General features: G+C 51.9%; 11 protein-coding genes and 1 long non-coding RNA gene across 26 annotated transcripts; 3 read left to right on the top strand and 9 right to left on the bottom strand.

Annotated features, from left to right (window-relative positions):
- Positions 1-2,990: 2,990 nt before the first annotated feature.
- Lgals4 (galectin 4) lies at positions 2,991-10,224 on the bottom strand. Its single transcript, XM_027941512.2, has 10 exons — positions 9,971-10,224; positions 9,633-9,721; positions 8,863-9,067; positions 6,456-6,596; positions 4,468-4,494; positions 4,320-4,358; positions 4,121-4,150; positions 3,768-3,856; positions 3,489-3,654; positions 2,991-3,206 (listed from the first exon to the last, which is right to left on the bottom strand). Exons 1-10 carry the CDS (start codon positions 10,013-10,015, stop codon positions 3,060-3,062), a joined length of 978 nt encoding a protein of 325 aa, XP_027797313.1. The 5' UTR covers positions 10,016-10,224; the 3' UTR covers positions 2,991-3,059.
- Positions 10,225-11,177: 953 nt separating this feature from the next.
- On the bottom strand, positions 11,178-17,289 carry Ech1 (enoyl-CoA hydratase 1). The gene is made up of 10 exons (XM_027941427.2): positions 17,165-17,289; positions 16,621-16,828; positions 16,402-16,490; positions 12,931-13,055; positions 12,801-12,849; positions 12,621-12,685; positions 12,090-12,160; positions 11,932-12,003; positions 11,609-11,759; positions 11,178-11,443 (listed from the first exon to the last, which is right to left on the bottom strand). The coding sequence occupies exons 1-10, from the start codon at positions 17,214-17,216 to the stop codon at positions 11,339-11,341; spliced, it is 987 nt and encodes a 328-aa protein (XP_027797228.1). The 5' UTR covers positions 17,217-17,289; the 3' UTR covers positions 11,178-11,338.
- A 6,811-nt stretch (positions 17,290-24,100) lies between these two features.
- On the bottom strand, positions 24,101-38,681 carry Hnrnpl (heterogeneous nuclear ribonucleoprotein L). 3 transcript variants are annotated; one of them, XM_027941220.2, is made up of 13 exons: positions 36,297-36,575; positions 34,366-34,484; positions 33,307-33,544; positions 33,093-33,178; positions 32,032-32,128; positions 31,877-31,949; positions 28,466-28,537; positions 28,074-28,354; positions 26,700-26,821; positions 26,178-26,379; positions 25,271-25,328; positions 25,063-25,158; positions 24,101-24,491 (listed from the first exon to the last, which is right to left on the bottom strand). In XM_027941220.2, the coding sequence occupies exons 1-13, from the start codon at positions 36,558-36,560 to the stop codon at positions 24,433-24,435; spliced, it is 1,767 nt and encodes a 588-aa protein (XP_027797021.1). In that variant the 5' UTR covers positions 36,561-36,575; the 3' UTR covers positions 24,101-24,432. The 3 variants fall into 3 exon arrangements, with proteins under 3 accessions (XP_027797021.1, XP_027797022.1, XP_027797019.1); XM_027941221.3 differs by lacking the exon at positions 36,297-36,575 and adding an exon at positions 38,593-38,681 and having other exon boundaries at positions 28,074-28,537; XM_027941218.2 differs by having other exon boundaries at positions 28,074-28,537.
- Positions 38,391-42,336, top strand: LOC114097345 (uncharacterized). Of its 2 annotated transcripts, XR_003583576.2 has the most exons (3): positions 38,391-38,861; positions 39,229-39,889; positions 40,371-42,336. It is a non-coding gene; the product is annotated as an uncharacterized lncRNA (long non-coding RNA). The 2 variants fall into 2 exon arrangements; XR_011705290.1 differs by having other exon boundaries at positions 38,391-39,889.
- An 8,694-nt stretch (positions 42,337-51,030) lies between these two features.
- Positions 51,031-58,818, bottom strand: Rinl (Ras and Rab interactor like). 2 transcript variants are annotated; one of them, XM_027941399.2, is made up of 11 exons: positions 58,756-58,818; positions 56,810-57,048; positions 55,316-55,418; positions 54,405-54,477; positions 54,264-54,328; positions 53,795-53,944; positions 53,305-53,718; positions 52,518-52,835; positions 52,141-52,272; positions 51,864-52,027; positions 51,031-51,791 (listed from the first exon to the last, which is right to left on the bottom strand). In XM_027941399.2, the coding sequence occupies exons 2-11, from the start codon at positions 57,014-57,016 to the stop codon at positions 51,729-51,731; spliced, it is 1,689 nt and encodes a 562-aa protein (XP_027797200.1). In that variant the 5' UTR covers positions 57,017-57,048; positions 58,756-58,818; the 3' UTR covers positions 51,031-51,728. The 2 variants fall into 2 exon arrangements, with proteins under 2 accessions (XP_027797200.1, XP_027797201.2); XM_027941400.2 differs by lacking the exons at positions 51,031-51,791; positions 51,864-52,027; positions 52,141-52,272 and having other exon boundaries at positions 52,574-52,835; positions 52,950-53,718.
- A 292-nt stretch (positions 58,819-59,110) lies between these two features.
- Sirt2 (sirtuin 2) lies at positions 59,111-80,513 on the bottom strand. Of its 3 annotated transcripts, XM_071604962.1 has the most exons (17): positions 80,417-80,495; positions 79,983-80,042; positions 79,563-79,609; positions 76,309-76,357; positions 75,932-76,045; positions 73,311-73,352; positions 73,065-73,171; positions 72,918-72,974; positions 72,521-72,589; positions 64,191-64,320; positions 61,844-61,903; positions 61,528-61,583; positions 61,342-61,418; positions 61,218-61,269; positions 60,158-60,228; positions 59,963-60,029; positions 59,111-59,842 (listed from the first exon to the last, which is right to left on the bottom strand). In XM_071604962.1, exons 1-17 carry the CDS (start codon positions 80,430-80,432, stop codon positions 59,690-59,692), a joined length of 1,227 nt encoding a protein of 408 aa, XP_071461063.1. In that variant the 5' UTR covers positions 80,433-80,495; the 3' UTR covers positions 59,111-59,689. The 3 variants fall into 3 exon arrangements, with proteins under 3 accessions (XP_071461063.1, XP_027797105.1, XP_071461064.1); XM_027941304.2 differs by lacking the exon at positions 79,983-80,042 and having other exon boundaries at positions 80,417-80,513; XM_071604963.1 differs by lacking the exons at positions 79,563-79,609; positions 79,983-80,042 and having other exon boundaries at positions 80,417-80,451.
- Positions 68,863-72,406, bottom strand: LOC114087384 (transmembrane protein 230). Its single transcript, XM_071604884.1, is given in 3 exon segments — positions 68,863-71,337; positions 71,340-71,420; positions 72,397-72,406. Coding segments are annotated over 3 exon segments (393 nt in total). The 3' UTR covers positions 68,863-71,035.
- A 283-nt stretch (positions 80,514-80,796) lies between the features above and the next one.
- On the top strand, positions 80,797-88,255 carry Nfkbib (NFKB inhibitor beta). The gene is made up of 6 exons (XM_027941483.2): positions 80,797-81,057; positions 85,353-85,458; positions 85,538-85,874; positions 86,939-87,027; positions 87,126-87,392; positions 88,099-88,255. Exons 1-6 carry the CDS (start codon positions 80,879-80,881, stop codon positions 88,198-88,200), a joined length of 1,080 nt encoding a protein of 359 aa, XP_027797284.1. The 5' UTR covers positions 80,797-80,878; the 3' UTR covers positions 88,201-88,255.
- A 73-nt stretch (positions 88,256-88,328) lies between these two features.
- Positions 88,329-91,151, bottom strand: Ccer2 (coiled-coil glutamate rich protein 2). The gene is made up of 5 exons (XM_027941487.2): positions 90,624-91,151; positions 90,390-90,430; positions 90,162-90,249; positions 89,411-89,931; positions 88,329-88,641 (listed from the first exon to the last, which is right to left on the bottom strand). The coding sequence occupies exons 1-5, from the start codon at positions 90,670-90,672 to the stop codon at positions 88,552-88,554; spliced, it is 789 nt and encodes a 262-aa protein (XP_027797288.2). The 5' UTR covers positions 90,673-91,151; the 3' UTR covers positions 88,329-88,551.
- A 97-nt stretch (positions 91,152-91,248) lies between these two features.
- On the bottom strand, positions 91,249-102,789 carry Sars2 (seryl-tRNA synthetase 2, mitochondrial). Of its 4 annotated transcripts, none has more exons than XM_027941482.3 (16): positions 102,460-102,784; positions 98,250-98,345; positions 96,617-96,646; positions 96,045-96,185; positions 95,917-95,971; positions 95,336-95,399; positions 95,023-95,128; positions 94,385-94,432; positions 94,051-94,159; positions 93,760-93,805; positions 93,588-93,675; positions 93,397-93,506; positions 92,780-92,873; positions 92,616-92,708; positions 92,432-92,497; positions 91,249-92,356 (listed from the first exon to the last, which is right to left on the bottom strand). In XM_027941482.3, the coding sequence occupies exons 1-16, from the start codon at positions 102,775-102,777 to the stop codon at positions 92,213-92,215; spliced, it is 1,608 nt and encodes a 535-aa protein (XP_027797283.2). In that variant the 5' UTR covers positions 102,778-102,784; the 3' UTR covers positions 91,249-92,212. The 4 variants fall into 4 exon arrangements, 1 of the variants encoding a protein (XP_027797283.2); XR_011705300.1 differs by having other exon boundaries at positions 92,331-92,356; positions 92,616-92,724; positions 93,432-93,506; positions 102,460-102,789; XR_011705301.1 differs by lacking the exon at positions 91,249-92,356 and having other exon boundaries at positions 92,616-92,724; positions 102,460-102,786.
- A 7-nt stretch (positions 102,790-102,796) lies between these two features.
- Mrps12 (mitochondrial ribosomal protein S12) lies at positions 102,797-106,418 on the top strand. 3 transcript variants are annotated; one of them, XM_027941489.3, is made up of 3 exons: positions 102,797-103,344; positions 105,276-105,375; positions 105,620-106,418. In XM_027941489.3, the coding sequence occupies exons 2-3, from the start codon at positions 105,357-105,359 to the stop codon at positions 105,988-105,990; spliced, it is 390 nt and encodes a 129-aa protein (XP_027797290.1). In that variant the 5' UTR covers positions 102,797-103,344; positions 105,276-105,356; the 3' UTR covers positions 105,991-106,418. The 3 variants fall into 3 exon arrangements, with proteins under 3 accessions (XP_027797290.1, XP_027797289.1, XP_071460740.1); XM_027941488.3 differs by lacking the exon at positions 105,276-105,375 and having other exon boundaries at positions 102,841-103,024; positions 103,277-103,344; XM_071604639.1 differs by lacking the exon at positions 105,276-105,375 and having other exon boundaries at positions 102,862-103,344.
- A 692-nt stretch (positions 106,419-107,110) lies between these two features.
- Positions 107,111-132,433, bottom strand: Fbxo17 (F-box protein 17). Of its 4 annotated transcripts, XM_071604638.1 has the most exons (8): positions 132,242-132,433; positions 123,631-123,817; positions 112,645-113,010; positions 111,938-112,049; positions 109,266-109,361; positions 108,355-108,490; positions 108,111-108,196; positions 107,859-107,938 (listed from the first exon to the last, which is right to left on the bottom strand). In XM_071604638.1, exons 3-7 carry the CDS (start codon positions 112,991-112,993, stop codon positions 108,140-108,142), a joined length of 750 nt encoding a protein of 249 aa, XP_071460739.1. In that variant the 5' UTR covers positions 112,994-113,010; positions 123,631-123,817; positions 132,242-132,433; the 3' UTR covers positions 107,859-107,938; positions 108,111-108,139. The 4 variants fall into 4 exon arrangements, with proteins under 4 accessions (XP_027797285.1, XP_071460738.1, XP_071460739.1 ...); XM_027941484.2 differs by lacking the exon at positions 108,111-108,196 and having other exon boundaries at positions 107,111-107,938; XM_027941486.2 differs by having other exon boundaries at positions 107,863-108,196.
- Positions 132,434-134,643: the final 2,210 nt, after the last annotated feature.

Here is a 134,643-nt window from a genome sequence, read left to right as displayed (position 1 = left end):
TGTGGCCCCCGGGACCCTGAAAATGGCGTAGGCGGGCGGAGCTGGGAATTCTAAAGGATGTCACCGGGTCGGGCGGCATCCAGCATCCAGACAGGTCCCAGCCTGCGCATCCTCCAGGCAGACGCGACGCCCCGCGGAGCCAAGAGGGACGGGAAAGGCCGGCTTGGGGACCCGCAGCCCATCAGCACACGCCCTGCCCTCCAACCCAGCGGACCCTTTCCCGAGACTGTGGTGGGGGGAAAGACCACCTGGGGTGACTTTCAGGGTCCCCTCTAGGGCGGGCTGGGAGAGGCGGCACCACCTGGCGCACGGTCTCTGCACGCTGGGCGTGGTGGCCGGGGTGGAGGAGGCTGCGAGCTGGGTCTGGCAGCCACGTTTCAGGAATATTTGTCCTGAGCCGTGCCTTGGAGGGAGGTGCCCTGGGCTTTGTGCCCAGATTCCCGGCGGGGCGGGGCCGAGCCCTCTGGCAATCGTCAGTGACCTTGCCCACTGACCCCAGCGGGTGGGAGACAGGCCAGCGGTTCCTGGCTTAGCCCGAATCTGATTGTGGCGTCCTTGGGGACAAGCGGTCCCAAGGACAAGCGGTGGATCCTGGCTCCACCTGCAACCTTCCCTTCGGGCTGGGCTGTGTCCCCACCCAGGAGCCTGGGCCCTGCTGAGACTCACAGCAGGAGACCCGGAAAGTCTGCCCCCAGTGCTTCTGTGCTGGTGTTAAAAGTTAACTTTTATTTGGCCGTGACAAGCACACCTCGGGGTCTATAGCACTGGGAAATTGCATCCTAAAAATGACCTTGTGACACAGTCCACATACAATAAAAGTCATCCTTTCTAGGTTCAGTTCCACGCATTTGGTAAACACAGCTGTGTGCTGCGCTCACACCGCACCCACACCTGGCATCTCCCTTTCAGACCACAGGCTCATAGCGCCTGACAGTTTCTAATCAGTTCTGCATCTGTCTTCACAAACTAGTTCTTCCTGCTCTAAAACTAATTCTAAACTAAGTCTTCCTGCTCTAAAATTTAGAATTGTGGGCATGTGTGCCTATAATCACAGGAGACTGAGGCAAGAGGACCCCAAGTTAAAGGCGAGCCGGGGAACTTAGCAAGACCCTGTCTCAAAACAAAAAGGACCAAGGATGTAAGCTCAGCGGTGGAGTTTCTCTGGGTTAAATCCTCAGTACAAAAAAAAAAAAAAAAAAGTCTGATACAGTCTGGGGCCTTCCCTTTCTTTCTAGTACATATTTAAAGCTGTAAATTTTCCTCTGAAGACTGCTTTGGCTGAATTCTATTTGCTTTTTTTATTTTAGCTTTAAAATTTTATTGAAATTCAGGTTTAGAATTTAACAACTTAAGGGCTGGGTTGTGGCTCAGTGGTAGTGTACTTTCCTAGCATGTGTGAGACACTGGGTTCAATCCTCAGCACCACATATAAATAAATAAAATAAAGGTCCACAAACAACTGTATAATACACACACACACACACATTAATTTAACGACAATACAGTATTATTTTGAATATATTCTAGGTAGTATTTTCACTTTCTTTACATGATTTCTGGCTAAACATTTTTGAAAAATACTTTTGATTGTAGATGGGCACACTACCTTTATTTTATTTTTTATGTGGTACTAAGGATCAAACCCAGTGCCTCACACATGTGAGGCAAGTGCTCTACCACTGAGCTACAGCCCCAGTCCAGTGGTTATAACTTTTAAGAACTTATACTTTCTAATTTTTCATGAGATGCCAATTACATACTTGTTAAAATCTTGGATATTTTTCCAATTGTTCTTATCTCAGTGTCAAAAGTTTAAAAAGTAGTGGGGCGTGGAACTCCAGGCTGTAATCCCAGTGACTCAGAAGGCTACGACAGGAAGATCTCAAGTTCAAAGTCAGCCTCAGAAATTTAGTGAGGCCCTGTCTCAAAATTAAAAAAAAATTTAAAAAGGTCTGGGGATATGACTCAGTGGTAAAGCACTTCCGGATTCAATCCTCAGTATTTAAAAAAGTTTCATTTTATTTATTTATTTATTTTCTCTCTCTCCCTCTCGCTTTCTGGCACTGCTGGGGATTGAACCTGGGGCCTCATGCAGGCAGTCTACCATAGAGTTATATGCCCAACCTCATAATAATTTCCTTCGTGGCAAAATTAATATACTATCAAAATGCACAAATCTAGGCTGGGGTTGTGGCTCGAGTGCTTCTCTCACATGCATGAGGCCCTGGGTTCGATCCTCAGCACCTCATTAAAAAATAAAAATAAAGATATTGTGTCCATCTACAACAAAAAAAACAATTAAAATAACTCTTAAAAAAATGCACGAATCTTCAGCGTACCTTCAGCGAGTTCTGGAAAATGCGTAAAACTTTGGAATCCAGGGCATGGAATGCCCCATCACCCAGGAAGTCGCCTCAGACACGCAGCAGTCTCCACGTAGTTGGAGTCACCCTAACCTGCAGAACGTCTCCCTCCCCTCCCGATCCCCTCCTTCCTGGCTCCTCTCCTGCCCCATACCTGTTTCTCCCCCAGGTCCCTGTCTCAGAGGTGGATCCTGATTTCCACTCAAGTCCCCTGACCTGTCACCCACCCACCCTTCACGCCTCCCCATGGTCTGGTTCTGTTCCAGCCCTGATGTCCCCTTCCCAGGTCCCTGCCTGCGTTCCCACTGGGTTCCTGAGAACCTGAACTCCAAGAGACAGCTAGGGGGATCCCTCTAAAGACCCCGTCTGGGCAGGGTGTGGTGGCACATGCCAGTAATCCCAGCAGCTCCAGGGGTGGGGGTGGGAGGGGATGCTAAGGGAGGAGGATCAGCAGGTTCAAAGCCAGCCTCAGCCACCAAATCCCCAGAAACAGAGAGAGAGAACACACTGCTGCCAACACCTTGAGAGAAAGAATGGGTGACAGGTAGATGGGCGGTGGCCCGCCAGGCGGTCAGTTGGGGAGAGCTGAGGGAGGCGATGGAGCCACACAGAAGACACCCTCAGAGATTTTATTAGGGGTTAGGAAGGTGTCCTGGGGAATCCTTCTGTCTTTCCAGGAGTTTCGCCAAGAGCAGATCAGACCTGAACGTAGGACAGGGTGACGTCGCCATTGATCTCCAGCGTGTCCACTGTCTGGAAGGCGGGGAGGCGGTGGGAGTAGTCAAAGAGGTGCTGGCCGTTGTTGTAGACCTTGAAGCGATCCGTGCCACAGCGAATGGACAGCTGTGGGCAAGGGGCAGGCGTGAGGCCAGGGCAGGGCAGAGGCTCTGCCAGCAAGTGGGGAAGGGGACCCCAGACTTTTTTTTTTTTTTGTACTGTGGATTGAACCCAGGGGCACTTAACCTCCGAGCCACATCCCCAGCCCTTTTTATTTTTATTTATTTATTTTTCTGAGACAGGGTCTTGCTCAGTTGCTTAGGGCCTGGCTAAATTGCTGAGTCTGTCTTCAAACACTTGGTCCTCCTGCCTCCGCCTCCCGAGCTGCCAGCAAAACCCCAGACTCACATCAAAGAACTGGCCAGGGCCAAACGGGTTGTGGGCGATCTTCCTCTCCTCAGAGCCCCAGGAGCCTCTCACACAGGTGTTCCGGACCACGGCGCCCTCACCCATGCGGGGGTTAATGTGCAGAGCCAGGTCCCCCGAGGACCCCACCTTGAAGTTAATGGCAAAGCTGAGGACAGAGAAGGAGTGTCAGATGGGTCTCCAAGGAGGAGGAATGGGTGCCTGGATTCCTGGGTCCCCGAGGGAGGAGGGTTGGGGTCCCCCTGGACCTAGGCTCTGTACCTCTTGGCCGTGGGGAGTACGTAGCCCTTGATTATGATGGTTCTCCGGGCCGTCAGCCCCCCATGCAGCTTCGTTGTGAATGGCACAGGCTGTGGGAGGAGAGATGGGTCCCGTCCACACACAAGTCCCCAAAAGCCAGGTCCAAAGACACGTTTTCAGAGTGCAGCCCTCTTTGTTCTTGGGAGATGTCCCCAAGCAGGTTCCTGCACCCCCTCCCACCTCCAGTCTCAAGCACCCTCCACCCACCACAGAGCTGACCTCCGAGGCCCCCCACGGGTCAGCCCCTCCCCCCACCAGTCCCCCCCCTCCCCCAGCCCACCCACCCGAGCCCCAAGCCCCTCAGGGTGCCATACCGGGTTGAAGGTAGGGGGTCCCATCATGGTCTGTGAATGTGAGGAGGCAGCCATGTTATTCCATGATAGTTGACAAATGCCAGGACACCCCGCTGTGCACACATCCTTCTCCACCCTGGGTTAGTGGGACTGGCCACAGCCCCCCCAGTGCGCCCCCACTGTCCCCATCCCTCTGACGGTCCCACAGCCCGGTACTCACAGGCAGGCTGCCCAGGTGGTGATGATTGGGCCCGGGACCCTGCAGGGATGGGTGGGGAGGTAAGGGACCCCGGTCCTTCAGCCACCCAGACACCTCCCTGGCTGCTCCTCTTCCGCCCCGGGGAGCCCTGGCCCCAGCAGGTACTTACATATTGAGGTGGCAGGCCCATGGGTCCCTGTGGGTGCAGAGAGAGGAAGAGGAGATGATCAGGACCCCAAATCCAGGACAGAAGTTATCAAGGGCGCCTGCCCCGGGGCAGCCAAGGCCACCATGCAGGGGTCTCTGAAGTTCAAGGTCGGCCCCAGATGACTGCCCCTGGGAGGAACTCGCCAAGTTCAGGGCCCGTTTCCCCTGAGCCTCCCCCAGACCTTCAGGACCACGGCTGAGGACTCTGCTCCCTGCTTGCTGCCCAGGGTCCTCGGTCCCCAGTCCTGCCCTCTCAGCCCAGAGGCCGGATCTCACAGCCCAAGCACCTCGGGACCCCTGCCCCGGCCTCTCGAGCCACCCCATCACCCCATCTCCAGCCGCCATGGCCCCTCATCCACGTGCCCAGCCCTGGGCAGGCGGGGCCCTCGGGGCCCCCGGAGCTCCCTGTCCCCCAGGCCAGGAGACCCCTCTGCCTCGACCGCCTTCCCCCCTCCCTCCTTGGTTTCCTCCCCCTTTTCTCTCATTGCCTCCTTTCTGCCTCGACCTCTGGTTGCAGCCCCTGTTCTGAAGCCTTTTAAAAATGGCCGCGCAGCTGTTTTCCTGTTGAAAACGAATCGGTGCTGCCCCGGGGAGAGGCACAGGAGGCAGGAGAGCCCCCGCAGGCCCTGCGCCTGTCACCCGCTCTGTGACCCTGGGCCCGTTTCTAAAGCTCTCTGGGCCTCAGTTCCGCATCTCACCACCATGGGTCACTGGGAGGATTAAAGGGATGTGGCAGTGGCAGTGTGCCCTCCCCACCCTGTCCCTGGCCTCCTCATGGGTGACACAACCCAAAGTGAGATCAACAGTGAGTTCCTTCTTCCTGTGATTTGATCCTACATCTCTTGAGACCCCTGGAAACAAAATGTGCTTTTTCAACTGTTAAAAAAAAAAAAATTGTGCTTTTTTCTTTCTTCTTTTCTTTTTTTTCTTTTTTTTTTTTGGCACTGGGAATGGAACCCAGGGTGCTTAACCACTGAGCCACATCCCCAGCCCTTTTTATTTTCTATTTTGAGATGGGATCTCACTAAGTTGCTTAGGGCCTCTCTAAGTTGCTGAGGCTGGCCTTAAACTTGCAATCCTCCTGCCTCGGCCTCCTGAGCTGCTTGTGCCACCATGCCCTTCTTCTGTGGCTGCCTGTGTGGTTTTGGACTCCATATTGGACGAGGAGAGCCCCTGCTGCCGTGTGCAGCTGTTAACCTTCCTCCCGTCTCTGGGTGATGGACCCTTGTGTACCCAGTCACCTGTTGGGGAACACGTGGGCAGCTCTGACTCTGGGGCTTGTTTCTTTTGAGGGTGCCGGGGATGGAACCCAGGCCTCGCGCTGGCTGGGCAAGCCTCTGCCCCTGAGCTGCCTCCCTAGCCCTGGGTTTTTGTAAATGGCGCTGCCGGGGTGGTGCTGGGGGTGCACGGTGGCCGCCCTTTGCCTACTGTTCACCGAGTGCTGTCCCTCGGCCATCGCAGTGTGGTGTGCCAGCGCTCCGAGGCTCACCAGCTCTTTTCCAAGGACACTGTGTCTGCCGCGCTCCCAGCCACGTGGAAGGGCTGGCTGGGCCACCCGCCTGACCACAGAATGCTCCTGAGGGGCTGACGGGCATGGAATGGCAGCTCCTGGCTTTGATTGAGGTCCCCAGGTGACAAATGGCATTAAGCAACCTGTCGTGAATGTGCTTTCTGTTCACAAATTCTTATCTCACTTGCTGACTCCGTTTACACACCTTCTCCTCCAGGAAGCTGTTTCTTTGTGACCCTGTGACTAAGTCTTTCCTTTTCTCTCTCAATTCCCCTGTGTGTCCTTTGCCCTGGCCCCGTCCCTCTGCCCGCGCCTCCCCACGGGGTCCTGACCACTGGATGACGTCCCTGCCTGGCACAGAGCAGGCGCTTGGGTAATGAAGGACAGTGGGGACAGATTAAGGAAGGAAAGAAGCAAAAAAGGGAGGGGCCAGCACGCACCTGATTTGGGGTGAACTGGCCCTGGCCCCCGAGAAAGTTGATTGACTGAAGATGCAGGTCGCCATTCACCTGCAGGTGGGTGACCATCTGCAGGGGCAGCCGGTGTCCAAATTCGTAGAAGGGGTTTCCATTGACCACCACCTGGAGCGGGGACAAGAGGGGTCAGCACGGGGACCTGGGGCAGGTAGGAGCAGGGAGCGGGAGGCAAGCTGGAGAGCCCGGGCCTCAGGGACCTTGGAGTCCAGGGGTCAGAGATCAAGCTGGGGTCAGAAGTCAGGTCAGGAGGGTCCAGAGAAGAGGGTTTAGCTGGAGATGGAGATCAGGAGAGGACTCGCCCGAGGCCTGGCTTTGGCACCAGATGGGTAGGTTTAAGGTCTAGCTCTGACACGCCCTGGCTGTGTGACCTCTGAGCCTCTGTTTCCCCATCTGTGAATTGGGAACCTGCTCATATCTGAGCTGGTCGGGAGATGCAACCCGACGTGACAGGGTGTGTCGGAGGCAGGTGGAGACCGGGGGTCCGTTGCTCGGTGTAGCTCAGGCGTCCGGTTCCATCATGATGCTAAGTGACAGGCACAGGGCCAGGATCCAGCTCCATGGGACTGGGCACTTCCCACATGCTAAGCCCTGGATGTGGTGACATCCACAAGGGACCTCAACAGCTCAAGGGATCCTTCCCATTGCCCAAAACGAAGGCTATAGGTGTAGAGTGACCAACTGGAACCTGAGCGTGGACAATCCCAGCCCAGATGCCGAGGTTAGGAATTTGGCTCCACGCCTGTAATCCCAGCAGCTTGGGAGGCTGAGGCAGGAGGATCGAAAGTTTGGGGCCAGCCTCAGCGAATCAGCAAGGCCCTGTGCAACTTAGTGTGATCCTGCCTTGAAATGAAAAAAATTAAAAGGGCCAGGGCTGGGGCTGGGGCTCAGTGGTAGAGGCTCGCCTAGCACATGGGAGGCCCTGGGTTCCAGGCTCAGCACCACATAAAATAAATAAATAAAGATATTGGGTCCAACTACAACTAAAAAAATTAATATATTTTTTTAAAAAAGGCTGGGGATGTGGCTCAGTGGTTATGCATTCCTGAGCTCAATCACCAGTACAGGGGGAAAAAAAGAAGAGAAGGAGGGGGAGGAGAAGGAGAGGAAGAAGAAATCTGGTGCTCAGACAAAGAGCCTGGGGCCTGGGGGTCTCCCACCACATCTGGTCCAGGAGAACACGCACAAGGAGTTTGGCCACAACAGAGGACCTGGTCAGAGGGCAGAGGCCAGGGATCCCTGCACAACCATTTGAGGTCACCCACCAGGTGCTCTAAGCCACACAACATGGTGAGTGAGAAAAGAAATGGAAGGCAGTGGCCCAGAGCTGTTGTGTACATACTTTAAATAAAAGACAAGCACACCTGCAATCCCAGCAACGGAGAGGCTGAGGCAGGAGGATCACAAGTTCGAGGCCAGCCTCTTCAACTTTGTGAGGCCCTACGCCGCTTAATGAGGCCCTGTCTCAAAATAAAAGATAAAATAAAAAGGGCTGGGAACGTGGCTCAGTGGTTAAGTGAACTTGGGTTCAATCCCTGATACCAAAACCAAAATAAAACAAAACCACCCCTGTGTGAGAGTGATCAGCGGCAGGCACCCACCCTCTTTGGACCTGGATCAGACACATCGGAAAAACAACATTATGTGACGGCTGGAACAGGCAGGTGATATTAAGGAAGAACCTTCCCTTTTTAGGTGTGACAGTGGCATTGTGTCTGTGCTCTTACAAATGGAGACATTTATGAATGAAATGACATAATGTCTGGGATCTGCTTTTAAATAACAGGGGAGGCGGAGTTGGTGGAAGAGGAGGAGACGCCCTTGCACGGTGTGGGACACACCACTCGGGCTTTCTGTGCCTGGGGCTTCCTTTCGTGTGTGTCCAGAGCACGGAGCAGACAGAGCGAAAGTCTGCATCTGCGAGCACCGGGAGCCCGAGGTGAAGAAGGCCGTCAGCAGCCAAGGGAGGAGAAGGAGGGAAGCGGCAAGAAGAGGTGGAATAGGCAGGAGGAGAAGGAAAGGAAAGGGAAAGGGGGGCAGGAAGGGGGAAGGAAGAGAGGGAAGAAAAGAAAGAAGGGAGAAAGGGAGCCGGGGGCGGTGGCACACGCCTGTAATCCCAGCACCTCGGGAGGCCGAGGCGGGAGGATCGGGATTCAAAGCCAGCCTCAGCAACACAGTGAGGCCCTAAGTAACTCAGGGAGACCCTGTCTCTAAATAAAACATAAAAAAGGGCTGGGGATGTGGCTCAGTGGTGAAGCCTCCTGGGTTCAATTCTGATACCAAATAAATAAAGAAAGAAACGGAAGAAGAAGGAGGCAGGGAGGCAGGGAGGAGGCTGGGAGGGGGGGAGGCCGAGGGAGGCGCCCAGCCAGACCTTGTAGTGTTCCGCCATGATCATGAACACCAGCTCAAAGGGGGCCCCCTTGCTGAAGGGCATGCTCCTCTTCCTCTCCTCTTCGCCCCAGCGGCCACCCTGCTGTGAGTTGAAGACCACCTTGTCCCAGCCATCGAAGCGGGGATTGAAGTGGAAGGCGATGTCCGCCCCCGGGTCCTGCCCCACGGCAAAGTTCACCTGGAACCTGGTGAGACACAAAGGGCTGATTCCCCAGAGGACACCTGCTGCCCGCAGGGACCCCTCCAGGGACCTCTGTCCTCACCCTCTCCCCACATTCTCTGCCCCGGGCACTACTGACCAAGCCAGGAGAGGAGGTTGTGACCTTGAGTTCCAGAGATCGACTCCCACAGCCGCCCCTTGGCTCGCTGCTCCTTTGAGACCACCTTCCCCACCCCTCCCAGTTTCAACTGTTTGCTCTGGGGACTCCTGTGGTCACAGTTGACATCCATTGGTTGGAGTTTCTCTGCTCCTTCCTGGACCCCGACAGTCCTTCCCCACCCATAGCCAGAGAAGCTGGGAATGCCCAGGTCAGGGCACCTTCCACACTGCCCATCACCAACCTTCAGAAGTTATTCCAACAGGGCAGGACCCGGCTGCCACAGGGCCTTTGCACTGGCAGTTCCCTCTCCTCTCTTCCTCCATTCCTCCCTCTCTCTCATCTTGGAGGTGGCAAAAAGCTCCTACAGGTGGGCCGCAGCACCGGCTCCCTTGCAGCCTAGCCTGGTGGGACGAGGTGGGGGTCCACTTACCGCTTCATCTTCTCATCGGCCACTCCTTGGATGTAGATGGACATTCCGATGCTGAGGCCGCCGGGGATGGGCTGGTTGTAGGGCAGAGTCTGGAGAATGGGCCGATGAGGGGCGTCAGAGGCCATGGGACAGTCGCAGCCCTTCCCCCTCACCGAAACCCCTTCTGGTCCCGCAAGCAGGGGACATGAAACTGGAGTGAGGAAATTGGGGGAAGAAGCCCAGAGCCAGCCTGAGCATCATGATGGGGGGCCTGATGGTTGGGGGTCCCCCACGGGTTGGAGTGTGGCTCAGAGAGCAGCTAAGCCAGGGCCTGGGGTGGGGCCTGGCTGGCATCTCACCGGGTTGTAGGTGGGCTGGTAGCCAGGCGCAGGGACAAAGGCCATCTTCAGAGGCTGCGCTGGTGGCTTGTGCTAGAGAGGAGCTAGAGGAGAGAGAAAGTGGCAGGTGGCAGGCAGTGGGTGGCCCTTATAGCAGAGGCAAAGGGAGTGGCAGGCAGGGAGGGCCACGAGGTCCTTCTCCCAGGGATCCCTGAGCACACACTGGCTTTCCTGGTGGACACCCGTCCCCACCTGCCCGGGCACAAAGAGGAAGTGCTCATAGACTTCGGCCTCACCGGGGCCTTATCAGAGCCCATAAAACCCTGCCCAGACTCTGTTGGCAGAGGGAGGGTGGGACCAGGCGGCAGGGCCAGGGCAGGGCCGCAGGAGTGGCCTGGACAGCTGGGCGGTGGGAGCAGCCCGAGCTCCCGACTCTGTGGAAGGGTGGTGGCCCGAGCCCTGGCGCCCAGCAGGTCCCCGCAGTACGCTGCGTCCTGGGGACAGTGGGTGAGAGCCCACTCAGAGCCAGGGGTTCCGGGCCCCGGTCCTGCCTCCGCTACTCCTCGGCTATGCCGTCGCGGGTCCTTACCCCGGATTCGCCCCTTTTCCTGGGGCTAAAACAGAAGTGACAGTAGCAACTTCATAGATCCTTAAAAGGAATCGCTAAACTAATGAATGCCCAGAGCAGGCTTGGCATGCAGAGGGCGCACAATTAATGTTTGGTCTCGACACTCATTCCAGACATAAACCCAGGAGGCTGGGATTATATATGATAAGAAAACCCAGTGCGGGGCTGGGGCTCGGCCGTGGAGCGCCCGCCCAGCCTGTGGGGGCCCTGAGCTCCATCCCCCTATCACCAAAGATCTTTTTGTTTTTTAAACTTTTTTACAAAGAAAATCCAAAGTTTAAAGAAATGAGGCGGCTGGCCCGACCCTGGGCAGCACAGGCCCCAGCCAGATTCCAGCAGGGGGTCCCCTCCGCTGGGGAGTGAAAGGCACAGACAGTGGGCACAGCTCCCAACGGCAGGGAGGAGACCAGGGGTAGGTTCTTGGGGGGATTTCAGGCCCAGGGAACCCCACAACCTCGGCTCCCTCCTCCCGGGACGTCCTGTTGGCCCTGGCCACCCGCAGCTGCTGGTCACCGTTCCCGCGGGCCAGATCCCTAAACCATCTTCATCACCGCCCTCCCTGGAGCCCTGCCACCTGTCCTCTCCCAGTAAAGACACAGGTTCTTTATAATGTTTTATTGTCCAAAGAGCCAAGAGAAGGCCCTGGGCTTGAAATCGGTGTCGCAGGGCGATACACTGAGGGGCACTCGGAGACCGTCTCCATTCCCCTCTGCAGAGAGAAGCCGGACCCCAGGTGCCGCAGGCCGGGGACCCGAGGGCTCTCAGAGTTTGGAGAAGGTGACACTTTTCGCGTCCTTCTTCTCCATCATGGCCTGCACGGACTTGACGATGTCCTGGGTTTGCAGCATGCTCATGTTCCAGGTCGCCTGCACAGAGAGGGCCACCAATCAGAGGACAGGCGAGGCTTGCGCGCACCAATCAGAGGACAGGCGAGGCTTGCGCGCACCAATCAGAGGACAGGCGAGGCTTGCGCGCACCAATCAGAGGACAGGCACGCGCAGCCCGCGCCCCACCGGCTGCCCCGGCCTTACCATGTAGTTGAGGCCCTCGGCCACCGGGCGGTCGCGGGAGTAGAGCAGGTTGATCTTGGTGCTCTGCACGGCCACCGGGCTCTTGCTGGCAATCTCGGCCGCCAGGGCCAAGGCCGAGTCCAGCATGAGCTCCTTGTCCGGGAACACGCGGCTGCGACGAAGGGACAAGAGGGGTCGGGACAGGCAACTGGGGAAAGGCCGATGGGGTGTGGCCCTCACAGAGGACCCCAGTAAAAGGGCCCGAGGACAGGAGGGTGCTGGCCCCCAAAGGAAACAATCCTGCTGAGGACACACAGGGCCAGGCCCGGCGCTCCCGCACCCACCTGACCAGCCCACTGCTCAGGGCCTCGTCGGCCATCATCTTGCGGCAGGTGAAGGCCAGTTCGTTGACCAGGCTGCAAAAGGGAAGCGTGGGTCAGACACGGCTGTCATCTGGGAGATGCCCTGTGGTCCCCTCCCGGGGTCCCCTCACCGCACCCACCTCTGGTTCCCGATGACCTTGGGCAGTCGCTGCAGTGTCCCCACATCGGCAGCCAAGCCCACGTCCACTTCCTGGGGGGCACAGAGGTGTCAGGGTTCATTCTGCCAGGGGTGCCCCCCAGGACACCGCCATCAGGGGCTCCCCCAGGGCACCCAGGCAGGTGCCCTGATCCCCGCCCTCCAGGTCTTCCCTTTGCCACATCTTTCTCCAGAGCGACGCCCTTCCTGACCCCTTTACCACATCAGGGTCTCCATCCCGCCTCCCACCCTCTCCCGCAGGCCCCCAGCAGTGACCCCAGCCTCCCGCCTGTGTCACCTCGTCCCCACACCCCACCTCCCCGGCTCCTGACCTCACCGGGACCGCCTGCCCCTGGCTTCCTCATGGCCCAGCCTGCTTCGGAAGGTTCAGTTTGGACCCTCTTCCCGGAGGCCCTGAGGGCAGGCTCCCTGGCCCACCCTGGCCCTGTTCTGCTCGGGCTCACGGCCCAGTGGTGTGCAGGACCCCGGAGGCAGGAGCTTAGGGGTAACTCACCTTCACCTGGAATACAGCGTCCTGGGTACAGTAGCGGATGTCACAGGCGGTGATGAGGTCCACACCTGGGGGGGCAGGGAAACTGAACATCACCCTGCAGGTCATGGGGTGGCTTCTGGGGGCATGAGCCAGCCAGCGTGGGCACCCTGGCAGCGGGTGACGGCAGGAGGCCAGGCTCACCTGCTCCGATACAGTTCCCGTGGATGGCAGCGATCACGGGCTTGGGGCACTGGAAGGGAATGGGAGGGTCAGGGTCAGGGTGGGCCACAGAGAGAGGCCACAGAGGATGCCCTCCAGCCCCCAGAGTCACCTTCTCAATGACACTGAAGGTTTCTTGGAATCTGCTGATGAGGTCACGCAGGTACCAGCTGATGCGGGCCACATCGTCCCCTTCGGGCTGCAGGAGGTTTGAAGCCATGTCCATGAGGTCAATACCTGAAGAGGAGGCAGGCGGAGGCTCACCCAGCCCACCAGGACCCACCCACCACCTGGCCGGGGCCAGAACCCAGACACCATGGGTGGGAACCCCCAAATCAGCACAGTACAGAAGGCAAGTCCCACAGACTCCCAGGGGATGGCCTGTGAGCGTGAGCTGAACAAAGACTGCCACCAAGGCACTGCTGAGTCTGTTCAGCCACCCAGTGAGGTGGACCCTAGGACGCACCCAGTTTGCTGGTGGTAAACTGAGGCACAGAGAGGTGGCACACTCACCTAAAGTCCCACCAGCTTGTGAGCAGAACTGAGGTTTTGGTTGTGTGCAGTGGCACATGCCTGTAATCCCAGTGACTCAGGAGGCTGAGGCAGGAGGATCACCAAGTTCACGGCCAGCCTCAGCAGCCAAATGAGGTCCAAGCAACTCAGTGAGACGCTGTCTCAAAATTTTTAAAAGGGGAGAAGCTGGGACATGGTTCAGTAGTTAAGCACCCCTGAGTTCAACCCCTGGGACCACACAGCTGGCTCCAGAAGACTCATTTCCTTCTTATCCCAGGTGGGCACGGACTCAAGTTTTATGGCAAAATTGAGTCCATGGTGGTGATCTTGCCTCAGAAGGCAAGACCCAGATGGAGCAGATATTATGGCTCCCATTCAAGATAATCCTGAGTTTGACTTGTGTCCCCCCAGCCATCCTCTCTCACTCTACTACTGGTCCCCCGTTCCCGCCTGTCTCAGCTGGTCCCCACACACAGCCTGTGAAGCCTGGAGTTAGGTTAGAACCCCCTCTTCTTCCCTTCCATCCCACTTTCTTAGAATAAAACACCAAGTCCTCACCAGGGGTACAGCTAAGTAGTACAGCACCTGACCTGCACGCTCTAGGCTACGGGTTCCACCCCCAGGACTGCAAAAAACACCTACGGGGGTGCACACCTGTCATCTCAGCAACTCAGGAGGCTGAGGCAGGAGAACTGCAAGTTCAAGGCCAGCCTCAGCAACTTAGTGAGACCCTACCTCAAAATAAAAAGTAAAAAGGACTGGAAATGTGGTTCAGTGGTTAAGCACCTCTGGGTAAAGAAGGGGTTCAGTGGGCAAGCACCCTGCACCCAAAATAACAACAATAAAGCCTTCTGAAGGCAGATGGGGCTACAAGGTTGTGGAGATGGAGCCCCAGAGGCCCGAGCGGAAGCTGGACGGCAGCGGCGTCAGTCACCACTGCTGTGTGCTCCGTTTCAGCAGAGGTCACAGCATCTGACCAGCTGGCGACTCTGGGCTCCCACACGACATCTGAGGAGCCTGAATGACTCATCAAGAGCTAGGACAAGCCCAGTATGACGGCCTCTTGCGACACCACCTTCCACTGTGTGTGTGTGCGTGTGTGCGTGTGTGCGGAGTGTGACTAGGGACTTTACACAGGGCAATCTTCCACAGAGTGGCAACTCCAACCCTCATTTTTATTTTGAGGCATGGTCATGCTAAGTGGCCAAGGCTGGCCTCAAATGCGCCATCCTCCTGCCTCAGTCTCCCAAGTAGCTGGGACCACAGTTGTGCCCCGCTTCTCCCTAGTTCTTCTGGTTTAACTGCCCTGGACCTGCAGAGGCTGGCGATTGCTACTGCTTGAAATAAAGGGCCCAGGTGTTGGGACCAAGTGTCCCCCTCCAAAGCAAGAACGCTGCAGGTTGGTCGCTGGGAACTTCTAAACATCCTTCATAACCCTGCTGTCACTCACCCCCGTGAAGCCACAGCAATAAACAGGTCGCAGTGTTAACGCTGGGCACATAAGAATGTTCTGCACGTCAACTTCTTTCATTTAATCTTCATAAACCCAGTGAGATTGGTCTGGTGGGATATCCATATTCTTCAGGTGAGGAGCCAGCAGCAGAGAAGCCAGGGGACAATGACAAGTGGTAGAAGTGGGGCTGCCTAATGCCAGAGTCTTTTCTTTTTTCTTCTGATTTTAGGGATGGAAGCCAGGGCCTAATCTGTGCTAATAACATACTCTCCCTCTGCCACACCCGCTCCCCTGAGCCCTTGCTTTTAACCAGCACCACAGTCACCTGGGTCACAGTTGCAGTGGTTAAGATCAAGGATTCTGCTGGGTGTGGTGATGCATGCCTGTGATCCCAGGGACTCAGGAGGCTGAGGCAGGAGGATTGCAAGTTTGAGGTCAGCCTCAGCAACTCGGTGAGACCCTGTCTCTAAATAAAATATAAAATCGGGCTGGGAAGATGGCTTAGGGGTTGAGTGTCCCTGAGTTCAATCCCCAGTACCAACAACAACAACAACAACAAAAATCAAAAGGACTGGGAATGTAGCTCAGGGTAGAGCATTCTTGAGTTCAATCCTGGGGGAGGCAGGGGCGGAGAATAGGACCTTGGATCACAAGGTCCATTCTATCATTGGATCACTGTGACCCTGAATTTCTTCTTCTGACCTTCAAGGGCTTGCTGTTAAACACAGGTCAAGAGATAGCCACAATCAGCCAGGAGTTGAAAGATGAGACCCAGAATGAAACCTCATCTTTTTTTTTTGGCACAAGGTGACTGACCAATTTTTTGTTTTTGTTTTTTGTTTTTAGTACCAGGGATTGAACTCAGGGGTACTCAACCACTGAGCCAGATCCCCAGCCCTTTTTTAAAATACTTTATTTAGAGATAGGGTCCATTAGGTTGCTTAGGGCCTCAATAAATTGCTGAGGCTGGCCTTGAACTTGTAATCCTCCTGCCTCAGCCTCCCAAGTCAGTGAGATTACAGGTGTGCACCACAATACCTGGTTTTCCCCCCTGCCCTACAATACCAGGGATTGTATCCAGGGGTGTTCTACCACTAAGCAATAACCCCAGCCTTTTCTTTTTTCAAAGACAGGGTCTTATTAAGTTGTCAAGGTGTTGGGGCTGGCCTCAAGCTTGTAATCCTCCTGCCTCAGCCTCCTGAGTTGCTAGAACTACAGATGTCCACTAGCATGCCCAAACACATATTCTTATGATAACACACTTGGTTAACACAGCAATAGATTCAGAGTGGTTAAGTTCCTTGTTCAAGATCACAGATCCATGACAGAAACCCAAACTTCAGGGCCTAGGACTCTGTCATGTTCTGTTGGACTCATCTATATAACATTTTTTTTTTTTTTTTTTTTTAGTAGAGGTGCTGGAGAAGGAACACAAGGTCTCATGCACGGCAGGCAACCACTCCATCGCTGTGCCACAACCCAGCCCTCTATATTTGAGTGTTTTAAATTAGGCCTTTAAAAAAATTTGATGAAAATTTAAGTTAGAGTCTGCTTAAAACCCTAATGAAGAAGCACTCCTTCTGCTCTGTCAGCAGCAGGGTGCTGGGAGCACAGTACCTGAAGAGAACATCTTTCCTGCACCTGAGATCACTACAGCCCGGCAGTCAGAGTCTTGAGCTATCTTGTTGAAGCATTCCACCATCTCTCTGTGGAGAAGCACGGAGTGAAGGCCTAAATCTGGGGTGCAAACCCCCTGCCCTGATGTCCATCTCTCCCAAGGCCACTCTGACCGGTCCCTCTACCGCTGCCCCTTCCTCCAGGATCTACAGGCCAGACCTCCAGAAGGCCTTGTTCATGGCATTCCTCTTGTCTGGTCGGTTTAGCTGCACATGGAGAATGTGTTTCTCAGCAGGTGTCACCAGAAGGGACTCATAGCTGTGGCCTGAGGCTTCGCAGGGGGCTGCTCTGGAGGCCTGCTCTTGGGCAGCAGAGCCCATGGGGCGAAGGCTAACACTGAAGTCCTGCTGGGCGGGTACTGTGAGTCCTGCAGAGAGAAAGGAAGACCCCCAAATGGGGACATCACATCTTCAAGAGCAGAGGACACACACCTCTGTGACTCTAGGTTGGAGAAGACAAGCCCTCGGAGACCTAGGGTTAGAGGGATACGGGCTGTAAGATTGGGGGACACTTATTGTGGGTCATGACCCAGAACGGAGACAAGCTGTCAGCGACTCCACACTGCGAGGCGCGAGTTTGCAACAGGGGACAGCCCTTCCTCGGGCAGCTCGGACCCTCGGTAACCCCGACAGCCTTCCTGCTTTACGGCTGCTTTGACAGCGCGACGCAGCCATGGACCCCACACAGGTCCGGAGTGACTCACGCCGCATCAGCAGGTTGCGGAGACTGCGAGAAGCCGCCATCGCTACTGCCATCGTCGCAGTCCTGGGACTGGTTCTGCGGAGTAACCAACAGGAGGAAGTCAAGGGACGGGGACAAAGCAGCCTACGTTGGGTGAGGGCACCGAAGCCGCAGGCTAACCGGCAATGACGCCTTTCTTTCGCCATCTTTACTAAGGGCAACCGGAAGGCGGGCGCCTGGGGAGGGCCCTTTGCCCCAGTGGGAACCCGGCCTCAGAAAGTTCCGCCCGCGACCACCGCTGGGTGTGTAAGTTCACCGCCGCGCAGCTGGGCCACGGCGGGGAGCGGAGCTGAGCCTCAGTTACATAACCACAACACAGCCGCCACAGCCTGGCAAGTGCATATTTGCATGTGTAAGTTAATCTAAGAGGAAAAAATTACTTGTAAATTAATCTAAGAGAAAAAAAATTACTTTTTTTTACACCTCTTTTGGTGTCTCCAGAAGAGGGTCCAAAGGAGTTTACAGAGAGGGCAACTTGACTCAGGATCAATGAGTCCCTGGCACAAGTCATAGAAGTGAATTTTTCAGCAGGTTGACACAGATTTTATAGAAAAGCGAAGGATATGCATTCAAGGAGAGCAGACAAGGGGCACACGCCTGTAATCTCTGCAACTCTCTGCAACTCGGGAGGCTGAGCCAGGAAGATTGCAGGTTCAAGGTCAGCCTCAGCAATTTAGTGAGACCTTATTTCAAAATAAAAAGGGAGGGTGGATGGGGACGTGGCTCAGTGGTTAAGCAACCCCCTGGGTTCAGTCCCCAGGACCAAAACAATCAAGGGAGGATGCAGGCCATCTGGAGAGTGAGGGCCATCTGGAGAGTGAGGGGAAGGTATGTAGGGATGACCTCAGTCTGATGGTTTTGGTGGTACCAGCCTTCTCCCAGTCCTTAACTGATAGGCCTCCATTATCTGATCAGTAGGTAACATTGGAAAGTCCCCCAAGTTACAGGCAGCAGGGGCTGCTGCTGCTGCTTCTTAATATTTTTAGCTGTAGATGGACACAATACCTTTATTTTTGTGTGTGGTACTGGGGAATCAAAACTAGTGCTTCACCTGTGCTAAGTGAGCACATGTGAGCCACAACCCCAGCCCCCCATAAATATTTTTTAAAAATATCTTTTCTTATTTATTGAGTTTCCTTTTGTCTTAACATTATTTTAAAATTTATATCTTGAGGGGCTGGGGATATAGTTCAGTTGGTAGAGTGCTTGCCTCATATGCAAGGCCCTGGGTTCAATCCCCAGTACCACAAGAAAAAATTATATTTTTAAATAATCCTTAAATTTTTTTTTGAAATTAGATGTGGAAAATTTTTTTGTTATTTTACTTTATTTTAAACATTAAAAAAATTTTATATACATGATAACAGTGGAATGTATACATTTACCCATTTACAGCACAAGTTTTCGTAACTCTATTGTATATAAAGTATGTTCACGCCATACATGACAGCAGAATGCATTTTGTTTCATTGTATACAAATGGACCACAACTTTTCATTTCTCTGGTTGTACATGATGCAGAGTTGCACCACTTGTGCAATCATACAGGGAAAAAAAATTTTTTTGAAGTAGACAAATCACCAGATGTGATGGTGCACATCTGTAATCCCAGCCATTTTGGAGGCTGAAGCAGGAGGATCACAGGTTGGAGATCGCCTCAGCAATTTATCGAGACTCTAAACCACTTGGTGAGACCGTGTCTGAAAATATAAAATATAAAAGGCTGGGGACAAAACTCACTCCTTGGTTCAATCCCAATCCCCAGTACAAAATACTTTTTTATTGGCATGTTATAGTTGTACATAATGGTGGGATGTGCTGTTACATATTTGTACATATATACAATATTGTTTTAAAAATTTGCATATTTTTATTGGTGCATTATATTTGTATGCAACGATTGGAAACATTTGACAGACATGAGTATACTGTCTTTTTTATGAAATCAAGAGTACTTGGATTTATATTTAGCAACTGATGATTTAGTATGTTATAAACAACACAGATCTTTTAAAATATATATTTATAAATATTTATTCTATTTATACTTACCTAATTTATCCATTTTAATAGCTATTTGGAGATTACCCATGAAACCAAGATATCAGACAAGCACAGTTAACATTCCAAAGTTATTATTTTTGTCAAGAAAAACCCTAAAAGCAGCTGAGCCCAGGAGCACCTGCAGCTACTCGGGAGGCTAAAGCAGGAGGATCCCAGTTTTGAGATCTGACATAAAACAAAACTATCTGAAGTATAGCAAGTGAGCTGGGGCCAGGGGCCACTCCTGTAATCCCAGCGATCAGGGGGCAGAGGCAGGAGGATCTCGGGTTCAAGGCCAACCTGGGCAACTTAATGAGAGACCTTAAGCAACTTAATGAGACCTGTTTCAAAGTAAAAAAATACTTATTTTTCTGAAACCCTCAAAAAATTTTTAAAAAGGGATGGGGATGTAGCTCACCCTTTATAGCAACTGCACTTTTCCAAGGTGTAACCATTTTTAGACAGACAATGGTGGGGGTGGGTGGCGGGGTGATCCTCAATTAGAACAAGAGGACAAAGAGAAGGACACTTTTCCTTCAGAGCTATATCTATTAAAGAGACAGGTCAGTATTGAAATAACTTATTTCCCCAAATATTGAGTACAGAGAATGTGAAAATAAACACAAGAATCAGTGTGACTCAGTCAGAGCACAGGCTCAGGATACTCCTGACGGCGGCAGCACAGGTTGGGCTGGCTTAGCTGTGGCTCAGATCATTAAGAGGCTTCCAGAGTCAAGAGGCTGACCCGGAAGACAGATCAGGTCTACTGTGGAGATTACTGGGGTTGACTGCTTTCTGGTGTCACATTTGAAGAACTGAGGGGGAACTCAAAATGCTGGGAGGCCCATCCCTCGTGTGCCGGCTGCTCCCTCCCACCCACCCAGGGCCAGGGCTGGTGGTCTGGAGGTGTCTCCTGTGGCCAGTGTTTCATGAACAAGCCCTAAGCCCTCTCTTCTAAGGGCCCAGAAGGGTTTAGACAAGGAAGAGAGAGAACTATCACCTGTTCAAGTCCTATAGCGGCTTGAATTGAAAAGTGACACTTTTTGCCTTTGGTTTCAAATGGACTTAGGTAGCACCTCACGGCCAGTGACAGCCTAGCTCAACAAGGACAGACTGGGCCATTCTGCAATTGCAGGGTAAAGCAGAGAGGGAAGGAAAAGACTTAAAGACCTTTGAGCTCCTTCATGGTTTCAGAGTTCTAAGACTCTGCCAGACCCCTGGGTGCGTGTCAGCCAGCCCCTATTGCTACTCCAATCTGCGTGGCTTGGGGCTTCCCCAGACATCCAACATGGCAAGTAAGGTGACTCCAGTTTGGCTCTTCAGTCTTTAGAAGTGGAGGAAACAGAGGGAAAGACCAAGAAAGGAGCACCCACGACACACTCAGAGCCGGGCAGAAAGGGAGGGGCTCAGACTCTCCAAAGTCCAGGCCTCAGGGTTCCCACCTGGGGCGCCAAGAGATGAAGTCATGGGAGAGAAGAAGTTATCACCAGAGAAGGGTCCTCAGAGAGGGAACTGCACTCAGGGGAGTTCCCGTATACACGTGATGAAAAATAAATTTTCAGCAAATGTCAACAGAGGTACAGATTTATTTAGGAAATACTGAGCACACACATTCAAGGGAGAAGGCAGCTACCTCCAAAGTGAGGGATGTGTTTTTGGGGTTCCTGGCTCTTCTTTTGAATAAAACTTAGGAGTGTGGGCATTGCAAGGTATGTAGGGATATCAAGAGGTATATGTACACAATGGAATATTAGTCAGCCTTAAAGAATGAAATTATAGCATTTGCAGGTAAATGGATGGGGGTGGAGAATATCATGCTAAGTGAAATAAGCCAAACCCAAAGAACAAAAAGGCCGAATGTTTTCTCTGCTAAGCAGAGGCTGATCTATAATTGGGGGGCGGGTTAAGGAAGAACAGAGGAACTTTGGATTGGGCAGAGGAGAGTGAAGGGAGGGGTGGGGAAGGACGGTAGAGTGAGACAGACATTATCACCCAGTATACATGTATGATTACACTACCGGTGTGACTGCACCAAGCACAGCCAGAGGAATGAGAAGTTGTGCTCCATTTGTGTACTATGTGTCAAAATACATTCTACTCTCATGTATGACTGGACAAATTAGAACAAATTAAAAACAATTTTTAAAAAGATGTTTACAATGGTCTTATCCTTCTCAGGTCCTTAGGCTGATGTGGTCTCCATTATATGATTAGTAGATTACCATAGAAAGTCCCTTAAATATAAGCTTCTTAAAATGTCATATCTCTTTAATCTACTTCTTGGTGGGAAAAATTACTTCTTCTTAACAGTACAAAATGTAGATTTACAGATTTCCCAGGAATTTGGGAGTGACAGGCCTGGAAAAATATAGGAAACTCCTAAATTAAAAAAAAAAAATTAAATTTTTTTTAAGGCTGGGGTTGTGGCTCAGTGGTGGAGCACTTGCCTCCCACATGTGAGGCACTGGGCTCAATCCTCAGCGCCACATAAAAATAAATAAATCAAGATGTTGGGTTCATCACTAAAAAGAATTGTAAAAAAATATATATTTTCAGTTGTCAATGAACCTTATTTATATGTGGTTCTGAGAATTGAACCCAGTGCCTCACATGTGCCAGGCAAGCGCCCCGCCCACCTTTTTTTTTGAGACAGTCTCACGTAGTTGCTTAGGGCCTTTTAAGTTGGAGGCTGGCCCCAATCTTGCAATCCTCTTGCCTCACTCAGCCTCCCAAGGCATCAGGATTACAGGAGTGCAGTACCCTGTCTGGCCAATACTGGTCCACTTTTTAATTCCCAATTTTCTGGTATGTCTGTTAACCTTCTTGAGAGTTACTTGTCTGTGTCATTCTTCCCTGAGAAATTTCATCCCTTTAATATTCCAGAGCTGGGGTTGTGGCTCAGTGCTCCCCTAGCATGAGTGAGACACTGGGTTTGAGCCTCAGCACCCCATAAAAATAGTCACTGTGTCCACCTACAACTAAAAAAATACTACAGGGTCCTATTTTTCAGGGAAGTCCATTTCATACATTGTTTTAAAAAAATAAAATCCCTTGGAAAATGCATCACCCAAGAGCATAAAAATATTGGTTAAGTAGGCTGCTTAGGGAGATGCTCACCAAGGTGGTGAACAGATGTCTCTGGGCCAGTGGGACTATGGGGAACTTCCCTTCTTAATGAACATGTCTGCCAGCCAGTTTTAGACTATATAAGCAGATTCTTTAGAAAGACAGAAACTATCAACAGATGACTGTTTAATTATCCATGCTATGGAAAACACTGAAGCCTCTATACAGAAATAAAAGTATGTAAGGGAAAAAATAGAAATACCTAACACATGTATAACTCTTTGGAGTAAAAAAGTATAGTTGTAAATGGCTTTATATCCAAGAGACCCCTGTGGACCATCAATGGAAGGAGACTAACAGGGAATGAAACTGGATGCTGGGTGACCGACTGGTAAAATTTACTTTGCATCCCCTTCATTAAAAAGCAAGCTGTAATTGATTTAGGAGTGAGCTTTCCTTGGTGAAGTAGGTTGGTCCAATAGATACACACGATGTAAATTTTAAAACTTCAGATTCAATTTTCAAAGCAGGTTGTAAAGCACACCTATGTACAATCCTAAGTTGTCACTGTGATCTGTCCTGCAGGATGAGCAAAGCCCTTTAACCAACCAGACTCCTAGGCCTTGCCCACTAACTGGAGCCATCTTCCTGGGCTCACATGGCCAAGTGGGGAGTTCTGCCATTCACTACAATTATTTAGATCCTTTAACCCAAGTAACTTCACTGCTAGGAATTTACTTCCAGATTAGTATCAGAGATGTTCTCTAAGATACTTGTGTAAAGACCATACCCTGCAATGTTTGCAGTGGCAAAATAGACCTGGGAATTACTCTCAGGACACACCCACACAATGATACTCTACAGGGGTAGAGATAAGGAGATGGTTGTGTACTAAGTATGATTCATAACACAACACAAATGGCACAAAGGGTTCTCTTTTTATAAAAATGCAGATATGAAAACATCCTTAGGAAAAAGATTACGAAGTAGTTGTTAATAAACTGGGGTGGCACGTAACTCAGAAAGTTGGGCCAGGACTAAAAAAGTGAGGGCAGCCTAGGCAACTTGGTGAGATCCTGTATCAAAAATAGGCTGGGGATGGGGCTCAGTGGTACAGCACCCTGGGTTCATCCCCAGTACGGGGGTGGGAATTATAACCATTGAGTAAATGGACTCAGAACTTACTTTTCAACTTTCTAAAAAGGCAGACATGTCCAGCATGGTGGAGCATGTCTGTAAGGCCAGCTCTCAGGAGGCTCAAGTAGGATTACAGATTTTTTGAGACCCTATCTCAAATATAAACAGAGTTGTGGATTTAAAAAAAAAAAAAGGCAGACATTTACTTCCAAGACTTAGGGCCCCTTGAAGCTTAACATTTTTTTTTTTTTTGGTATTGGGAATTAAACCCAGGATGGGCTAAATCTCAACACCATTTATTTGAGATGGAGGCGTCTACATTGCCCAGACTGGTCTTTTAACTTGTAGTTCAAGTGACCCTCCTGCACCTGTCTCCTGCACAGCTGGAACAGGCCATGGTGATGGTGCAGGGCTCTAACAGCTTACTCTGAAAATGATTCTCAACTAGAGCTCACTTGGGCACAGCCCTCCAAGAATGCTGCTAAGGCCTGCTGGGTTTTCCTCCACAGGACTCCTTCATTCTCTGCATCTTCCCATCTACAGCCCACCTTACTTCTGAGGGCTAGGCCTGCATTTCCTGAGAGCCTGGGGGCTGTGCCCTGACCCGCCAGTACCTCTTCAGAAGAGTGAGGGAAGCAAACACACCCTGCAATCCCAGCAAGTGCTATGTTTATTTTCCAAACAATTTTATTGAAATGTGCCAAGAGTACATGGGCAGCACAAATGTATGAACAGGAAAAAAAAAAATCACATGTACAATAATCTTTAAAAAGTGAAGGTTAATCTTGGGAGATATCAGTTCCCCCTCTCCCCTCCCCCTCCAGACTTCCAGCATTTCCATTATGGTTAAGCCTCTACTAACCTAGCATTAAAAAAAGGAATACAAGAACTTTTGCAAAAAAAAAAAAAAAAAAAAAAAGACCAACGGCATAAAGGAAAGAGAAACGTTTTCCTGCTCGGGTGGGACTCTTCCTGGGCCCCTAATTAGGAGGCATGCTGAGCGGTGGAGAAGCACAACTTCAGAGTGTAAGGATACGGGCCATCTGCAAAGGAGAGGACAGAGAAGTCTGGCTGGGCTCTCCAGGGAACGCTCCCGGACCTGGTTCTCATCTGTACCCACCTCCCACTTCTGCAGTTTAACTGTGCAGAGTCTAAACTTGTCACTGCCTGATATGAAACTTAAAAAATTATCCAAATACACAAGGTATTTTCCCTTTTCTTTCTTCACTCCCATGGAGGAGCTTATTCCTACCCACATTAGCTATTCTACGCAATGGGGCCTGGCCCAGCAAATTCAAGTTGATGGCCAAGTGAAGCCCCCTTTGGGATACCATCTCTGCCAGTCTGACACAAAAAGAACGACAGCTTGTTGGAGGACAAGTCCACACAACTCCCAAGCAGGCAGAGTGGATGGCAGCAAGCAGCCTAGCTGGCCTTCCCAGGAGACATATCATCAGACTGCTCTCCTGGCGACCAGGTCCTAGTTGCCTGCCAGTGACAGGGAGGTAATCTCGTGGGTCCCGTCTCAAAGGCAGGAGGGACAATTCTGGCGGCCTGAAGCCAGCCAAGCTACCAAGCTACCAGGGGAATGACTCAGGACACACAGATACTCACTTGGGTTTTTCATCTGGTAATGGTTCAGGAAGCCCAAAGTCTCCAAGGCATCACTCTTGGATTCCCACTCCAGCAGTCCAGAGGAACTGCGCTCACCTGAGTAGAAAGCAAAGAGAAGGCAGAGGAGTTTTGGTGGACCTGACAGCCACCAAGCAGGGGCCTACCATCGGCCAAGGACTCAGTGGAGGAAGGCAGGGCTGCAACTCACTTTTGCCTGAGAATACTTTCACAGAAGTTGGCCGCTTCACTCCCAGCTCATCACAGATCTGCAGCAGAAACAGAGGGTGAAGGAATTCAGGGCACAAGGACTACACAAAGGGAACTCAAGCAGACCAGGGCCCATATGGCCGAGGGCTTGAGTGTTTCTGGAGGAATGGTTTCCAGTTTTTTGTTGTTGTTGTTTTAAATATTTTTAGTTGTAGATGGACATAATACATTTCTTTACTTATTTTTTACATGGTGCAAAGGATTAAACCCAGTGCCTCACGCTTACTAGGCAAGTGCTCCATGACTGAGCTACAACCCCAGCCCCTTAATCTCATACAATTTTTTTTTTTAAAAGAAAACATATGGAGGGCACGATCATGTATTCTTTAAAGCGTCCCTGTAACATGAAAAGAAACACAGCTTTCAATTCTCAACACTGCCAAAGACCAACTAAAAATATGCCTTTCTAATCTCCTCTTTAGTCACCATATGGGTTATCAACATCCTCCAAGTGTTTGCTCAAGTAAAAGTGCAGGGCATCACCTGAGGTAACAGTAGGGTCCAAAGTGAACTCTTGCTTTTAGCTCTCCTCTCTGGCTAGCTGTCCCACTTCCCTCTGACCAAGTTATCTAGGCCCTCCCTTTGGGTGTTATGCAGACACTGAGGTGCCCAGACAGGTCATCCATCAAGAATGCATTCTGTCACCGGGCTCTTGAAGACCTTCCCAGCGAATAAGCAGCAGCTCCAGCTTGCCAAAAATGCAGGAAGATCAAGGCAAACTCAAACTCAACTGATGCTGGAAGTTTGGTGTCACTCTCTCATGCCAAGACTGTGGGCAAGGATCCCCACTTGTCCTCGTCTGTTCTAGCTCAACCCAGAGACCAACAGAGAAACTCCATGGCACTCACCTCGAAGAAGTTCTCTTCGGTCACCTCCAGAGGGGCATTGAAGAAGTGCAGCACATTACTGGGGTGCTGGATGCGGTTCTTGGCTGCCTGCTCCGGAGTAGAGAACCGATTGTTTCTTGATTCGCTGAAGTCTTTGTAACTGCAGGACCCGTCTTCCAGCCCGTATGACTGACCGGGCATAATGGCTGGCTGCTTGGAGACACTGTTGGAAGAAATAAAAGGGAAGCTTTGTCAGACCCTCAGTTATCTCCTAAGTCTTCTACTATGGTCTCCCTCAGAGCTCAGTGGGCCCTGTGCCTGATAGTGTGGTATGCCTCAGGGTACATTGCTCCACTGCAGAGGCAAGGCTGACCTGTTTTCTCCCATGGCCTCAGAAGAGGGGCAGAGAACACAGATGCCACACCCCATTCCAGCCCAAGTACCCATATCTCAGTCTCACTATACACCTCTGCTAGGCCCACTCCCACCCATTTCTCCTTGGTCTTTCTCCAACCCTCCCTTGCCTGGCATGACAGAACTTACCAGACATTCATCTTCTGCCCAAACATGAAGTTGTTGTTGAGGTGAGTAATGGCTCGGTCAACAGCATAGCCATCAGCCATTTCCACCATGGCGGCCCCCGGCTTGCTTTTCATGAACTTTACCTGGGGAAAAGCAGCTGCAGTCAGCACTACTGCCCAGCTATGAAGTTAGCTACCCCTCCAAAGTTAATCAGAAACAATAATGCCTGCTCTGGCTCTGGGCTTAATATTTTCTCACTGTAAGAGGGGAATCAGGGCCACCTGGAAAACTTCCCTGGCCTTTGAGCATGCTCAATCCAAGCAGCAGGGTATAGGCAGTGTTTTCCTAACTGCAAGGCAGGCCCTGGTCACAATGTAAAGGATGTTTTGTTTTGCAGGGCCAGGGACCAAACTGGTGCTGGGCAAGCGCTCTGCCACTGAGCTGCACCCCTAGCCCCAAAGGCAGGCCTATTATGTGGGTACTGCACTGAGATACAGCAAGACAGAGCAGCAGAGAGCGAGGCCAGGCAATTTAGCTCCAAATACTGCTTATGTGAACCTGGGAAGTAATTTAACCTCCATCCTTTCCTGTCCCATTAAGGTTTGTGAAAACTGAACAAATTACTACCTCTTCCACATCTTCAACAAAACTGTACACATGGACCCTTTGCCTTGTATTAACTCCTTTTCCTTTTTTTTTTTTTTTGGTAGTACTAGGGCTAGGGATTGAACCCAGAGGCCCTCTATCACTGAACTACATCCCCAGCCGCTGGTTAAGTTTTGAGGCAGGGTCTTGCTAATAAGTTGCTGAGACTGGCCTGAAACTTGGAATCCTCTTGCCTCAGCCTGTTGAGTTCCTGGGATTATAGGCATGTGCCACCATGCCCACTTATCTTTAATGGGCAAGCTAGGGGCTACAGACTTAAAAGGCTTCTAAGACCAAGTTGGTCTGAACAAAAAAACAACAACACACACACTCGGTCTCAGGTCAGCCAACATTCAGCCCTGGCCCACAGGGAATGCAAAAAGGCCCAGGACTGTCAGAACAGTTAAAAGTTTTCCAGGAAATTCTTACCTAATGTTCTAATGGGTACATTCTTATATACCTTTTGAATTTTTATATTCACATACTGGTTAAATCCTAGTTCTTTTTTTTAACATGATAAAATCCTGCATTAACACTGGCAATTCAAATAACCAAAACTACAATGACACACAGTGAGAATAAAACAAAACCCATCTGCAAAGACTACTTGGGCCGCCTGAGTCACCCACTTCAGAGGCAGGCCTGTTCCCCACTGGCTCTTCCCCCTCCGCTGCCTGGCAAGCTGAGGCCCAGAGCCTTCCTTGGGCCTGCTGGGTTTAAAGACAAGCAACTGTCGCAGCAAAAGCTCACCTTCTCCACATTGCCATACAAGCAGAAGACATTGAAGACTCGATCACAGTTCATCTTAGATTGATCCAAGCCATAGACCATGAGCACAGGGCTGTCGGCGTGGGGGCCATACTCGGGTGGTGGGGGAGGGGGTGGGGGGTGCCCATACTGGGGGCCGTAGCGGCTTGGGCCCCGACGGTGACCCCCCACTGGTGGGCCCATCCTTCTCCCTTCGTAGTGAGGTGGGGGGGGCCCGTAGCCCTCATCATGGTAATGGCTGTGGTACCCACCGTGGGGCCCTCCTGGGGGGTGGGAAGGAAAGAGAGGGAGGACGGGTGAGAATTTGCGCGGCGGGCGGCGGGCAGGGGCACATGAGCCACGGGAGTCCACGGAGGGGAACCCCCTGCCCTCACCATATTCTGCGGGGTGATCTCCCAGGAGAGGGGGCTGCCTCTGGCGTTTATTGGGGTTACTGCCAGGGTCACCTGCAGATAGAGAAAATAGTTACAAGTCGAACTCAAGAAAAGGGATGTCCCTCTCCCTCTGACTAGAAAGGCTAATCTCAAAGTTGCTCAGCTCCCATGAGTTTCACTGCAAACCCTTTCTTACAAGGGCTGCTGGGGATGCCTTCCTAAGTCCTAACCCAGGATGGGCGTGAAGCCCAGACCTTAAGGCCGGAACCCCACTCCCCACCCCCTGCCCCCTGCCCCCACCAAAGAGGCCAGCTTCCTTTCTTAGAGAAAAGGCCAGGCTTTCTGCTTACATGCTCTTACCCACCCCAGCCTCCTGGGGAAGCCCAGCTCTCAGGTCCTCTGGGGAACTTGTGAGCTACTATGGAACTGATGGAAGGGAAGGGCCAAGAGCAGCTTTGTAACGTAATTCCCAATGAAGGGAGGAAAGGGTAAGAGCCGATAAAAATAACCAAGGAAGGGCAGACACAGGATAAAGTCTGGCCACCAAAACCCCAAGGCTCTGGGAGCTCTAGGTTCCATTCTCTTGTCGTGTGCTCTCTAGTCCCTGTTCTCAACCCTGGGCCCAGTCACCCTCCTCCCCAGTCCCATCCAGCCCAAGGAGACAGACTGTAGGAGCTGACGAGCAGGGCAACAGCAGAATCAGATCAAGTGAGCAGTCATGTACAAGGCATTAACATTCTCAGACCCAACAATGGCGCAGATTCACCCCCCCAACCCCAGCTGCAGTTTATAACCACTGCCATTAATTTAGCGCTTAAGTGGCAGACACTGGGCTAAACGCTTTACAGACATCACAGCTTCTTGAATTCCTCACAACAACCCTATGAGGTAGGTACTAATGTTTTAGCCCCATTTTACAGATAAAAAAACTGAGTAGTTACCTTTTAACTGAGCAGTTAAAAGACACTTTGGCTCAAGGTCACAAAGCAAGTTAGTGGCTGGGCCAGGATTTGAACCGGGTCTGGCAGACTGCAAAACCCAGGGCTCGAAACCAATGCCCCTTTCTGCCACCTGGCCTGGGTTTTGTTTTTTAACAGTCAAGTCATTACAAAGATGGAAAAGGGCTACTTACAGCAGAAGTACAGAGTACAATGTCCATTTGTCACAAAAAACAAATCTGTATTTTCTCTTACCATTGGACGCTTCAACAGTGAGTTAGCACAGTTCTGAAAGATGGCGTCCCATCAAACATACACTGCGACCCTGCATCACATGGTTTTACAGTCATAAATACAAGTTACGGTACACATCTGCTACATTTTTTAAGAATTGTTTTAAAAGTCAATGTTTTGATTAAATCAAAATTGGCTCACAGATGTTCTGTCCTCAGAAGATATCAGAAAAGTGGAAATAAAGGTGTATGAAGTGGGTAGTGTCCCTCCGTGTTGTCACCTCCTCACATTGTGTGCTGCAGTGCGGTGCTTCTGGCTGTGTAGCGCTCCATGTGCGTGTCTCCTGGTATGAAGTGTGCCAGTGGCCCCACTATGCCCGCGCTTTTGGCCTTGGGAGCGCGCCTGGTTACCCACCAGCAGGTAACTGTGTGCCTCTGAGCTGTTTGGCTGTCTGGTTTTAGATCTGTTTTGGTTTTTTGATTTTTTTTTTTTGTTGTTGTGGTTTAAGTTTTTTTGGTTTGTTTCTGATCTCCAGTTGGTGCAGATTATGTTGGCAGCCGGTGACTGCAGAAAAAATAAAAATATCAAAACAGAAAAGAAAAAAAGAAGGCCCTCCCCAAACCAAAGGACTTAAAAAAGCAACCCATATGGCGAGGAATGGAGAGAGGATCCTATTGTCTTGGAGGCCCATGGAATCTACTTCAGTCTATGAAACGTTCTCCGAAAAGAGCACCGCTGGCTGGCTGGGAGAGCTCTGTTCTCTGTGTTTCCTACTTCTGTGTACATTCTTGGGTTCAAGTTTGCTTGGATTTTGACTTTTTTTTTTTTTTTAATGTTTAATAAAAAAGCAGTGTCTGCTGCCATGTTGCGTTTCTTTCTCTCTTTGTCTCTGTCTGCCTCTGTCTCTGTGCTTGTAGCTGTTCCTTGGAGCGCGGTGTGGTGTTCTTGATGTAGTGAGCTCAAGTCTGCGGCTGTTTCTGGGGACGTGGTGGAGGCTGCATGTTCTGTTCTCTCCAGGAAGAGCTAGTGGTTTTCTACCCTGTGTGTTGGTGAGCAATGTGCAGAGGCAGAGCCGCTGAAGTATGGTTCCTGAGGGGGTGGCGAAGCACCGCCCTCACTCCAGGTTACCTCATCAGCCCTCGTTTTTTTTTTTTGGGCCCCAGCCTTGGGGCAGCCAAAGCTGAGAGGCATCAAAACCAATGCACAGCCAGCCCCTGCCACTAGCCCCTGCCGGTCTGCACATCTTCTACTTATGTTCCTTGGAGAAGAAATGGTTGGTTGCCATGTTTCTGTTAGCAGTCATGTAATGCCATTGCCCGCTCTGGTACATTCACTTGGTCACCAATTTGTCTCTGACCTTTGGAGCAGCCAGGCCCACAGGGCCTATTGTGAGGGTCCTGGGGAGTCTAGCCCACCCTGCCCACTGCTTTCCCAGCTGCAAAGGCGAGCAAAACAGGCCTCCCTAGGAGTGGGGCCTCTGCGATGTCAGCAACCAGCCTCCTCCCTCAGCCCATGGCCTAGTCCGACGAATCAGACCAAGATTTGGACGGTCTTGCTGATTTTCAAAGGGGGTGCCGCTGTTTTTCAAAGGCAATCCTCCACCTCTCCCGCCTACCAAAGGCAAACCATTCTTGGCAGACACTAGGAAGGGGGTAGTCCATTTGGGCCCCCTGCAGAGTTGTTGAGTCCCCTCTACAAATGAGGTGTGGCATGTCCGCCCTGGTCCAATCCAGAATGTCTGACCTCCACAAGGTCAGCTTGCTCAAAAGCTCTGCTGCAAAGTCCAGCAGCCCTCATCACCTGCTCCATCTGTCACCCCCACAACCAGACCCTCTCAACAGCAGAGAGCAAGAGGACCATTCCTGGCCCAGTGGAAATGAGTCAATGACCCTAACCAGGCTCTAGAAGGAAAGCAGCAATATCCAACTGGGAGCTGCTACTGGGTTCTAAGCCCCCTGCCAGGCTTCATCCTCAGTGAAGCCATGCTTCCCACCTGGTCCAAGCCTCAGCCTTGACTCTGCACCCTCAGCTCTTCAGAGGGCCCCAGGCAGGACCTGCACAGGTCCCTCATTCGCCCTCTTATCACTGGGGTGTCTTTTTCAAGAACTGACCCCAAGGCCCTCCCATGTCCATAGGGAGCCCAATGGCATTACATAACCCTGAGCCCGGGTCTATGAAGTGCACTAGTCGAGTGAAGGCGAGGCAGGTATGTTTAGAACAAAGTGGCCGTCAGGATTACCTTGTCCACTGAGGTTGGGGTTTGTGTAGTCCCAAGTATCTTGATCATTCTTGAACACATTCAAGCGTGTAGGCTGTAAGGACAAGACAAAGCTTGAGACCAGCCATCCCCTCTCACCTAGAAGCTGCCAAGGAGCAATCACTTCCCAAACCTACCTTTGCATATTCGATCTTCAAAGTGCAACAGCCAGAATAGATGTCAGCCCCATTAAGTGAGGCCTTGGCCCGCTGGGCACTTTGCACTGAGTCAAATGTGAGCTTAATTAAGGAAGGTTCCCTCGTTGAAGCTCTTTGGAAAGGACTTCCAGTTGTCTCAGGGATGAGTTCAAGACAGTACTCAGACTGTGGTGCATGTGGGCTCTGGGGTCAGCTTACCGCCACAGCCTCAGGTGACAAGTCAAAACTCTGGAGATGGGACTGGAGTGTTGCCCATGGAGGAGTGGCCACTGTCCAGAGTACTCCCATGATCTGTACTAGCCCTGACATCATCAGAGATGGTAACACCTCCTCAGCACCACCACTCCAAGCCAAGTCATCACCACCTTCTTTGCCCCAGTTCTCTCTCATGCTGCCGTAACCTCAGAAACATCAGGTTATAATTCCTCCTGAAAAGCCCATTAGTAGCGTCCTACTGAACCCTGACAAAGCACCACACTACTGTCCAAGATACTCTAAAGGAAACCCTCTCCCTTGTGGGCTACTCCATGCTCTTCAAATCCTCATGTCTCCCCTCCTTATCTCATGACCTATGCAAAAGCCATTTACTCTCCACCTGAAATGCCCATTCCTGTCTCCTCATGGAAATAGGATAGCCTTCCTTGGGGACCTGTCCAAGTCTCCTTTTATACTCTTTTCACCATAAATCTCACAATTCATTCTTTCGTTCTTTTTAAAATATTGTTTACTTGTCAACAGATCTTTATTTTATTTACTTATACACGGTTCTGAGAATCAAACCCAATCAAAACCACTTGCTAGGCAAGCACTCTACCACTAAGCCACAACCCCAGCCCTTAAAGTTCACTCTTTCTTAAGATTTTCACTATTACAACATATGTCTGGTTTCTAGTTATCTCTCTAATCAGATCTTGAACTCTATAAAGGCATCTGGTATATGGCGGACATTCAGTATACACATGCTAGGCAAAAAAATGTTCCTAAGCCACACCCTGTGAGAACCCCACCCCAAAAGCCACCTATTTCCCCATAAAGGATATTCCACCATGGCCTGGACTCCATTCTTCCGGAAAATGACAATTCTCTGGACAGGACCACAAGGATTACAGATAGTATAAAGAACATCCTGTAAAAGCAAAGACAGGCAAGATGAAGGAGTCCTGGGAAATCAGTCTGGCATGGGGAAGTGACGGGGAGATGAAGAAGGGAAGACACTTTGCAGAGGAGCCTACAGGAATGCCTTCTGACACGCACCGTGGTTATGGAATAGATGGGGTTCAGGATGGTAAAGAGAAGCACACTGTTAACACTCCGGGAGTCATCTGAGTCCCCAGGGCGAGAGATCTTCTGGCTGGTAGAATAATTGACAAAAGCAGGGTGACCAGCGATATAGATTTGGTTGTCGGCTGCGTAGTTCACTGCATTGCAAGCCCCCAACACATCTTCAAATTCTACCAGGGCTTGTCTCTTCTTAGGCATCACCACCACATAGCTGGCAGAGAGAACATAGGTTTCAATCATCTTGGGGGAATGGAAATTATGAGAATGTCTCCCAGTTTTCTTTAAAATGACCCAACCCCAATACTCCATGCCACAGGTGTAGTTTTAAGTCATCCCTTCCTCTGGGACCTCCTTCTGACCTCTCCTCCTCACTAGACTGAGTCAGGTGCCTCCCACATACAAGAGTTTACCCTATAATAGTGCTGACCTCTCTGGATGGACAAGTTTCTGGAAAAAGGAATCTAGGATAATTTTGTTCCCTTTTGTATTCCCACCACCTCACATGTGCCAAATAGTCAACAAAAATTTGCTGCTGAGTAAAGCAATGTTGACCAGAAAGTATGAGGCAGAGAAAAAGAGAAGAAAGGATGTGGAACTTGCTACAAGAGGATCCAAAGTTCAACCCCAGGAGTAGAGATGGTGTAAACCTAGTCAAAGGACCTCAGACCAGAAAGGCAAAATCACTACTTCCAACCAGAAACCAGTGTCACAAAAGCACACTAGGACCTGGGCACAGTGGTACACTGTAATCCTAGCAGCTCAGGAGGCCAAGGCAGGAGGATCACGGGTTCAAAGCCAACTTTAGGAACAGGAAGGGACTAAGCACCTCAGTGAGACCCTGTCTCTAAGTAAAATCCAAAATAGGGCTGGGGATGTGGCTCAGTGGTCAAGTGGCCCCAAGTTCTATCCTCAGCGCGCGCGCGCGTGCACACACACACACAAAAAAACAAACAAACAAACAAACAAAAAAAACAAGCACACTAGGGAATTGACTTCTTTTCAGACCCAGCTCTTGGTCTTTGGGCCCGGTACCTGATGGGTCCAAACTCCTGCAATGCCTCCACAAGGTCAGCTTCCACCACACCGTCAATCAGGCCCCTGATGTGGACAACTGGGGAGGCAGGGGTTTTGTGGGGGTCATCGTAGTTCTCCTGAAAAAGGAAACAGAAACAACACCTCATTTTGTGACATACAAGATCATAGCCCTCTGTGTTGTTGGAGATCCAGTCAAATAAGTTACGTGTCACCCAGGAAAGATGCATGGGGCAGAAGAGAGGGAGCAATTCAACCCAATCACCCCAAAAGGATTCTGGACCAGCAGAATAACAGCCCTGAGTGGTAGCCACTTGCCCATTGGCTCTAGCTTCTGAGAAAGGGAAAAAGGTGGAAGGGAAAAATCTCAACTTTTACATCCCTCCAAGGACCATCTCTCCTCCTGCTCAATCAAGGAAGCACAGAACAGTGGCTTAGAAAGCAACCTAGCAGGTGAGGCTTAAACAGCTATCTGCTGTGGTGTGAACAGACTGTTTTCTGCATGTGCCCCACCTTCTTTGTATTTTCTGGTTGAGCAAACCAGGCACGACTGTTCTCCACCAGTCATCCCCAAGTCCAGCCAGGGCAAAATAGTATGTGCCCTTAAACTTGTGGAAGACCAGACAATTTTGACTCCTTCATGCCTTTTATTGCTCCCACCAAAATCTGCTTTGAGAAATACTGCCTAAGCTGGACTAAGGAAAAAGGGGTGAGGAAACTCAAAGAAGAGCAACTTCAACCCACACCACTAAGTTCCTTCTCAGGAGAAGTGTCTTTCCAGTCACAGAGATAGCAGCCTCTGGGACTCAGGAGCAAAGTAACTTTCTCCTCCATCTCTCCTGGGCTCTGGGCCCAGCCTCCTGTCTGAGAAATCACTGGGCACAAGACCATGGAACAGGGACAGAACTGGATTCTATTTCAGGAACCGACTGCACAAACCACAGGAGACACACCCTTCCCGGTGGTTATGGGTCCTGAGTTCTAATTCCAGAATTGCCCCTCACTAGCTATGTGATGGAATCTCCCTTATCTTTTGCTTGTTTCCTCTCTGGAAACTGGGAATTCATATACCTGCCCCAAACCCACAGAACAGAGATTCCTTAATAGAATGACTTCTGAGCAGGTCAAACAGAGCCCGGGAAGACCGAGCAGAAGCCCTTTAATAACTTCCGCGGATGGGGCTGGCCCCGACCCACAAGGGACAACTGGTGTTTTTTCGGGGGTGGCAGATTTAAGAGGCTGAATCCCTCCTCCCGTGGCCAGACGACCGGGGAATATTTGGGTTTATCAATCTCCAAGAAATTGAAATTGTAAGCAAACGTGTCAAGGTTCCAAAGTCTGGCTCAACTCCCAGACAACTAAATCTGCCTCTCGCAAATCTTCCCATTTCCAACGCCCACAAAAATAGGGAAAATATTCTGCGCTGGGGTATATTTTTCAATAAATCAATAACTGGAGGCCGGGAGTCAAGGCGTGACGCTACTGGGATCAGACAGCAATCGGCCTGAATTCCCCACTCCGCCGGGCCGCCGCCCACCCGTTCCCGCTCACAAGATGCCCCCCCCAACCGCCCACGAGGCCAGGCGAGAGAAGCGCGCCTGCGCACCGGGCCACAGAAGAAAATGATAAAGGGGGGGAAAAACGGCCCGGCCGCGTGCCCGACCCCCACACGCTAGCCCGCGGCGCCTGCGCAATACGTTGCCCGCAACGCGAGCAGCTTCCTCCACCCCCTCAACCCCCGCTCAGGATTGCGCGCACGCGCAAGTGCCTGTCCTCGCGCAATCCCCGCCGTTTGCCCAACGCCTGCCCCTCCCCCACTCCCGTCAGCGGCGCGAGGGCTTAGGCGCCTGCGCAGAGGGGCCCCCCAAAATAAATACCCTGAAAGTACGAAAATTTCCCACCCTTCCCAGAGTCTAAAGCCCTAGCCTCACCCCGCCGCCGCCTCCCGCTGCCCCGGCTCCTCCACCGCCGCCGCCACCGCCTCCGTGCTGGTCGCCGGCGTTGTCAGTCTTCAGCCGTTTAGGAGCCCGGCCGCCCTCACTGCCGCCGCCGTAGTAGCGGCCACCGCCGCCTCCGCCGCCCGCCGCCGCCATCTTCACCATCGCTCCCGACCGCCTCAGCTGCTCGTCCGGCTGCTGCCTCTGCTCCAGCCGCCGACGCCGCTTCTCCGCCCGGGGCAGCAGCCTCCGCGACATGGCGGCGCAGAACCCGCCTCCCCCCGCCTCTCATTGGGGGAGGGACCCGCCCGTCACCCGCCGCCCCCACCCGATAGGGGGAGCCACTGGCCCCGCCGCGGGGGGAGGGGAAGCTTCTGCACGCCTTACACGACTATTGGACCCGGCTCACGCCGTTCTGCAGAAGGGCCCACCCTCGTTTGTCTGAAACACTCCTTATAGGCCAGGGCTTTCTGCCAGTCATTTCTCCAATCCCGCCGCCTTAAAATAAACCCCAACTTGATAGGTCAGATTTCTGGCATTGCCCGGCCTCACCAAGAGCGCCTAATAGGAGCGACTCTCCAACTTTCGGGAGAAGTCCCGCCTCCTTCCCACTTTCGTTGGTTTTGTCGCTAGTCCGTCAAACTGAAAATCTTCAGTCTCCCCAGTCACGACTACCTTCCAGAGCCACTCTGCAAGGAGGCAAGGAAGGCGTTCATTTTTGTCTCTTTGCAGTGGTTACTACAGATGCCTATCTTTTCTGTCACCACCCAATTGGTCAATGGAGAGTGGAAAGAGTACGCTCTCGCTAGATGGTAGGACTACTGATGGTCTCTGATTGGGTGAAAAAGGGGAGCCATAGGCGCTCTTTGGCGCAGTCTAAGAACGGATCTGAGCAAGGACGCATGCGCCTATGTGCTTTTCGGGGCCTCCAGAGGCGGGGCGACTCTTCAAGGAAGCAATCGCGGGAGTATCTAGGGTATTTTTTGATTGTCTGATGTTTGCCGCTCCGGAAGTCTAGAGCCACAGAGAGGGCAATTCCCTGCTATCTACATTCCCATCACTGTACCTTGTACCTCTTCACAGCCAACCTACTCACGGCCGGTTTTTTTTTTTTTTTTTTCCCTTTTTAACTCTGTTCTCACCCTGTCAGTTCGGCAGTCATTTCTCCACCTCTAAATTTGGCCACAGTAACTCCTTTCAGTTCGCAGAAGGGGAAGGAGCTTTCCCACACCTCTCCATCTTTGCCCCTCTCCGCAGAATACTTTTCCCGCTCTCCCTCCAATAGAAGCTAAGGGTCAACTCCCTGTCGGTGCAGTCAGAGTTCAGCTCCCTACCCACCCGGACCCCCAGGATTTGCCTTCTGATAACTCAAGCCACTGGCTTTCACAGGACAGCCCTGAAGTGGACTCCCGGGATGGTACCCTCAGAGGCTCCAGCGAAGCCCAAAGACCCGAGCTCGGGGGCGGGTCGCCGGAGTTACAGTAGTGGAGGGGCCGGGCCCACCTCCCACGAGGAGGGCCGTGCAGTGACGGGGCTGACCCCACCCCCGCGGGGGGCACTGACGAGCTAGGGGCGTGGCTCAGGGTAGGACGCTCGCTTTGCCTGCTCGAGGCCCGGGGTTCCATCCCCATCACCAAAAATTAAATAAAAAGAAATAATGAGAAGCAGGCAAGTGAGTCTAGGGGTCGTGGGAAAGGCGGAGGACGGGCCCAAATGTGCTCCGGAACCTTTCCGCCCGGGTGAAGGGGTTCCCACAGTCTGCGCCCTGCGGAAACTAAGTTTGAAATGGGGTCAAGGGCACAGAAAGAATGGAATAGTGCCAGTTTGGGGGACGAAAGTTTTTTGGGAAAGTATCTGAGGAGACCCTAAGATCAACTGCCAAGTCGCACCCGGAAGATCACAAAACCCGGCAGGACTGGCACAGAGGGCGCCACGGGCTCTGGGTCACGTGACGTGAGCGGAGGGCGGGGTCGCGGGCCCAGACGTCAGAGGAATGCGGTGGGGGAGGGGAGGACCCCGGGCCCCTCCCCTCCCCGCCCCCGCGCCCGGCCCGGACGCCCCTCGCGCCGGCGTGCGCCGGCTGAACGCTGCGGAACCGGTCCGGGCGCCGCGCGCCGCAGGCCGCTCTCCCCTCAGCGCGCGCCCACGGCGGCGACCCGGCGGCCGCGCCGTCTGCACCCCACGCTCGAGGCCGCCGCCCCACCCCCAGCCCTCCGCGCGGACCGCCGCGGGTAGCGCCTCTGGCCAGTGCCCCCGCGCCCCTCCCTGACCCCGCGCCCCAGTCCCCTACCAGCTCGGCGGCGAGCCTGGCCGGCCGTCCGGGATCGAAAAGAGCAGACACTGGGAAGTTTTGGGGGAGGGAGGGGCGGGCCTTAAAGGGACCACGACCTCTTTTCAGCGTGGAAAGAAAAAATGTGTGCGGGGAAGACCGAGGAGGCCACGAGGCCAGAAAGGAGTAGGAAGAGCACCGGACGCCGCACTCGAACTCCGCGCCTCTTCCCCAGACCCCCACCCCCGCAGGCAGAGGGTCGTCCTTCCTCTTGGTCAGCCAAGTGCCGGGTTGGTTTGTTGGGTTGCGTGGTACAGATGGCCAAACGGACTCGGGTGCAAGTGACTGACCCAAGGCGCCTGGGCGTGTCAGTGGCCGGGCAGGTTTGTCTGACGTCAAGGCAGAGGCATAGCCCGGCCCTGCAGTGCCTGTGTGGTTCTGGGGGCAGCAGTAGAGGTGGAGGTGAGGAAGGCTCCGCGGTCACGGTACCGTGTTCTGATAGGAGGCTGCTGCTTTGGGAAACTGAGTTAGCCATCCGGAGCCTCTGTTTCCCCATCCATTAGGGGCTCAGTCCTAGCACCTTCCCCAGGGTGATCGTGAGGACTGCTTGGGTGCATGGAACAAAGGGGACCTAAGAGGCTTACCCCCATTTCACAGATGACCTAAAACAAGCCCACAGAGTGCGCAGAACAGCTGGAAATTCCACAGCAGGGCCGCCTGTCAAAGAGCAAGTCACTCCCCTTAACTCTGCGCCAAGCGGCCAAGCGAAATCTGAGCTGCACAGGTTCTTGGAAACCCACACCTACCCCCTTTCTACTAGTTTTCCGCCTGGCACAAACACTGCCTTTCCTTTTATTTATTAAATAGCCAAAGTTCACTCTTGCCTGGGGCCTTTGCCTTAGCTGATCCGCTCACCTGGATGTTCTTTCCCCACTTTGCTCCTTGTTATCTGACCTGCCTCCTCTGGGATGTCAGGTCTTGACCGTGCCAGCCTAGTTAATCTTCACACGGTTTTTGTGTGTGTTTGGGTACCAGGTATTGAACCCAGGGACACTTAACCACTGTGCCTGAGCCACATCCCCAGCACCCCCCCCCCCATACACACACCTTTTTTTTGGAGAGGGTGTCTTGCTTAGGCCTTACTAATTGCTGAGGCTGGCCTTGAACTTGCCATCCTGCCTCAGCCTGAGTTGCTAAGATGCCAGGGATGTGCGACCTTGCCAGCTCTCCATAGTTTTAATCATGGCTCCCCACTTAACTACCTTTTTATTCTTCTGCCATAGGACATAGGAACCTTTCCAGACTTTGGGGGCCAAAAGTAAGTTACATAACCCATTACTTTATTCTTTTCTTTTTTCTTTTTTCTTTTTTTTTTTTTTGTAGTGGGGATGGAACCCAGTGTAAGGTCCTTACTTAGCATCTGGACAGCGATCTTAAGTGAGAAAGGCTCACCACCCTGTCATACCAACCCAACCCTTCACTGCCTGCATTCTTTCCCGCCCAAGGGAGCATCACCAACCCCACCCTTAACCACTCACTTTAGGACCCGCCTGGCTCTAATCCCTGAACCTGCCCCATCAAAGTCCCAAACCCCAAGCCTGTTTTGCCTCTCTCCATCTATGGAGAGATGTGCCTTTATTTGTCACCTTGGCAAAGGGAGTCTCCCTCAACGTCTACGCAGACTCTAAACGTCTACTTCAGGCCTCCAAGCTTCTCACTGCCATTGGAACTGAAGATGGCAGCTAAGCGACCTCCTTCTCCAGTGGGCACTTCCCTCTTGACCTCTCTCCTTGTTATAGGCCTTTGGCTGATGCTCACTGCCTGCGTCTTTAGATTTATTCAAGCCAGATTCAAAGGATCTCTCCCCAAACCATGAGCCAGCTTCTGTCACAGGTCAGCATCGCCTGGCTCCTCCTGACTGTCACCATTGCCTCAGTGACACCCAGCGCCCCTAACAAGGGTCCAGATGCTGCCCCTTCCCAGCAGGAAGAGGCTACAGAAGATTGATCTATGTCCCTGTCCCTTAGGGGGCCCAAAAACAAAAATAAAGGGGGAATGTAAAGTCCTTGCTTAGCATCTGGACGGCCATCTTAATTGAGAAAGGCTCACCACCCCCTCACACCAACCGAACCCCTAACCACCCACAGTAGGACCCGCCTGGCTCTAATCCCTGAACCTGCCCCATAAAAGTCCCAAATCCCAAGCCTGTTGTCTCTCTCCATCTATGGAGAGATGGCCTTCAGCTCTGACAAGTTACCTCTCCTGTGTATCTATTTCTCGCTCACCTATCTCCTGGTTCCTCACTCTCCTTTCACCCAGGGCCGAGGCAAGCCCCCAACACCAAGCTGTAGCCTAGCCCTTTATTTTATTTTGAGTCAGGGTCTTGCTAAGTTGCTGATAATGGCCTCAAACTTGTGATCCTCTGAGTCGCTGGGATTTAGGTGTACATTACATTTTGGATGCTTTACATTTTGTACATTGCATTTTGGTTAATGGCATGCATACCCCACAGAGGTCCCATAAGAAGGTCTAGCCTAACAATGCCAGCCATCTTCATGGTAAGTACACTGATGTTTGCATAATTCCTGGGGCCTCCCCTGCTTAAGTGAGGCTGCATTCCTCAATGACCCTCCCTGCAGGCATTCAAGCATTTAACAGTTGTTAACTGAGCCCACACCATCTGGGGCAGGTGGGTTAAAACCGTCAATGTCAATGACAGAGCTAAAATCAACACTTCGGGGATGACTTTCGATGGACAATAAATGGGGAAAACTTGTGAGATGGCGGTAACTGCTGGGAAGAAAAATGAGGCGAAGAGGACCCGGGGTTGTGTGAGGGCAGTGTGCGCTGCTCAGAGGGGTCCCTAGGGGAGGCTTCTTTGGGAAGGTGACATTGTGGATACTGGGAAAAGAGCGTTCCAAGCCCAGGGACAGCCAGTGTAAAGACCCTGAGGTGCCAATGGGCAGGGCCATGACTCCAAACCGCTCTTGTGGGGCTCACCTGTGGGGCTCAAAGTGGCTGGTGCCCAAGCCCCCGGGTTACTTTGGCTATTGTCACCAGTGTGAGACACCATGATGAAGTACTGCTAGGGCTATAACTCAGTCGTAGAGCGTTTGCCTCAGATGTGCTGAGCCCTGGGTTCAAGTCTCAGTACCACAAAAAAAGTTAATTAGGCAACAACAACAAAAGTTAATTTGGCAATACATGTATGTGATGCAAACATCAAACAGCAATCAAACATCAAACTTGGAATGATCAGCCTCCTTGCCTGTCCTCATTTCTCTCCCAGAGGCAGCCATTGCTACCAATCCCTGAGTGTCCTTCCAGAAATATCCTAGACACACAGAGCAGATTCTTGAACACATCCCCCATCACGAGAAACTTTGGGAAATGTTCCGAGAATTGCATGGTTGGGCAATTTTGTCACGTGAACGTCATGGAATGTTCTAACACAAACCTGAATGGCATGGCCGCCTACACACCTAAAGTATGTGCAGTGCCTATTGGTTCTTTGTAGACCAAAGAGTGATTATGTGTGACATTGACTGTATGATACCCTTTTCCATATTTCATACAAATGTTTCTGGTCTTTGACTTTTTTTGGAGGATCATTTTGTATTTGTATATAAAGAACTGCTTCATTATTTGTTTTTTGTTTTCACTCTTAAGCAATCTTATAAACCAAAGCATTACCTTAAAATTGTAACGTAATGCCTAGCTATTCCCCACCCACCTTAAAAAATAAAATATTAGTGTCTTTGGGCCCTTTTCCTTGTCTCCCTTGAATTGCCTTGCCATCTCTGCACTCAAGGGGGTGACCACTAAGCCAGGCATGGCAGGGTGCACGGGTAATCCAGGGAGCTCTGGAGGCTGAGGCAGGAGGATCACCACGTTCAAAGCCAGCCTGAGCGACTTAGTAAGGCCCTAAGCAACTCAGTGAGATCCTGTCTCTAATTAAAATATAAAAAAGGGCTGGGGATGTGGCTCAGTGGTAAAGTGCCCCTGGGTTCAATCCCTGGTACCAAAAAAAGGAAAAAAAAAAAAAAAAAAAGGTAACCACTGTCCTGAAATTTGTCTTTATAATATACTTGCTTGGGCTGGGGATGTGGCTCAAGTGGTAGCGCGCTCGTCTGGCATGCGTGCGTTCCGGGTTCGGTCCTTAGCACCACATACAAAAAAAAAAACCAAAGATGTTGTGTCCACCGAAAACTGAAAAATTAATATTGAAATTCTCTCTCTCTCTCTCTCTCTCTCTTTAAAAAATAATAATAATAATAATATACTTGCTTTTCTTTATGGTTTTATTACAAACCTTTTTTTCTTTATTGTTTAATTTTTTCTGTTCAGAGATCTCATAAAATGGAATCACATTGTTTGTATTATATATAAATATGTTTATGTTTATATATAACAATAAATATAGTATATTCAATTATGAATTAAATTATCAAATATAAGTATATATTATAAATTATATAAAATTATAAATATAAGTTAAATCATTTATATATAAACATATGTATTTTATGTTATATATGTATAATAACTTATTTATAATAAATAATAAAATATATTTATACGTAATATTATTTATTTCATGCAAATATACATTCATATGTTGTAAATATGTACATAAATATAAATTTTTTTCCCTCTCTTTTTTTTTGTTTGGTGCCCTAAATTGGACCCAGGGTCTCATAAATGCTGGGCATATGCTCTATATCTTAGCCCTTTTTGTTTTTTGGTACTTGGAATTGAACCCAAGGTTGCTTAGCCACTGAAATACCCATCCCCAGTCCTTTTTATTTTTTTACTTTGAGACAGGGTCTCACTAAGTTGGTTAGGGCCTCCATACATTGCTGAGTCTCGTCTTGATCCTCCTGCCTCAGCCTCCAGAGCCACTGGAATTACAGGCATGCGCCATTGTGCCTGGCTCCGCTGAGATTTGTCCAGGGTGGTTGAAATATCTTTTTTAGGGCTGGGGTTATGGCTCAGTGACAGAGCGCTTGCCTAGCACATGTGAGGCCCTGGGTTCAAACCCCAGCACCACAAAAAATAAATAAATAAATAAAATAAAGGCATGCTGTCCATCTACAACTACAAATTTTTTTTTTTAAATCCTTTTTTGTTCACTCATTTTTGTTATTGTGTATTATCCCATTGTAGGTATGTAACACAATCTATTCTGGCAGTGGGCTAAATAGTGTGTAGGGGGGCATTTCCTAATTATTTGGCTATAAGAAAAAAAAAGCTCTTTGCCCATTCTTAGTGAGGCTTTCTAGTGAGTACGACATGTTTCCAGCCAGAGTCTATGAGAAAGTCTTTTTCTTTTTGAGCATTACTTAGGCTTAAACCCAGGGGTGCTCTACCACTGAGCTACATCCCTGACCCTTTTTATTTTTTATTTTGAGACAAGGCCTTACTAAGTTGCCAAGTCCTCAGATTTGTGATCTTCCTGCCCTGGCCTCCCCTGTGGATTACAGGTGTGGTGCCCTTGCACCTGGACTTGTTTACTGCTGAGCTACTTCCCCAGCCCATCTTCTTTTCAATGTCTGGATAGTTTTTCTTGCAAGATGTAGCGTAATCTACTTTGTGGGTGGCCATGGGGGCTGTTACTAGGCTTTCACTATCACAAAGAGAACTTAAATCATCGGCCTGATATCTATCTATCAGTTTTCACATTGGCAAATGTATCTGTAGGATAAATGCTGCTTCAAAGAAGAGGTACAGTTTATTTAATGAATCATATTATTGTTTATTATCACTTCTTTCTCGGTTGTTGTTTTTTTCCTGCTGTTATTTTTCAAAATTTATCTCCCCCCACCCCTGCCTTGACACTGGGGATTTGAACCCAGAGACACTGTACCACTGAGTTACAGCCCCAGTTACCTTTTTTTTTTTTCCTTTTTGGTACCACAGATTGAGCCTGGAGGTGCTTAACCACTCAGCCACTTCTCCAGTCCTTTTTAAAATTTTTCATTTTGAAACAAGTTGGTTAGGGCGTTGGTAACTTGCTGAGGCTGGCTTTGAACTAGCAACCTCCAGTCTATCCTAGGGGTCTGCCTATTGTGGACTTTCAGTGTTCCTGGAACCCTACACTACATGACCTTTTGGGTCTGGCTTCTTTTACTCGACATGTTCGCAAGGTCTACCACATTGTAGGATATGTCACTATGTATTTTTTGAGGCAGGTATTGGTGATTGGATGCAGGGTGCTTTAACCACTAAGCCACAACCCATGCCCTTTTAATTTTTATTTAAGGTCTCAGTAAGTTGCTTGGTGCCTTACTAAGTTGCTGAGGCTGGCCTTGAACTTTCGATCCTCCTGCTTCAGCCTCCCAGGCGGCTGGGCTGACAGGCGTGTGCCATTGCGCCTGGCTATTTTATTATTTTTAATTTTATGGCCAAGTGATAGTGCCCTGTCGGGATATACCATATTTTGCTATTGATCAGCTGACAATGGTCACTTCTCCACCATCTCAGCTCTCAGCTTGCTGCCTCTCTCTTGCCACTTGTTTTTGTTCTAGGTGATTTCCTCATCCAGGTAAATGGTCACTGGATCTCTCTGGCCTCTGTTCCCTGACCTTTCCTCTAGTGACTCTGTCCTCCCCCAGACCCTCCCTCCCACGGTCACACCTAGACCTCATCTCAGCAGCCCAGCTTTCGCAGAATCTCTGTCCCTGTATTTTGATCTCTGTCCATGACAGGTCTTCTCAATTCCTTCTCTTCAGAGGCTCGGTTCCAACAAGGCCCTGGCCTGTCACCTTGCCCCTGCTCCTCCTCCCCTCCGCCCCTCCCCACCATACTCGGCTGGCAGAACCTTGATCTTCGTTGGATCTAAGGCTCCACCTACTGCTTGCCTGCATTTGTGCAGCTGAATGGACAGAGAAAATGTTGCCACATAATTTTTAACTGGCCTCATCTTGAATCCATTTCACTCACTTTGAGGGGACCCGCAATGCTGCTCAGTGACTTTGCCCCAAGTCCCTGGTCGCGGGCCTTGGGGGTACGATATACCACACCTTCTCCTCCAACCTCCAACAGCTTCTTCCCCATCCTCACTCCCTGCAGTGACCTTCTTCCTGCTTCCTGCCAACCTCCCACCACATCCCATCCCCTTTCTTTCGCCCTCTCATTCCACCTGCCCACCAGTGCCAGGCCGGCAGCCATGTTCCCACTGACTGATGCTGATGGTCTTATTGTTCTCTTCCACTATTCAAGAAATTGGTTCTCAATGGATTCAGAGACCCAGGAGAGAAATGTGGCAGGTCCCAAAAGCAGAAATAGCCTGCCTTCCTCCATCTCTTCCTGCTCCACTTCCTCCTCCTCCACTTCCTCCATCATTCTCTTCCTCCTCTTCCTCTTCACCTCTGCAGTTTCCAAGCAGAAATAGCTTCAAGGTCTCAAGTTGAAAACTCAGCCAGCACAGTGGTTTATGCCTGTAATCTACTGTGGGAGCCTGGGGAGGCTGAGGCAGGAGGATGGTGAGTTCAAAGCCAGCCTCAGCAACTTAGCAAGGCCCTAAGCAACTCAGTGAGCCCCTGTCTCTAAATAAAATACAGAAAAGGACTGGGGATGTGGCTCAGTGGTTGACTGTCCCCAGTTCAGTCCCTGGTCCCAATAAATAAATAACTAATAACTGTACAATTTGGGGGCTGGGGGCTTAGCTCAGTGGTAGGGCAGGCACTTCCCTAGCATGTGTGAGGCCCTGGGTTCCGTGCCCAGCACTGAAATTAATTAATTAAGTTGTACAATGTGAGGAGTTTTGACATATACTCCTGTAAAACTAGTGCCACATCCAGATGGCCATAAAATAATGAAGCTATCCATCACCCTAGAAGTTTCCTCCAGCCCCCTTGTAAACCCTCTGTCCCCCACCCCCTGACACTCACTGACACTTCCAGACATCTGCTGATCTGCTTCCTGTCATCAGGGTGAGTTCATGTTTCCCGAATGTAGTTATACAGTGTGTACTCCATGTCTGACTTTTCCATTCAGCATAACTCTTGAAATTCATGCATGTTGAGGTCTATAAATAATTTGTTCCTTTTTACTCCCAAGTACTAGTTTATTACATGGCTATACCACAGTTTTTCAAGTCAGGTCAATTGAGGGTTTTTTGTTGTTCTTGTTGTTTGGTTTTAATTTTTTTTGGTACTAGGGATTGAACCCAAAGGTGCTTTACCACTGGGCCACATCCCCACCCCTTATTATTTTTTATTTTGAGACAAGGTCTTGCTAAGTTGCTGAAGCTGGACTCCAACTTGTGATCCTCCTGCCTCAGCCTTCCAAATAGGTGAGATCACAGGTGTGCACCACTAGCCTGCAGTTTTAAATTTTTGATGTAGTCCAATTTTTTCTTTTGTGGCCTATTCTTCTGAGAACTTAGCCAAGAAATTATGGCCAAAGCCAAAGTCATGAAGCTTTCTCCCTGTGATTTTCTGAACAAACTTTTCTCCTAACCCCATGCAATTCACTTAACCCTGTGACACCAGATGTGAAGGGACTTTTTTCCACACACCAACTCTGTAGCGGATACCAATGGGGTGTCCTATAATTTGACTCAATTCTGACACTATCCACCTGGGGAGAGCATCTGATCCCACAGGTTGTAGGCTCAGTACTACAAGCCAGCGCCCGCTTTGGATGCCAGTCATGAGTCCCAGGTTGTCACCTGTACTTCTGACCAACCATGCGGGAGATTCCCATGATCCGCTCCTCAGAACTGATGGATTTGCTAGCATGGCTCACAGAAGTGAGGGAAGCAACCGACTAATTTTTTATAGACAGTCCCCAAGTGACTGATGGTAACTTAGTATTAGATGGTAACTTTCACTTAGAATTTTAAAATTTAATTTAATTTTTTAATGCTGAGGATAAAACCCAAGGCCCCCAGCATGCTAGGCAAACACTCTACCATTGAGCTACACCCTCAGCCTGATTTTTTAATTTTATACTGGTACAAAAACTATGTGCATTCAGTAGAAACCATACGTTAAGATTTTTAAAAAAAATTTTTTTAGTTGTAGTTGGACATAATACCTTTGCTTATTTACTTATTTTTATATGGTGCTGAGGATCGAACCCAGCGCCTTGCACGTGCTAGGCAAGTGCTCTACTGCTGAGCCCCAGCCCCATACTTTAAATTTTGAATTTTGATCTTTGCCTGGACTAGCCAAGTGCAGTAAGGTGTAATCTGGGGCAGCAAGCCACAGCTCTGAGTCTGCCCCGTGACACCAGAGGAGACATCACTGATGTGTACCACTGAGCCACATCCCCAGCATATTTTGTATTTTATTTAGAGACAGGGTCTCACTGAGTTGCTTAGGGCCTCGCTTTTGCTGAGGCTGGCTTTGAACTTCAGATCCTCCTGTCTCACCCTTCCAAGCTGCTGGGATTTTTTTTTTTTGGTCAGGCTGGCTTTGAACATGCAGATCCTCCTGTCTCAGCCTCCCAAGTAGCTGGCATATGCCACTATGCTCTGCAACCCTCAAGCTTTTTAGCTTTCAAAAATGATTGCAAGGGGCTGGGGACATGGCTCAAGTGGTAGCGCGCTCGCCTGGCATGCGGGAGGCACTGGGTTCGATCCTCAGCACCACATAAAAATAAAATAAAGATATTGTGTCCACCTAAAGCTAAAAAAATAAATATTAAAAAAAATGATTGCAAGTCTGGGTGTGGTGGCACACCGCTGTAATCCCAGTGGCTCAGGAGGCTGAGGCAGGAGGATCACAAGTTCCAGACCAGCCTCAGCAACTTAATGAAGTCCTAAGCAACTCAGAGAGACTCTGTCGCAAAATAAAATAAAGGACTGGGGACTTGGAAGCAGTTAAGCATGCTTGGGTTCAATCTGAACAAACTTTTATCAAAAAATAAAAAATAGGGCTAGGGATGTGGCTCAAGCGGTAGTGCGCTCGCCTGGCATGCGTGCGGCCCGGGTTCGATCCTCAGCACCACATACAAACAAAGATGTTGTGTCCGCCGAAAACTAAAAAATAAATATTAAAATTAAAAAAAATATATATCTGGGAGGAGCTGTAAATCTAGCTCAGCAATAAAGCCCTGGGTGGCCTAGCATGTGTGAAGCCCTAGGTTCAATGCAATTGAAGTATAAAAAAAATTGTGAAATTCTTTATTTCCTGGTGCATCTTTTTTAGTTGACATCTAAATTACAGGGTTTTGATCATTATAAAATGTAAAATTTTAATTTTCTAAAACCTTTTTATGTGACACATAATAATTATCCATAGTTATAGGGTACAGGGTCGTATCACAACACATGTCTATAACGTGTAATGATCTGATCAGATAACTGGCACATCTATCATCTCAAACATTTGTCATTTCTCTATGTTGGGAATATTGAAATTGAGCTATTTTGAAATATAAAATTAATTGTTGCCAATCATAGTTATCCAACTGTGCAGTAGAACATTAGAAGGGATTTCTCTTGTCCAATTTTCACCATCCTCTCTCCATCTCTTCCCCCTCTATCAAATGGAAAATCTAAATGGCAGTGCATTTCTGGTAAGATGAATTCAGGGGGCTTTTCTTTTTTTGTGTGTGGGGGGTGGGGGTGCCAGGGATTGAACTCAGGGGCACTTAACTACTGAGCCATACCCCCAGCCCTTTTTTGTTTTTTATTTAGAGACAGGATCTCACTGAGTTGCTTAGTGCCTCACTATTGCTGAGGCTGGCTTTGAACTTGAGATCCTCCTGTCTCAGCCTCCTGAGCTGCTGGAATTACAGGCGCACACCACCGCACCCAGCTGAGAGGGCTTTTCTTAATTTTCCTTCTACCTGTGGATGAATGTCCCTGTTGCTACAAGGAGACTGAATTGAGCCTCCATTGGACTCCTATTTTTCTTTTTTATATACTATTAAATTCCAGTGACCACTGTTACAAATGAATACACTTTTGGTGGCTTAGACCAGTAGACATATGCCAGGTCCAGTGGTGCACTCCTGTAATCCCAGGGCTCTGGAGGCTGAGGCAGGAGGATCATGAGTTCAAAGCCAGCCTCAGCAACTCAATGAGACTCTGTCTCTAAATAAAATATAAAAAAGGGTAGGTGGGTACTGGGGCTGTGGCTCAGTGGTAGAGCACTCGCCTAGCATGCGTGAGGCACTGGGCTGGATCCTCAGCACCACATAAAGAAATAAATAAACAAAATAAAGGTATTGTGTTCATCTATGAATAAAAAAAGAAATTCTTCAAAAAGTGGGGGGGCAGGGGATGTGACTCAGTGTTTAAGCACCTTTGAGTTTAATCCCTGGCATAAAAACAAACAAATACTAGACATGTGTTCACTCATCATTCTGGACGTCAGAAGTCTGAAATCAGCATCTCTGAGCTGGAAGTCAAGGTGTCAGCAGGGCTGTGTTCCATCTGGAGTTCTAGAGGTGCCTTGGTCCCTTGTGCCTTTCAGCTTCTGGTGGCTACAGTATTCCCTGGATCATGGGATCACTCCAGTCTCCAAAGGCAGCACCTTTATTTTATTTATTTCTATGTGGTGCTGAGGATTGAACCCAGTGCTCCACCCCTGAGCCCCAGCCCCAGCCTGAGGCCAGCACCTCTGAACTGCTCTCTGCTCTGGCTTCACACCACCCTCTCCTATTTGTTGAGATCTCCCTCTGCCTCCCTCTTTCATGGTTGCGTTTGGAGCCCACTAAAACCGTCCCAGACTCCTCCCATTTTAAGATCCTTACCATCACTGGGTGCAACGGTTCACACCTGTGATCCCAGCAGCTGGGGAGGCTGAGGCAGGAGGATTGGGAGTCCAAAGCCAGCCTCAGCAATTTAGCAGGGCCCTAAGCAACTCAGCAAGACCCTGTCTCTACATAAAATATAAAAAGGGCTGAAGATTAGAGTTGTGTGCCTCCCCATCTGGTTCAGTATGAGTTTTAAATAGCCAATAATTTCACTGGTTTTAGTTTTTTTTTTCTCTTCTTTCCTTTTCCCCCCCACCACCATTGTTGTGCTAGGATGGAACCCAGGAGCCCAGGGACTGGGGAATGCCAAGAAAGCACTCGACCACTGAGCTACACCCCAGATTTTGTTTTAATTTTTATTATGTAGTTAATAGAAATTTTAGAATTACATTCATAGTTTATATTGTATTTCTACTGAAAAGTGCTACTCTACGGGGACAGAAGACAATTAACACAAAAAGTGAGTATATTGTGTTCTATGGTAGAAATAACCCAGGGGTGCTTAACCACTGAGCCACATCCCCAGCCCTTTTTAAAAATATTTTATGTAGAGACAGGGTCTCACTGAGTTGCTTAGGGCCTTGCTAAGTTGCTGAGGCTGGCTTTGAACTCTTGATCCTCCTGTGTCAGCCTCCTGAGCTGCTGGATTTACAGATGTGCACCACCATGCGTGGATTATATGGTACATCTTGAGGAAAAAAAAATAAAGAAAAAAAATTATCGTTGGTATATCAAATCACCACAATCTCAATGACTTGAACAAGTTTATTATTTTATAGCTCTCTAGGTCAGAAGTCCAGAACAAAAGCCGAGTTCCTTCTGAAGTCCCAGGGGACAATCCATGCCTTGTCTTTTAACTTCTGGAGTGTCCGCCTTGGTGTCCACATCACTCTGATTTCTATTGGCATCATTGCTCCTCTGACTCTCCCTCCACCTTTTTTTTTTTGGAGCTGGGATTGAACCCAGGGCCTTGTGCATGCGAGGTAAGCACTCTGCCAACTGGGCTATTTCCCAGGCCCCTGTCTCCCTCTTATAGGGACCCTTGAGCCAGCACACCGCTAACCTTCTCACGTCTGTCCTTGATGTGAGCACACCTGTGATGTGTTAGGTAGCATATTCACAGACTGGGGGGATTAGGTTGAAACATCCTTCTGGGGTGTCATTATTTTGCCTATCACCGAGTCAGGTGGGAGTAGACATGGTTCTACAGAGGGCTGTCAGGGAGAGCCTCCCTGAGGTGACATCTGCGTGAGGACCTGGAGGGGAGAGAGGGTACACTGCGGATATTAGGGAAGGGCACTCCAGGAAGCAGGAACAGCTCTTGCCAAGGCCCTGAGGTGGCCATTCCCTTTTCCTGGGAACCGTTCTGTCTTGCTGTCCCTAATCCGCGCACTGTCCCAGCCGCCTTTGTATCTTGCTTGAGGAGTAGAGAGGGTCTGAGACGGCTAATCATCAGTGGCCCCTGGCACAGTAGCGACTGCCCATGGCTCCTCAAATGGCAGGTTGGCCTGTGGGAGCCTGAGTCAGAAGGAAAACAGGTCCCACTCCCGCCTCCTCCCGCATCCCAGACTGGCGGTCACCTGGGCTCCAAGTGGGTTCTGTCCGTGCAGCGTGCGCCTGCGGTGCCACTGGCGAAGGGAGTCACGGGCCTCGGAGCTGAGCCCCTGGGGTGCGCGGCCCGCGTCAGGCTGGTAGTGGGCGATGTGGTGCAGTGCCCCAAACCACGTGGTCAGGTAGTACCCGGCTGGGGACGAGAAGGGGCGGTCAGCGCGGCTCTCTGGATTTCCGGCCACCCGCCTTTCCTGCTGAGCAGGAGGAGTGTATCTGGGCCTTGGTGTTCTGGAGGTGGGGACTCACCCTCTCCCCGTAGCTCTTCCGGATCCAAGAGCTCCATTAGGAACTCCACGTCCAGCTGTGTCTCCCCAATGTGCGGACTCCAGATCAGCTCCTCGGTCAAGGCCGGCAGGAAGGCGTCGGCCCCCTGGGGTTCTGGGAAAGCCAGAGGACAGGTCCTGAGGTGGCGGGGGCTGCGGAGACATCTGCCATCCGATCCCCAGGACCGCGAGACCTGGCTGCCACCCCACCTTGTCCAGTATGCAAACGCCTCCTACCAGGACCGCCACCCTCTGCCACCCTCTTCTTCGACGTGCGCACAGGTGCATCCTACCTGGCTCCCCCAGCCCTCAAGCCACTGCACTCCCAGTTAGACGCCCACGGCTCCTTTACTCCTTTACCTTGGTTGTCGCCGCCCGCCAGGCCCGAGTACACGTCGCTGCACACCTCCAGCAGGAGCGCCACCTTGCGGCGCGGCGCGCACGCGGCGTGCAGGTGCTCTAGGCGCGCGTGGATGCGGTTCCGCAGGGAGGGGGCGGGGCTTGGACCCTCAAGCCCCGCCCCCTGAGCACCTGGAGGCCCCGCCCCCACCCGCAGGGCTATTTGCCGCCGCCTCAGTCGCCTTAGTTCCTGGGCGCGGAGCGTGCGGAGTCGCGTCCACAGTGCAGGCTTCAGCGGCTCCAGCACCGCCCGGCAAACGGCCGTCTCCACAGCGGGACCTGCGGGGCGTGGGGCGAGTGAGGACAGGCCACCCAGTTGATCCACTATGGCAGGCCGTTACCCCTCCCTAGCTTCTGGTCACCCACAGGGTAGATAGAGGTGTGAACACGTGCCTGGGACAAAGCGTAGGGCTGTCCACGCACGTGTGAGACGGTGCGTGGGGTGCACAGGTTCTTTTATTTATTTGCTTTTTATTTAGAGACAGGGTCCCACTGAGTTGCTTAGCGCCTTGCTTTTCCTGAGGCTGGCTTTGAACTCGCGATCCTCCTTCCTCAGCCTCCCCAGCTAGGAGGGCACCATCCCGCCCGGTTGGTGAACGGGTTGTGACTTGCAGGAAGGGGCAGCGAGTGGAGAGGAAACAGGTGTGCGCACCGATCAGGAGAAAGAAGGTGGATTCGAACACATAGGTAGGGCCAAGTGAATGCGCACCTGAGGCCGTGGGGGTTCCCTTCCAGCCCTCCCCATTACCAAGATCCTCATCCTTCTGGGGGCCCCCCAGGCCCCTGTTCCCAAAGACGGCTCTGACGTCGGGGTCTTTTGACAAGTGATCCTGGAGGTCAGTAAGGAGGTGACGCACATCCTGCAGCAGCTCGGTGGCCGGGTCTCCTGGCCTGTGGGAACCCACGCAATCCGAGGTGAGGCGGGCCCGGAAGCCCCGGTACTGCCTGGCCACGTAGCTGCTCCGCGCCCTGGCCAGAGCTCGGACGTGGACAGTGAGCACATCCTCCGGGGCTTCCACGTCATCCTTGTAGGGGTCGTTGTCCTCCTCCTCCTCCTCTTTCTCCTCCACCAGACTGGCCAGAGCCGGCCCAGGAGGGCGCACCTCTGGGCTGAGCGGCCCTTCCACCCAGGAGACCCGGTGCTGGACGGGGTTCCTGGTGGCTGGAAGTGAGGAGAGGGTTGGGTTCCACAGCGCAGCGGGAGCAGCGCCCTCATCTCTCCCAGGGCCCCGGCTCACCTGGATCATGCCTCTGGGCAGTCTCTGGCTCTGTTGTTTGGGGGTTCTGCTCTGTTCCCCAGCTTCCATGAGTCTCCAGGTAGAGCTGGTTCACCACAGAGAGCACCCTCCCTGAGGGGTCACCTTGTACCCTGCCAACCTGCACAGAATCTGGAGACCAGCACAAGTAGGTATCCCAGGTGTCTTGGGGTGAACCCTGGTCCCTTCAGAGCACCAGGAGACTTAGTCCTAGCCTTCATCACTCTAGACCAAGAATGGAATGCCGCCGGGTCCCTCCTTTTCCAATTCTGTCCTCTGTTAGGACTCAGGAGTCCAGGATCCCATCTCCGCCTCCCTAAAGGACCCCCAAATCTAGGCCTACAGCTCTCTCTGATCCCTGGCGTTGTCCTCCTTCAAACCCAGTGATCTGGTCCCTCAAGTCCAGTCCCTGTGGAGTAGTGGGCCAGCAAGGCCACCCGCCCTTCTTTACCTTTGTGTTTCTCTCCGGGCGCCAGAGTAGAAGAGGGCAGGATCAGTGTTTTAGGCAAAACATCCCTGAGAAAAGAGAAGAGAACTACAGTGTGCATCTTAAGGACAGTCCCCCTGAGCCCCTATGATGAGTGACCGGTACCTGCTAGCTGATAAGAAGGCCAGGAGGTGGGGCAGGTCTGGCATGCAGAGGTTGGAGGTCTCCAGGGACACACCTGGGGGCAGGAATCGAGTAGGGATGAGAACAAAGAAAAAAAGAAAAAAAAAAAAAAAAAAGCAACAAAACTGGAGGGTTGGCAGATTCGTCTCTCCTGGGACTCTCTACCACCATCCCTGCAATCTACCCCCACTGCAGAGGCCTTCAGAACAGGGACATTTCCATTCCTTAGAGTCCCCATCTTTTCCTCCCTCTTGATTCTTGCATCCCACTGATGCCACCAAATAGGATTCAGTCATCAGACAAATATTTAGGAGACAAATTCACTGGCTTCCTGTCTCCTGTGGTGCATTTTCAGTGCTACGAACAAAACAGAGTGATTAAAATGACTGGGACCATCTTAGCTCTGGTGGTCAACAAAGGTTACATTTCTGCAGTGGCCCAAAGGACAGAAACTAAGTCCACTCCAGGAAGACCCAAAGCAAACAAAGGCCCTGCAGCGGGAACACTTACCATGCTCAAAGGTCAGGGCATGGTGGGAACAGAGTGCAGGAGGGGCATTAATGAAGAGGTTTCCATCGCACAGCATCTTGTAGGCCGTGATGAGAGGCTTAGATTTGTATCTAAGTATGTTGGGTGGTATTGGCAGGGTTGGAGGAAGGGCTGTGCAAAGTGCGAGTGATGTCTGGGAAGACCACCCTGGTAGCTGTGCTCAGAGTGGATTTCAGCAAGACCAGAGCGGGGACTACCGAAATGATCCGGGCAACAGGTGATGGGGGCTCAGACTTAGGTGTCAGGGTCAGGCAGGGTGGGGCCGACTTAGGAGATATTCTGGAATGAAAGCTGACAGATCCTGGGGATACATTTGGACTGGAAACCACAGGTAGGTGCCTCACCTCCAGGCAATTTCTGGATCCTGTAGGTGTTGACTTCTCCTGGTGAAGGTCCTGTCTTCAACACCAGGACTTGGCTGGGGTCATGTCCCGTGACCAGGAAACTCTAGGGGCGGGGTGGAGGCAAAGGTCAACTTGACAAGCGTATCTGTAGATATAAACTCTCCCCCTACTCTGAGTTCCATGTGGGTGAGACTGGTTCCCCCAAGCCTCAGGACGTGGGACCGTGACTGCTCTCTGCCTACTTTTTGGTTCAGGGCATGTGACCAAGCTTAGCCAGTGGACGTCTTCCACGGGAATTTTGCTGGAGCACTTTGGAAAACCTCTCTCTCTCTCTCTCTCTCTCAATGCTGGGGATAGAAACCAGGGCCTTGCGCAGGTTAGGGAGCATGCTACCCCTGAAACACATCTTTAGCTCAAAAGATCTCTTTTTACACTGGGGTTGCTAAGTTGCTGAGTTGGTGGGATAGATTCCTGGTCTGGGGACTTTGTCACCATCTTTGCCACCACAAAGACAGTGTCCTCCTGAGGAGGAAGATGTGATAGACCCTGTTAGTTGTCCTTTCCAAATCTAGCCCATATTCCTCGTAGAACTCCTTGTTCAATGCATCAGCATGCCGAGCCACAGGAAAGGGCGAATGATCTGATTGGAGTGGCTCTTAGCTTTGACCGTATAACTCCCAGGTGAGCTTGTCCCCCCCTTACCCCCTGCTCCCCCAGCAGTGACTGAACTCGGGGCCTCATGTATGCTGGGCAAGGGCTCTACCACTGAGCTATCGCCCCCGCCCTCCAGGTGAGCTTTTATTTATTTATTTATCAGTACCAGGGATTGAACCCAGGGGCACTTTACCACCAAGCCACATCCTCCCCAGCTGTTTTTTCTTTCTTTCTTTTTTTTTTTTTGAATTAGGGTCTCACTAAGTTGCTGAAGCTGGCTTTGAACTCGTAATCCTCCCGCCTCAGCTTCCTGAGCCACTGGGATTGCAGGCGTGTGCCACTGCACCCGGCCAGGTAGATTTTTTAAATATTGCCATCTGGACCCAACCCAGGTATTCTACCTTTGCTTTTCCTGGTCAAAAAGGGAAAAAGAAAGATACAGACGCATCTGGGAACTCCTTTCTTCCTGCCTGGAAGACATGTGGGCTGGGCCTGGGGAATCATGGGGGAAGTCCTAAAGAATTGCAGAGCAGCTGGCCTTGATGTCACTGAGCTGCTGGCCCAGAGTGGCAGCTGCCTTTCTAGTTATGTTGAGGGATAAATGTCTGTTGAAGCCACCATAGACTGAGCCTTTGTTACAGACCCAAACACCCAGAGTTTCCACCGTTGAAAGCAAAGCCAAGAAATGGGAGGAGGAGAAAGCCATAGGTTGTCTGAGGCTCAGAATCCAGACCTTCCAGAAGATACTTTTACTTCTGGGTTTTTTCGTTTCTCACAACCAACAGGGTCCTGCCTGGTGGTCCCAAGTGTCATGGGAGGGTCCTCAGCTCTGAGACTCACCCCTAGTGGCCACAGCTCCACCAGGGCCTTCGCATCATTGGCATCCAATTCAGGGACCTGCCACACACCACGCGTCCTCTGCAGGCGAAGAAGTGGGGTGCCGAGGACCCCTAGAGGAGTCTTGCCTGCTCCATTTGCCTGTGGCAGGACCAGCCCATGATGTACGGAGTCCAGGAGGTCAGGGATCAGAAGTGGGCAGTGTGACATGGAGCTGGGTCAAAGGTGCAGACAGGGGCAGCCTAGGGACAAAGGGTCAGAGACGGGGCTCAGGGTCTCATGGGGATAGAAGATAGAAGGGATTTATAGTTTTTGGGGCCAGAGATGGAGACCTTGGCCCTGGCAGCCCTCACCTCTCCCCCTGGTGGGAGCCGTGGAGGCCATGTCTGGCCGGACCACCTTCAGGGTATGGGAAGCCAGTGAGCCATGGCCTGGACTCTGACAGGGAGGGAGATATGGCTCAAGGCTGCTCCCCACCAGTATAGCAGGGACCCTGACCATTCAGAAAGGACTCCAGTGACCACTAACTCCAGTGCCCCAGGTTTTAATTCTTTAATTGCTGGATGGTGGAGAAATCTGGGGATCCCAGAGAAAGGCTAGTGTCATTGGTGTGGGGAGAAGACCCACAACAGAAGCTATTTGCCAGGTGGTTGGGAATATGCCAAGATTTTCTCAACTGCTATAGCCGTGAAAATGTGGACTGACTGAATGTGGACCTTGCCAAAACCCAGGGTCTGAAAGAGGTCTGTGTCCCTAATGCAGCGACATTTGTCCAATGTAAGACCATGTGTCCTCTTCTCCCTTCTCAGACTATGGAGGAGCCCTACAATATTTTTTTCTGAACCTTTTCTCTCTTTTTTCGTACCAGGGATTGAAACCAGGGGCACTTAACCACTGAGCTACATCCCCAGCCCTTTCTTTGTATTTTGTTTGGGGACAGGTCTCCCTGAGTTGCTTAAGGCCTCTAAGTTGCTAAGGCTGGCTTTGAACTTTAGATCCTCCTGCCTCAACCTCCCGAGCTGCCGGGATTACAGGCATGCGCCACCAGGCCCGGCTCAACATTTTCTTGTAAAAATTTTCAAACCTACAGAAAATCTCAAAAGATTTTAAAAATGTTTTAGTGCATCTGAATGCCCACTGCGGGGATCCACTGTGAACATTTACCCCTATTTGCCTTATTACACATCTGCTTCTTAAGCCATTAATCCCTCCATCAGACCCCAGCAGTTTTTTTTTTTTTTTCTTTCAGTACAGGGGATTGAACCAAGGAGCTACATCCCGGCCCTTTTAATTAATTTATTTTTTATACATTTATTTTATTTATTCACTTTTTATGTGGTGCTGAGGATCAAACCCAGTGCCTCACATATGTTAGGCAAGCGCTCTACCTCTGAGCCACAACCCCAGCCCCCTGGCCCTTTTGAGACAGGTTCTCACTAAGTTGCTGAGGCTGGCCTTGAACTTGTAATCCTCCTGCCTCAGCCTCCCAAGTGCCTGGAATTACAGGCATGCGTCACTGTGCCCAGCTAGACCCCAGGTACAGAGTCCAAAAGGGCTTATCCCTCAGAAGAGCACTTTTGAGTATTTCCCTGTAGCAGTTCCAGGAACAGGAAAGGAGAAAACATCACTGAGCTCAGGCCTAGAGTTAGGTGCCGGTGCCCCAGGGAGGGTGATGAGCACGAGGGCCCTGCTGAGGATTCCCTTCCCGTCTGAGGTGGTGTGTGACAGACAACCAGCAGCTAGGAGAATGAATCGACCCACTGACCCAGAGCCCAGGTTAGGAAGGAGGCGGGCAGGGGCAGGTGTGTGCGGGGTCCAGTAGACGGCAGAGAGGGTGAGGCCAGGAGGCGGTGTCCCCTGGGAGGGGGAGGATGTGGGTGGTGGAGGCCAAGGTCGGGTGGGGGCAGCTGGGGTGCAGATGCCAGATGCTGGGTCCCTGGGGGCCCTACCTGTTTCCGACGGGATGCCTGGGGTAGCAGGAAGTGAAAGTGTCCTCTAGAGAGGAAGCTGAGCAGGCAGGGGGAAGAGGCGGGGCTGGGGGTATCTGAAATCAACCTTCCCCCCTCTTTCCGGGGGCTCAGGGCTTAGGAGATCGGACACTGAAGGAAGGGACTCTGACAGGTTTGGAGGCCAGAGCTCAAAGTCAGGAGGCCCATCCACCCTTAGGGTCCCCTCCTGGCACCCCTCGCTGTTCCTCTGAAGAGCCTGGAGAAGTCTGTGTCCTTAGTGGCTCAGGATCTCACCCCACCCGCTGGCTGCTTCAAGTACCCCCAGAAAGGAACACAGAGACCAGACAGCTGACGATTAGTTGGTTTGGGTTTTTTAATTTGTCTCCAAACAAACAACATCCTCTGCCCATCCCCACGTGGGCAGTGGGTCCCAAGGGGAGGGGGCCCAGCACCTACTCTGGGAGTTGGAGGCGGAGACCCAGGAGCCCTATCAGGCTCAGACCCTCCCCAACCACAGTGGGAGCTGTACTGGGAGGGCCACACCCTGGTCTAGGGTAGGTTGGGTTTGATCTACTTGGCCACAGGTCCCTGAAGCAGTAGAGAGTGAGGGCCCTTGGCCCCCTTCGGTGACAGTTAGAAGTCTGGGGGCACCCGTGGCCTCCTGGGAGCAGTTAGAGGTTAGGGAAGGCTGCTCCTTAGAGGTCCTGGGCTGTTAGGTCAGGCTGCTTAGGCTTTGGCTTTAAGGGGATGTTAGAGATTTGCTGGGATAAAGTGGGGTGTGGCTAGGACCCCAGTTTTAGGAGGGAGTCGTTAGGAGACTGAGGGGGCATACGGCTCTCCCCAGAAAAGAGCTGTGAGTTAGAGGGGCCAGTGCTGGTTGGGGCTCTGCTGCCCCAGAGGGTCTGGGTGTCCTGCCTGCGAGTCGCGGCTGTCACTAGGGCTTTTCCGGCTCTGCGGTCCTGGCCCCGTCCTTGGTAGGAGGTGGGGACCTCCTGGGGGAAGCTACGGTGTTGGGGTTGGGGGCCCCTGACCCAGACTGGGCATCTATGCTGGCGTGCTCCCTCCGAACGAGGTCCTCCAGCTCTTTCTGCAGGGCAGAGTTGGCAGAAGTCAGAGGTCACCACATGCCAGAGGGTCAGAGGACGCGTGGGTTGGGTGGGGTCCAAGGACTGGGAGCAGGGTAGGCTGGGGTCCCCCAGCCCCTCACCTTCCATCCGAGGAGGTCAGCGAGGGCCAGGCAGCCCTGGTCACAGTCACCCAGCCAGGCCACGTCCCTGCAGTGTGGGCAGGACAGTCAGCGGTGGCCGAGGCCAAGGCCTCTGCTGGTTCTTGTGGGTCCCTGGGCCTTCTGCCTCCCTCCCCTGGCACTGTCCCTTGCGGGCTGGCGCCCCGCCGGCCTCACCTGTAGGCCTTCTTGGAGTCGAAGTCCATGCCTCTTCCCAGGCCCATCATCATGCCCAGGAAGGGGTCCGTCTGCAGGGGAGGGGAGACTGAGGGCACAGCCCCGGGGCCAGGTGCCTGGGCGGTGTCCCAGCTCTGGGATTTGGGTCAAGTGACTGGGCCTCTCTGGGACAGTCCTGGCACCCCGGGGAGGGCTGCAGCGCCACACACCCTGCCCTGCCCGCAGGCGCTGCCGCCACGGATTCAACTGACTGGGTCGAAAAAGGTTTTTAAAAACTGCGTCTCCACCGGACACGTCCAGTCCCATTTTCTTGTCGTTATTCCCTAAACAACAGCCCCACAGCAGCGCTCCCCAGCGCTGACACGGTGACGCGTTCTAAGACACCTGAGAAGACGGAAAGCGCCCAGGGACGAGCGCAGGCCCTGGCAAACCCTTACCACTCTACATAAGGACTCGAGCCTCCTTGGATTCTAGTAACCCAGGGGGTCCTGGAACAGTCCCCCTGGGGTGCTGGGGACAACTGTCCATGCTGGGAACAGTATGTAGCCCACGGGATGCTTACTCAGGCCTGGCAGCTGTGTCCTCTGTCAGTCAAGGCGACACCCCTCCCCGGGAGGGCACGAGGCCCAGCTGGGGTTCCCCGAAGGCAGCAGCTGCCAGAGCGAGGCCACCCCAGGAAACAGCTGGGGAGGTGGGGCAGCCCCGCCTGCGCTGGCCTGTCGCCACAGTCGCAGGCCCTGGGCCTGGCTTCGCGCATCCCCTGGGCCTGACTCTTGGGTCCCAGGAAGCACTTCACTCCTCTTTTGTGGCTTTAGCAGGTTTGAGGTGGGCTCTGTCACTTGCTTGAAAGGGTCCCGAGTGACCCAGAGCCCTGTGGAGTCAGGGCAGCTTGGAACGTGACCGCTCCAATTCTTGACTCCTGAGTCCGAGCTGAGCAGCCCCAAGGCCTGGGACTCCCCAGCTGGAATTCTCTCGGGGACCTGTCCCCTCCTTCTCAGAAAGCCAGCGGGAGGGAGGTCCGCAGCACGGGAGGAGGGGAGGAAGGGCGCCCGGCACCCACCTGGCCCGTCTTCTCCTTGTTGATGAGCAGGCGCGGGGTGGAGAGGGGTGCCCTGGGGGCGGAGGGGTGGTCAGGCTCTGTCCTGGCCCGTCCCCGGCCGTCCCCCCACCTGACCCCCACCTACTTGCTGACGAGGGAGGCGAAGGGCTGCACCTGTAGGGAGGTGCCCATGATGATGAGCAGGTCCACCTTCAGGAAGTCCTGCGCGGGCGGAGTGGCAGTGAGCTCGCCTCTGCTCATCCCGCAGGCCCCCCACAGGTGGCTGGGAAGCGACCTTCCCGCACAGGGGAGCAGGGCCGGGGACACTTACTGACTGCATGCAGGAGAAGAACCGCGCCGGGAGGTTCTCGCCAAAAAAAATGATGTCTGAGGTGGAGACAGATGGACGGACACAGAGACAGGAGGACACAGTGACACGGAGACAGAGAATATAGGCAGGAGGGGAGGCAGACCCGAGGCTGGGGGTGGAGTCGGGGAGTAGCGGGGACGGCAGGGGGACAGAACCCCAGTCTTCCCAGGACGGACGGGGGCACTGGCTGGGGAGCAGGAGTGGCCGGGGCTGGGGCGGGCAGGCGCGGCCTCTGGGAGAGGTCAGCGGGGCGCAGGCTCCCTGGCCTCGGGCTCACCAGGTTTCACCACACTCTGGCACTTCTCGCACCGTGGAGTCACCTCCGTGAAGAGCTTCTCTGGCAGGAGGGACAGGAGGAGAGGGACATGAGACCTGGCAGGGGCTGGGCCGCCGCCCCTCTGTCCCTCCTCACGGCCAGCACGAACACAACATTCAGAGCAGGGTTTTGATGGCTGTCACCCCGGCCACGGGGACCCTCCTGGGATGGCTGCCCTGCTCAGAAAACACCTCCCCTCTTAGAGAAGGTCCCCGCCATCCCCAGGCGTCCAGGGCGGCCCCAGCACCACTGCCCACAGCTACCGAGTGAAAACCCCAACACAGGAGCAGACACAGCCCGCCGGTGCCCACCTGGGGAACTGGAGGGAGCTCTCCCAGGGAGTCTTGGAGGACAGCCCTACGTCCCCCCTGGGTCACAAAGGCCGGGTGACCCCCAAGCCTGGTGGCAGCAGAGAGAGGGAAGGACAGGCACATGATCCCGGGATGGGACAGAACCTTAGGGCCAGCTGTTGCCCATTCTCTGTGACAGACCCCTGTCCCACCCCTGTGACAATCACCCTTTTGCTGTTTATGATTAGGAAACAGGAAAGCACTTCTGTCCCTTGCACCCCACACACTGGATGCATTTGTTCAACTATTCACTTGTTCATTCCACACACTCGTTCAGAGCAGGGTTTCCATGGCTGTCACTGGGGCTCTTTCTGCACCGACCACATGCTGTTTGTGGGTGATGCAAAAGATCCCGCAGCGAGACATAAAGGGGGTGCTGTGCATTGTATGTCGCCCCAGCTGCGTGCCCAGGGGCAGTCGACTGGCATCTTCTCAGAAAGGCCACCCCCAGTGGCTCTGCCACAACTGCACAGCTGTCCTGATGTGCTGTGGACACCGAGGCTCTGTTAGGTCAGCATAGAGAGTACCAGAAATGGCTTCCCCCGGCCTGACGGTGGCTTCTCTGTCCACAGTGATGTCAGACATAGGCTTGCCCTGGCCTTCAAGATGTGTGGACTGCTCATTATTTTTCCTGGACCCTGTCCCCACATGAACAGGGATGACAGCCCCAGCGAGCCTGTGGTCTGTCCCCTCGCACCAGCCCCAGCCCTATCCCTCCAGGCCTGCCCCCAGCCTCCCGCGCCATGGATTCTGCTCGTGCATCCACTATGGCAATCAAAGAAAGCTACCAGGTAGCTGTGCGACTTAGATGAATAAAACATTTAACAACACTAGAAGTTCAAAGCTGGGTGTGGTGGCACTTGCCTGAAACCTTAGCAGCCTGGGAGCTGGGGCAGGAGGTTGCAAATTTGAGGCCAGCCCGGGCCACTGAGTGAGAACCCCTCTCCGTACAAAAATAAGAAGGGTGGGGTGCAGCTCAGTGGGGAGGGCTTGTGAGGCACACGTGAAACTCTGGGTTCCATCCCCAGAAACGCAAGAATTAAAACATAGGAATAAACCTTTTGGGCTGCGGTTGTGCTCAGTGGCAGAGCACTTCCCTAGCAAGTGTGAGGCACTGGGTTCAGTTCTCAGCACCACATAAAAATAAATAAAAAATAACAGTCCATCAACAACCTAAAAAAAGAATCCACCTGTAATCACAGCTATTCAGGAGGTTAAGGCAGGAGGATCCAAGTTTGAGGCCAGACTGGGCAACTTAGCAAGACCTTGTCTCAAAATTTTTAAAAATGGGCTGGGGATGCGGTGGCACAGGCCTGTAATCCCAATGATTTGGGAGGCTGAAGCAGGAGGATCACAAGTTTGAGGCCAGCCTCAGCAACTTAGAGAGACCCTGTCTCAAAATAGAAAATGAAAAGGCTGGGGATGTGGCTTAGTGGTAAAGCACCCCTGGGTGCAATCCCTACTATGCCCCCCGCCAAAAATTTTAGTTCCTCGGTTCCACTAGTCGCACTTCAAGGGCTCCGCAGCTGTGTGTACAAGTGGCTGCCTATGAGTGTGGTCACAGCAGGTGTCCCTCATCTCACAACATTCTGTTGGACAGTGCTGTTCCCCGGTGCAGCTGAATTTGCCTCCACGGGCCTTTCATGGAGGATGGGGTCAGTGCATTTAAAAGGACACAGAGCTAGGGTTTTGTGACCACACAGAACAGGCCATGTGACCGCATAAGGACCGTGTCTGTGTGACCGAATCTGCTCTGGAGCCGCGTGCGTGCACCATGGCCTGGCTGTACAGTTGCCACCACCTCATCCCCCCACCCCTGGGGCTGGGATCATCTGCTGAAAGAGCCGGAAGAGCTGAGCAGGACAGAATGGCTGCCCACGACGCGGAGACCCTGTTCCCCTGTTCCTGCGCTAGGAGTGGCCAGGCGGGCACCTGGCGGCGGAGCTCTGGCGCCTCACCTTTCATCCAGCTCAGCGGGTACTCGCGCCTGCACAGGGGGCTGATGCAGTGGGAGGTGTAGAAGGTGCCATGGGCCTCCACCAGGTCCTCGGGCTCCAGCCCTGCCACGCGCTCCAGGGTGTCTATGTTCTGGAAAGAGACGGCGGGGACGTGAGTCAGGGAGCAAGTGGAACAGTGAGCACAGGCCCGGAGAGGGAGAAGCCAGCGGCAGGTGAGTTTGGAAACTGTCCTGTTCATCCAGTGGGGCCAACAGTCGGGGTGGCAAGCCAGACGTGGGCTACTCAGGAGACTGAGGCAGGAGGACCACAAGTTTGAGGGAAACCTGGGCAACTTAGCGAGACCCCGTCTCAAAAGCAAAGCAATAAAAATTCAAAACAGTCAGAGGATGGGGATTGGGCGGGGGTGGGACGAAGACTCAAAAGGCCACACCCCCAGCCTCCACCAGCTCATAGGACATTTTTCTGCAGATTCAGGCCACTCTGCTTCCGATTTTCAGTAATTTGGTTAAGAGATCCAGGCACTGTACTGATTTTTGCCAGAAGTTTGGTGAAATAAACGTGTGAATCTCTAATGTCTGTTGGAGACGGAGCCTCCTCAGTTGTGGCATCCTTGTGTAGTACCCAACCTGGACATCCGTACATGGTGGCTGGGCCATACACTGACATCAATAAATGAATCAAGAGGGCTTATTTGGTTTGAAACACAATGATTTCTTACCTGGCAGGCATTATGGTCTGTTTCATAGATGACATGTTAACCTATATTCTTTTAAGGCATTTTTGTATGAAACTGGCCAGAATGTTCTCTCATTTTTCTTGAAACGACCAACCCCAGTTCCCACTGACAACTGCTATTGAGGCAGGTGCTGATGAAGGCCACCAGAAGATGTGACACAGGGATGGCTGGTCACGTGCAGCCTGCGGCTGAACTTACAAGGTCTCTCAGACTCTGTAAACCATGGAAAGGGGTTCCTTTCAAGGGCAGATGGCCCGACTCCCCTCTCAGCTCCCTACAGTGATCAGCTTGTCCCCATAACATGAGACAGGAGCCACTGTTCCCAGACCCCTGGCGTGTCCTTGCCCCACGCTGTAATAGAAATTCTGCTTTTGCCTTTGGCAACTGACTCACTCTACTGAGTCCGTAGTGAGTGAGTACACTGTGTGCTTACAAATAGCTAATTAACAGATCCAAGAATTACAGCAGCCACCCCCTTATCCGTGGGGGGGATGTTCCATGACCCAGAAGATGACTGAAATTTTGGATAGTGTCAAATCCTGTAAATACAAATGCTTTTTAATTTATGATGAAGCTGTGTTCTGATAAGTCTATCATACGGTGAAAATAACCTAGGTGGAGAGGGCACTGTGTACCCTGCTGGATGTCACAGCTGCACCCAGGCTCTGTACAGCACTGGTCATTTCCTTCCATGAGCATGAGGCTGACCAGGAGCTGTGGCTTGCGATGGCTTGCTACCGCCGCCCAGCATCACAGCTTTGCCACACAGAACCAAAATTAATTTGTCTTTCCATGTTTTATGTCCTTGTGTCTCTCTGCATCATAACTCTGGCATTTAGGGGTCTGTTAACAAATAAAATAAGGGTTACATGAACCTGATAATCAAGATGACTGAGTGACTAACGGGAAGGTAGCATATACCATGTGGATATGCTAGATAAAGGGATGATGAATGTTCTGAGCAGGGTGGAGCAGCACAGCTTAGAATCTCATTATGCTACTCAGTGGAAAACTGACGAACTGTTTATTTTTGGAAATTTCCATTTCACATTTTTGGACTGAAGTTGAAAGCAGGTAACCTAAACCACAGAAAGCAAAACTGAAAACAAAGGAGCACAACTACACCTCAGTACCTCTGTGCTGTTCCTGTACAGCACTTTTGATACAGAAACAAATTAACAAAAGGAACAAGGCTGACCTGTAGGTACTGATATGATCTCTCCAAGGTGTTACAAGGTACAGAAAAACAAAGCTGTGTGTATAGGATGTGGAAACACAGTCATGTGCCCCTTAGAGACAGGAATATGTTTTGAGAAATGCATTATTAAGTGATCATGGAGTGTACTTGCGTAAACTAGGATAGCTATAATGTCGCTATACTATAATGTCACTAAGGCTATGTGACCTTTTGGGGAGGGCTGCTGGGGACTGAGCCCAGGGTTCACGGGTAGTGAGCATGTGCTCTACTACTGAGCTACAACCCCAGCCCTTTTTCTTTTCTTTCTTTCCTTCCCTCCCTCCTTTCTTTTTCAGGGTCTTGCTATGTGGCCAGGCCACCGCACCCAGCCAGGCAATATAATCTTTTTTTTTTTTTTCCAATTACAATTTTTTGGGGGGGGTACTGAGGATTGAATTCAGGGGCACTCAACCACTGAACCCCATCCCCAGCCCTACTTTGTATTTATTTAGAGACAGGGGCTCACTGAGTTGCTCAGCACCTGGCTTTTGCTGAGGCTGGCTTTGAACTCGTGATCCTCCTGCCTCAGCCCCCAGAGCTGCTGGGCTGACAGGCGTATGCCACCGCGCCCGGCTCAGGCAGTCTTATGGGGAGCAGCCAGTGCATGAGCTGCCATTGCCACCTCCGGGAATGTTCATTCTTCTGACATAGTTGAAAATAAGCCCGTTCCTTCACAGTGCCCCCCCCCCCCCCACTGAACTAAGTTTAGATTAAGGAGGGTGGAGTGGGGGCTGGGGGCTCTCCCCAACTGTGAGGTTTGTATTTAAATCTGAAAATAGGGTGAAGTGCTTGCAGAAGGAGACTCAGCCTGGGGTACAGCTCAAGTGTCTGCTGACATACTCCCCCCACACCTAACCCCGCCACAACAGCTGTAAATACTGAGGGGGGGGTGCTCTACCACTGAACTACATTCCCAGCCCTTTTTTTTTTTTTTTTGAGACAGGGGGCTGGGGTTGTAGCTCAGCGGTAGAGCACTCACCTAGCACAGGTGAGGCACCGGGTTTGATCCTTAGCACCACATAAAGATAAAGTAAAGATATTGTGTCCACCTACAACTAAAAAATACACACAAACTGAGACAGGGTTTTGCTAACTTGTCCAAGTTGGCTTCAAACTTGCGACACTATCTCAGCCTCCTGGTTAGCTGGATCACAGGCATGCCTCACAGCCTGCTCTAATTTTTGCTTTTTAGCTAGACTGTTTACCATTTGTGCTTGATTATTGATATGATCTTAGGATCACCTGGCTATCATGCACATTCTAGATATCTTTATTTCCTTTTCCTCGTTTTCTGCCTTTTTTTGGAAATGCAGTTTTTCTTATTCCACTTCATTTTTTTTGCTGGCTTATTTGCTACAACTGTTTTGTTATTTTAGTGGTTGCTTTGAGGGGGTGGGGTGGGGGGTGGCAAATGGTGGCCTCCTGACAAAATCCAGCCAGCCACCGGCTTCTGTTTGGTTGTGAGCTAAGAATGGCCTTTTACATTTTTAAATGTTTTTTTTTTTAAATCAGGATAATGATGGTACAGGGCAAGTGAAAGTTATAAAAAATTCAAGTTCCAGGCTCCATACAGCGAGGAGCTGGGATACAGCGAGGCTCCCTCATCTCCACGTTGCCTGGGTCACATTTGGAGACAGGGTCTTGCTAAGGTGCCCAGGCTGGCCTTGAACTTGTGATCCTTCTGCTGCAGCAACCTGAGTAGCGAAGAATCAGCTTTTAAACAGCATGAAGCTGCTATGTGGGTGTGGACACGGAAGGTTCTTCCAGACAAGGGCCCAGTGGAAAAAACCAAATACGGAGCTTCAAGCGCAGCGTGAACACGGTGTATGATTCACGAGGCCTCGAAGCTGTTTGCTGTGGAGATCACGGTGGCTTGAATGAAGGCGACAACTGTCCTAATGTGTGAATGGCACTTGCGCCTTGAGCTAAATATAGCCTTGCACATAGCTCCCAAAGTGCTGCGTCATCACAATCGAGAAGGAGCCAAAGATGGCGTGTTCCAGAAAACTGGGTCAGTGACTCAAAAAGGGACTGAGGTGGAAGAAGAGGACGACAGGAAGCATTCCATGAAGCATGAGAGTGGGACATTTTTTCCCCACTCTTGATATATTTCATATAATTAACCATTTAAAATCTCTATGTGGAGTTAGATCCATGCGTTAAATATCACAGGCAGGAAGCTGGGCACAGTGTGTTTCCTGTAGTCCCAGCTACTAGGGAGGCTGAGGCAGGAGGATGGATTAGCCTAGGATTAGAGGCCAGTCTGGGCAACATAGCAGGACCCCATCTCAAGTAAATAAATAGTTAATTAGATTTTAAATCGCAGGGAGCAGGTGGGTGCCTGTGAATTTCACACCGACCCACACATACTCATGTGGGCGTCCTGGTGAGAAGAGCCCACAGTGGAGCAGCTCGGATTCAGAGCTGCGTTTTGCCCGTGAAGTGACATCAGTGGCTAAGCTGAGTGGCCCTCACACATGACTTTGATGGAGGCCTCAGTTTCTCCTCCTGTTGGATGAGTAACTCCAACCACACCGGCTGCTCTGGCCAGGATCTTTCTGCTCAAACCCAGGCTCCGTGGCCAGCTGTCCCTGCACCTGTCTGCCCGGTGTCCCAGCTCTAACCCCTCATGCCTCCCAGTCCCCCAGCCGCCCACCCGCCTTCTCCTCTAGGAAGAGGCAGCAGGCGCTCGGCTCAGAACTGGCGGGTGGCCCTGACTCTCCTCCACCCCTGGCACAGACAATCCGGAAGCACCTTCACAACCTTCATACCCACCCCCTTCTCCGTGCCCCGGGGCTGGCCTCGTCCTCTCCTCCAGCTTGGTCTCTGTGGCTCCTCCCTGCGCCCTCCCCCCATTGGTCCCATGAGCCCCCAGGGGAGCCTGCCCAGACCCTCCATGGCTAGTCTCAGGGGAAAGGCTGCAGCTCCCCCGTGACCCACAGACCCGTGTGATCTGCCCTTGTCACCTCCCTGACTCTCTCCTCCTCCTTCCCTCAGGGCTCACTCAGTCCAGCTTCTTGGGGTTCTTTGTGCACTAAACGCAGTGCCCCTCTGGACCTCGGCCCCTCCCTTTGCCTGGAACCTCTTCCCTAGTAACCCCAAGGCTCCTTCCTGCTCCTTAAAGGGTTTTGCTTAAATGTCCCCTTCTCCCGGCAGCCCTGTTGACAACAGCACCTCCACCACTAACCTCCTGATTCTCCTGATTCTTCTCCCTTTCTAAATGTGCCCCTGAGACCTGTCACCATCTGACACACTAGGTCTGTGACTTCTCCATCTTGTCCTTGTGACCCCCCCCCCCCCCACAACATGAGAATATCAGCTGGAGAGAGGCAAAATTCCTGCTCTGTTTTCTGGCACTGGGTTGGCACCAGTGAACACCCTTAAAGAGCGCATGGCTTATGCTGGGTGCAGTGGCGCATGCCTGTAATCCCAGCGACTAGGAAGGCTGAGGTAGGAGGATTGTAAGTTTGAGGCCAGTCTTGACAACTTAGGGAGGCCCTGTTTCAAAATAAAAAATAAAAAGGGCTGGTGACGTAGCCAGTGGTAAAGTACCTTTGGGTTCAATCCCCAGTACCAGAAAGGAAAAGGAAAAGAAAAAGAAAAAAGCAAGCACTTGGCTTCAAGTCAGTTCTTAGTATCATGTCCTGTGAGTAAAGTGGACTCTCTGAGTCAGGTCTGTCCTAGGCTTGGACAGCTCCTGGAAGGAGGAAGTTATGCCGTCCCGGCTGCCACCACAGCCCCCATCTACTTCATTTGAGCAATTTGGACCCCGCTTTTAAGCATTCATGCTCCCCCTGGTGGCAGTTTTTAAGACTGCAGGTGCCAAACTGGGTGCTGAAAGATGCCTTTATATACCTTGTAGTGCTGGGAATCAAACCAGGACCTGGCACCTACTCAGCAAGGGCTCTGCCACCAAGCTGTGTGTCTCCAGCCTTTTAAAGCTTATTATTATTATGACATTTTAATTTCTTTTAAATATAATTGACTTTTTTCAAGCAAAGAAACAGAATCAACCTAAGGATGTGGTCCTCCAGGGATCTAAGGCAAGTCTTGAGATCTTCAGCAGAATGACCCTACAGTACCAGGTGCTAGAAATAAGGTTAGACACTCTAAATAGCAACCACTTATCTTCATTTTTCAACAGGGAACAGCCCAATGTCCAGTCTTTAAAGGCCTGGCACATAGAATATCTTGATCTACAAAGGATAGAACGACCCAAATCATATGCAGGCCAACCTACTGGGAAACAAGCCCAGAGCTGGCCCAGGATTGGGTATCAGAGATGGTGCTTATACTTTGAAAACTTACCTGAGACTCAAAAAATTCCTGGTTTCTGACACTAAGAAAGTAAAAAATATTTCAGATGGATCCATACTAATGTGATTTTACAGAGGTCTTCCACCAGAACGTTTTGGTAGAGTTAAGAGTAGGGGATAAGAGCTTTTGATACTTTAAAAATAAATTACTTAGTAACTAAGAAATTAGACATACCTCAGTCTTCCATTTGCTACAATAACAAGTTGACAAAGAAGATTATTTAAAAGAAATGCTCAATCTAAAGAGGAGGGAATGGTAACACTTTCCACTACAGAATAAACTCCTCTTTCCCAATTAGCATTGCCATTCTTCCATGATACAAATTCATCTGGAAAAACCTGTTGAGTTTTGCCAGGGCCAGATGAAAACACAGTGTTTCCTAATTAGCTAAGGAAGCTCAGTGAACATTTTTGGGATGGACCCACAAGCTCTGGCTACTATTCTGTCAAACATCTGCAAACTACATCATTCTTCAGCCCTTAGCCATGGTTTCTGTTCAATATCTCAAAGCTGGGTTCAATTCCACTGTGACTTGTCTCAGGGCTGAAGTGAGTGTTAGTCATCAAAGTCTGGAATGTCATCATAGGAGTAACCCCGGTAGCTTTTAGGTGCACAGTAGGCAGGGCACAGATGGTAAAATCCTGGCAGGAACACCAGCATGCCAATGACCAGGACAGGAACGCCCGGTCTACCCCCCTCCCCGCTTTAGCTAATGTAGCCTGACAGCAGGAGGGAGCCTCTGATAATGAGAAAGGCGCCAATCAAAAACAGCACAGTGGCAAATGCAATGGCCTTACAAGGGACCTTAAGAAGGCTTTTCTTAACTGAAGGTCAGAGGTCAGTGTGGCCATCATCTGGCTGGAGAGCCTTGAGCACTTTACTTTACTACCAGGGATTCCAGTAGCCAGATTAGACGGCGTCAGAGCACACGGAAAAACAGCTACAGTCCAAGCACCCGCCAAGACTGGGGCTGGCAGGGACCCCACCCATGGCTACCAGATGAAGTGTCCCAGGCCTCATGGCACAGCCCCAACCTAACTGCTGCCCCAATGAGAACCAGCCTGTCCCCAGAAGTTCTGAACTTGTGATCCTCCTACCTCAGCCTCCCAAACTGTTGGGATTAAGGCCTGTGCCACCACACCTGACCATGACACCTACTTGTATTCAAGTGTTATATCTCTGTTTTACAATTTGGTGTTTGAGGTATGGGTTAGCGTGTGTGCACACTGCTACAATACATCATGTAATTCCAAAACGTACTGATAAAACAAAGATAGAGGCACAGACATATGTGACTGTGTAAGACTCCACAAATCTCGCGGAGTAATCAGAAGGCCTCAGTGTGAGCCACCCTTGCCAAGTACCCTGGCACGAGGAGGCCCTGGGTTAAACCTCTGACCTGTGCACACCATGGCACATTTGATGCCATACTTATAATTATGCAAATGAATAAAAAGTGCCACTTCCTTAAGGTAAAATGTCCACCTGAAAATTGTCACAGTGATTTTGCCAGCTCTAATCACTTCGGTGTCATCTGCTGGAAAGCTCTTAAAACAAATAGGAGCAGGCATGGTGGCGCATACCTGTTATCCCAACAGCTCGGGAGGCTGAGGCAGGAGGATCTCGAGTTCAAAGTCAGCCTTAGCAACTTAGTGAGACCCTAAGCAATTTGGAGACCTTGTCTCTAAGTGCCTCTGGGCTCAATCCCTAGTAACAAAATCAATAAATAAAAGCAAATAGGAACTCTGGGCCGTCCATGTGTCTGGGCCGTCCCCTTAGGTGGGGCGCCCTTTAGCAGCACGCACAGGATGACCTGACAGGAATTCACGGCCTCCTCACCATACACTTGAGAGGGTGAGGCTGTTCTGGAGCCCATTTTCTGAAGGGGAAACTGAGGCTGAGAGGAAGTGACTCACGGTAGGTCATGTGGCAGGGAAGCAGAGTGGCCCCACGTCTAGCTGAGTTGCCCCCAAGCTCTTAGCACACAGCACGCCCCCCCCCAGGCGCCCACCTTCCTGCCTCCCCCGCCTTCCCGCCTACCTGGGTGTAGCAGCGCAGGAGCAGCCCCTTCTCCTTCATCAGGCGAATGAAGTAGTGACAGATGGTCGGCTGGAGGGGGTGAGGACAGGCTGCTGTGACATCCACGCGCACTGCCCCCTGGGGAACCGTCTAGCACTCGGCCTGCTCCGCCTCGTGGAACCATCACAACGGCCTCACGAGGGAGCCCTGCACCAGCCCATTTCCCAGATGAGGAAGTGGACATCCCGTGGTGGGGAGGCGGCAGCGACAGCGGGGAGGGAGGGGCCAGAGGCTGAACCGGGCAGGCTGCCCTGCAGTCCAGGTACTTGAGGACTTTATAAAATTTGACTGCAGGGCCCTGGAGAGGGCTTCTCCACGACCCGTCTCGCCCACCCTCCCCTGCAGGAAAAGATCTCACCTTGAATTGCCCAGGATAGAGTTCCTTGGCAAGGGCAAAGAAGGGTTCTGGATGTTTCTGTGGGCGAGACAGGAAGAGGGCCAATGCCCCAGGTGAGATGAGTGGGAACCGGGCAACCCCTCCCCGTCCCTCATGACAGACGGATACCTTAAAGTAGCCAATCTCAAAGATGGCCTCTGGGTAGGGGAGATGGTATTTCTCCAGGTTGGCGTAGAGGCCAGTGGATGGAGAGCGGAAGTCGGGGATGCCCGCAGCTGGGGGAGGAGGGACGGGAGACAATCAGTGATACCAGCCCCATCTATACCCCCCAGGCGGGGCTCGGAGGGCCCTCCCCAGCCCCTGGGAGGTGCTCTGCCATTTCTGGGGCAGCGGCTGGGGAAAGGGGACACCTACCTGTGGAGATTCCGGCTCCCACCAAACAGATCACCCTGCGGCCTGGAGGACAGGAGTTTAAGGTCACTTGACACAGTTTGCTCAGCCTTTACGACAACATCACCCACCCAGGCCCCGACCTCGCCTCCCCTGTGCCAGGCAAGCACTTCAGATGCACGATGGTCTTCCCAGCCATCTCCAGGGGAACAGTGTTGGCACCGTCATGTTAGAATCAAGGAAACCAAGGCTCAGATTGGGGAAGACAGTCACCCGGAAGAAGAGTCAGCAAGAGGCCAAAGAATGCACTGTTTGAGGGGCTGGGGCTGGGCTCAGGGGCAGAGCGCTTGCCTGGCATGTGGGAGGCACTGGGTTCCATCCTCAGCACCACATGTAAATAAATAAAAATACTGTGTTCATCTACAACTAAGAAAATATTTTTTTTAAAAAAGGAATGCACTGTTTGAAATGATACCAATTTAGGAAGACTTGGGAAGGAGACTCTTGAGTAAAAGTTTCTCCCCCTGAGAAGGCTGTGGGTGTGGTGGGGGGCGGAAGGCGGGGTCCCTGGAAAGAGATGCACTTTAATATAAGCCTCCCAGCCCAGGGATGTCGCAGAGGAAAAGCACTGGCCTAGCCTGCTCAAGGCCTAAGTTCCACCCCAGCATGGCAAACCCTGGTAACAGCTCATCTTGTGAACACAACCTTGGATGACCTTGTACTTCTAGCACATTCTATAGACTCGTTCATATCCTTTCCTCTGAAGGCAAACACACATCAGTCACTTGGAACCTGGTCAAGTTCAGGTGAAGTCTAAGGATCTGCCATCTCAGCCACACTCCCGAAGTTGAGGGCGGAGACAGGCTTGAGGTCATGGCCGTCCCGTTCCCTGGTGGCTGTGGGGTCTTACACTGCTCCTATTACTACCCCAGGATTCAGCTTTCTCCTCTGTAAAATCAGCATAATTACAGTACTGATCGCAGGCTGCTCAGAGAATGAATTAATTCACGTAAAGCTTAGATCAGCGCCCGGCACGGGGCAGACACTGCCTATGTGTGACTCGTATTCTTTGAGCCAATTGTACCAAACTTCTCAAGACCCACAATTTGGATCCTTGTAAGCATTTTGCTCCATAATTTTTACCAGTTCTCATAAAAGAAGATGGGAAGATGTGGCTGACTGTCCACAAGCACACAGCTAAGTAGAGACAGCTAGGGCTGGGGGGACAGCCTGCCACATGGAACCCAGGCACCTGCCCATCCACCACAGAGATGCAAGTGCAGTGCCCCAGGAACTGGGTGCCCTGGGGTGTCCAATCCAAGGGAAGAGAAAAAGGGTAATCCGAGGTCAAGGTCGGCAACAGCCTGGGCCCTTGCTTCATCTCTGGGATGCCATCCAAACAGGCCTGGCTGGACCCAGTGGAGGCTGAAACAGGGGGATCATGTACTCTGGTTTCAGGGGACCTGGGATCCAGTCCTGCCAGCTCTTTGATCCTACAACAAGTCAAAACCTTTCAGGGCCGCAGTCTCCTCCTTTGTCCAGATCACTCCTACAGTAATGGCCTCCTGGGTAACTGTGAAGACCCAACGAGAGGCCCTTACAGGGGTAATGATTATTATAGTCTCACAGCCACCTGCATGTGCCAATCACTTCAAGACCCAGTGCAGGGGGGCAGAAGACGAAGGTTTGTGCAGCCACTGTCTGGGTCCTCTCAGGGCCTCCCACACTGGAGGATGGCGTGAGGCAGGCTAGGGACAGCAGGTCTGGGGAGACGGCAGCAGCTGGGGACAGGGAAACTGGAGAAGGCGTTCTCAACAAAAGGCTGTTCAGGACCCTCAAAGGGTCTATTGTTCCCCTGGAGGACGGCTGAGAGCCTGATTTCTCAGACTTTGGTGACTCAACTTACTGCAAGAAATATAAATTTCGTGGTGACCCAGCCAGCACACACTCCCCGAACAAGCTCCCTGTAACAACCACAGCGAACACTTCCACACTAGGTTCCAGGCCTCCAAGCAAAAGTCTCAATTTGTTCAGCGCCACCCCTAACCCCGTGAAGTGTAATTATTCACCCTCATTCTAGGAAAGGAACTGGCCAGAGACCCAGAGCTTGATTCAGGTTGTGACCCATCTTGGGCCAATGGGAGTCAGTCTCTGGTGTTTTGCCTCAACCGCTGCAAGTGTAGGTTCTTTGAGTAGCAGCAGCTGCCAACCTGGTGGAGTCTGCATCTGGAGCTGCGGGGAGTCACTCACGCCCCAGTGGGGGAAAAACAGCACCAGAGAGTTGAGACCGTGGAAGCACCTAGGTCCAGCCGTGCTCAAGGCTGGGTTCTAGGGTCTGCAGAGTTTTTTTGGTTTTGTTTTGTTTTTTGCTTAAGAGCTGGGTCTTTCTTTCTCTCTCTCTCTCTCTCTATCTATCTATCTATATATATATATATTTTTTTTTTTAGTTGCTGATGGACTATTTATTTATTTATGGTGCTGAGAATTGAACCAAGTGCCTCACACATGCCAGGCAAGTGCTCTACCACCGAGCCCCAGCCCAGCCCCAAGGACTGGGCTTCTTACTATTTATAAACAAAAGGTATGAAGTCATTTGCGGTCAGGAATGAGAGAAGTGGCCCAACCAGCAGGGACACGCGACTTACAGCGCTCACTCTGCATGTAGCGGGCCACCCCTTCCAGGGTCAGCTCATCCAGCAGACGCTCCTTTTGGGTGCCCAGGCCCAGGGTCTGGGAGAAGAAGTTCCGCAGGAAATCCACTGGCCAAAAAGAAGAGAGACAGCGGCTGGTGGGCATTCAGCCGGGGCGTGTAGATGTCCTCAGGGCCCTGAACCAGCCCTGGGGTCCCCAATCCTCCCCGCCACTGAAGGCACAGTGCCTGGCCCAGCCAGTGGCCTCCAGACCCTGCTCTGCCCATTTCTACAAACTCCGAATGTCACTCCTGGTGGCCCCAAGGAGTGTTCCTGGACCCTGGTCCTAACTCCACAGCCCCGCCCTCCCTGCCCTCCAAGAAGACACTTACTCTCTGCTTCTCCGCCAGCAGCTCCTCCTTCAGGGTCTGAGTCGGAGTCCTGGAAGGGTGGGGTGGGGGTGGCCAAGCCCCAGAAGTGGGTTAGGGAGGGAGGGGTGGGCGTGGCAGCGACACTGGGTTTGAGGGGAAGGTTCTGGGGGAAGTGGCCTGAGGGAGGAGGAGCAGGAGAGGCCTAGTGCTGGGGCCACCGTGAAGGCTGGGACGGGCTGCTGCGGGCAGGGGCCCCTGGGCCTGCTGCTCCGTGGGCATGACCTCGCGAGGGGCTTTACTTTTCTGGGTCTCAGTGCCTCCTGGTGGAGATGGAGCTCAGGGCTGCCGTGAGGATGGACGGAGTTGGCACAGGTGAGGTGCCCGCACAGCCCTCGCCAGTGGGCGCTCCGGAAATGGAAGTGCTGGCTGCTGCTGTATCACAGGCCTGGCATCCACAGCCTCCCCTATGCCCCTGTCCTGTGGAGTGTGGCCCGCTGTCCCTGCTCACGGACGTCATTTCCATGGGCAATGCCAGCAGAAGGCCTTGGGTCCACCCCCGGGTCCCCCTGCTTGAACCCCTCTCACTGTGCGCTCGGGGACTCTGTCCTGGGCCCTCCTGGCTTTCCCTCGGCTACTGCCACATCTATACCAATGGCCTCGCCTAGTCACTGATAATGCCACCTCATCATCAGACCCAGGGTTCCTGAGGCCTCACCCTAGGTGACCTCTGCGTCCCTCACTCTGTGTCCCAAATTGGCCTCAGCATCTCCCCCAAACCTGCTCTTCCTCCCAGGCCCCCCGGGGTGGATCTCACTGTCTTTAGTCACCCCCACCGCCCACCCTTGCCTGCCCGCCACAGCCCGCAGCCCCTGGTCTGTCCACTCAGCCTCCTGAGAGTCTCTCTACTGACCCCTTCTGTCCACCCCAGGGCTCTTCCTGGTCCAGCCTGTCCTCTCTCCAGGGTCCTCCCCTGGCCTCCTCCTAGACTCCAGGTCTTAGTCTCTGCCTCCAAACTACCCGTGACCCTCCAGGTGATGGCTGTATGGGTCAGCCCATTCCTCCCTGCTTCAGAGGATTCTCTGGTGACTGCAGGCTCGTCATGCCACTCAAACACATCCACAGCCCCCCATGATGTCAGTTCCAAAGGGGCCGGGACTTGGTTTGTTCACCACTGAATGCCTGGTGCTGAGAGCACGGCAGAGCAGGGCCTCTGGAACCATCCACCATTGAATGCAAGCCTGTTCTGTGCGAGGCCAGGGCTGTACCCTGCCGCAGATCTACAAATCCACAGCTCGACCAACTCAGTCTTCAGCTTCAGGGCCCTCAGATAATGCCTCTTCCTGGCCACTTGCTATTCTGATTCCAAGTTTTTGGAATAAGAACCTCCCTTCAAAACATATTTAAAAACAATTATCACTTTTTTTTCAGTGCTAGGCAAGTCCTCTACTGCTGGGCCTCAGCCCCAGCCCCTTCATCGCTTTTTAAGATTGCACAAGCTTTGCAAAAACTCTGACCATTAGAAAACACATAACCTGGGCAGTTGCCTTTTGATTTTCCTGCCCCCCCCCTTGATACAATCACTACTGGGAGCTCAATGGTAATTTCTTTTCTCTGCATATAGAAACTATTTTTGCAGAAACCGGTCCTATCGTGGTGCAAGGCTGCATCTAGCATTTTCCATGGACAGCAGACCATGCAGCCACCTCATTCTTTCAGGCAGCTACACAGCATCGCATTGTACAGATGAACCATAGTTCATTTTAGGTGTCTCCTGGCAGCCATTTGGGCTGCTTCCAGTCTTGCCCTATTGTAGACAATGCTGTGATTTACATCCTCGCATCTCTGTGGGACTGAGGATCCCTTCTTACCACAAGACCTTTTTCTTTGGCAGTGGTTGTGCTGTGGGGGCCCGGTGAGGGGGATGCCAAGGCTGACAGGAGGCTGTCACACTCTCGGCACGGCTCTGCTGTGCCTCTGTGGGGTACTGAAATCCCAGCTTCTGCACTGCTTATATTTGAAGCGTGCTCTCAGGGTCTGGCTGGGCTGGCATTCTTTCAGGCTGCAGACAGTGAGGCTCTGTGGTGGGGGTCGGATATGGGACCTTCCCAGTAGGGGATGCCTTCGAGCATCTGTGAAGAGGCCAGTCTGTCTCTCCTGCAGCATCTAGAGGGCAGTGTGCCCAGGGCCGTGAGATTATGGGTTTGAAATCCTTCCCTGTTTCTCTACCAAGGGACAGAAGACAAGTTACTCAACAGTTCTGCCTTTTTCCTACCTGGAAAAAGGCCTTACTCCTCATAGGAATACTGGGAAGATTAAAATGAGATGATGCATGAAAGCATTAATCAGAGTGCCCAGCTGGAGTAAGTAGTCAATACATGCTGCCCATGGCTATCATTAGCTGACCACCTCCAGCTACCCAATTACCCACCAAGCACATCACACTCTTTCCTGCTCCCAGGTCTTTCTATGAGCTGTACCCTCTGTGCGGGACACCACTTCCCACTGTTTCTAAGAAATTCAAGCCACGCATGGTGGTACACGCCTGTAATCCCAGCGGCTTGGGAGGCTCCTTGACAGGAGGATCACGAGTTCAAAGCCAGTCTCAGCAACTTAGCAAACTTAGCGAGGCCCTAAGCAACTCAGTGAGACCCTGTCTCTAAATAAAATATTAAAAAAGGCTCAGTAGATAAGCGCTCTGGCATTCAATCCCTGGTACTAATAAATAAATAAATAAATAATCGAAATTCACTCTTCGCTTGTTACATTGTGACTATATATCGCTCTGAATCCTAGACCAGCCTGTGGGATCCTCCAGAAAAGAGCCTCTTTTGGAACCTTCTGTGACCTACAAAGTTTGCTCTGGGCTCCCAAAGTGTCAAGATACTTTCATAATCACCTTGTAGCATCATTTTCTTGTCATTTATCCATGAGATCTGTGAGTTTAGGAACCAAATTGGATTTGGATACTTGTGTCTACTAGATGAGTAAAAAAGGAGGTTCAAAAGAGACTGGGGTACGGGGGTGGGGGGTGGGTGCACTAAAGAAAAAGTAAAGTTTGGAGGGAAGTCCTAGGGTTGAGACACACACTTTTTTTTTTTTTTCTGACAATCCCCAGAAGCCACCAGTTCCCAGGAGGCTGTACCAGTTGGGGAGGGAGATTGGGATAATGAGCTGAGGGCCCTGGGGTCACTGTCTCCCCTCTGCCACCTCCCGGGGGTTTGGGATGTGGAACAAGTCCATCTTTCTCCTTCCCTCCACCCTTTCCCCCATCTCACCTGAGCCTCCTGCACCTTCCCTGCCTGGTTCTCCAGAGGGTCAGAGGCTGGGGAGGAGGGGGAGCAGAGGTGGTTACAGTGGGGGGAATGGTTAAGGGGGAAGGAAGGGGTTCAAAGTGGCAGTGGCTGGGACAAGAAGACCCACCAACCTAGTTATGCTGGAATCAGGGGTGGCAGTAAAGGTGGTGTAGAGGGAGGGAGGGGATGGGGCAAAGCAGACCTTCGAGTGTAGAGGGCTGGTTAGAGAGGGGCCAAGAGGCCAAGGAGGAGAAGGTTTAGGAGAAGAGGGAGCAGGAAGTAGGGGTGCTGAAGGAAGACGCAGGTGGAGTTAGGAAGGCCACCGTGTGAGCGTGTGAGCAGGGAGGAGTTAGTTTCAAGGCAGAGAAAAGTTTGGCGAGGAAGAGAGACCAGAAGGGATACCTTGGCTAGGAAACGGGTTTGGGAGAGAGGCGCGGTGTAGGTTTAGGAGAGGCACCGGAACTAAAGGGAAGAGATAGGGGGGAACACCAGGCACCCTAATCCTACAGTTGCCCCATCACCAGGTACCCTTAGCAACCGGGACCGCGGCAACATAATGTCCTTAGTAACGGGGGTCCCCGTCAACCAAGGGGCGAGAAACACGCGATCATTAGTAACTCGACAAACGGGTGGACTAAGCGGACCCTTAAAACTTCGCGACCCAGGAGTCCACCGACCTAGTAACGTGGACCACCTAGCAACGGCCATCGGAATCCCACTCCCCTCAAGCAGCCCCTATCTCCCGTCCCACCGCGCCTGCCCTCGGGCCCCGGGGCCTGCAGCCCTCAGCCAGGCCCCGGCGCGGCCCGACCCTCCCACCGGGGCCCCCGACTCACGGTCCGGCTCGGCCATGGGCGCGGGGCGGGGGCCCTCGGGGCTGTCACCGACTGCTCTGTCCCGTGACGGCACCGGAAATAGGAGGGGCAGGGATGCGACAGAGAACTACAATTCCCAAGAGGTATCGCGGCAGCATGCGCGCTGTCGCGTGGCGCGCTCCGCTCTTGAAAAAGGAAAACGCGCGAGAACCGGACTACGAGTCCCAGAGGGCCTGGCAGTCGACAGCCATGTTGGTAAAGGGCGTCCGGAAAATGTGTGGTCGGCTAGAGAGCGTAGTCCATCTGACTACTCTGATTGGTCACAGCACGGTCAGGGGGCAGGGCGTGATCGATTTGCCCTGATCTGATTGGGTGAAAGAGGGGGCGTGTTGGGGAATTCCCCACAGGGCGGAAGCACCGGAGCTCCCGGCAGAGCCCAACGACAGACCGGCGGCCGCGGGGGCCCCTGAGGTGGCCGGGGCCATGGCCGGGGTTGCGTGCTTGGGGAAGGCTGCGGACGCGGATGAATGGTGCGATAGTGGCCTGGGCTCTCTGGGTCCCGACGCAGCGGCTCCCGGAGGACCAGGGCTGGGCGCGGAGCTGGGCCCGGGGCTGTCGTGGGCGCCCCTCGTCTTTGGCTACGTCACTGAAGATGGAGACACGTGAGTGAACCCTAGACTGCCAAACCGAGCCCTGGGATCCGATGTCTGGTTTCCCATTAGTCTCGGATCCCTGTGGCTTCCTAACCTTTTACTCTTAAGTCTGACTTCGATGCTGGACTTCCTGACCCTAATCCCCAAGTTCTAAGTTCTCTCCTACTTTCATCCTATCCCAATAATTTCTGACCTTCCTTTCTGGAGCTCTGTTCTTAGCTCCTGGCATCCACATCCTACCTACTGACCCCCAAACCCGATTTGAACCTTCCTGACCCCAGTCCCAAGACCTTAGTTAGAACTCTGGCTTGGGTTCCTTCTGCCCTCTAACCTCCAAATATGATCTTTGATCCTTAGCTCCTGATTTGTTTTTAGACGTTGATTTCCAAAATACTTGCCCCAAAATCTATGATCCTGTCTTCTAAGTAATGATCTCCAAAATCTTAAGTTCAGAGAACGTAAGTTCCACGCTACCACTGCAGACCTATTTTAGGTACTAGTGAGTAGTGAGGAAAAGAGACAAAAATGGATGTCCTGTGGATTACGTATTTTAGTAGGACAATTAGATTGCTAGAAAGACAGGAAGAAAGAGAGACAGAAAAAGAAAGGAAGATTCAGTCGAAAGGCAGTAAATGCTTTGGGGAAAAGGTAGGAAAATGAGACAAGTTTTTAAACTGAGGAGAACATTCTAGGCAGAAGGAAGGGTGGTTGAGTTCCTACGTAAGGCGCTGTGCCTGGGAAGTGGAAGTGTCCTATGTAAGGGACTGTACCTGGGGGTTTTGTTGTGTTTACTGTAGCATCCCCAGTGACTCAAGGAGTGTCTGACGGATGAGGCACTCAGTGGATCTCAAAGAACCACCTTTGGTTTCATTAATTTTCCCTATTGTCTTTTCAGTTTCTATTTTATTGGTCCCTGTTCTGACTTTTTATATTTCCTTTCTTCTGAGTGCTTTGGGTTTAATTTTATAGGTTTTTTTAAAATTGGGAATTGAACCCAGGGATACTCTACTACTGAGCTATATCCTTAGCCCTTTATTTATTTATTTATTTATTTGTTTGTTTGTTTGTTTTGAGACAGGATCTTGCTAAATTGCCAAGGTTACCCTCAAATTTGCAACCCTGTCTCAACCTCCCAGATAGCTGGGATTACAGGCATGGGTGCACCACCAGCCTGGCTCAAATCTTTGCTTTTTAACTGGACTGTTTAAACCATTTATGCTTAATTTAATTATTGATATGGTTATTTATTTCTTGCTATTATATGTTTCTGTGTATCTTATCTTTATTTTTCTTCATTTTCTGACTTTTTGGAAGTGGAGTTTTTGTTATTCCATTTTATGTCTTTTGCTGGCTTATTTGCTATCACACTGTTTTGTGATTTTAGTGGTTGCTTTAAGGTGGGCTTGGCAAATGGTGGCCTCCAGACAAAATCCAGCCAGTCACCTGCTTTTGTATGGTTGTGAGCTAAGAATGTCCTTTGTATTTTTAAATGGCTTTTAAAAATCAGCATAATAACATTTCATGAGAAGTGAAAATTATAAGAAATTCAAATTTTATCTAGATAGGGAAGAGGGGTGGGAGGGAAAGGGAGGGGGCAGGGGATTAGCAAGGGCTGTGGAATGTGATGGACATATATGTACATATATGAAGACTCGAATTGGGTGTCAACATACTTTATATATAAACAGAGATATGAAAAATTATGGTATATATGTGTAATAAGAATTGTAATGCAAAAAAAAAACCCAAAAAACAAAGTACATGTATAAACGCATGAATTGGCGGGAACATACTCTGTATACAAAGATATGGAAAATTGTACTTTATATGTGCAATAAGAATTGTAAAACATTCCACTGTCGTGTATTTAAAAAAATAAAATCAATAAAACTAACTAAATAAATAAATATTTTAAAAAAAGAAATTCAAATTTTAGGCTCCATAAATAAAGTTGTATTGGAATATGGTGAGGCTCATTCATGTACATGTTGTCTGGCTGCTTTTACTACAGCAGTGGAGTGAAGAGAGATTTTGTGAGGGCCGGGCTGTAGCTGTGGTAGGGACTTGCCTAGCATATCTGAAGCCCTGGGTCCAATCCCTAGCACCAGGAGAAATAAAACAAACAAAAAACCCAAGAGACTGTATGATCCCAAAGCCTAAAATAGTTATCTGTCTCCTTATAGAAAAAGTTTGTTGACTCTTGCTTTAAGGTTTATAATGTATGATCTTATCAGTGTCCCTTCAAGCAGTCCTGTGCTACCTCGAATGAGGGAAAGAACCTTAGAATGGCTGAGGTAGCTGAGTTGCACGGTGCTTGTGTAACATTCGTGAGGCCCTGGATCCAATCCCTAGCACCTCCAAAAAAAATCCCCTCTTGGTCTTTATGCCATTCTTGTCATACATCTTACTATAAACCCCATCATACATGGATATTATTTTTAAAGTATCTTTAAAGAGATATTTACATATTAGGAAAAAAACACACCCATATAGTTACCATTTTCAGGGTTACTTTATTCCTTTGTAGATCAATTATTTCTACTTGATATAATTTTTCTTTTGCTTGCGATTTCCTTGAACTTTTCTTGCAGCATGGGTGTGCTGGTGATTAATGCCTTTAGCCTTTATATATCTCAAAACATCTTTGTCTTTTTTTCCCACTGCTGGGTTTAAACCCAGGGTCTTGCACGTGCTAGGCAAGTGCTTTATCACTGAGTACCCTCCACCCCCAGCCCTTGTCACCTGTATTTGTTTCTGAAAGATATTTTTGCTGGGTAATGAATCCCAGGTTGACGTCTGTTTTCCTGAACTTGAAAGGGGTGTCTCCGTTGTGTCTTCTTGTGCATTTCCTATGTGAAATCTTCTATCATCTTTATTTTTATGCCTCTGAACTTATGGTGCCTTTTTTCTCTGGCTGGTTTGAAAAAGTTTTGTCTTTTTTAAAATTTTTATTATTTGTTGATGGACCTTTATTTCATTCATTTTATTTATATGTAGTGCTGAGGATCGAACCGAGTGCCTCACACATGCTAGGCAAGCGCTCTACCATGGAGCCACAACCCCAGCCCAAGATTTCTGTCTTTATTACTGGTTTTGAATAATTTGCTTATGATATAAGCAAAATAAAAAATAAGACAAATCTTATTTTCTTTATGTCCTTGGGATTCATGTGCTTGTTGGGCCTGTGGTTTTTATCAAATTTGGAAAATTTCCAGCTATAATTTCTTTCTTTTTTTTTTTTTTAAGAGAGTGTGAGAGAGAGAATTTTTCAATATTTATTTTCTAGTTTTCGGCGGACACAACATCTTTGTTTGTATGTGGTGCTGAGGATTGAACCCGGGTCGCACGCACTCCAGGCAAGCGTGCTACGGCTTGAGCCACATCCCCAGTCCCAGCTATAATTTCTTAAAACATTTTTTCTGTCTCCCTCTTCTTTTGGGGACCTAAATTACATGTGTACAAGACTTCTTGAAGTTGTCCCATAACTCATGAATGCTATTCTCTCTCTCTCTGTCTCTCTAAGTTTTTTTCTCTGTTTAATTCTGGATTGTTTTCACCCTGTCTTCAAGTTCATTAATCTTTTCTTCTGCTGTTGTTATCTGTTGTTAATCCCATCCAGTGTGTTTTTTATTTCTGATGCTGTAGTTTTTATTTCTAGGAATTCAATTTAAATTATTATCTTTATCTCTAGTGAATTTTTTGAACATATGGAATAAAGTTACAGTTATTTTAATGTTCTTTGCTAATTCTAATAGCTGTGTCATTTCTGGGTTGATTGATGGTTCTCGTGATGGATTATGTTTTCCTGTCTCTTCACATGCCTGATAATTTTTGGTTAGATTCTAGACATTGTGAATTTTACTTTTTGGGCTGTTAGTTTGGTATTCCTGCAAATATTCCCGAGTATTGTTCTGGGGTGCACTTAAGTTACTGGAAGCAGTGTGATCCCTTTGAGTTTTGCTTTTATGATTTGTTAGATGGGTGCCGAACAGTTCTGCATCTAGGGCTTATTATCCCCACCTTGAGGCAAGACCATCCTGAGTAGTCTCCTCAGTGTCCTGTTAATCATGAGGTTTTGGCCTGGTAGGAATGGGCCCTTTTGCTGGCCCTGAGTAAATGATGGGTACTTTCCTCTAATCCTTTTGGATTGGGATCCCTTTGGGATCCTCCCAGACATCCGACAACTATTTCCAGAGCTATTTCTGGTCACCATGCCTAGTATACAGTGAGTGCGCCATGTTTGTTAAGTGAAGGAATTCAAGAGCACTTGACCTCTGCCCTCTGACCCCTGTCTTTCTCCCCAGGGCACTGCACTTGGCGGTGATTCATCAGCATGAGCCCTTCTTGGATTTCCTCCTGGGCTTCTCCGCGGGCACAGAGTACTTGGACCTGCAGAATGACCTAGGCCAAGTGAGCCACTGGGGACCATGTAGGGCACGGGGACCAGGGTTCCCGGTGTGATCTTAACTTCTGCTCTGTGCCCCTGTAGACAGCCCTGCACCTGGCAGCCATCCTTGGGGAGGCGTCCACGGTAGAGAAGTTGTATGCAGCCGGCGCCAGGTTGCTAGTGGCAGAGCGCGCGGGCCACACGGCCCTGCATCTGGCCTGCCGCATGCGGGCACATGGCTGCGCACGCGCGTTGCTCCAGCCCCGCCCGCAGCTCCCCCGAGAAGCCCCCGACACCTACCTCGCAGAAAGCCGCGACCACACCTCGAACCCCAGCCACACCCCCGTTGCCTTATGCTCTGAAACCGACTTGGAGAAGGAGGAGGAGGAGGAGAGTGAAGAGGACTGGAAGCTGCAGTTGGAAGCCGAAAACTACGAGGGTGAGCATCCCTGAGGGTGAGCATCCCTGAGGGTGAGCATCCCTGAGGGTGAGCATCCCTGAGGGTGAGCATCCCCCGAGGGTGAGCATCTCCACGGTGTGAGCATCCCCGACCCCGGGGTGAGCATCCCCCGAGGGTGAGAATCCCCTGAGTGTAAGCATCCCAGAGAATGAGCATCCCCCAGGGTTAGCATCCCTGAGGGTGAGCATCCCTGCAGGAAGGAGGCCGGCTCCCAGGCAGGAGAGGGTCCCAGGCCTTGGGCTCAGCTTTCCTGGCCTGAGACCCAGCCCCTTGGATCATCATCCCTAGGCCTCAGGAACCCTGGCCTTGCAGCCATTCAGGCCCCAGATCATTGAGGATTGGGCATATAGGACTTAGGACCTCCATCTAATGGTCTCAGGTAGCTTGGGACCCAAACCTGCCACCCAGAGCTTCCAGGATCCAGTGGTTGGACCCAGGCTTCTCACCTGCATGGTGCATCCATCCAGGATCCCTGTTTCTACCTACAAGCCTCAGGCCCCAGCCCAGCCAGGATTTGGGGATTCAAAACCCAGTCTTTGTGCAGTTATGGCATCTGGGTTCCCAGCCGTGGGCAGCAGCTTACTGGGGCAGCCCACCCCAGCCAGGCCTCATGGGGAAGGAACTTGTCTGCCAAGGTTCCTGGCATCTGAGTGTCTCAGCTCCCCCATCTATAAGCTCAGCTTCCTGGGATCAGGCTGACCAGGTCACTTAGGAACCACTGTTCAGAGCCTGGATCCCAGGCCCTTCAGCTACCCAGGTCCTTTGTGAAATAAGACGACAGGCTCAGGTCTCCAGGCCTCAACATCTGGGGCCCACAGCTCAGGATCCCAGGCTCTTCACCCACAGGCCCCAGACATCCTACAGCCCAGGAAAGGCATCTGCCCACACGCTTAGCCTGCCTGGCACTCAGGATCCACCCGCCGTGCCTGGGAAGGAATTCAGGAGCCAGACCCCAAACATGACCCTTCTCGGACCCCCGACTTCACGGCACTGGGGAGCTGGGCCCCTCACCCATCGTCTCACACCAGCTGCTCTGTTCCCAGGCCACACCCCGCTCCACGTGGCTGTCATCCACAGAGACTCAGAGATGGTTCGGCTACTCCGGGATGCAGGAGCTGACGTCAACAAACTGGTGAGCTGCTGTGCAGGGCAGGTGTGCAGGGGAGGATCCGATGGTTGGGCCCAGGCTTCTCCTCCTGGGGCCTCTGACCTCTCTGCCACACCCCACAGGAGCCCACGTGTGGCCGGAGCCCGCTGCACTTGGCAGTGGAAGCACAAGCCACCGAGGTGCTGGAGATCCTCCTGAGGGCAGGTGCCGACCCTGCCGCCCGCATGTATGGGGGTCGCACCCCCCTGGGCAGTGCCCTCCTCCGACCCAACCCCATCCTCGCCCGCCTCCTCCGTGCACATGGAGCCCCCGAGCCTGAGGATGAGGACGACAAGTCCAGCCCCTGCAGCAGCAGTAGTGACAGCGACAGTGACAGCAGGGATGAGGGCGTGAGTCAGGAGGGACACGGGGCAGCCCAGCTGGGGGGTCAGGGTAAACTGGCACTGGAGGCGGGGAGGAGATAGTTAGGCAGGGCATACACCAGCCTCGGGCCGCTATCAAGGAACTCGGTCGGGCAGCCGCGCGAGGGCTGCGGGCATCAAGCAGGACAGATGGAGGGGGCGGCGGGAAGAATGTGGGCAGCCGAGGTTGGAAAGTTAGGCAGCTGCAGAAGTCGAACTTGGGAAAAGGTTTGGGTGGCAGTGATAGTGACATGCACAGGGGTCGATGGCAGCGTGGGAGTGAGTCTGGAGAACAGGAGTTGGAGAGCTTGGCTGTGGGCAGGTGACCTTGGGCAGCGCTGGGAACACTGGCAGAGGGGGGAAGACCTCAGGCGCAGTGAGGAGCGAGGCCTTGGGTTGGGGAACACGGCAGCAGACACGGCCTCGAGCGAGAGACAGCGGGAATGGGGGGTTGAAGGAGTGTGTGAAGGCAGGGGGCGTGGGGAGGCCTCAGTGCTGAGCAGCTGCTGGGCCAGAGCGCCAGTGGCAGTGGCGGGAGACACGCACCTGGGAGCCATGACCTAAGTAGTGCTTTGAGAGCCAGGAGCAAGGGAACCCGGCTTCCAGCCAAGACCCAGTTCTTAGGGTACTGTGACTTGGGCAGTGGGCAAGGTGGCAGCTGCCTGAGCCCCTCTGCCACCCCCTCTACCCCCAGGATGAATACGACGACATCGTGGTCCACAGTGGCCGGGGCCAAAACCGGCCACCTCCCACCCCAGCGTCCAAACCTCTTCCTGCCGACCCCGACCCCGTCTGATTTTTTGTGTTAATATAATTTCTGATTTAATAAAACCTCAATTCTGACAACCAGCGACCAGACTGCTGTCCTGTCACTCCCGGCCGGCCGTCAGGGTGCAGTGCCACACGCCAGGCGAGGTGGTTTTCTCTGTGCTTTATTCACTCGGAGGTGGCAGTGGGCCAGCTGGCTGGGGGGGTCCTGAGCTGAGACGGCCCAGACCCCGCCCAGCTTGGACTTGTCCCCTCAGGATTGGTTCAGAGCACACCCTGCCCCCATCATGGTGGGGGCTGGAGTGGAGTGCCAGGTGAGGTGGGGGCTTGGGGCCAACAGTCCTAAGCCATTGGGTGTGCTGGGGGGGCAGAGCCAGGGTCAGCCCTCCCTCCTGACCCCCTCCCCCAGCATAGCAGCGGCCTTCTGCAGCTCCTCCCGCACGTGCTCCAGCCGCTCCAGGTCGTGCTCCTGGTGGGACCAGACACCGGGAGTCACAGGCAGGCCACCTCAGTGGTCACCTGTAAATGGAGGCCCTGTCTCTGCTCACGATGACGGGCCACTGTGGTCATCCCAGTTGTTGCCACATCCCATCTTGGTGACACAACCCCAGAAGAGAGGTTGGCCAACGTGACCAGTAGGGAGGTCCATGTGGACTGTCGCAGCCAACAGGAGCAGCCACAGGACTGGCAAAGGCGCCTGATTTGGGTGACCCATTTGGGATATGATGGCCATTTTGGTTACTACCACTAAGCATGGTGACGCGGCAATGGTGTCCCCCTCTAGCCCAGATATGCAGCGGCTTTCATGTGGCCGGCCTGCGCATTGTGGACTGGCAGTGACGGTTAACTGAAGTGCCTCAGGGGAATCATGGTGGCCCTTCTGGTAACTGTGGTCTCAGGGGAGCCACTGTGGCCCAACGGAGGCCTTGCTTGGGTGTCGTCCTGGTCACTCATTTGTTGTGTTTTGTTTGGTGCCAGGGATTGAACTCGGGGCCCTCAGCCACCGAGCCACGTCCCAGCCCTGTTTTGTATTTTATTTAGGGACAGGAGCTCACTGAGGTGCTTAGCGCCTCGCCATGGCTAAGGCTGGCTTTGAACCCGGACCCTCCTGCCTCAGCCTCCCGAGCGGCTGAGATGACAGGCAGGGCCACCACGTCTGGCGGTGGGTCTTGCCATGTGGCCCAGCACTAGCAGCTTGTTTGGTGACCTGTCTTGGAGACCCCCCCTTCAGCACTCACCTCCCTCTCTGAAGCCTCTTGCTGCTTGGCCCCAGGGCTTGGCGGCGGCTGCTGCTGGTGATGGTGGCGCGGCAGGTCCCTGTGCCCCTCTCCTCTGCCCGCCTCGGCCCCCTGCCACAGGCTGTGGTGCCCACCCAGCATCTTCAGCCCTTTCTCCTCTGCCTTGAACTGGGCCGTCTCCTCATCACTGGCCTTCTCTGTCACCTGCCTCTGGGGGCCCCCTCCGCCCTCCAGATGGTGCTTCCACAGGTCCTCGAAGGTCTCCATGGGGCCGCTCTCCTCCTTCTCCTCCTCCTCCTCCTTCTCCTCCTTCTCCTCCTCCTTCTCCTCCTGCCGGAGCCGGCTGTGCAGCTGCTCCTGGACCTCGGACCTGTGGCTCCTCTCGGCCGCCTCCTCCTCTTCCTCCTCCCTCACCTCCTGGCTGCTCCGTGTCTTTCCAGCCTCCCGCTTCTTGAAGTCCCCACCCAGCAAGGCTTTCTCCTCAGGTGACAGGCAGCCGTAGGGCTCTGTGTCACACATCTCTGGCGGAAAGAGACGGTGCTCTCTGTGCCGCACACCGGGAAACCCACAGGGGGACTGTCCAGGACGGGGAGAGGGGCCAGCTGCAGGGCTCTCTGGCCCAGCCCGTCCCTCTGCAGGAAGCCTGCCGGGTGACCAGGCCAGACTCGGCTAGATGGGAGCCCTGGACGGGAGGACCCAGGCAGAGCCCTGGTGGGGTGAAGCGGGCTCCGGGGGACCCGGGCCTCCTTACCTCTGTGGAGAAGAGCTGTGCAGGGTCCTCTCTGGACCTGGCCCAGGGTCAGCACCTCTGTGACCACCTCTGCCAGACAGCGGGTCAGCTGGGGATGGGGCAAGGTGTCAGGGGGGAGGTGGAGGGCAGCGGAGGCGGAGAGGAGAGTGACTGGAGGGACGGGGGCAGTGGGGGTGGAGAAGGCTGGGAGGGGGGAACCCAGAAGGATGGGGGGTCCACACGTCTCACCTCCTCCTTGGAGGGCCTTGGTGCCAGGGGAGCAGCCGTGGCTGTGAAGAAGGGTGATGCTGTCCTGGGTGCTGACCAGCTTCCCGGCCACCTCACCCTCCCCAGCCCGCCTGCCGGGTGCACTGTCCCCACCCGCAGTCCAATCAGAACCGCTGGGGTCACCACCCCAGGCCCCGCTCCCTGGGCCAGCGCCAAGGCCACCCACCCCCTGACCCCTGGGATGCTGGCGCTCACCAGGGCCCAGCAGCAGGGCCAGCAGCGGGGGCAGCGTCAGCAGGAGCATGGCAGAGGCAGGCTGGGCTGGGCGCGTGTCCCCGGCCCCTGGTTGTAGGGCCAGGTGCCAGAGCCTTATAACCAGCGCAGCTCCCCGCAGGGAGGGGAGTGACCCTGCTCCGCCCCTCCCGGCCTGCGGCACAGGGACAGCTGTGGAGCAGCCCGCCTACCCCAGACCCTCAATTATTCATGGGGACCTGCCTTGCACACCCCCACCCCCAGCTTCCAGGCCTCGGGCGCTGTGTGCTCTTCTTTGCGGACACAGGGGCTGCTTCTTGCGGGCCCCAGCGGGAGGAGGCCCTGGGTTGAGTCCAGGCACAGCCACTCACAGACCCACCTCGGCAACCATCCTCCTCATCTGGGAAGGAACCTCACTGGCTCAAGAGGCCGCAGTTGGGCTCTGGCCTAGGTCCCAGTCCTGCCACTTGCCAGACAGGCAGCCCAGGGACAATGGCTTAACTTCTGGCATTTCTGTGTTTATAAAACAAGGTTGGTGACAACCCACTCCACAGCTTGCTGGTGAGGGTGAAATAGTGTGTACGGCACGTACGGCAGTGCCCAGCGCGGGGGACTGCAGGGTCTGCACACCAGTCCACTCCGTTTTATTGAGCACCTTCTACAGGCCAGCTCCCCTCCTGGGCCCTGGGGCCACAGCAGTGAACAATCTGGCCAACACCCCAGTCCCGAGGGGGTGACGAGGACATACACACAGGTTACGTAGGGAAGGAGAGAACACTGCAGTGAATGACAGAGCACAGTCGTGGGGCCATGACAACTTCGTCCTTTACTCTGATGGAGCCGTGAGGGCTCTGGGGAGGGAGGGGCAGGCCCTGACTTGGGGGTTCACAGGGAGTCAAGGAGACAGCCGGCTTCTGTGATGATCCAAGGAGGAGACACTGGTCAGCAGGACTGGCAGAGGGCAGGGAGGAGAGGGCATGACAGGCTGTGGCAAGATTCTGAAGCTGGACTGCCAAGGTCACTGATGAGCTCGACAGGGACGTGGGAAAAACTGCTGAGGAAACCTCAGGGTCATTGCTGGAGCCGGGGACAGGGGTGAAGCGAGGTGAGTTCCAGCGGCCAGTAGAGGCCTGCCCTGGGGGGCGGGGACGAGCTCGGCCTCCTCAAAGCTCCTGGGGGCCCGGGGCACCTGCCTATGGTCTGGGGTTGCTGGATGCTGCCAGCCCAGTCCTCACAGCCACAGACCCCCGATGTCGGCTGGGACCCCCTGCCGTTGCCCAGTGCCTCCCGGGTGGCCCAGGCTCTGCCCCTGCTCACAGCTGCACAGAGGCCCCTGTTCTGGCCATTTATTGAGGACCTTCTGCCCAGCACGAGGGAGGAAAGGAGATGGAGGACAGGAGTCGGTCCTGCCTCCTGCTGCGGGCCCCAGGAGCAACAGGTCACTCAGGGACTCAGAGAGGGCGGGCAGGGGAGGGTCAAGCCTGGAGCCGGGGTGTGAGTGACTCAGCCATGAGGAAGGTTCAGGAAAATAGGTCCCTGGGCCGGGCCTCTGCAACCCAGGCAGCAGTGACAACCGCTGGTGTGCGACGTTCTCAGCTGGAGGCCGCCTGGCCAGGGTCTCTGGGCTTCCGGGGTTGGTTGGGACCAATGTACTGGAGAGGCACGTGGGTGGGGGCCGAGATCCGATCGGTGCCGAGGTAGGGCTGGAGCGCAGGGGGCACGAGGACAGAGCCATCCTGGGGACAGAGGAGGCCTCAGGACACTGCCCTGCCCAGCCGGCCCCCTCCCTGGCGCTCGGGCTGGACCCACACCTTCTGCTGGTTGCTCTCCAGGAGGGCGATGAGGAGGCGCGGCACCGCGCAGGCCGTGGCGTTCACCTGGGGAGAGACGGCTCAGGTCCCGGGCCCTCGCCCCGACCCCTGACCCCCCTGGACACCCTGGCCCCGGGAGGCCGCTGGGGAAGCTCTGGGGAGGCTCTGGGCGGGCGGCCCTCACCGTGTGCGCGAACCGCAGCTCCCCGGCCTCGGTGCGGAACATGATGTGGAGGCGGCGGCTCTGGAAGTCAGTGCAGTTGGAGGCGCTGGAGACCTGGGGGTGGGAGGGGCTGAGAAGGTGGCCACAGGGGCTGGCTGTCCTCCCGCGCCCGCCTGAGGGCTCACCTCCCCAAAGCGGCCTCGGCCGGGCATCCAGGCCTCGATGTCGAACTTGCGGTAGGCGGGAAGGCCCAGCTCCTGGGTGGGCATGTCCAGGACCCTGCGGCCAAGGGCAAGGCCTGAGGAAGGCTGCGGCTGAGGGGAGCAGCGGAGGCCACGGAGGACAGACAGTGGCAGAGGGGAAGGGGTGGGCAGTGGTGTGGGAGAGGGTGGCACAGGAGGAGGGCGGGGCGGGGGACTGGTGGAGGGAGAGAAGGCCGAGCCCCGCAGCCACCCCCCCACCAGGAGCACCCAGCTCTATAAGGTCACCCGGAAAAAAGTGCCTTTCTCAGCTTTAGGGACGCGGGGACAGTGACGCCTGGGTCCTCCCTTTCCTGCCTGCTTTCCACTGGATAGAAAGAGGCGTCCTGGGCCTGCAATGGAGGCAGGGCCCTGGGGACAGGAGCAGCCAGGCTGCGTCTGCTCCCGGGAAGGACGACAGTGACAGACAGACATCCTCGTGGTCCTGTAAGCCTCATTCGGGAAAAAGGAGGCAAAGGAGGCTCCAGATGGGGGAGCACCTAGCAGGTCCTTGTCCTCCTCAGCCCCGCCCTTGGCCACCCCCCAAGTGGCCCTCTCCGCACCGGAAGTGCAAGCCCAGCTCCGTCAAGATCTCCACCTGAAGGGACAGGAAGTCCTCCAGCAGCTGCGAGCTCTGCTCCAGCCCGGGGCCTGTCACTCCAAACATCTCCACCTGGGGCAGGGAGGGCACAGGGGTCAGGAGGCCAGGGGTGGGCGGGGGACACCCCTGCCAGCCAGCGCCAGCTGTGCCGACCTTGGTGAAGTGGTGCACGCGGTACAGGCCCCGGGGCTCCTTCCCTGTGTCCGTCTCGGCCCGGTAACAGGTGCTGGAACAGACCATCCTGGTGGGGAACAGGTGCGGTCAGACCAGGCAGGACAGAGTGAACGTCACAGGTTGGGTAGGGTCTAAAGGAACTGAGTGTCACCTGACTGGCAGGTCCCTGACAGCCACAGTGTGGTCCATGAAGTAACCTGGGAGGAGAAGGGGGCAGGATGGGGTCAGCTGAGGCTGCTGCTGCCCACAGGGTGACATTCAGAAAGGCATTCCTCTGGAAACAACGCCAGGTCAGAGTATGTGGCTGGACTGTCACTGTTGAGCAGTAAACAACCTACACAACCGTACATGTTGGCCCTTGTCCTAGGCAAGCTTCCCCCATCACTGTGTGTTCCCTGACAATCCTGCCATTCCTCACCGCTCCATCTGGGTAGGCGCTCACCTGCGAGCCCGACCTCGGCCGTGCCAGCCAAGTTGAGGTCTTCGAAGCGGGAGGGGTCAATGTTGTAAATTTGGGACGGGGTGGCATTTGGCGTCATCCCACAGCCTTCCTGGGGGAAGGCCATGGGGTCAGGCAACCTGGGTCTCCCCTAGTCCAAAGTCATAGCCCCTGGTCCCCCACAGAAGCATCGGGAATCATCCTGGCCTCCCAGTTATGGCCTGACCCCCTCGACTCAGCCCTGGGCACTATCCTCAGGGGGGCTGCTGGTCCCCCTGCCTCAGGTCCCCCTGCCTCGGGTCCCCCACACAGGGCCTGCACCCAGGGCTTCACTCACGAACACGGCTCCTCGGAGAAGGTCTGGCACCGTCATGGGGGTGAAGCCCTGTGGGGGTGGTAATCGCATCAGGACCCAAGCTCAGTCCAGAGGAGGGACATTGCAGAGTGAGCCGGTGGCACCCCTTGTCACCCCCAAGCCCACCCCACTGCAGGGAACAGCTGAAGGCCTGAGCAGGGGCCTGGGCCTGGGTGTCCCCGTGCTGGGGCTCTCGGCTGCAGTCCCTTCAGCTCCACTTCCCCCTCGTGGTCCCACACGGGCGGCTGGAGCTGTCATTCACAAGCACAGATCTGACTGTGCCCTCCCCAGTGCCCTCACGAGAGGGCCAGTCCCTCGCCAGAGCCAACACCCCTGCAATCAGCCCGCTGCCCCAGGCTCCCCAAACCCTCCACATACACCGGGCAGCGAGGGGCGGGGCTACAGCGCAGCCGGGAGCCAGCTCCGTGCCCAGCAGTCCCGGCCTCACATGGCCTCCCCACTCCAGGCCTCGACCTCCCGTCTCTAACGCGGAGTGACAGCACTCGCCTCGTTAGGTATCACAGGAATCAAGTCTGTCCAAGTGCAAGAGGGCTCCCAGAATGGCGACTGTTGCCGGGCACCCTGAGCCCCCCCAGGTGGCCCCCCCTCCTGGCCCGTACCCGGTGGACCAGCTTGTTGAGGGTGAAGTTGACCAGACCGTGCTGCAGAAGGGCCCCTGCCCCGCGGAGGTAATAGGAGCGGTGGCCGGACACGTGGGACAGGCGCCTGGGGGACAAAAGACAAGCGGGTGCACATGGGCCAGGGCTGGTGGGGAGCGGCTCGGCACCTGGGCGAGGCCAGCTGCCAGGCAGGGCTGGCATCCAACATTCATGCTGGGCAGGGCCCCGGCCCTTTCTCATGCACGCAGAGCCCAGGGCAGGAGCGGGTGCCAGCTGCCAGGTGGGGACAGCAGGTACGGGGACAGGGCCTCACTTCTGACGGATGATGTCGAGCTTCTCGCCAATTTCCAGGTGGCCCCGGGGTTGGAAGGAGAAAGCTGGATGTGGGTGGAAAGCAGAGGGGTGAGGGGAAGGAAGGGGGAGGAGGAGGAGGGTCTGGGGAGGGGGGAGAGCGGGCGGAGAAAGGGCGAGGAGGGGAGGGGGGAGGCCAGGGAAGGAAGGGGGGAGACCAGCTGGGCGGGACGCAGGGGGATGGGGGAGAGCGGGGGAGGGCTGGGGGGAGGGGGCAGGGGTGCAGGAGGGCGGGGAAGGGCTGGGGAGGGGGGGGTGGAGGTGGGGGGAGAGTGGGGGAGGCCCAGGGAGAAAAGCTGAGGAACAGGGACCTGGAAGGACAGGGAGGCACAGGAAGGGAGAGTGAATCAGGCAGGGGGCGTGCGCAGAGGCGGGGAGGGGGTGATGGGGGAGGGGGAGGGGGTGTGGGTCTGGGGGAGGGGAGGGGGAAGGAGCTGACAACTGACAACTGCCCAGACACCCAAGCCCTCAAGACCAGAAGACATGCTGCCCCCCCCCAAGCGCCCGGTCCAGACAGCGCCCTGGGCCTGGGGCCTGGCCCACCTGGCTTTTCTCCGACTACATGGAGCACTCGGGCCTGGCTCTCATCCCCGATGGGCTGCAAGGAGACAGGTCGTTGCGGCGGGCGGCCTGGGGGCCGGTCCTCCCCCGCCACCCAGCACGGCACTCACGGCGTCTGGGTGGGTCTGGTTGGGCAGCCTCAGCGCCCGCAAGTAGAACCGCTCCTCGAGCTGGGTGATCCTGGGGTACAGGGGCGCGAGCTTCTTCCGGATCTCCCGGCCACGTGCCCGTAGAGCCTGGTATTGAGGGTCCTGAGGAGGGAAAGGGGGTCAGCCCGGACAGAGTGGAGCCCCCAGCCACGGACCTCAGTCTCCCGCAGGGCCTATGGGACCCTTCTTCTGGCCCCGCATCCTGAGCCGCCTCTCAGGAACCTCCCCCACCACACGGCAGCTCCAGGGACATCCTATTGCTCTGGCCACCGGGACAGGCTCAGAGACGGACATGTGACCTGAGATGAACTCATGAGACCGACCCCAGGACCTGACTGGAGCCACCAGGACTGTGTGCCTGACCCCTCGTCCCCTTCCCCAAGGGGACGACGCTGGGCTGGGGATGCCAGGAAAGCACAGCAGCCACACCCGAAGGAGCCGAGGAGCCGGCTCTCCCACTACCACCATGCTGCCTCCCTGCCCACCCACCAGGCCCACCAGGCCCACCAGGCCGAGGTGGACGCCCTGGGTACCTGCTGCACTTGGCTGCTGTCCTGGTTCACCTGGTGGAAAGAGATGGGGGATTAGCAGGATCAATGCGCAGGGTGAAGGTCAGCCGAGGCCAAGGGATCTGAGGCTCTGTGGTCACTGCTCCGCTGGGGCCTTCCCCCTGTTTCTGCTGGGAAGCCACAGAGGCCAGGCGACAGTGACCACACCTGCGGCTGTGTTTGTTTATTTATGTGTTTTCATTTGGGGCATACCTTAGTTTTCTCAGGGGGGCTCTACCACTGAGCCACGTCCCCAGCCCTTTTTACTTTTTATTTGATTCTTGCTAAGTTGCCAAGCCTGGCCTTAAACTTGAGATCCCCTGCCTCAGTTTCCTGAACGTCTGGCATTGCAGTGTACGTGACCGGCCGGCTGCAGCTGCATTTATCCCCTGCCCCTCCTGCCAGGCTCTGGGTGACAGGCCTCACATGACCTTACCTCACGGCCACTCGGTGAGGCCAGCGCAACGTGATCCCCATTTGGAGATGAGGAAACTGAGGCTCAGGGAAGGAAAAGTCTGAGAATGTGGACCCAGAGGCCTGCACCCAAGGGCTTTGGATGTTCTGAACCTTCCATGATCCAGAGCAGCTGAGGGCATCAGACAGGTGTGGGTCTAAATGCCAAGGTGCCCACCAGTGCTGTGCCCTTAGGCCAATCTCTTGCCCTCTCTGGGCCTCAGTCGCCCCATCTGTGATGTGAGACGATGGCAGGGCCTCCCTGGCAGGGAGCTGGACAGCTTCTCCCTGAACACTGCAGTGAGCTCCGCTCACTCATGAGGCCACCTGCCTCATGCACAGCCCAGGGCCCTGCACAGGGAGATGGAGTCCCTGGGGGGCGAGGCCTCTGCAATTCCTGACTGCAGGACTGAGGCACATCTGCCTCTGGGGTCTCAGTCTCCCCAGATGAAACCCTGGGCTGGCACTGTTCCTGTCGCAGAGCTGCTGCCAGGATGAGGAATCTGGGCAGCACCGGCCAGTGCCTGGTGTGCACTGAAGGCTCTGTAATGTCTGCCATGGGGGGACGGGACCCCGGGCCTCGTGCTCTCTACCACTGAGCTGCAGCCCCAGCCCTGAGGTTGTTTTCGAGCCCTCTGTGGCAGAACCTCTTGGTTTCCTAACCTGGGATTCCTGCTTTCCCCTTCCCCATGGAACCTGCTCCACTGGACCCTCCCCAGGCAGTCGATGGTGCGTCCAGCTGAGGCTGACTCGGAGCAGCCTAGGCCGGCAGCAGGGCCTCCATCCCCCTGCTGATGACGGGTGTGGCGTGGGGCCTGGCCCAGGAGACTGAGGGGTCTCTGCTTAGGGAACCGTCTCCCTGCTCCTGGAAAAGGCATCAGGCCAGAGAAGTCTGTTTCCTCCCCTGGCGGAGTCAAGCAAGGCGATGGCGCACTGCGGCAGCCACCATGGAGCTGAGACAGAGACCGAGGGCAGGCAGGGCACCGACGCTGCAGGTGCAGAGGGACAAGGGCCTGGCGGGGGCACGGGGAAGAGCTGCTAAGTCACCCTAGGGATGCCGGGTCCTGGCCACTGTTCCGTGAAGCTGTCGTGTGCACAGGTTCAAGCGCCTGTACTGGGAGGGACCCTCACTGCCGCTCCCCACCCGCTCAGGGCCCATGCTCACCAGCAGGGCCCGCACGGCCTCTGTCACAGCCTCCTTCTCTGCCTCCAGGCTCCGGATCTGCTCTCGAAGCTGCCTCAGCTCCTGCCACACTGCAATCTGGGGGTGGACGCAGGACGGGAAAGGTGAAGCCCTGGCTCCCCTCTGCGGCCTCGCCCTGCTGGTCACCTGGCCCGGTGGTATTCCCAGGCAGAGGCCCCCCCCCCCTGTCCCCAGCAGCCTTTCTCCCCACCCCCACTCAGAAGAACCTTTCCTGATGTTTTGGTGGCACGTGGGGCCCCAATGAAGACAAACTCCACCCTCCCTGGCAGCTGCTCTTGTCCACGTGACCAAGACATGGACGTGCCTGTGACTCTTGGGTCACCTCCCTAAAGATAAGACCCCACCCCGGACTTTCTTTTGCTCACTCCCCTTGGACTAGACCATGGACCCGGAGAAAGGCCGACCCCTGCAGAAACCGATTCCAGGCTTAAGGAGTGACCCAGAGTAACGGGTGTGGACTGCGCGTCAGTGTCCCCTGATCCAAGTTTTTTGGGTTTTGGTACTTACTGGGGACTGGACCCTGGGGTATTTACTGCTGAGCTACATGACCACCCTTTTTAAAAATTTTGAGACCGGTCTCACTAAGCTGCCCAGGTTGGCCTCAAACTTGGGGTCCTCCAGCCTTAGCCTCTGAGTCACTGGGATCAGACATGCACCTCTGCACCCAGACTGTGTCCCCGGCCCCCCAAAATTAATATGCTAAAATCCTAAATCTCAACGTGAAGGTATTAGAGGCGGGGCCTTTGGGAAGTCCTGAGGAGCGCAGTTAGTGCCCTTGTAAAAGGGATCACAGAAGCTCCCTCCCCTCCCACCAAGAGGACGCGGAAGATGACATCTACGAACCAGACACCAAATCTGCTGGTGCCTTGACCTTGAACTTTCCAGTCTCCAAAACTGAGAAACAAATCTGTTTATATAAGCCCCCAGGTCTGTGTGTTGTTACAGCACCCCAGACTATAGCAGTGAGTTGTAAATTAACATTTAGGTTTCTAAACTAACACTCCAAAAAATCACAGTATGATGTGCGTGACATAAAGTCTACCATTTTACCATTTAGAAGTGTACGGCTGAGTGAGGTTAAGTACACTGCGGAGGTGCCATCGCCATCGTCCAGCTCTAGAATGGCTCCATTTTTCCCAACTGAAACCCTGTCACCCTTGAACAGGGACTCCCCAGCCCAGCCCTACCCCAGGCCCGGTCTCTGTGAGGTATTCCAGGTATCTCACAGAAGTGGAAAAAATGCGACGGTTGCCCTTTTGTCCTGAGCAGAACGTCTTCAAGGACCACCTGGGCCGTGGCACGGGTCAGGATTTCCTTTTTAAGGATGCGTGAAATCCCACAGCGCGTGCACGTCTCACTTCCTTTCTCACTCATTCATGGAGGGACACTCGGTTGCTTCTACCTCACTGCTCCTGCCAACAATGCTGCTGTGAACGCGAGTGAACAAACATGTGTCTGAGCTTTCCGTTCTTTTGGATAATCACCCAGAAGGAGAACGGCTGGACCACGTGGTGATTCTGTATTAACTTTTTGAAAACTGGCAACAGGACCGTGGCAGCTCACTGTTTTACACTTCTATCTGCGATGTAGAGGACTCTAATTCCTCATAACATAATTCTTGACAATGTTTATTTTTCTGTCCCCCACCCCATGATGGAGAAATGGAAAATGCTCTCTCTACCCTGAGCTCCACCCCAGTCCTATTTTGTTCTTAAACAGCCATCCTAAAGGGCATCTGTCCACTTTCTGCTTTTATAACAAAATACCAGAGGCTAGGTCATGTATAACAGAAAGCAGATCATGGTTCCAGAGGCTGGAAGTCCAAAATCAGATGACAGCATCTGTCGAGGGCCTTGAGCTGTGGCACAACTTGGCAGGAAAGTGGAAGGGCGAGTGGGTGTGAGTGAGACAAACGGGAGCGGTGGCCTGTCTTTATAAACACCACTCTCAAGGGCTGGGGCTGGGGCTCAGCGGTAGAGCGCTTGCCTCGCACATGTGAGGCATTGGGTTTGATCCTCAGCACCACATAAAAATAAATAAGCAAAATAAAGAAATTGTGTCCATGGATAACTAAAAAATATTTTAAAAAACCACTCTCACGTCAGGCTCAGTGGCTCACGCCTGTAATCCCAGCTGCTCTGGAGGCTGAAACGGGAGGATTACCGGTTCAAAGCGAGCCTCAGCAACAGGGAGGCACTAAGCAATTAAGTGAGACCCTATCTCTAAATAAAATACAAAACAGGGCTGAGGATGTGGCTTAGTGGTTGAGTGTCCTTAAATTCAATCCCAGGTACCTCTCCCCCCCCAAAAAAAAAAAAAAACTACTCTCAAGATAACTGACCCATTCTGGAGGGAAAAGTATTAATCCCTCTTAATGTCATCGCCTCTGAAAGTTCCCCCTACCTCTTAACGCTGTTATACTCAGGATCAATATGCACCATGAGTTTTGGAGGAAACAAACCACATCCAGATCATAGCAGGGTCTAATCAATCACTTTAAAAACAAAAGTGAATTAAAAAAAAAATTTCTTCACACATGCTAAGAACAGAAAACTTTGGTTTCAATTGTGGGTGTGTGAAATGTATTTCTTACTTTTGGCCACAAAGACTGGAAAACCCTACCAAAGATTGTGACACTCTAAGTTACCTTCCATTACGCATTGGCTCTTGTAAACACTGGTCCCTCCACTTGGAACACACCTGTTTCCTCAATTTCTGGATCTCACGCAATCCACTAATCTTTACCTAATGCCACCCACCTCCTGAGCCCTCTCAGACATGCTCTACTTTGCCTCCACAGCACTTATCACAGATTATAATTACGTATTTATAACTGTATGTGAAATACTTCTTTAACTAGACTGAACTCGGATCATCTTACTCATGGGAGAGAATAATGGAGCAAAGACTGGATTCTGGAGTCAAGACAACACAGGTTTGGGGCTGGGCTTGTAGCTCAGTGGTAGAGTGCTTACCAAGCACATGTGAGGCATTGGGCTCGATCCTCAGCACCACATATAAAATAAAATAAAGGTACTGTGTCCAACTACAACTAAAAATTTTTTAAAAGATGAAGCTGGGGATATAGCTCAGTTGGTAGAGTGCTTGCCTCCCATGCACAAGGCCTGGATTCGATCCCCAGCACCACCAAAAAAAAAAAAAGAAGAAGAACACGACACAAAATTCCCTCCCACTCTGTCACTTACCAACATCATGATCTTGGGCAAGTTCACCTCTCTGAGCCTTAGTTTCCCCTCTGATGTAATCAGGGAAATAACAGCACTTAGTTCATAGGGCTGTTGCAAAATTAAGTGAGGCTAAAGTCTAAAAACCATTTAGAACAGGCTAGTAAAGAATCCAAGAAAGGCTGGTAAGACTTGGGGACCTCATTATATTCAGCCCACCTCTAGATACACGGTGACCCTGGTTCTAGTTTCCTAGCATGTAATGTTATACAAGTGCGAGTGACGTTAGTATTTATTCACCGCCTTTTCTCAACGCCTGGAACACTGAAACGCAGTAGGCGCTTCTTAAAACACCTGCTCAATGAAACCATTCATTCATTCTTTGGTTTGGAACCAGGGACTAAACCCAGGGGCACTCACCACTGAGTCACATCAGCTCTGTTTATGTTTTTGAGATAGGGTCTTGTTGATTAGCACCGTGCTAAACTGCTGAGGCTGGCTTTGAACTCGCGATCCCCCTGATCCCCCTGCCTCCAAGCCGCGGGGATCGCAGGCGTGCACCACCGCGCCCAGGGAAGCGTCCATTCTTAAACTCTATTCACCTGCTCGTTCCTCGCTCTCTCCAAGAGCTTCACCCCTCATCCCCATCTGACTCACACCCCGTTCCTAATTTTCTTTGAGGACTTAGAGCAAGCCCGGCGAGAGGCTGGACTACAGAGGATCCTGGTAATAGTCAATTCCTAGAGCACAGTGGGAACCCAGGGCACATTACGAAACAGACGCAAGATGGCACAGAAAGCATCTGTGGCATATAGTAAGGTCTTAACATATAGCAGGGACAAGCGCCACATAAGTGAGTGCCAAGCACAACATACTGGCTAAACTCGAAAAGAAACTAAAAATTCCTGCAAATAGCTGCCCCCGGCGCCCCCTAGCCACCGAAAGCACGTCTTGCAAGCCCAGTCAGCTGGCGCAAGCGCACTCACGATCGCGGGCAGATCAGCCGGCCGCAACTCCCCCTTGCGGAGGTCCAGGGCACGCGCGACCTCTTCTGGGCATGCGCACAGAGGCTCCATATCCAGCTGAGGGAGAGCGCTATAGCCCTCGCGCGCGTGCTCGTACAGAAGGTTCCGGTCTGGTTTCTCTGCAGCGAAACTCCTCCTTGGGTTCTGGCTGGAGACACAGTTTCCCTGGGGCCGAAGCCCTCGACGAGCCAACAAAGGCCACAAACGCCGAGCCATGGACGCAGCCATCTTGGACTGGGAACAAAGAGTCACACACTCTTTATCCCGCCCACTCCGCATTTACACCAATTAAAAAGCAGCTCTACTGCTCGGGATGAGCCAATCAGACTCTGGAAGAGATTATCTTTCCAGTGCCTTAAAAACTGTTCAATGGGGAACGTGGACTGGGATAGACTCTTCTGTGGTCCAATCATCGTCTGAGCCCCACCCCGCCAGGGACGAATGAGCCAATCACTGTCTCCGTAGCACCCGGAAAGGGCTTGAGGCACTGTTCAGCGTGTCTGCGGACGGTGCGAGGGTCGGTGAGGTCAGTGCAGTCCTTAGCTCTTGCCAACCTCCCCGGCCCAGTTTCCCCTTTCCTTCTGCATGCGGACGAGGGCGTCTGGGTCCCGGGGATCCTGGTCAGAGCGAGGCTAAATTTGCGAAAGGACTCTGGCTGTGTGGTTAGACCTTTAGAGGAGGCTCCTTAGGTTCTGAGAGCGGGACTGGGAGAGTCTGACACCTTTTGCGACTACGGCCACTTTATCCTCCTTTCTGAGTCTCTTAATCCCTAACACAGGGACCCACCAAGCGGCAGGATGTCCTGGTCATATCTTCTCCGTGGTCTCAACATGGCCCTAAGTCGTGGTAAGTTGGGGGCTTGGGCTGCAGGGACAGAGTTCTCCTCCTTGGGACTTGAGCACCTCTGTCAGAGCCCCGATGGAATCAGTGAGTTTAAATCAGTTCGTACCTGGTCCGTTTCTGGGGGGGATGTGGGTGCAAGAGCAAGAGGTGGTGGGAGGTAGATGCACTGATGTTTACTATGACTATTACAGTCATGCCCCGCATAACGACGTTGAGGACCATATACGCAGTGGTGATCCCATTAGATTATATTGCCCAGTGATGTCCTAGCCTTCTTAGTTTAAGAACAACATAAGATCGCACAACAAGGAAATTGGCTACGATTTGGGGTGCTGAGGCATACACCTGTAAGCCCAGAGACTTGGAAGGCTGAGGCAGGAGGATCCTGAATACAAAGCTAGCCTCAGCAATTTAGCGAGGCCCTGAGCAATTTACTGAGACCTGTCTCAGAATAAAACATAAAAAGGGATGGGATGTGGCTCAGTAGTTGAGCACCCCAGGCTCAGTCGTTGGTACCAATGGGAAGAATAAGTGGCCAATGTCTTCTCACTTAAGTTCACCTGACTCTATTTGTTCCTTCTGCAAGTTATTATTAAATACCTCTCATGGGTTAGACATCCAAGCAAGGCCTTTAGCCATTCATTCAATTGATGTTTATCCTGAGCCTACTAGGTGCCAAGCACTGAAGGAATTTCTCAGGCATCCTGCCCTCTGAGACATTTCATTCACCTATTTACTCTGCCAACTTTTCTTAAGCCCCTCTGTTTGCCATTCCCCGAAGATCACAAAGGTGGGCAGGACAGGCCTGCTCCCTGCCTTGGGAATCAGAGCTAGCTGGAAATGCATTGATTCGTGGTAGTGTCATACACACTACTGAGGAGGGAGACATGATCATAGTGCCCAGGAAGCAGATGAGGAAACCGAGGCACTGTCAGGCCAAGAATCTTGCTCAAGGACTCATCACTAGGCAGTCACTTCTAGAAATGACTCATTCCTTTTGAGGATTCTGCTGTCACTTTTTTTTTTTTTTTTTTTTTTTTTTTAGTTATAGATGGACATATTCCCTTTATTTTATTTATTTATTTTTCTATGGTGCTGAGGATCAAGCCCAGTGCCTCACATGTGCTAGCTAGGCAAGCCACTCTGCCACTGAGCTACACAGCCCTCTACTGTCACTCTTACAGAAGGAGACACGGGAGTTGACAAGAGGCCAAGGGCCTGCTGGATATGTAGTGTGAAGTTGTGGTGCTGATGGGGTATCTATGCTAGTGACAGAGAGGAAGAGGAGGTGGATAGATGTATGACACTGTAACCTCAGCCCAAGAACTTGCACAGGGCCCAGTGCTCCCCATTGCTGCTATGTCTGTATTATTGGGGCCAAGACATAGTAGGTGCTCAGTGAAATTTTGTTTCTGAGAAGCCAGTTGTCTTTGAATCTTCTTATATCCTACATCGAGTCTATGAGTAAATCCTGGTGGTCTTCACTGGAAATATATCTACCTCCCCTACCACCTGCCTTTTCTTAGACTACATCACAGTCACAATGGTCTCCTCTTTGTTGGTGTTGGGGACGTGGCTGGAGCAGCATGAGAAAATGAGCCAGTGGGCAGAGAAGTAATGGGCAGATTGTACCTTGTGGGTCACCTTTCCCCGATGGCGATGGAGCCACCGCAGGGATCTGAATAGGGGAGGGATATGAGCTACTCGCATTGTGACTCCCCCTGGATGTGTGCTCAGGAACAGGCTGAAGATGCAGGGAGACCTGGGAGCGGGAGAGGTGCGATTAGCCCAGGCTGAGGACGAGGCTGGGGCAGACTCAGATGGGCGCGGGCAGGAGGGAGAGAGCTGGTGGGTTCTGACCTTAGGTGAAGGCAGAACTTCCAGGGTGTACCCACAGGTTGGGCAGGGGTTTAAGAGGGTCACAACACCTCCAGGAATACCCAGAGGGCTGCGGCAGTGATGGCACAAGTGTCTGTCCCTGCAACACGGTGTAAGTGCTCGTGCTCCGTGTCACCATGTCTAAGCAGCATTCAGGTGAGCGCCTTTTTTGAAGAATATCATGAGTTAATTTATGTAAAATGCTTAAAACAATCTCATGGGAGGTGGTTGCTCAGTAAATAGCTGTCATCTCTGTTGTCCCTAATGCCCCCAGAGGTAAGCCAGTGTGGCCAGGTAAAGTGCTTGGGCGGATGCCAGGACACCAGCGTGGAGTTAGGATGCTGTCATCTGTGTGCTGGGGTGATAACCCCTTTCCACTCTCCCCGCTGTATCTTTCCAGGCCTGGCCCTGGTACCCCAGCTCTGCGCCACCCGCCCCATGGCTACACTGAACCAGATGCACCGTCTGGGGCCCCCAAAGCGCCCGCCCCTGCGCCTGGGCCCCACGGAAGGCCGGCCGCAGCTGAAGGGCGTTGTTCTGCGCACGTTCATCCGCAAGCCCAAGAAGCCCAACTCCGCCAACCGCAAGTGCTGCCGCGTCCGGCTCAGCACAGGCCGCGAGGCTGTCTGCTTTATCCCCGGGGAGGGCCACAACCTGCAGGAGCACCACGTTGTCCTTGTGCAGGGTGGCCGCACCCAAGACCTGCCAGGAGTGAAGCTCAAAGTTGTGCGGGGCAAGTATGACTGTGGCCACGTGCAGAAGAAGAAGTGACCAGCCAGTGCGCTGAGGCCTGGGCACCTGCAGAACAGGGACGTTCCTTGTGGGGTCTCCAGCGGGTCCTTCAAAGTCAGCTCTTCCTGTTCTAGAGGCAGCCGGTCCTGGGTTCAAAGCCCAGCTCTGCCTCTTCCTTCAGGAGCACCATAGCCCATAAGGTTCCCTGGGTGCTGTCAGCACCCTTGGCTTCTGTGTTTAGAGTTGGCCTGAGGGGCCTCTTCTGCCATCACCTGGGAAGCACACAGGTCCCCACGGTTGTGAGGCAAACCGTCCCCACCTTTCTGCAGCATTTGCCCTCTCACTGTGGCCCTGGCAGCTGCCATCCTTTCTGGGCCTCAGTTTGCTCTTCCAAAAAATAATCCCATTTGCAGTATCCCCTCCGTTTCGTTTGGTGAAGATTAAACTACATGCCTCTGTGTACAGTGCATGTGTGTAGGGCTGTTCTAAGCTTTGAAGTCAAATAGGCAGCACTGAAACCCTTCCCACAGGTCGAGCGAGGGGCAGGGCACAGACAGCCCCACCCTCGAGCGTGGGCACTGGGCAGTGGCAGCCACTCATTGAGGCTGAAGGGTGCTGAAAGGGTTTAACAGCCCCTCAGAGTTCAGCAGAGCATCTTGCTGGGTCTGTAGACAGGATGCTGCCTGGTTCATGAATTGCTAACAAAAGCCAGTTACATCTTTAAAAAAGAAAAAGGATTAAACGGGGTGTGCTGCCTGACTCCATGTAGTGACTCACACGCCTGGGTTCAGCCTATAGCGGCCCCCCCTCTGGGCCTCTGTTTCCTGCCATGGGATCGCAGGCCTGGCCATATTTGAATTTAAGCTGTGGGAGTTGTGTTTTCGTCCTTGGGCTCTGGAGCCCAGGCCTCCCCTGCACTGGCCTGGTGAGCTGTAATAATAGGTCATTTAAATGGCATTGATAAGGACACCTGCTGAGAGCTGTTGGGAAGACCCCTGAGGGCAGAACTGGGAGCCACTCAGCTGTAGCCCTCTGGGTTCTGGAAGCTCATCTTTGTGCCAGAAGCAAAAGATTGTAAACACGAAACCACGGGTCCTTTAAAAGACCAGAGCTGGAGGTGAACCATTATACTGATTATAGACAAAAAACACCTGTTACCTCATGTTTAGCACCAATTTTATTGAGCTGGTTGGTTGGTTGACCATGCCCGGAAATGAGGAAAGAGCTCCTGGCACACCTTGCTCAAGAAGTCTCTATACAAGATGGTGTGAGTGCAGGGAAGGAGGGTGGATCCGGCTGGAGCTGAGGGCAGGGACCTGGCCCCAGGGGAGGTGCTGATGGGCAGCGGGGCGGACATTGCTCAGCAGTGGCGGGTTCACAGCCCCACAGCTGGATCCCGGAGACTCCCCAAACCACAATGGGATTTCTTTGAGGTCTTTGCTGGTCTCCAGGTCAGATGCTCTGAACGGCCTCCTCTCCCTGCCAGCAGTCAGCTCACCCCAAAACACGCAGACCAGTCACCAGGGAATGGTTTACCCACTGACATCACATGAGGAAATAATTTATAGACATGAACCAACTAAATGTCAGTTACTTTTACGACATCCCCAGCTGGGGAGCTGAGGAAGCTCTAAGGAGCCCCCTGGGTCCTTGGTTTGTCACACAGCATGAGGACTGCCATGCTGAAACAGCAAGTGGGTTACGGGAGGTGTGCCCCGAACAAGCCACACGGGACCCCCACTGTCCCTGAGTATCCTCTGGCTCGGGGATGTGAAGCCACCCTAGATTTTGACAGCATCCAGCAGGTGGCAGTGCAGTCTGGACTGCGGGGTCAGGCTGGTCACTAGGACGGGCGGATCCTGATTCTCACGCTGGAGTGGGTCACTAGGGCACCGTAGTGTCCTACCCATGAACGCATGTCTCTCCCGTACTGCTCAAAAGACACGTAGCGGATGCCCTTGCCAAAGTTGGTGAAGACATGGGAGACCTGCGGGAGGAGAAGGAGGGGTCCTGTGTTCGCCTCTTCGTCGCCTCAGCAGGTGCTCCCGAATACCCAGCAGGCACCTGTGGGCCCTGCTGGGGGTGCTTGCGGTGTTGGGGAACAGCAGTGAGGCCAGCAGCAAAAAAGACAAGCACACAGGGTAAGGACTGTGGTTCACCTTAATAGTACCCTGCAAACAGTAGGCGCTCAATGTTTGTTGAAGGCTGTTGTGCTAATACATCTGCAAACATCCTGGAACGAGGCCTAGGATGTGATGTAAAAAGGGTTCAGAAACCGTCAGCTATTACTACTGGTGTCCAGCCGATGACAGCGGAGAAGGGAAGCCCCGCAGGGTGACAGGTTGGACGGGTGGGCCTTGGAGGGAGGGGGTCGAGGGTGAGGGGAAGGCGCTCTGGACCCACCTGTCGGCAGCTCCTCTCAGTCCATTGAAGGACCGGGTTGGGGGACGCTGAGAACTTGACCACTTCATTTTCATACATGTCCAGGAGGCGGACCCGAAGCCGGTAGATGCAGCCGCAGTTTTCTCGGGCGCCCCACCTGCCGGGTGGCAGTGAGCCTTGATTCTCCTGCAACCCAGCCAGCTCCTTCTGGGTTGGGCATCAAGGAGGGAGGCTGAGGCTGGTTTTCTCTGCACCCAGATGAGGGTCCTACACACCTACACGACTTGGGCATCTCCAGGGGCGGAGCCTGGTCCTGGGATGGAGCCAGAGTCCGTGGGGGGAGCCTGGGTGCCCCCGGAGAGGAGTGGAGCCTGGAGGGCCGTGTGTGTGTGTGTGTGTGGGGGGGGGGGGGGCTACACTAGGGTGTGTGGGCTGTGACGCCCCGGGCCCCAGCCACAACCTAGGGGAGGAGCCCGAAGATCTGGAGAAAGAACTGGAGCCCCAGGGAAGAGACGGAGTGCTGTGCAGGGAACCTGGGTGCTCTGGAAGGAGGGAGCTCGTGTACGCTCATGGTCCCCACCCTAATTGTGCTTCCTCTGAATGTCAGTTCTTAGGGCATCACGGTGCTTTCAGAAGCCTTGGACCTTAGGGTCAACGCAGAGTTGGGGATGATGGTGACATCAGACCAGTTGCTGGACTCATGTGAACAACCCAGGGGTCTGCTGGGGAGAGGGTGGGGAGGCGGGCATAGCCGGTGCCTTGGGCTCACCAAGGGTCCGCCCCTCCCTGGCTGTGCAACTACGACAGTCTCACTTCACCGGAAGAGTGTGCATTTCCAGCCTGACCTCCGATGGAGGCCTGAACTGAGGTCTTGCTGCGCCACCACCGTGGCTCACCTCCGTGGCTCCAGGACAGACTGCTACTCCACTCACCAGTCGGCCACGCAGATCTCGATCTGGGCGCTGTCCAGCAGCTCCTGCCACACGCCCTCCATCACCAGGTCCACAAGCTGCCTCTTAAAGCACCATCTGGGAGGGGAGACGCAGGAGATGGAGCACACAGTGCTGATCTTCAAGCTGCACCTAGAAATCACCTCCTCCAGGACGCTTCCTCGGATCACTATGCCTAAAGTAGCGGCTCAGGGTTTGCTTTCCAGGATAGGAAGATGCCCGATAGGCTGTGTCACTGTGTCACTGTGCTGGGCATCTCTCCTTGTGTCTCAGATCCCCTCCCCTTTTTCCACCCTGTCTGGGCTCCAGGAGGCTGACCTATATACCAGCCTGCCCTGAGTGCTTGTGGGGGACTGGGGTATGAGTGCAAATGGAGGTCACACAGTGGATACACAAGCAGGGAGTTCCTGGGCCTCCTAAAATGTGGGGGCCCATTGGGCATGGTGGTGGGTACCTGTAGTCTTAGCTACTTAGGAGGCAGAGGCAGGAGGATTGCTTGGGCCCAGTTTGAGACCAACCTGAAGTTTGAGACAAGGTCCAGTCTCAATTAAAAAGAAAAATAAAAATGTGTGGGGTCCCAGGGCCAAGGTCGCATGATCTTTAATGGCATTGTCACCCTTATTTTCTGCTTCCTGATGGTGGGCCAATGGGGTGCTGCAGCAGGAGATGCAAGGAAGGGAACAGAGTAAAAGTCAGGCTAATCCTATGGGGTCCATCCTGAGAGACGGCTGTGTCTCTCAAAGGAAGACACAGCACCTCAGCACCCTCTGCTTACAGCCTTCTTTCTCCTTTTTAATAGCTGCTTCCTCCCTTCCCCTGAAGGCTGGAGGTGGCAATGTCCCTCCTCTTCTTCATTACTAGCCCAGCCCTGGGGTCCGTTAGGATCCCGTGTAGTCTGCCCAATATTTACAAACAGTTCCTTTTCCTAATTTGAATGTAAGATACTAACAGAAATAGTGTAGCCCTCTTTGAGAATACAACAGACATTGATCTGTGGAGAAGAAGAGTGTGAGCGACAGACCTAAGTATATATGCATACGTCATAAATGATACAGACAGAAACACCATTCTATGGGGAATGGAAGGATTCTGTAGCAGACAGTGCTGGGAAAACTGCCTCAGTATATGGTATGTGGGGAGTTGGTCCTTACATTCAAGAGTAAAGATCTAATGTAAAGAGCTGTGAGGTTACTAGAAGAGAATATAAGAGATATATAAAAGGCCATTGTCAAGATCTAGGGTGGGTGGCTGGGATTGTGGCTCAGCAGTAGAGTGCTCCCCTAGCATGGGTGGGACCCGAGTTCGATCCTCAGCACCACATAAAAATAAAGACATTGTGTTGTGTCCATCTACACCTAAAAAATAAATATTAAAAAAAAAGATCTAGGGTGGTGAGGAATTGTTTTAAAACAAAATTTCAAGAATACAATTTTTTTTTTTCAGTTCTGAGTATCAAACCCATGGCCTCATGTATGCTAGGGAGTCGCTCTCTTTCTAAGCTATACCCCCAGCCCAAGAATACATATTCTAAAGCAAAAAGAGAGAGATTAGATCACAAAGAAATAACAGATTTCTGCCAACAAAGAATATAGTTAGAAGAGATGGCAGATTGGGAAAAAATTTCTGCCATTCCCAGAATGGACAAAGGACATCTAGACTACAAGGAATTCCCTCCCTCCCCCTCTTCCTTCCTTCCTTCACTGAGGATTGAACCCAGGGCCATTTAACCACTAAGCCATATCCCCAGCCCTTTTTAAATTTTGAGACAGGGCATCACTAAGTTGCTGAGGCCAGCTTTGAACTTGCCTTCCTCCTGCCTCAGCTTCCCAGGCTGCTGGGATTACAGGCGTGCACCACCACACCCAGCAAGACTACAAGGAATTCTTGCATGTTTTAGGAAAAAGATTTCAGTCCTAATGGAAAATATGAACAGGCAATTTACAAAAGAATGAATTTTAAAAGCTAGCAAGCACATGAAGACATGCTTCATTATTAGTAAACATAACAATGCAAAGTAAGCAAAGAGATATCACTTCACCCATATGTAGTGGCAATGACTAAAAAGCTAAGTAATGCCACACGGGAACGTTTACCTAAAGGAAGAGGACAAGCAGAATGAGTATGGGGTGGGGTGAGGGGGCGAGGACAAGAGAGAATCAACTAATTAATCAAATAGTTTTGATGTCTTCATAGTATTTATCATGATCAGAAGCTCTGGGACCATATCCCCGGCCCAGCTCCATCACTAGATATTAATTTCTCTCTGAGATTCAGTGTCCTATTATAAAGTGTCCCAAGGGTTGTTGGGACAACAACCGTGTCATAGGGTTGTTGCCAAAATTGAATTACATGTAAAGCGTGTAGCATAGGCTAACCCCTCTAAAATGCTTGTTGTGTTGTTATGTTACTGTTTGTGCTTGTCCCCCCAACTCTACATTTAAAATGAAAAAGAAAAACGGGCACATTGCCAACGTTTCTGATTTTTCCTTGTATCTCTGGCCTACAAAACTGCCTGGAACCTAGTACTTGGCAGGCTTTCAACAAACGTTTCATAAATGGATGAAAGAGGAAAGAGACTGAAGGTAGGAACAAGGATGGTGAATCGGGTCCCTTTCCCTCTTTCGGCCGTTGCCCCACGAACAAGGGTCACTCACTCGAAAGAAGTCACAAAGCAGGTCTGGGAAGGGGCCCCTGGCACCAGTGTCAGGTTCTTTTCCACGGCCCAGCCATTTCCTCCATGCTCCACCTCCCAGCCTCTGAAGCCCTCTGTGAGAACACAACAGAGTTGAATAAAAGACAGCCTCAGGCCAGGTGGCCCGGCAGAGTGCCCCTCATCACCCAACTTGCCCCGCCCACCAGACCTGGCATGTGGTATTCCTCGTCCCACAACCTCGCCACACAGCCCGCCCATCCACTCAGCTTCTCAGCCCCATTCGGTCCTTCCTCCTCGGTCCCGCCCCTGTGTTGCCCTCCCCTCAATCTCTGCAGCTACTGGCACAGCCCGGGTTCCCTCCTCGCCCGCCCACTCTCCGGGTTTCCCGCCCCTGCAAGGTGGTCCAGGCCTCCTATGCAAGCTCCGCCCCCTCCAGCCTTCAATTGGCTTCAGCCCAGCACGCCCCTGGCTCCACTTCCTAGGCCACGCCCACCGGGCTTACCTCTCCAGCTTCCCGACTCAGCCTCGCCTCCTGGGCCCTCCAGCCGCCTTGCCTATTGGTTATATCTCAGGCCCTGCCCACAGCCCTGCCCTGGCCCCGCTCGCCCCTCAGTCTCGCGGGGCCTCACACCCCAGAGGTCTCCACAGTCCCCCGCCCCCGGCCCGCCACATCTTCCCGCCCCGCCCGGCCCCGCCCCCGGCACGCACGCTCTCCGCAGGAGTTGAAGATGAGGTTGCGGCCGAGGGGCGCCCGCAGGCAGTAGCGCGCCAGGGCGCAGAGCGGGAGCTCTTCTTCGTCGTCGTCGCTTGGTGGGCAGCGCTGGGCCAAGGCGTAGAATGCGCGGCCTTCGGCGCTGCGGTCGCGGGCCAGCTGAAGCAGCCACACGGTGGGCCCGTCTACCACGTCGCGCCAGGCGCGGCACACCGGGCGGCAGCGGGTCACTAAGGCTCGCGGCGGCACGTGGCTCAGCACCTGCACGAGCAGCTCCGGGGGCAGCACATCCAGGGCCACGGGCGGGTCTACGGGCAGCCGCCGCCTCGACGGCCGAGCGCCCATCTCCCGCCGCTGGCGTCCTGCAGGTCCAGAGGGGGCGTCGAGTCAGCGCCAAGGTCATGGGGTCCCTGAGCGACCCAGGGGCTGCCACGGCTGCGGAAGCTACGAAGCTACGAACTCGGTTCCAGCCTCCTGGCTCTGAACATTGATAGAGAGACCCTCACTTCTTCCTCCTTCCTTCTGGGGCAAAAGACCCCTCCCTGCGCCGACTGACTCCATTAGGCCGCTAACCCTAGCTCCCATCCGGGCGCGCACTTGTGCCAGGCAAAGCACTTTATATGACCGTAAGATACAGACCCCTCCCGGCAGAAAACTAACCCCAACCCTCCCTTGACCACTCTCTCCCACCCCGTCCAGCTACAGCTTTCTATCCAGGGTCTCATGCATGCGAGGCACGTGCTTTACCTCTGAGCTACATCCCCGGCCCAGCCCCATTTCCTTGTTTCTTTTTATAGTAAAGCTTCTTGCAACTTAGTGAGAGGCCCAGTCTCAAAAAAAAAAAAGCCGGTGCCGTGGCCCACACCTGTAACTCCAGCAATTTAGCGAGGCCCTTAAGCAACTCAGCAAGATAAATAAATAAAAAGGGCTGGGGACTGGCTCAGTGGTTGAGAGCCTCTGGGTTCAATCCCCAATACCAAAAAAAAAAAAAAGAAAGAAAACACGGGAACCAGCTTGGTAGAGCGCTCTCCTAGCATGTGCAAGGCCCCAGGCTCCATCTTCAACAAACAAAAACCTTCTCAAAACAATTGTCTAGACTCACCACCTCACATCTTCAGCTTTCATTCTCTTGCCAACCTTTTCTAGTCGGGCCTTGCTCCCTGCCCTGTGCTGAGATGTTGAGGTAACAGCGACCTCCAGGATGCGAGGCCTAGTTACTGTCCCTTGGTGGCCTTGCTTGACCTCAGCAGCATCTGCTGATTATTCACCCCACCTCCCCTCTGGACTCCTGTCCTCTCCAGTGGCTTCTTGTCAGTCTCCCTGGCTGGCTCTTCCTCTTCTCTCTGATCTCACAGAGTTGGAGCTGGGCCTCTGAAACTCTTCTCTGTCAATCCTTGCCATCCCTCTCCCCCTTGCTTCTCTCCTCCATGGTCGCTCCTCACAAGCATCCAAGTCACAGGTAGTGCCCTGCCCTCCTTGGAGCTCTCCTGTGATTCCATCCCACTCTCGGTGAAAGCTCAGTCCTTCCCGGGGTGCACGAGGCCCCTGTGATCTGCTTCATCCTCTCTATTCTCATCTCCCTCTCAGTCACTCTGCCCCAGCCACAATGGCCTCCGTGCCTCTGGGGCTCGGTGCCTCTGGGCCTTCACCCTGGCTGTCCCCTCCAACTGGATGCAGACGATTTCTTTGCTTACTTCCAAATATGCTTTAGGTCTTTGCTCAAATGTCAGCTTTTCCACGGGGCCTTCCATGACAACCTTATTTACAATTTCAGGGCGTCACCACCATTACCTACGCCCCTTCCCTTCTCCTCACTTAACACTTCTCTAATGCACCTATCACCTTCTAACAGAAAACACAATTAACTATGCAATTAACTTATTAGTCCTCTTTGATATCTGTCTTTCCTACCACATCGTAATCATCATGAGGGCAGAAATTGTTTCTTTTGCACGTGGCATACCACAGTGCCTACAACAGTGCCTGATGCATACTAAGTATTCAATAAAGAGAATGTTAAACAGACGAATGGGCTGGCGTGCAGCTCAGTGGTTGAGCGCTTGCTTGGCATGTGTCAGGCCCTGGGTTCTATCCTCATGCCTGCCAACAACGAAACAAAACAAAACCCCACAAAAATACAAGCAAAATCATTTCGCAGATGAGGGAACTGATGTCGCACATGTGTAACCAGGTGGGACACATTTATTTAACCAGAACTCAGTGACTAGCTCAAGGTCTAGTCAAAACTCACTTCATACCCTGAGGCAGATCCCTCTAGTAGGGAAAGCACAGAGTCGCCCACCCATCCTGCCTGGGTCCAAGTCCCAGCTAAGCTTCCAGCTAGTTATAGGATCACGGGCAAGTCGCTTAACCTCCTCTCTTTACCTGTTTCCTCTTCTGAAAATGGGATGTTAAAAGTGCTGACTTCTGCTGGGCGCGGTGACACATGCCTGTAATCCCAGTGTCTCGGGAGGCTGAGGCAGGACGATCACAGGTTCAAAGCCAGCCTCAGCAATTTAGCAAGGCTGTGAGCAACTCAGTGAGACTCTGCCTCTAAATAAAAACTAAAAAGGACTGAGGATATGGCTCAGTGGTTAAGTACCCTTGAATTCAATCCCCAGCACCAAAAAAAAAAAAAAAAAAAAAGTGCCAACTTTATAGGGCAATAGTGAGGATAAAGCAAATCAATATTTTTTTATAAAGTGCTTATGAAAAGCCTGTGGGGGCTCATAAGTAAGAGCGATATTAATTTAATATTAAGCACCAAATTATGTCAGTTGCTAATACTATTATTACGCTTCACAAAAAAGCAACAAGCAACTATTCAGCTGTGATATTTTCACGCAGTGTATTTATTGGCCCTAATTAAGCCATCGTACTGTGCGTCTAAGCTGGATCATCTCACTGAATCTGATCATCTTGTTAACAGGCGAAACAATCCTCTGAGGTCGCCCTGGGTTAAGAGGCTCCAATGAGCTAATGCTTGTCATATGGGCGCACACAGGAAGTGCTCAGTTCATGTCAGCTATTATTATTTTTAAGCAGATTGATTAAAGTTTTGTTTGAAAGAAAAGAGGACTGGAGGGCTGGGGGTGTAGCTCAATGGTAGATCACTTGCCTGGTATGTGCAATGCCTTGGGTTCAATCCCCAGCACTGAGAAAAAGAAAAGATTCTATCAGGCAAGTGTCCCATGGATAGAGCAAAAATTCTAATATATCTTTTTTATTTTTATGTTGAGATAGAGTCTCAGTAAGTAGCTGAGGCTGGTTTAAACTTATGCTCCTCCCGCCTCAGCCTCCTGAGTTGCTGGGATGACAGGTGTGCACCACCAGACCCAGCTCTGATACCATCTTTAACCCCACTACAGAAGAACTGAAGTCATGGAGACAGATTTTAGAGAGATTAGTTTGTGCTTTTCTCCCCTTGGTTATTAGTTGCATTAATAATTATCTTGACTCCTAAAACCAGCCACCAGTTTGCCTGGCGGGGATATGAGACCAACCAGGTCCACTCTTCTTAGGAGTGTGCTGGTCTTTGGCAATCTGGGGCTGGGGTGGCTGTCTCAGCCAATGAGGGCAGTCAGATACCATTAAGGAGCAAGGACCTCCAAGAGATACGCTTCTTTCCGGGCACAGTGGCCCACACCTGTAATCCCAGCGACTCAGGAGGCTGAGGCAAAATCGTGAGTTCAAAGCCAGCCTCAGCAAATTAGCAAGGCCCTAAGCAACTCAGTGAGATCCTATCTCTAGTAAAATACAAAAACGGGCTCGGGATGTGGCTCAGGGGGTTAGCGTCCAATCCCTGGTACCAAAACAAACAATATAAAAACGCACCTCTTGAGTTTTCAGTCATCCTTCACAAACCACACAAGCAGCTTGCTCAGGACACACCAGGTCCCTCATATCCAACATGTTGCAGCCTCAAGGCCAATTTCAAGCCCGGGACTTCCTGCTGCCCTACTTGCCCCAAATAACTACAATGACTTTCCCTACTGACATGTTCTTCCTGAGTTCTCATTACGTTTCAGGGTCTTTGTGACCACCTCAGCTTCCAGAGCAATGCGGAAGTGACATTGCCCAGGGATTTCCAAAACCTAAAAGAGGCCCCTGCCTGATGGACCCTCCTTTGGAGCCCTGAGTCCAGGGGTGTGCTGCTAAATGGTTAACAACTGGCTCTTAGGAGCTGGGTGGGGAAGAGCTTGGATTTATAGACTCTGTGGCTTTCCGTGGGGTAAATCATACCCACCAAGGCTGATTGCAAACGGCCCATGTGAAATCCCTGAGCTATGGAATTGGAATGAGCTCAAAAGAGATTTGCACAATTAATTAGCTAGAGCAAGCTGCCCGTGTCATGGCAGGAGCCTGGGTGCCCTGAAATCCTCATGCAGAGAGAGGCGAAGACAGGGAGGTGGCACCAGCTTCTCTAGCCCCAGCTGTTTCAATCTCCCCATCGCAGGAGTTGACGCAGGCCCCGGCCCCTGTCTGATGGCAGCTGCATGAGACCTTCCCCCCAAAATGTGGACCACTTAGCTGGGCTCAGTCAGTCCCCATAACCATAAAAGATAATAGTAAAATAACGTTTTTGGGGGCAGGGGGATTGAACCCAGGGGTGCTTTACCACTGAGCCACACCCCAGACCTTTTTATGTTTTGTTTTATTTATTTGTTTGTTTGCACTTTCAAAAAAGATCAATTAACATAATTTCACTGAACTCAGGGGCACTAGACCCCTGAGTCACATCCCCAGCCCTTTTATGTATTTTATTTAGAGACAGGGTCTCACGGAGCTGCTTAGCACCTCACATTTGCTGAGGCTGGCTTTGAACTCGTGATTTTTCTGTCTTAGCCTCTGAGTCACTGGGATTACAGGCGTGTGCCACCATGCCCGCCCCTTATGTTTTATTTTGAGACAGGTTCTCATTAAGTCACATAGGGTCTTGCTAAATTGCTCAAACTTGCAATCCTCCTGCCTCAGCCTCCCAAATTGTTGGGATTCCAGGTGTGCACCACCTTGCCTGGCCTGAATTGTTGTTCAGCAGGCTGTTATGCAGCACTAGCTAGATGGAACTATGCTTGGGGACCTACCTTGAGTGGGATGGAGACCCCAGAGGTAGCCCCCAATAAGAAACAGTGGGTGTCCAAACTTAGACCTATTTGAATTCAAATCCTGATGCTACCCCCTGTGTGATTTGGGGAAAAAATATTTATTTCCTTTGTACCTTGTAAATATAAGTCAGGAATAGCATGATTTTTTAAAAACATTGGTTTAAGTACTACGACTGCTATTTTTGTTTGTGTAATATCTTTCTTTATTTCATTTTATTTAAAAATCTAGAATTGGATCTTTTGTCACTTGAGAATATGGTCAATGACTCAGTGACTCATTTCACCATAAATGGAGAGTCTATCCTTTGTCTTCATGGATTCTGTATTCTTGGACTCAACAAGCACTAATGGTACATATTTGAAAAAAAAAAAAAAGGACGTTTTTTTTTTTTTGTCGTTATTCACTAAACAATACAACTATTTATATAGCATTTGTACTGCATTAGGAACTATAAGTAATCTGGGGATGATTTAAGGTTTACAGGAAGGTGTACATAAGTTCTATGCTGCTTGATGTATTTTTTGGTGGTGCTGGAGATCAAACCTGGGCTTCAAGCATGCTAGGCAAGTCTCTACCCCTGAGGGACATCTCCAGTTCCACTCTCTTGTATAAGGACTTGAGCATTCCAGGATTTTGGTATCTCTGGGTGAGTGGCGGGGATCTTGGAATCAATACCTGGGATCTCAAGAGATGGGGTATGTGCTGAACCACAGCAGAAATGATTCCCTACCAAGAGAATTTGAAAGCATTACAATGTCAAGCTGGGCAGGGGTCTACTTATTTAGAAAGCATATATTTTTTTCTATTTCTTGATCTGAGGGCTGGTTACATGTTCAAGATTCACTAGGATTTGATAGGTGGTTGGGTGCAGTGGCTCAAGCCTGTAATCCCAGCAGCTCAGGAGACTGAAGCAGGAGGATTGCAAGTTCAAAGCCAGCCTCAGCAACTTGGCAAGGCCCTAAGCAACTCAGCGAGAACCTGTCTCTAAATAAAATATAAAAAGGGCTTGGGATGTGGCTCAGTGTCAAGTGCCCCTGGATCCAATCCCTGGTACAAACAAAACAAAACAAAACAAAGTTAGTGAACAAAAGATGAGAGTATTATATAATGAAGGAATCCACAGGAACAGTTTAACATCAGCATGTAAATCTATTTAGGGGGCTGGGGTTGTGGCTCAGTGGTCGAGGGCTTGCCTAGCATGTATGAGGCACTGGGTTCGACTCTCAGCACCACATATAAATTAAAAAATAACATAAAAGAATTATGTTCATCTACAACTAAGAAATATTTAAAAAAAATTTTACCTAACAATCTTTAACTTGTATAACTTATGGAAGCCAGAGACCTTTTAATAGTGACTAAGAAATTTTGCACAATATACCTGTTACTCAATGAGTATTGATGCAAAAATATATTTTTGGTTTGTTCAAATATATTTTTTGCTTGAGAAACTTAAGAGTAACCATCATTTTATTTATTTATTTATGAATGGTTCTGGGGATGGGCTGGGCTCCTCTGAGTAATCCCTGCTTAGATTGTGCCAGACAGTGGCTGGGGCCGGGTCAGTGAGGGCTTCCTTGCACCTGGGATTGGAAGACAAGAATAGTTGGTGCTTGTTCTCAGGCTTTTCTGTTTTCATGAAAGGGGTCTAGCAGGAGCCTGCACTTTCGAAAAACATCAATTAACATAATTTCATTTGCAAGGCTGATTGCACTGGCCAGATTTCACCAGCAAAGAATTCTCCTGCCCCAAATACGTTATTTGGGGCCAACACACCGCCTTCATTGTCTATAGTCCTGATTTTACTTTGTAAGTTTTACTTTTATTAACTGTATCAGCTAACAACCATTAGAATAACAAGTATAGTCTTGGTATGATTAGAAATATTTTTACTTGATGTGATATTATACATTTTTGTCCTTAGAATGTCATTTCATGCCAGGTGCGGTGTTGCACGCATGTAATCCCAGCGGCTCAGGAGGCTGAGGCAGAAGGATCATGAGTTCAAAGCCAGCTTCAGCAACAGCGAGGCACTAAGCAACTCAGTGAGACCCTGTCTCTAAATAAAATACAAAATAGGGCTGGGGACGTGGCTCAGTGGTTGAGTGCCCCAAAGTTCAATCCCAAGTACACCCCCCCCCCAAATAAAGAACTGAAAATGAGATGCTCTCTGATGATTCACCTGGGGAAGGGGACAAGAGGAGGTGGGTCCCTGTGTACATCATGAGAGCATCAGGGAGAGCAGTAAGCGAGCCATCAGGTCAGCGCCAGAAACCACCTTCAACAACCCCCATCCCCGAGAGAGTTGCACCACAATCGTGAAAGCTGGGTGGTGGGACTTGGGGTGTGTACACATGCACGTGTAAATCTTTTCATTTATCTTTTGCACGTGGATCCTATACTTCCTAGAATGGGCACCGCTAAATAAAAAAGAGCTTCGTTGATGTATAGTTGACCTTCACCAAAGCGCACACAGGTCAAGTGCGCAGCTGTGAAACCCTGACCACGCTCAAGAGGCTGCCGCCATCCAGTGGGTTTGCCCCGTCCCAATGAACCCCCAAATGCCATTCCAAAGCAACGACTAATCTGCTTTCTGCCGCTGGAAGTCGGATTTTTTCCTTTCTATAATTCCATGGCAATAGAATGACAGAGTGTGCCAGGTATCATTTGACTGCCTCCTTGTTCCAAGCCGCGAAATCAGAGGGGGCCCTTTAAACCTTTTTCCCTGGGCAGCGGACGCGATGCTACGTTTTGTCAGTAGATGGCGCCAGAGAGGCGCCGCTGGAGGCCGGGTGGGGCGGGGCGGGCCGGGCGACTCCCTGGCCGCAGCGTCTCCAGCCGTGGGTCCCGCGGTGCGCGGCGGACAGCAGCGCTCACCTCACCTGAGAAGCGCTTTCCCGGCAAATTCCATTACAGGGACTCCTTTGCCCTTGGATGGCTACAGCAAACCTGCTCCAGCAAGGTCAAGATCTCTCCCAGGGCTGCCCTCCTTCTCAGCCTCTCTCCCCTTACTTAGACTTGCTGCTCTTTTTATCTACTATTTATTTTTCTTTTCTTTCTTTAATTCTCCCCCCGACACACACACACCCCCAGACTTGGTCTCACTATGTGGCCCAGGCTGGCTTCAAACTCCTGTGCTCAAGGTGATCTGCTGCCTCAGCCTCCCTAGTGGCTGGGCTACAGGTACACCCAGCATTGTATCTGCTATTTTTATATTCATCACTGTTCTTTCTCTTTGTTTTTTAGCAGCCAATCGCTTGCACTCTGATTCCCTGTTATAATTCATAATTCTGTAGCTTAAACATTCTCTGCTCAAATTCCTCTGTGGTTTCAGTTTCCTGATTGGACCCTGACTGACACATATAATACGTGCTTCCTTGCATCTAGCTTCCTTCCTTCAGCATAACATGTGTGTGATTCATCTACATTGTTGGGTGTGTTCATCCATCATTCATTCCTTTTTTATTGTTGAGTAGTATTCCATTGAACAGATAAACCATAATCTGTCCACTCCTCTGGGTTGTTTCCAGTTTGAGGCTGTTATGAATAAAGCTGCTATGATCATTCGTTACACACACGTATGGACATACATTTGCATTCCTTTTGAGTAAATACCTAGCAGTAGAATTCCTGGGTCATGGGGTAAGTATTTAACTTTTTTTTCTTCTTGGTACTTGTGATTGAACCCGGGGATGCTTTACCAATGAGCTACCTCCCAGCCCTTTTTATTTATTTTTTATTTCGAAATAAGGGATGGCTAAGTTGCTGAGCCTGGCCTCAAACTTTGATCCTCCTGCCTCAGCCTCCTGAGTCGCTGGGATTACAGGCATGTGCCACCACACCTGGCAACTCTTTTACTTTTGAACGGTCGCTGATGGTGTTTCTAACCTGCTACAGATGGTTACACAAGGTCATCAGTAAGACAAGATTAAGATTCCTTTCTCTTTAGGAGGATTTATATGTTCGAAGATTCAGCATGGCTTCCCCTTCAAGAAGGCAAACTGAGCTATTGATAATCAAGATGTGTCACAGCCTGTGTGAGCCTGTGGACATGTTATGTTTTTAAGGAACCAAATGTGGGTGCCTGATGATCAGAGGGAATCCCTGATCCCACACCCGGGGTTCACCTCTTATGTGCCTGGTTCTGTGCCAGACTCTCCACACGTTATCTCAGGGACCCTGAGCTCAGAGACCCACTGGAGTGGAGGTCCCCCCTGAGGTAGGCTGGGTGGAAGAAACGGACTGAGGCTGGGACCGGGACTCACCAGGGGTCCTCAGCTTGGCTGCATCTTCCAGCTTCTCCAAAGAAGCCAGATATCCCAGCTTTTATGTGAAATCACTCAGATTTGAAATATAAAGATAAATCTTAGAAAATCAAAGTACAACGTGGGCCAGATAAGACATCTATCTGCAGACCCGGGAACCGGCAGGGGGTTCCAAGCAGTGGAGGGGACTGGGGATTGGAATCTGGGCAGTGTGGCCTCCCTCTTAAAGGTCACCCTCCAAGTCAGGTGTGGTGGCACACATGTCTATAATCCCTATGGCTCAGGAGGCTGAGGCAGGAGGATTGCAGGTTCAAAGTCAGCCTCAGCAACTTAGTGAGACCCTGACTTTAAATAAAATATAAAAAGGACTGGGGATGCAGCTCGGTGTTAGTTAAGCATCCCTGGTACAAAAAAAAAAAAAAAAAAAAAGAAAGGAAGAAAGTAAGTAAGATGGAAATCCAGGCTTCCTCCACCAACATGGCCCCCTGCAAAAAACAGAGTTCTCAGGCATCCTTTGAACCTGGGCAAGGGGCGTGGGGGAGCAGGACTCTGTTACAATAGCTCCACATCAAAACCAAAACACACAGGAAGCCCAGACCAGACACCCAGCCTCTTGTTTGGAAAAGTGTTTGGACAGCAAGGATCACCAGAAGTGGTGACCTGCACAGGAGCCGCTTGACCGAATATGGAAGTCCACAAGCAGAACTGACCCCAGAGGACAAAGAGACAATGCAGAGGAAACAGAGAAGAAAAAACCTTCACGAGACACCTAGGGCCGGCCTCCCGGGCTTTGGACCTGCACAACGGCCCAGGCTTGTTTAACATTCTGCTGCTGCTGTCCCGTGTGTGTGTGTGTGTGTGTGTGTGTGTGTGTCTAGAGATTGAACCCAGGGAGCTCCAAACCAAGCGACAACCCCAGCCCTTTTTATTTGTTTTATTTTGAGATAGGCTCTCACCAAATTGCCCAGGCTGGTCTCCAACCTGTGAGCCTCCTGCCTCAGCCTCCCGAGTTGCTGGGATTACAGGTAAAATAAATTCTGAACAAGGGGCCCCACATTTTCATTTTGCCCAGGGACCCGTCAACGATGCAGCTAATCCTAAACACACTTAGGTTGAGACGTGCTCAACAAAACAGGCAGCCGATACTATAAAGGGAAGGGACAGAGATCCAAGAAGTGGATTGGATGATTCCTAACAGGAAGAAGCTTCTCACAGAAGGGGATAATTAGTTAATTAATTAATGAGTAATAAGAGGAAAACAATGTGAGGTGTTAATTCTAAGGGCCAGAGCTCAGAGGGGAGGAGAGATAAGGGACACTCACCAGTTACCAGCTGCGGCCAAACCAGCAAAATCACCAGACCCACATTCCTGACCAGATGTTGAAATCCTATCTCAAACACCAGGTGGCCAAGCCACCCGGCACCCTGCATCTGCCTACAGCCAACCCTACCCAGCGACAGGTACTTCCCACAGTCGGTCCTGGGTTCCCAACCTTCTGCTGGGCCACGGCATCCCAGGTAGCTTCAGTGGAAACGGTTACCCCTCCCTCCCCCAGAGTCACAGAGGTGCTCCCGGCTGCCAGCTCTGGTGGGTGGGTTTTGAGCTGTTACCTGGCCTAGCTGCTGGTCGTCCCTGGAACTTGTCCCCTACCGGTCCTTTCTGGCTAGCAGTTGACGCAGCTCATTACTTCACAGATTCCTTGGTCTCCAGAATCTTTTTCTTTGGTGCAGGGCTGGAGTGGAGCCCAAGGCCTCAGTGTGCTGGGCACGTTCTCCACGCCTGAGCTCCACCAGGGACCTTCAAGAATTCGAGAAATAAACTAAAACCTTATTTGTGTTAGATCGGTTTAATGCAGCCCAGGAAAAAGGATTCAGAGCTGGGGATGTGAGTTAGAGGTAGAGCCCGGGCCAGGCAGGCTCCATCCCTAGGACCACAAATAAAAAAAAAGGAACCGTTTTGACCTGGAGACTAGGAGGGTTCTCTTTACAGTGGCTCTGTTTATTGTTTTATTTGTTTGTTTGTTTATACAGGGGATCCAACGCAGGGGCACTTAACCACCGAGCCACATCCCCAGCCCTTTTTATATTTTATTTAGGGACAGGGTTTCGCTGAGTTGCTTAGGACCTCGCTAAGTTGCTGAGGCTGCCTTTGAACCTGCGATCCTCCTGCCTCAGCCTCCTGGGTCTCTGGGTTTACAGGGGTGCACCACTTTGCCCAGCTTGTTTATTGGTTTTTATGGGAAAAGGACTATCTTTTTCTACAACTGGTACTAGGACAATTGGAAATCTACATGCAAAAAACTGAATTTTAGACCATTGCTTCACACTCTATCAACTCAAAATTAATCATGCACCTCAACTTCAGAGTTAAAACTGGGGCTGGGGGTGCAGCTCAGTGGTAGAGCATGTGCTTATCATGTGTGAGACCCTTGCTTTCACCCCTAGCACCACACTGCCCACCCCGAGAGTTAAAACTGCAGAACTGTTAGAAAGAAACAAGAGAAAAATGTTGTGATTTCAACTTAGGCAAAGATTTTTTTTTAGATACAATACCAAGAGTGTGATTTTCTTTTCTTTTCTTCTCTCTCTCTTTTTTTTTTCCTGTACTAGGAATTGAGCCCAGGGATTTACCACTGAGCCACATCCACAGGCCTTGCTTAAGGCCTTGCTAAGATGTTAAAGCCGGCCTTGAACTTGCAATCCTCCTGCCTCAGCCTCCTGAGTTGCTGGTATTATAGGAGTGTGCCACCATGCCTGCCCAAAAATATGAATTTCAAAAGAAAAAAAGACAAACCAGACACCATCAAGATAAAAGAAAAAAATCAAAACAACACTGAGATTCCATCTCACTCCAGTCAGAATGGCAATCACCAAGAATACAAGCAACAATAAACGCTGGTGAGGATGTGGGGGAAAGGAACACTCATACTTTGCCGTAGGACTGCAAATAGATGCAACCACTCTGGAAAGCAGTGTGGAGATTCCTCAGAAAACTTGGAATGGAACCACCATTTGACCCAGCTATCCCACTCTTCAGTTTATACCCAAAGGACTTAAAATCAGCATACTACAGGGACATAGTCCATCAACGTTTATAGCAGCTCAATTCACAATAGGTAAGCTATGGAACCAACCTAGATGACCTTCAACAGATGATTCGATAAAGAAACTGTGGTAGATATACTCAATGGAATATTACTCAGCCTTAAAGAAGAATGAAATTATAACGCAATTTGAGGGTAGATGGGTGGAACTAAAAAATATCATGCTAAACAAAATAAGTCAATCCCAAAGAACTAAAGGCTGAATGTTTTCTGATATTCAGATGCTAATTCACAATAGGGAGGGGGAGGAGAGGTATTTTAGACCAGACAGAGGGGAGTGAAGGGAGGGGAGGAGGCATGGAGGTAGGAAGGATAGAAGAATGAATCACATATTATGACTCTACGTGCATATGAGTACACAGACCTGTGCAACTCTACATCACGTACAACCAGACAGATGAGACCAGACGATGAGAAGTTGCACTCCATTTACGTATAATGTGTCAAAGTGCACTCCACTGTCATGGATAACTAGTTAAAATACACCCCCCCAAAAAAAGTCTAATTAAATAAAAATATAATGAAATAAAAAGAATAAAACTTTTGTACTTCAGAAGACCCCATTAGCGCTTGTCCATCATGCCTGGGTTTGGCCCTCAGCACCACTATCAAGAAAACAAATCAAAACCTTTGAGAAAACGAAAAGAGAAGAGTATGGCCCAATGAAACAATCCTTGCCTAGCATGGGCAAGGTCATGGGTTCAATCCCTGGTCACACTCACACACACACACACACTCACACACACTCAAGCTATAGATGGACAGAAAAAACTGCAAATCAGATTGCAAAAAAGATGAAGGACTTGTATTCAAAATATGTAAAGAACACTGAATATTCACTAACAAGACAAACCAACTAAAATGGATAAAAGATTTGAATAGACATTAATTTAAAAAGATGCAGGAATGGCTAAGAAGTGGATGAAAGTTGCTTAATGGAATTAGGCATTAGGAAAATACAAATTAAAATCTCCAGAAGACATTTCACAGGCATTACAATGTCTATTATTTAAACTGACACTGTTGACAAGTGTTGTGGGGGATCTGGAGACGACTGGGACCTGGTGGGAATGTAAACCTGTATATCCATGTTTAAGCTTCTTTAAAATTTTAATATTAAAAAAAAGCTAAGCATCAACTTACCATGAGATCCAACAATTCTGAGTAGATTTTCTACCCAAGATAAATGAAAACAGACATCCACACAAAGACTCAGATGCAACTGTTCATATCAGCATTGAACATTCAGAAATAATTCAAATGTCCACTCATTGGTGACCTAGACAGAATGTGGTATGTCCATTCAATGGAGTACTATTCAGCAATAAAAAAGAGCAAATATGCTATAGTATGAACCCCAAACCAGTGTGCTAAATGGAAGACAGTCAGAGAAGACTCTCTGTCACACAGGTACTTAAATGAAATGTTCAAAAAAAGGCAAGTCTATAGATACAGACACTGCCTTTTTGCAGTGAGGCCAGGGGGAGAACAGAGTGACTACAAATAGGCAAAAGGAGCTTCCGGAGGTGATGGAAATGCTCTTAAACTGTGATGATGGCTGCAGCAACTGCAAGATCACGAAAAGTCACTGAGTTTTCCACTTACGGGGGCTGACTTATGGCTCGCAAGTTTGTAAATTTCACCTCTTTTTTCTTTTTGTGGTAGTGAGGATTGAACCCTGGGTGCTCAGCCACTGAGCCACACCTCCAGCCTTTTTTATATTTTACTTTAGAGACAGGGTCTCGCTGGGTTACTTAGGGCCTCTCTAAGTTGCTGAGGCTGGCTTTGAACTCATGATCCTCCTGCCTCAGCCTCGCCACTGGGATGACAGGCGTGTACAGCACCGGCTTTAAATTTCACCTCTTAATAAGGCTGTTAAACAGAAGAATCCCGCAGACTTCCTAGGCTATACCTATTGTCCCAGGGTCATTAGGGTGATTCCTCAAAGTCCAGAAGGTGGGATCCTGGGGAGAGAGAGGGTTCCTAACCAGAAGGAGCAAATGGAAAACTTGTGAGCTAGCAATGACCCTGTTGACCTGGACACAAGTTCCTCAGGTAGTTGCTTTATAATTATTTGTTAAATTGCACATGCAAGATTTAGACCCTTTTCTGTATGGATGTTATATTTTACAATTAAGAAAAATAGTGCTATCCATGAACACCAGGATAATATAAACCAGAGAGGGACATGTCTAATTGTATCTTAGTGGAAATAATAATCATTCGTATTTGTTGGGGACGTTCTTTATGTGCATCATCCCAGTCCTGGGAAATTTCTGGGCAAGAGGGCATCACGGGGCTAGCCCGGGCCATGGATTTGGGGAATTGCTGATGACAGGTGGCAGAGGAGGTCATCCTGGGCAGAGGGGACGCAGTAATTGTTCTGTAGTCGATCAGCCTTGTGTGGCTTTTATAGAGAGATGTTTAGTTATTTATTTACACACATTTTGGGGGAGAGGGCAGTACTGAGGTTTGAGCCCCAGAACAATCAACGACTGTTGCAGCCCTCGTCCTGTTTATTTATTTATATTTGAGACAGAATCTTGCTAATCGCCCAGGATGGCCTTGAACTTGGGATCCTCTGCCTCAGCCTCCAAGTGGCTGGGATTCCAGACATGCACCTCCACACCCCACCGGCTTTCCCTTTCTTGACTCTGAGATTTGTCCTTTGTTAAATGGGAAATGTCCCCAACCCCCAAACCCAAAAGCTCTGAAAACTGAGAGTTATTCCCAGACCCATTTGGTGGCAGGGGCAGACTTGAAGTGCCATGAGGTTTGTGTGGTCTTCCCAAGGACAAGCAGGCCTTTCACTGAAGAAATCCAGGAGTGCCCTTATGGGTGGGGGGCTGGACCCTCAGGGGGTGCCTGAAACCAGGGATGGTACTCAGACCTATATGGACTGTTTTTTCCTGGGCACACACCTACAGTAAAGTTTAATTTATAGATTAGGCACCGTAAGAGATTACAACAGTGACTAATAATAAAATAGAAAGTTTTAACAACACCAAGTCTTAGAAGTGATTTGAACTCAGCTTCTGACTTTTTTTCTCTCCCTCCCTGCCCCGGCCCCCGCCCAGTACTGGGGATCGAACCCAAGGGTGCTCTACCACTGAGCTGCAACCCCAGCCTTTTCAATTTTAGTTTGAGACAGGATCTGGCTAAGCTGCCCAGGCTGGCCTCGAACTTGTGATCCTCCTGCCTCGACCTCCCGAGTCACTGGGATCACAGATAGGTGCCATTGCATAGTTTCAAATGTAGTCTCTCTCCAATCTGCATGGGGTTGTCCTCGCCTTCTGTCATCCTGTGGGATGCCACGGTGCCTGCCTGATGAGATGAACAGAGGTAAAGGGCAGGCATCCGGGCATCGTGGCCCAACCCTAGGCTGCTGTGTAAGGGCGACTTGAACAGAGCACTGGGATTTTGCCACAAGCCACCTGATAATTAATGATCTAAGGCAGCTTCCAAGTAACTAAGAGGGGGCTGCGAACACAGGACAAAGGATGGATCTGCGTCCCAGGAAGGAAGGAGCAGGACGTCAAGAGAGTTCGCCATGCTCCTCAGTCCAGCATGCCATTTCAATCTCATGAATTGCTCATTTCTGGAATTTTCCATTTCATATTTCTGACTGCAGTTGACATAGGGTAACTGTAACCAAAACAAGCAAAAGTGCAGAGGAGGAGAAGACCTCTCTATGAATGTGTTTGGTTGCCCAGGGCTCCCTGGTCCTGTCAGGATTTGCCTAATCTTGGAAAAGTCTAGTTTCCCAAATGCGCTGGCGGACTTCTAGTAACTCCCTGGCCTCATGGTTGTGGGGAAATCAGATGAGATCAGGGCCTGGCCCTCAACAAATGTTAGCTGCGGGTAGAAGCGTGTTACTATGATTAGCAGCTAGGGCCCCAGCGTGGGCCTCCATGTGTCGGAATCATGCCTCACTGGAACTCTGACGAGGAATGTGGGAGGGAGACGCCTTAGGAAATCACCAGATGAAACACAGCAGGACCAAGAACTGTCCCTAGGGCACAATCAAAACCACACCGGGAATTTTAAGAAGGAAAGGAAAAAAAAAATGCCCAGTTCAAAAATCCATCCCAAGCAAAAAAGAGTGGAAGGGAGTACCCAACAGTGGTCATGATGTTACCAGTGTTCACAGGAAACAGACGGTGGTAGTCAAGAAAACTCCTTCACCAAATAATAAACACTCCTGTTAGCTGAGCATCTACTTTGCTCTGGGCTGGTGGGAAGTACTTTACAAAACCTCAGGGAAAACTCACCAATAATTCCATGAGGTGGACATTACTTTCCGCATGGGGAAACTGAGATTTGGAGGAGAGAAGCTACGTGCTCAAAGTCACCTGGCAAGACTGTGGTAGAGCCATGGTGAAAGACGAAATCACAACAAATTTAGTTATAGATCGAATTAGTTTTTATTCACAAGTCATAAATCAGAGTAGCCTTGTGTGTGTGTGTGTGTGTGTGTGTGTGTTATTGGGGATCTAAACCCAGGGGCACTCTACCACTGAGCCACATCCACAGCCCTTTTTATTTTTTATTTTGAAACAGTCTTGCTAGGTTGCTGAGGCTGGTCTTGAACTTGAGATCCTCCTGCCTCGGCATCCCGAGTTGCTGGGATTACGGGCCACTGTGCACGGCTCTGGCAGCCTCCATTCTACAGTACGGAATGTGAGGTCCTACCAGGCATGGGAGAAGAGTGGGCTTTGTAAGGTGAGATGGAGGGAACAAAACCATAGGGCCAAAAAAGCTGATTGGCCAGCATCATGTTATTTAGGTTACATTCTGGAGGGGTTATGGCAAAGGGGACTTCCTTACACACGGACTCAGGTAGACAGGGATGTCTGGTTTCTTTTTTTTTTTTTTTAGGAAAAATGGTGTGTTTGGGGTTTCATCTGCTTCTTTAAAAGTTTCCGTGAGGGGCTGGGGATGTGGCTCAAGCGGTAGCGCGCTCGATCCTCACAAACAAAGATGTTGTGTCCGCCGAAAACTAGAAAATAAATATTAAAAAAATTCTCTCTCTAACTCTCTCTTTAAAAAAAAGAAGAAAAAAGTTTCCGTGATAATGTAGCATTTGGCATGAGTGACTCCATTTTGGTTGGGTCTTGTCACTTGGGGCCTAACTCAGGAGCTCAGGACTCCCATCATTTTGTTTAAGAGCTAGGACTTGAATCCTAATAATGCACAGGATCTGTAGATTGTGCCACTATATGAATCTCCTCTATCTCTTTCCTCATTTCTAGATAATTTTGCTTTATGTTTCCCAATTTTTTATTTTAACATTTTCATCATGTAGAAAACTTTGAAGAATAGTAAAATGAACATTTTGCCATACTGTACTCCCTCTGTTTGCTCTACTAGTCACCCAGGCTGGCCTTAAACTCATGATCCTCCTGCTTCAGCCTCCCAAGTTGCTGGGTTTGCAGAATTGTACCACTGTGCCCAGCTCTGGTTTTCTTAATTCAAACCACTGTCATTTATTTATTTTATTTATTTTTCTTTCTTCTTCTTCTTCTTCTTCTTTTTTTTTTTTTTTTCTTCTGGTACCAGGGATTGAACCCAGGGCACTTAACCACTGAGCTTCATCTCCAGCCTTTTTAATATTTTATTTAGAGACAGGGTCTCACTGACTTCCTTAGGGCTTCGCTGAGTTGCTGAGGCTGGCTTTGAACTCACAATCCTCCTGCCTCAGCCCCCTGAGCCCTTGGGATTACAGGTGTGTGCCACCATGCCCCGCCCATTTTATTTTTTCTTTAAAGAAATTATATTTTTTTAATCTCAGAAAAAAAAAGTTGGTAGGCTCATCTTCTATTTGATTTAGGAGCTGTATATACAACCTGATTGGCTAAAAACATTTTATAATTTACATGTATATTTAGACCATTTATTTTTTTTTAAATGTATCTTTTAAAGTATGCTCCTTAGCCAGGCCTTACAAAGAGGAGGTGTCAACAGATACTGGGTATATTTATCGGAATAAGAAATACAAGTTCATTTTTTAATTAATTTATTTATTGTGGTGCTGGGGATGAAACCTGAGGCCTCACACATGCTGGACAAGTGCTTGCCCACTGAGCCATCCCCCTAACCTAGAAATACGAAAGTTTAAGAAATTATTTTATGTTAAGAAAGTAGTCAATAGAGAAATTAAGAATCATGTTATGATTATATGGAAAAGACAGGAAGTGTGGAGCTGATGAAAGTCGTCTCCTATTTTAAGCAAGGGATCAATGGACACATTGTTTAAGAGTTCAAAAATGAAGAAATAATCCAAAAGTTTGCTTTTAAGATTTGGAAGCATTTACCCAAGGAATACATAGCAGAAAAAAGTTAAAAAATATGCACGATCGATTACGAGATACTTTATCCGTTTTTGAAAAGTAAGTCAATTACCAAAAAAAAATTATAGATATCTCTGCCCAGCAGGAGAGCAGCTAATGTTTAAACGACTGTTCGTTGTCCCCCACTACCACCACCCCAGCTCGGAGGCTCCCTGGGTCCCACTGTCTTTTCTTCTGGTGGCTTCCCAGGACATTTAAACCATTACTCTTTACTTAAAAACCCATTCGTAATATTTCACTCTCTCAAAGTGGGAAGCAAACAGATGCTGTCTGAAGTTGAGGGAACAAGGAGAACGTTCATTGAGGAAAGAAAAAAAAAAAAAAATTCCTGAGCTTTGCAAAGTAACTTGGGGGAACTCAGAAGCGGAGGCGTGGCCACCGCCACCCTGCAGGCTGCTGAGCCAAGCCCAGGCCCCGGGCTCCTAACGCGCAGCCTGCGGGGACCCGGGGCACCGGCGGCCAGGGGCACAGCCGGCAGCCGCCAACACGTGTCGGCCGGGGCGGTTCCAACGAGTACTGAAGGGCGACACCCGCGGAGCCGCGGAGGGGTCGGGGTGGCGGGGTGCGCGTTGGGGACCCGTTTTAAGAGCAAAGCTCAGGACCGTGCGGGGCTTCCTAACGAGCGTTTGCAAAACTCTTGAGTTTACGGGGGGCTGGGATGGAGGGGGGCCTGGGAAGGGGGCGCCGGGACCCCCGGGGACCCACCCCACCCCGGGGGCGCCCCGCTGCGGGTGAGGACGGAGCCCTCGGTCACACCTGGGTCCCTACCTGACCGGCGCTCCCCGGGCGGCCCGCTCGCAGGGGTCTGGGGACCGGGATCGTCTTCCCGCCCTGCTCGGGAGGCAGTCGGGGGGCTCCCCGGGATCGGCCTGCCCAGGGAGCCCCGGGACCGGCTCTGGGCAGCCGGTCCTCTCCCCGGGGCTGGCGGCTGCAATCCGGAACCGGGACCTGCGGCCGAGCGCTGTGGCCGGCGGGCGGGAGGTGGCCCTGCCCCGGCGGCTGCGCCTGGAGCCAGCGAGGGCGGCGCCCGGATCGGGAGGGCGGCGGGCGCCGCGCGGAGGGAGGGCCGGGCCAGGAGCCGTCCCGCGCTCGAGATCCCGGGGAGCCTCGCTGTCCCCACGTGGCTGCCTGAGATCCGGGACCCGGGTTCGCACCGTGGGCACCTCCTCTCGGCGGGTTCCGCCGCCCCCAGGCCCCCGCGGTGGCGCTGCGCGGGACTCCCCGGCTCCCCAAGCCCTTCTCAGTGGCCTGGGGCTGAAGCCGCCTCCGCCATTCACAACGTCCCTCAGATCCTGCGACCCTGCACAGCTCGTCGGTGGCCCAGCTGAGACTGTGAACCAGAAGCAGACTACATAGCTTTTTGTTTTTGTTTTTGGTACTGCGGATTGAACTCAGGGGCACTCGACCACTGAGTCACATCCCCAGCCCTATTTTGTATTTTGTTTAGAGAGTTGATTAGCACCCTGCTTTTGCTGAGGCTGGCTTTGAACTCGTGATCCTCCTGCTTCAGCTGCCAGAACTACTGGGATTACAGGCTTGCACCCCTGCGCCCAGCTCAGACTACATAGTTTTACAACAGTCACTAAAGTATTTACTCCTACAGACAATAGCTATTTATTACAGATCAATTAGAAACAACACAGGGGAGTCCTCATTCCAGTAATTGAATCATCAATGTATGGTAAAGCCATAGGTAAAATGTTGTTAGGGAACTCTCCAAAATTCACACTCAACAGATGACTTCATTACAAAGGTATGTGTGTTGGGGGGATGTACCTATATAGTGGAGTGGGGAGAGGTAGGCAAGACACCTCCTGGCCAACTGATCATATGGTATCCCCAACAGTGGGACATCCTGACTTCAAATGCATCTGGATACATCACAAAATTGCCTATACAGATCCTTTTTGAATTCAGGGGTGCTTAACCATTGAGCCACATCCCCAGACTTTTTAAATTTTTTATTTGGAAACAGGGCCCTGCTGAATTGCTTAGGGCCTCACTAAATTGCTGAGTTTGGCTTTGAACTTGCCATCCTCCTGCCTCAGCCTCCCGAGCCACTGGGATTACAGGCATGTGCCACCGATCCTGGTTCCCAGTGCCTCCTCCTGCATGTTTGCTAGGCAAGCTCTGTGCCATTGAGCTACATCCCCTTTGCAGAGAAAGTATAGGAAAGATGATGTGAAGATACACTGGGAGAATGGCCACGTGACTGAAGTGCCGCATCTACAGGCCAACAAATGCCAAAGGCCACCAGCAAACACCAGAAACTGGAGAATCAAGGAAGGATTCTTTCCCAGAGCCATCAGAGAGAGCATGGCCCTAATGATACCTTGATTTAATTTCTACCATCTGGAACTTTGAGACAAGGAATTTCTTTATTTCAGGAGGGAAAAGAAAAAGTGTTGAGCCTAAATTTAACACTGAGGAAACAATCAGGTAGTGAGAATGGGAGACGTCCCCAAGACAACTGGCCAGGACTCTTCAAAAGAGTTAACATATGGCTGGTGCCCTGGCACACACCTGTGATCCCAGAGGCTTGGGAAGCTGAGGCAGGAGGATCATGAGTTCAAAGCCAGCCTCAGCAATGGCAAGCAACTCAGCGAGACCCTGTCTATAATCAAAATACAAAATAAGGATGGGGATTTGGCTCAGTGGTTGAGTGCCCCTGAGTTCAATCCCTGGTACCTCCCCCCCAAAAAAAAGAGTTAACATGAAAACCAAAAAAGAGATCAGAGAGTCATAACAATCAAATATGGTTGTTGCAACCCTATTGGGTCCTGAAGTAGCTTTGACTCAGGCTTTCTCCTGCTCAGTGCAGATTTTCTGTTCCCATCTGGGTTTGTCCCTTGGTATTCTCAGAGGAACCCAGCTGGTGTCTGCGGGTGATGGAGGTGCACTTTCTGTTCCTAATAGTGGGTTGTTTTTGCACCAGGTCTCTACCCTGCATTGCAGTATGAATGGGTGCTTTGAGCCTGCCGGTGAGGCTTGCTGCTGGGCTCATCACTCCCTGTGGATGAGAGTCTTGGAACTCCTCTCTGGTTTCCCTTCCTTCTGCTACAAGTTCAGGGATAGGGCTGGCTGCCAGGTTTTTTTTTTTTTTTTTTCTTTTCCATTTTAGATGCCAACATCCACCCTAGTTACCACCTGGGACAGTAGAGTTGAGTCTC

This window comes from Marmota flaviventris, chromosome 18 (assembly GCF_047511675.1).
Source record: "Marmota flaviventris isolate mMarFla1 chromosome 18, mMarFla1.hap1, whole genome shotgun sequence".
Taxonomy (NCBI): domain Eukaryota; kingdom Metazoa; phylum Chordata; class Mammalia; order Rodentia; family Sciuridae; genus Marmota; species Marmota flaviventris.
The sequence above is the reverse complement of the archived record's forward strand: the minus strand, read 5'-3'. Positions and strand labels throughout refer to the sequence as shown.

What these genes read in the sequence shown, in the direction of transcription:
- Lgals4 (XM_027941512.2), bottom strand. Translation starts at nt 10,015, where the DNA reads ATGGCCTTTGTCCCTGCGCCTGGCTACCAGCCCACCTACAACCCG. An exon ending in ACCACCTGGGCAGCCTGCCT is followed by an intron (nt 4,151 to 4,319) that starts GTGAGTACCGGG and finishes TCACATTCACAG; the next exon opens with ACCATGATGGGACCCCCTAC. An exon ending in GTACTCCCCACGGCCAAGAG is followed by an intron (nt 3,655 to 3,767) that starts GTACAGAGCCTA and finishes CTCTGTCCTCAG; the next exon opens with CTTTGCCATTAACTTCAAGG.
- Ech1 (XM_027941427.2), bottom strand. Translation starts at nt 17,216, where the DNA reads ATGGCAGTAGCGATGGCGGCTTCTCGCAGTCTCCGCAACCTGCTGATG. An exon ending in ACGCTGTATTCCAGGTGAAG is followed by an intron (nt 12,161 to 12,620) that starts GTGAGTTACCCC and finishes TGTGCCCCCCAG; the next exon opens with GAAGTGGACGTGGGCTTGGC. An exon ending in AAGGTCATCGGGAACCAGAG is followed by an intron (nt 12,004 to 12,089) that starts GTGGGTGCGGTG and finishes TCCCTTTTGCAG; the next exon opens with CCTGGTCAACGAACTGGCCT.
- Hnrnpl (XM_027941218.2), bottom strand. Translation starts at nt 36,560, where the DNA reads ATGTCGCGGAGGCTGCTGCCCCGGGCGGAGAAGCGGCGTCGGCGGCTG. An exon ending in TGTATGGCAATGTGGAGAAG is followed by an intron (nt 26,822 to 28,073) that starts GTGAGCTTTTGC and finishes GCTTTTCCCCAG; the next exon opens with GTAAAGTTCATGAAAAGCAA. An exon ending in GAAAGTATTCTCAGGCAAAA is followed by an intron (nt 25,159 to 25,270) that starts GTGAGTTGCAGC and finishes CTTTCTACTCAG; the next exon opens with GTGAGCGCAGTTCCTCTGGA.
- Rinl (XM_027941399.2), bottom strand. Translation starts at nt 57,016, where the DNA reads ATGTCACACTGCCCACTTCTGATCCCTGACCTCCTGGACTCCGTACAT. An exon ending in GCCTTCTTATCAGCTAGCAG is followed by an intron (nt 54,329 to 54,404) that starts GTACCGGTCACT and finishes CTCTTTTCTCAG; the next exon opens with GGATGTTTTGCCTAAAACAC. An exon ending in AGAACCCACTTGGAGCCCAG is followed by an intron (nt 51,792 to 51,863) that starts GTGACCGCCAGT and finishes AGGCTCCCACAG; the next exon opens with GCCAACCTGCCATTTGAGGA.
- Sirt2 (XM_071604962.1), bottom strand. An exon ending in GACTCCAAGAAGGCCTACAG is followed by an intron (nt 60,030 to 60,157) that starts GTGAGGCCGGCG and finishes CCCACACTGCAG; the next exon opens with GGACGTGGCCTGGCTGGGTG. An exon ending in CTGACCTCCTCGGATGGAAG is followed by an intron (nt 59,843 to 59,962) that starts GTGAGGGGCTGG and finishes TCTGCCCTGCAG; the next exon opens with AAAGAGCTGGAGGACCTCGT.
- Nfkbib (XM_027941483.2), top strand. Translation starts at nt 80,879, where the DNA reads ATGGCCGGGGTTGCGTGCTTGGGGAAGGCTGCGGACGCGGATGAATGG. An exon ending in GTCACTGAAGATGGAGACAC is followed by an intron (nt 81,058 to 85,352) that starts GTGAGTGAACCC and finishes CTTTCTCCCCAG; the next exon opens with GGCACTGCACTTGGCGGTGA. An exon ending in TGCAGAATGACCTAGGCCAA is followed by an intron (nt 85,459 to 85,537) that starts GTGAGCCACTGG and finishes GTGCCCCTGTAG; the next exon opens with ACAGCCCTGCACCTGGCAGC.
- Ccer2 (XM_027941487.2), bottom strand. Translation starts at nt 90,672, where the DNA reads ATGCTCCTGCTGACGCTGCCCCCGCTGCTGGCCCTGCTGCTGGGCCCT. An exon ending in CAAGGCCCTCCAAGGAGGAG is followed by an intron (nt 90,250 to 90,389) that starts GTGAGACGTGTG and finishes CCCCATCCCCAG; the next exon opens with CTGACCCGCTGTCTGGCAGA. An exon ending in AAGAGGCTTCAGAGAGGGAG is followed by an intron (nt 88,642 to 89,410) that starts GTGAGTGCTGAA and finishes TGGTCCCACCAG; the next exon opens with GAGCACGACCTGGAGCGGCT.
- Sars2 (XM_027941482.3), bottom strand. Translation starts at nt 102,777, where the DNA reads ATGCGGAGTGGGCGGGATAAAGAGTGTGTGACTCTTTGTTCCCAGTCC. An exon ending in ACAGCAGCCAAGTGCAGCAG is followed by an intron (nt 96,186 to 96,616) that starts GTACCCAGGGCG and finishes TTCCCTCCTCAG; the next exon opens with GACCCTCAATACCAGGCTCT. An exon ending in GCCGAGGCCGCTTTGGGGAG is followed by an intron (nt 92,709 to 92,779) that starts GTGAGCCCTCAG and finishes TCCCACCCCCAG; the next exon opens with GTCTCCAGCGCCTCCAACTG.
- Mrps12 (XM_027941488.3), top strand. Translation starts at nt 103,296, where the DNA reads ATGTCCTGGTCATATCTTCTCCGTGGTCTCAACATGGCCCTAAGTCGT. An exon ending in CAACATGGCCCTAAGTCGTG is followed by an intron (nt 103,345 to 105,619) that starts GTAAGTTGGGGG and finishes GTATCTTTCCAG; the next exon opens with GCCTGGCCCTGGTACCCCAG.
- Fbxo17 (XM_027941484.2), bottom strand. Translation starts at nt 112,993, where the DNA reads ATGGGCGCTCGGCCGTCGAGGCGGCGGCTGCCCGTAGACCCGCCCGTG. An exon ending in CTTCAACTCCTGCGGAGAGC is followed by an intron (nt 112,050 to 112,644) that starts GTGCGTGCCGGG and finishes GTGTTCTCACAG; the next exon opens with AGGGCTTCAGAGGCTGGGAG. An exon ending in CTGAGAGGAGCTGCCGACAG is followed by an intron (nt 107,939 to 108,354) that starts GTGGGTCCAGAG and finishes CTCCTCCCGCAG; the next exon opens with GTCTCCCATGTCTTCACCAA.